The following is a 144,179-nucleotide window of genomic DNA, read 5'->3' as shown; positions in this document are numbered from 1 at the left end:
TGAAGCCGCGATTCATATCTTCTCTGCAGCAGCGTTTGCTGTAAAGAAGATATGATAAATCCTTTTTTTTTTTTGTTTCTCGTGTTTAAAATAAAGGTCCATGTCCCCACCCCCCTCCCACCCCCTGTGCGCCCGCCCACTGTTCTCAAAATACTCACCTGGCCCCCTCGGTGGCTGGCGCTGCTTCCTGTCCTGGCCGCACCTTCTCCTGTATGAGCAGTCACGTGGGGCCGCCGATTACAGTCATGAATATGCGGCTCCAGCTCCCATAGGGGTGGAGCCGCATATTCATGACTGTAATGGGCGGCACCAAGTGACCGCTCATACTGGAGAAGGTGCGGCGCGGAGAGGACGCTTTGAGGGAGCCGGGTGAGTATTTTATTAACAGCGGGCGGGCGCACAGAAGGTGGGAGGGGGGAGGGGACAGGGATCTTTATTTTAAACATAAAAAAAAAAAAGGATTTTTCATATCTTCTCTCCAGCGAACGCTGCTGGAGAGAAGATATGAATGGGGCTTCAGCACCAGATGCAGGGGACAGCGTTTATCTCTAGCACTGTCTCTTGCACGCTCCGTGTGATACACAGTCGGCACACAGGCAGCACACGGCTGCCGCACGTGTGCCACACTGATGTTCAAGGTAAGCACACGGACACGGATAATTCCGGTACCGATTTTTCCGGTACCGGAATTATCTGGACATGTAAGACTGGCCTTAGGGCTATTTTACATTGCATGTTTTTTTTCCCCGGGGGGTTCGGACATAAGTCCCAATTGAACCAAACAACATAGAAAAAAATGCAATGTAAAAGGGCTCTTAATGTTACACACTTTGTTAATATGATTAGTAAATATTTATGACTTATTCGTTTCTGTTTTCTTTTGAAAACATTCCTTCCTTTACAAACCTTTTATTTTATGTGTCTGATCACAATTTAATGTGCTAAACACAAGTTTCAATATTTTCCTATAAAGATGTGCATCCTAAGCTACCTGGTTCATGAAAGGTTTCCCGAACTTGTAAAACGACACTGACGCTAAAGACTTTCTCAATGGCAATAATAGTAAGTTTTCTAACTTTATCACTCTTATTACAGTGCAGTGGTTCAAATTGAAATAATTTAGCAAAAGGATAGTTCGCAGCAAAATATACATTTGTCCAAATTAATTTAGTTAAAAATTGGAAACGGCATCATTTCTAGCCCCTAATAGACAGTCTATGTATTACATGTACTTGAGAGCCCCAACACGATCTGTCTTTTGCAATAAAAAACTATATAATTTTTATTTACTGGATTTACATGCCTCTGTTCTCTGTTTAAATGCCTTAATATTCTTTTGTTCCTGCACTTCTCTATGGCCTTTTCTTCTCTGTATATAAATCTAGTCGTTTCGGTAACTGAGAGTGGTCTCCATATACCCCAATAAAGAATAGCTGATTGCCTCAATCACTTAGCTTAAAAAAATTTTTTTTATACATTGAAGAAGTGGCCATATCTCAGCAAAAGGAATAGTAATGCCAGATTCAAGAGAACAGCGCCATTTACACCCTGTAAAAAATTACATATTTATTGTAAGTGACATTAATGGTCCCCTGTAAGCGATGATCCCGCTGCTGCTCTGTTGTACATGCACATTAGCAGTACATGGACTGACCATTATTATACAGTGGGGAAAATAAGTATTTGAAACACTGCTGATTTTGCAAGTTTTCCCACCTACAAAGAATGGAGAGGTCTGTAATATTGATGAGCGAATATACTCGTTAGATTTCTCGAGCACGCTCGGGGGTCCTCCGAGTATTTTTTAGTGCTGGGAGTTTTAGTTTTCATCGCCGCAGCTGAATGATTTACATCTGTTAGCCAGCATAAGTACATGTGGGGGTTGCCTGGTTGTTAGGGAATCCCCACATGTACTTATGCTGGCTGAGGCTGCTTTCACACATTAGTTTCTTTGTTTCAGGCACAATCCGGCATTTTTTGAAAAAAACGGATGCGTTTTTTTCTTACGCCGGATCTGTTTTTTTTTCCCATAGAGTTGTATTAGCGCCGGATCGTGCCTGAAGGACATGCGTTTCATCCATTTTGTGCCGGATCCGTCCCTTCAGGCTTTTTTGCCGGACACAAAAAGCGTTCACTGCAACGTTTTTTCTGTGCGGCCAAAAAGCCTGAAGGGACGTTTCCGGCAATAAACGCATGGAACGGATGTGTGAATGAACGTTTCCGGCTACCGAATCCGTTTTTTACACATTGAGCATGCCCAGAAGCTTTGTTTTTGATTCTGGCATGGGAAAAAAATCTCTCTCCAGCTAAAAAACGGATCCGGTGCATCAGTTTTTCACAATTTACGCCGGATCCGTTTTTTTTGCAAATTTGCCGGATTTAGCCTGAAACCAAAAACCTGATGTGTGAAAGCAGCCTAACAGATGTAAATCATTCAGCTATGACATGAAAAACTAAATCTCTGAGAACTAACAAATACTCGGAGGACCCCCCGAGTGTGCTCGAGAAATCTTGATTAATGAGTATATTCGCTCATCACTAGTCTGTAATTTTAATCGTAGGTACACTCCAACTGTGAGAGACAGAATCTTTAAAAAAATCCAGAAAATCACATTGTAGGATTTTTACATAATTAAATTGCATTTTATTGCTTGAAATAAGTATTTGATACAATAGAAAAGCAGAGCTTAAAATTTGGTGCAGAAACCTTTGTTTGCAATTATGGAGCTCAGACGTTTCCTGTAGTTCTTGACCAAGTTTGCACACACTGCAGCAGGGATTTTAGCCTACTCCTCCAAACAGATCATCTTTCAGGTTTCGGGGCTGTCGCTGGGCAACATTGAGTTTCAGCTCCCTCCAAAGATTTTCTATTGGGTTCAGGTCTGGAGACTGGGTAGACTCCAGGACCTTGACATGCTTCTTTCAGAGCCACTCCTTAGTTGCCCTGGCTGTGTGATTCGGGTCATTGTCATGCTGGAAGACCTAGCTGCGACCCATCATCAGTGCTCTTACTGGGGGGAGGAGGTTGTTGGCCAAAATCTCGCAATACGTGACCACATCCTCCCTTCAATACGGTGCACTAATCCTGTCCCCTTTGCAGAAAAGCACCCCCAAAGAATGATGTTGTCCCTACCATGCTTCATGGTTAGGACGATATTCTTGGGGTTGTACTCATCCTTCTTCCTGCAAACACTGCAAGTGGAATTGATACCAAAAAGTTCTATTTTGGTCTCATCTGACCACAGGACCTTCTCCCTTGCCTCCTCTGGATCATACAGATGGTCATTGGTGAACTTCAAACGAGCCTGGACATGTGCTGGTGTGAGCAGGTGGACCTTGCGCGCCCTGCAGGATTTTAATCCATGGTGGCGTAGTGTGTTACTAACGGTAATGTGTGAGACTTTGGTCCCGGCTCTCTTTGGGTCATTGACCAGGTCCTCCCATGTAATTCTGGGCTGTTTTCTGACCTTTCTCAGAATCATCCTTACCCCACGAAGTGAGACCTTGCATGGGGTAAGATTGATATTCGTCTTATGTTTCTTCCATTTTCTAATATTTGTGCTAAGAGTTGTTGCCTTCTCACCCAGTTGCCTGCTTATTGTCCTGTAGCCCATCCCAGCCTTGTGCAGGTCTACAATTTTGCCTCTGGTGTCCTTAGATAGGTGTTTGGTGTTGGCCATGGTGGAGAGGTTGGAGTGTGATTGAGTGTGTGGACAGGTGTCTTTTATACAGGTAAAAAGTTCAAACAGGTGCAATTAATACAGATAATGAGTGCAGAGTAGGAGGCTTCTTAAAGAAAATCTAACAGGTCTGTGATGGCCAGAATTCCTGCTGGTTGGTAGATGATCAAATACTTATTTCGTGCATTTTAATTATGTAAAAATCATACAATGGCATTTTATTTTTTTTTATTTTTAGATTCTGTCTCACAGTTGATGTGTACCTACGATAAAAATGACAGACCTCTCCATTCTTTGTAGGTGGGAAAACTAGCAGAATCGGCAGTGTATTAAATCCTTATCTTCCCCACTGTATGTCTGTATCGAGATGGCTCGTCTAGCTGACATTCTCCACTCCTATCACTATAGCAATGCAGTCTGATTTCTGGACCATTGTTCATCCAATGTTCCATACAGTAAAATGTTGCTTTTCTCAAGCTGTCAGATAATAGTGCACAAAGCAGTTTGCGGGGGAGTTAAGAGGAACAGAATGTTAACCTGTTCAGAGCAAAAGAAGTGTAATTAGCAGGAGTCGATATAATCTAGAAGGTAGAAGGCTACAGAAGAAGATTTCACAAACTATATAGTGATGTGTTTATACCCCAGACTTTCTATTTACCGTACATTATTCTAGGTTCTGTTCCTCTCTTACAACCCATTTAATAATGCTTTCTATTCACCAGGCTTTCTATATGCTGTTTATCTATGGTGGAAGCAAACTTAGTGAGAAAGCCATGTGCAGAAATTGTGTGTGGGCACCTGGCTGCCCATCTGCTGGGATGGCAAAAGGAGCCTGTAGAGAAGATTCTTTCTGCCCTAGCCATGGGCAGCATGAATCAGGCACTGGCAGCGTTATTGCCGCCACGTATCTTTTGCCACAGTTTTTCAGAGAAAATACACTTTGAAAAGCCAGCCAGGGAAAATGCATCTCAAATGACTATTCCGAAGCAGATACCAATGGCTTCTCCCCGTCCTGCTCCCCCAGACTGACAGGTCTCTTTTTAAACATACACATAGAAAGACACCTGTCAGTCTAAGATAGTGGGACGGTGAGAAGCAGCCACGGACCTGCCTCTTAATTATAGGCAAAACCCACCAATATGGAGAGGTTCAGTGTCACGAGTGTGTCACGTCCTCCTGGGAGATCTGGGGTTGGAGCAATCTTTACATACTGTGAATCGCACATCTTCCATTTAGCTTGTGTGTTTTGCTCCTTATATTAAATTGACTTTGTTTCTTTGGGTGCTGAAGAGGTAAACGACTCTTTGTATTCTGGTTGGATACATGCAGCTCCATCTTACAGCTGCTCCTGACCTGCTCATTTCTCTCTCTATAACAACCTAGCCAGACCTTCTCATCCCTGTCTCTGAAAGTTTTGCTTCCTGGCTTGCTGGAGTTGGTATGCTGAAGTTGAAGTTTGTAGTTGCTGCTGGAGATTGTTGTCTGCTGTTTTTGGGTGTATGCTTTCTCCATTAAACTATTCCCATTTGGTTTATACATTCCTATCCTTCCCTTTGTTCCTCTCTACCCTTGGTGAGTGTTTTTATATGTAAGTTTCTTTTGCTATCCCCGTTTGTTTTTTGTGTATTTTCACTAACATATCTGTCCCAGGCCTCCTGAGGGAGAGGACAGCTTAGGACTAGTGATCAGCGAATATACTAGTTACTCGGGATTTCCCGAGCACGCTCGGGTGTCCTCCGAGTATTTTTTAGTGCTCGGAGATTTCATTTTCTTCGCCGCAGCTGGATGATTTACAGCTACTAGCCTGCTTGATTACATGTGGGGATTCCCTAGCAACCAGGCAACCCCCACATGTACTTAGCCTGGCTAATAGCTGTAAATCATTCAGCTGTGGCGAAGAAAACTAAATCTCCGAGCACTAAAAAATACTCAGAGGATACTCGAGCGTGCTCAGGAAATCTCGAGTAACGACTAAATTCGCTCATCATTACTTAGGACATTAACAGGAGCATAGTAAAGTTGGAGACTCGGGACTCTCTACCTTTTAAGTTTGACAACCCTCCTTCTTACCGAAGACCATCACACTGTGACATTTGGCCGACAGCCTAATATATATGGGGCATCCGGACGACTGATGGCCTAACAAAATGTCTATAGCACATGTCGAATTTCGGGCTCTCAATCACACTGTTCTACCAGAGATAAGAGTCAGCCCTTGTGTCAGACATTGGCTTTCTCATGGTGTACAGAGAAGCGCTCGGCTGGATGAGCGCTCCTGTGTATGGGAGGGTCAGCTGAAATGGTTGTCGACCGAATGATCACCGAAGCATCGTTCAGCCAACAGCCATCTAATGCCAGCTTAAGTCTTAAAATGTATTGAGCTTCACAACTTTACATGAATTAGCCACTAAAATATATTTATCAAGAACAATATGCCACTGGAGAGATAAGAAACATAGAGGTGAAATATTATAGCCTAAAAGGGTTTTGAAACCCATTTGGACTCATTAGAATGGCACAGAATGACAGCCATGAACTCCAAACATAGATTGAACAATGATGATTTTTACTGAAGCAGTTGTAACATGTCCCGAATCTATCAAGTGGTTATGACTACGATTTGCTGTATCAATTTTTTTTTAGCTTTGCCAAGGTAGAATTCAGTGGTAGAATACAATTTTTGGGTGCAATGGGTGATATCACCATACATGACATCTGAATAGAAAGTTTTTTATTTCTTTTTACATTTCAGCACAAAGCAGTTGCTTCATCGGGTCGATTGACCATATGTTTATTCTTCTAAAGCTACATACACACATGTTTGGGAACCAAGCTCTCATGTGTCATCCATATTGCCTCTGTTTTGCACCCATTTCAGAGGTCTTGAAAGCCGCAGGCAGACAAGGAGACGTCCTGGAAGCCACAGATGGACAGGAGGCTGGAAACAGGTAGCAGATGTTCTGGATGACTGGGAACAGGTACAAGAAGTCCTTGAGACTGCAGACAGTAGGAGAGGTCCTGGAAGCCGCAGGCAGACAGGCGACGTCCTGGAAGCTGCAGGCGGACAAGTAGCAGAGGTCCTGGAGGACCGAGAGCAGGTGGCAGAGGTCATAGAAGACAAGGAACAGGTGCATAACATCTATATTGCCTAATGATTCTGCATTATGGAGTGTCTCATAATTTCCCTTGCTCATCTGATGTGTTCGTCTGGTGTTAGTAAAGTGGCTGTGACAAGGTCAGTTATTGGAATGCACATCATTTACAGTAATTAAAGGGTTGTTTCCTTAAGATGTCATAGAAGTACAGTAGGTCCCAGAAATCTGCTGTAAAAATGGTTGTTTTCTTAAGACTTGCCTTTCAAGTATTCAGAATTGTGAGAAACGTTATGGAGGACCCTCATAGAAAACGCTTATTTTATGTGATAAAATGTCTCTCTATTTAGAGATTTACGCCTTGTTGGCGTTGGATGGCTGATTGAGGTCTCGGATTCAGCAGCGTGAGATTTCTATGTTTAAGTAGCACCACTTTATGCAGCGGCACGATCCTAAAAGGAGGGGTCCTGGCCTTATTGAGCTAATAATTTGTTGGAACTGATGCCAGTAAACATTGGTCTTTTCATGATGCCATGACAGCTAGTTACTGTGGCATATTAATGTGCTCCATCTATGGATGTTCCATTGAGCATAATTATGTTAGCAGGCTGTAGGAAAGCACTAAATCATCTGTCCCTCTGTCTCTCTAGCTTCCTCTGACAGCTACGAGGCTGATAGAACATATTTTCTTTCTTGTGCGTTTAGCATGTAACATGGGTGACTTTGCGGAGGTGGAAAGAGAATCAATTGTCTGTCTGGCATGCAGAAGATATGCGGCATAAATCTCCAGCGTGGTGGCATTGCTGTGTCACAATTAATACTGACACTGGCAAGGCGCACATATTACTCCTGAAATCTGTGATACCACGGGAAACGGTTAATTCTTAAGGCGCAGAAGATGTATAGGACCCAAGATACACCAGGTGGAGTTTATGCTAATTTATTCTCTCTCTTGATATTCAAGATGACAAAAATAATCTCCGGCATGTTTCCAAAAATCTGGCAAGTGTGATTTATAGACGTATATATGCCACAAATGCTGATGATTTAATAACTTGTTAGCTACCATACCTAGAAACAAAAAAGGGGGCTATATCCAAAGATTGTACATTGATCTACTGCGGCTAAGCAAAATGTTCAAAACTGAACATGAAGTTTTTAGTTAACATTTTGATCAGAATGTACGAGCCCACCGACACCATGAACCTCTGAGTAGACCCCTAACCTCTTAAGCATAGCGCCACTGGAGGACACGGACAGAAAAGGGCCGCTGTGCAAGAACAATGTATGGGCACTTTATAGTCCAATATCACATCATAATGAACAATTTCACCTGTTTTGAAGTTCAAAATGCCCCCTAACCTCTCATGCCCCTATTGCACCAATAATATGTTCGCTCTTGAATAGCGTTGTGTGTCGACCACCACTGACGCAACGACCTAGGTGCCCCACAGCTCCTATACTACCAGGCTATGCCCCCATAGCTCTGGGCCACGCCACCCCACAAACACACAACCAACACCAAGTCTAAGAACTAAAAAAGTCACCTTGAAGACAAAAAAAAGCTACCGTAATAATACAATAGGCAGAACCCTGCAAATTTAAAAAAAAATGGGCCAAATGGGAGGAGTACTGGTACCTAGAAAAAAAGAGGGGACAGACCATGCAATATACCATAAAATATTGCATAATATATTTGGAGGTGTGGTCCAGGGGTCCAATTCATCAGTGCCCCCATTATGTACACCAGTCTTGATGAACTGTGCCATGCAGGAAGATGCACCTAATTCATTAATAGGCGAGAATCGCTTAATACAATTGCAACAATATAGAAGGAAATGTAGGACATGAGCGCTGCTAATAATGCCAGCCAGAGAATAGATATTTTGGCCTGATGAAGATATCGATTTGGTATTGAAGTACGTAGCCTGAATGTCTTATAAATAAAGCAACCTTCTCCATCCTCTCTTTTTTGGACACTCATTATCTGCAGTGCCCGTGTCCTGCATTTTATTCTACATCAGGGGTGTCAAACTGCATTCCTCGAGGGCTGCAAACAGGTCATGTTTTCAGGATTTCCTTGTACTGCACAGGTGATAATTTAATCACCAACTCATTATTTGTGTAGGTGATTAAATTATCACCTGTGCAGTACAAGGAAATCCTGAAAACATGACCTGTTTGCAGCCCTCGAGGAATGCAGTTTGACTCCCCTGTTCTACATTGTTCATTCTGAGGTGTTTGTCCATCATCACTCAGAAGCAGCAGCTGACAGACCAGAAGTCTACAAGCCTTTACCAGGATTGTGCTTGGACTTGTGCATCCCCCACCAATTTACCTATATCCCCCCTCATATTGGGTTTATTGCACCTGATCTCCTTTTTATCTCTTGCAATGACTAATGAATTAGCCTCATCTTTCAACTGCCATGCGCCACTGCCAGAAATGGTACTCCAGGCTTGGAGTATATTTCTAGTGTAATTTACCAGATTTTAGTGGCATGGATCTTCATTAGTCAATCAGATGCACGTGATTCTGGCCCTGTTCTGCCCTCTTTTATAAGAGTTGGCACGGTTGGCCAAAAGTGGCACGAAAACGCTAAAAGTCACAATATTTTTACACAGCTTGTCTGTGACACTAAGTCACTACTCACGGACAAGCCGTGAGACAGGATAGTAAAGAGGTCCGAGGTCAGATACCAAGAAGGCTAAATCGAAGGGTAATGAAAAGGTTTAGTCAGGTCAGAAGTCCAGGAAGGTAACGGATCAAGACAAAGGAAAATGGATGGTCAAAAGCAAAATCCAAGATTGGGCAGGAAAAGATTAGAAACAGAGCACTGGGAAACAAGGCACATACACCACCAAGCTACAGCTATGACTGACAATGATCAGACACTGACAGCCAGCTAAATAGCCTAGTAATCACCCAGAATGGGAGACAACTGAAAAAAAACAACCAGAACGCCCCAGCCCTGATTGGCGGCTGGACTGTCACTCTGACAGCTTAGCACACCCGATTCTATAGGGCAGCAGAGCTGTCACTCATAACATCCAGGACACAGTGAGTAGTGGATTCGTCACAGTGTCTCATTTCATGGTGATTTATTGCAGAATTATGGATAACAAATACCTTGATTCAGTCCCCATGTCTTTTTCTATAGTGAAAGAAGATTTTTTAATCTTTTTTTTCTCAATATACTCTATTGTATCAGAACTCCTATCACTTTGACAGCTTGAGCAGTGTGGCATTCAGCGGTATCCTTGCTGTCAGAATGCAGAAAACCTCTAATGATCACTGATGGACCCTAGTATGAGTCAGTGGGGTCTGTCACACAGCGTTGTGGGAAAAGCACCATGACTTCCATCTTCTCCACTCAGTCGTACCTGAGTGCTGAGCATTTCCATATATACATGCAGCCCATCAATCACTGCTGACATGGGGGATGACATGGAGAGGTGGGGAGCTCTCCCCTCATGAATACAGCGGAGTCGCAACTAAAAGCTACTGTATTATTCGTTTTCTCCATTTAGTTAAGTAACAAAAGATTTCTTTGTGCCATTTGGGTTTATAGGAAAATACCGATCCGCATACCATGCCGTCCATAACTCCACAAGGACCCGGGTTTTGGGTCTTAATAACAAAGTATTTTTTTTTTTTATAGGCTATCATTTTCTGAAAGGCATTATTATTTTTCCGCCAATGTAGCCCAATAGTGTCTTTTATTGTTTTTATGTGGCATTTTTTATTTTTCAAGGGCATCATTTTGGGGTGCAAAAATATGTTTCTTACACTCTGTCTTGGGGGAGTAAAAAAAAAGATGCAATTTTGGAATTTGTTGTTCTAAACATTTTGCGGCACTCACCGTGCAGCATAACTAATGCATTACCCTTATGTTGCGGGTCAGTATGGCAAAACCAAATTTGTAGTTTTTTTTTATGTTTTATTTATTTTTCACTATAAAAACACAAAAAAATTGCTTTCATGACGCCACATTGGAGAGACATAACTTTTTTATTTTTCAGTTCACAGAGCTGTATGAGGGATTATTTTTGGGGGTCGAGCAGTAGCTTGTAGTGATACTATTTTGGAAGTATAGTTCACGTGTTAAAGGGGTTGTGCACTACTTGGACTACCCCTTTCTCAATCCCTATGTTGCCCCCAGTAAAATAATACTTACCGTTTACTCACCTCCGGTGTCGGCGCCGTTCCAGGGGTGTCAGCATTGGCTCTCGCAGGGATCACATAACATTGTTACGTCATGCAATCCCTGAGACCGATCAGCGCTGGCTTCACTCTCTCCACCAAAACACATACATCGGGAGGAAGCGAGAGCTGCTTAAAGGGGTTGTTCCCTTTCGGAAAACTTTGTGCTATAAGTTGCAATAGTTATATATGGAAAAAAAAACACTGATTATTCCCTAGGTCCAGTGCCAGCTGTCAACTACCGGTGTCTGTTGTTGTCTCTGACTTCACGTCGACAGCACTGCAGCCAATCAGTGAGCTCAGGCAGGCAGAGCAGTTGACTGGTTCTATGTGACATCAGCGCTGCAGACAAACAACAAAGATCGCAGCAGTGTAGGAAAGTAAAGCTAAAGATTGTCTTATGTTTCAGACACCTAAATGCCCTCATGAGCAGTTTGGGGTTGGGTGGGGAGGAGGTGGAGGTGGAGGGCGCTGACAAACTCCCATTAAGTAAAATAAATTATATTAAAGGTGTCCATAACTTTTAACATTTAATTGTTTTAAGCAATAGGTTCTCATTTAGCAACAAATAGGCCATAAAAACGTGAGAGCAATAGGTTATTGGCACTATAGCCAAGTGTGAACAAGGGCATGGAATACAAATATTGCACATGGACTTTACCCTGAACAAATGCAATAAATATCAACACAATATAATGTTAATGTCTTTAGCAAATGAGTGCTCCAGCAGCTCTGTGCCCGGCTACTCTTGATAGATGGATATTTCATTTTACAGCCTTATTAGTACTTAATTGGCTGAGTAAGCTACGTCTCAATGTCATGCTCACTGGAGTGATATGATGATGAGGGTAATGGAGCAGGACGGGACGGCGAACAGAGAAAGTCGAGCACTAGCTTTCTGCGGGATTTCTCGGTTTCTCGGCTCCAGGCTCTCAGACTCCAGCTAGAATTGTGCGCCGCCAACTACAGTAATGCACTCTACTTTTATAGTCTTAGTGGTGTCTCCTTTAGGATTAAGATGATACAACTGCAGGTTCTTACTTGAGTGAGAGGAATACCAGTAAATGTAAATAATTTCCGTATCCATTGTCAGTAAAACGAACATGTTCCTGAAGTGATGACTAAGTGTTATAGAGCATCCAACCTGGGGCGCAACGATCTTGGTCGGAGGGTGCGACCGCAACCGGGTCTGCCGCACATTTAGCTGAAATATATTATGGTGCAGAGAGCCGCAGGGTCCCTGCACAGCAATACACGGTCAGAGGCCGACGATATTATGGTGCAGAGAGCCGCAGAGTCCCTGCACAGCAATACACAGTCAGAGGCCGACGATAATATGGTGCAGAGAGCCGCAGGGTCCCTGCACAGCAATACACGGTCAGAGGCCGACGATATTATGGTGCAGAGAGCCGCAGGGTCCCTGCACAGCAATACACGGTCAGAGGCCGACGATATTATGGTGCAGAGAGCCGCAGGGTCCCTGCACAGCAATACACGGTCAGAGGCCGACGATATTATGGTGCAGAGAGCCGCAGGGTCCCTGCACAGCAATACACGGTCAGAGGCCGATGATATTATGGTGCAGAGAGCTGCAGGGTCCCTGCACAGCAATACACGGTCAGAGGCCGACGATAATATGGTGCAGAGAGCCGCAGGGTCCCTGCACAGCAATACACGGTCAGAGGCCGACGATATTATGGTGCAGAGAGCCGCAGGGTCCCTGCACAGCAATACACGGTCAGAGGCCGATGATATTATGGTGCAGAGAGCCGCAGGGTCCCTGCACAGCAATACACGGTCAGAGGCCGACGATATTATGGTGCAGAGTGCCACAGGGTCCCTGCACAGCAATACACAGTCAGAGGCCGACAACTGGCAACAGTGTGCCAGTCACAGGCAGCGCATACACTGACGTCATGTGTCACCCACAGGAACGCCAAAGTCAACTGCTGCCCTCTGCACCAGCTATAGAGGAGGACGCTGCATGTTGCGGGATCTGGAGAAGAAGTGATGAATCGGTTTGGTTTGGGTTTTTTTTTTACATCTGTTAGAGAACAGTGGCAGAACGGGAAGCATTATTATAGGATGTGCCAGGAGCTGGGACATAATACCAGGAAGGGGCCCAGGATATAGGATATACTACTGGAAGGGATCAGGGTGGGGACATTACACCAGGATGGAGGATATTATTACTGGAAGGGGCCCAAGATGGGGCACGTTATACCAGGAAGGGGCCCAGGATGGGATACATTATAGCAGGAAAGGGGTCAGGATGGGGGACATTATACCAGGTAGGGGCCCTGGATGTGGGATATACTACAGGAAGGGGTAAGGGTGGGCACATTATACCAGGATGGGGTATATTATAGCAGGAGAGGGGTCAGGATGGGGGACATTATACCAGGTAGGGGCCCTGGATGTTGGACACTATTATTGGAAGGGGCCCAGGATGGGTAACATTCCTACTAAAAAGGGCAGAGAATGTTGGACATTATTGCTTCACTACATCACTGCATCCAGCTATAAAGTAGCCAACAAAAAGATACAAATTCTCATCAGCTCTGGAATGCATTGCCTTTTAGTAAAGATGGGTGACAATCAATTCATCATTAATTCTTAAATGCAAATCTGCCTAATTAATACAGAATTATTCAGAGGGGTGAATTTGGTGCATTTGCCACGAGGACGCCAGGGAAGGTTGGGTGATAACTCACCTAGGAATGCAGTATAGCACCTAGAAACTTGACACAAGTAGATTGAAGGACATATTAACAGCGGCATATAAGCTATCACCATTCCACAGGGTAGGTGATCATTTATAGATTGCTGGGGGTTCAACCAGTGGTGGCCACACAGATCGGCAGAATGGGAACTTCTATCCTCTCTTTTATCATATCCACAGGTTAATCGCGTTTTTTCTGGTGACAGGTTCCCTTTAATATGGTGCCAGTTGGGTGTTTCACCTGAAACATTGCAATCTTTGTCATCTGCTGTGAAATCCTACTAAAAGCAATTGACTTGCTGCAGATTTATAAGGGTTGTCCACAAACTAAATTATTTTTTTCAGTATAAGCCAAAAAACTAACTGACATGCAGTTACTAATTACTTAGCAACTACCTGCCTGTTTTATCTGGCAGAAGAATAGCAATCACTGACCGCTCCTGCCGGCAATTCAGCTGCTTCCCATCAACAGAGCAGCTTTCCACCTTCCGGGCTGATCTGTCAACGGGGCATCAATGCTGATTGACAGCCGCCTCCCCACAGTTATGCACGGGGGGGGGCTGTCTGTCAATGACCATGATATTGACAGTCACACCCCATCAACAGGGCAGAGCAGAAGAGAAGCTGCTGCTCTGTCGATGTGACATCAGTGGAAGCTGCTGAATCGCCGGCAGGAGCGGTCAGTGACAACTTGTGCCTGCAGAGATTTGCGCTGGGCAGAACAGTCAGGTAGTTAGCAACTACATGTCTATTAGTCCCCACAGTTTAAAAAAAAAAACATCTACATTTTACGGTGGAGTTTTTTCCACATTGAGTAGATGACGTTTGTTAAAATATTTCATCTGGATTTCGTTGCTGCTACTCTCAATGTCAAATGTTGCAGTTTTTAGGCCTCCAAATACGGATGAAAAATCTGTGACCATAACTTAAAGTTTATTTAAGAGAATAATACATGAATAATTACGAAGCTCAACACTACAACTTTTATTAATTCATTAATATTTCATTTTTATTTACATAAATATGGAAACAACAATGGTTTAACAGACTCCTCTCCTGCTACTGTCGTTCGTGTGTTACATCATCGCTGAAGACATTCTGTACATTTAGTTTTCCAGGTGATGTTTTTCTCATCATTACTTTCTATATATCAGCTTGTATTTATATTGCTTTGTTGAGGGTAAGGCTACACCAGACCTGTATACATACAGGCATAAATAAAATCCTAATCTACCGACAGCTAACCTGACATGGTCACAATTAGCATGCCGCAGGACCCCTGTTGCAGTCTTTGGCTTTGTCGGGATTATTATAATGTTCAGGTTCTCTGGCTCTTTAATATATAATTTCAATGGTAAAATACATTAAATTACATTTATAACCCCTGCATTTCGCACACACTGATCTACCCATTATATGACTTATCAACGCCCACCAGCGGCAGATATTGTTAATGTTCCCATTTTCTGAACCATGTGGTCCAGGTTTATGGATAAAACCTATCACACGTGTGCGAGAACAACCGTCGCTTTCTTTGTACATCTGTCATTTCATTTTGTTCCATTTAGCATCTCAGCAGCAATGTGCGCGGCCGCCTGCTGTCTCCGCTCAGGAATCTGGACTGATCCTGTTGATTTCTACATAATGTAGGCGGGTAATACAGCCATTGTGGAAAGGGTTAAGTACGACTTATGTCTTTCTCAGATCAGAAGCGCTCCCTCTCTATATTACTATTATTATAATAAGATGTCTGTGTGGTGAGTAGCAGCCGGAGACTCCGTGCCATTATATTCTCCCCCGGGATCCCAATAACTACATGATTGCATAATCATGGCTGCCCATTTCTTACAGAACTGCAAGGCCTGCCTCATCTGTCTTACATGTACTTTTCATACCAGATCTTTTCAGTGACCTGTAATATTGGGCTATTGTTATGTCTCACTCGATACTCGAAGCCTTTGGTCAAAATGAGCAACACGGCCATTTCATGCAATGAAGGAGGCTGGATGGCATCTGGAGGAACAGAGTGGAAGCAGGAGCTAAGGAGACTGAAGTGGACCACAAGGAAGTCAGAGACTCCGAGGAGTAGAAAAGCAGCAGAATAGCAGAGCTGGATATGCCTGGTGACTTGCCGGTGGTGACATAGCAGAACTGGGTTAGCAGAGCCCAGCGATATAGCAGAACTGGGTTAGCAGAGCCCAGCGATATAGCAGAACTGGGTTAGCAGAGCCCAGCGACATAGCAGAATTGGGTTATATTATGAGGCTGCAGAGTTGATCAGTACAGCAGAGCTAGATAGGTCAGGAGGCAAACATGTAATCTAGTAGAGTCTAATGGCTGTAGCAGAACTGAGTTAGCAGAGCCCAGTGATGTAGCAGAACTGGGTTAGCAGAGCCCAGCGATGTAGCAGAACTGGGTTTTGTTATGAGACTGCAGAGTTGATCAGTACAGCAGAGCTAGATAGGTCAGGAGGCAAACATGTAATCTAGCAGAGTCTAATGGCTATAGCAGAACTGGGTTAACAGAGCCCAGCGATGTAGCAGAACTGGGTTAGCAGAGCCCAGCGATGTAGCAGAACTGGGTTTTGTTATGAGACTGCTGAGTTGATCAGTACAGCAGAGCTAGATAGGTCAGGAGGCAAACATGTAATCTAGCAGAGTCTAACGGCTATAGGAGAACTGGGTTAGCAGAGCCCAGCGATGTAGCAGAACTGGGTTTTGTTATGAGACTGCAGAGTTGATCAGTAGAGCAGAGCTAGATAGGTCAGGAGGCAAAGATGTAATCTAGTAGAGTCTAATGGCTGTAGCAGAACTGGGTTAGCAGAGCCCAGCAATGTAGCAGAACTGGGTTAGCAGAGCCCAGCGATGTAGCAGAACTGGGTTTTGTTATGAGACTGCAGACTTGATCAGTACAGCAGAGCTAGATAGGTCAGGAGGCAAACATGTAATCTAGCAAATTCTAATTGCTATAGCAGAACTGGGTTAGCAGAGCCCAGAGATGTAGCAGAACTGGATTAGCAGAGCCCAGTGATGAAGCAGAACTGGGTTTTGTTGTGAGACTGCAGCTTTCATCAGTACAGCAGAGCTAGATACTGTATGTCAGAAGGCAAACATGTAATCTAGCAGAGTCTCATGGCTATAGCAGGGCTGACTTTGTCAGCAGGCGCTTCAATAGAAGAGATGTAGCTGAGCCATGTTGTACTTGTGTGAACACCAAAGCACTCCATTACTAAGGCAGCGGTCCACTGAGCTGGCCATGAGGAGTGATATCATCGGGGCTCGCCATATAACTAATGTAAGCCAATGTGCACAGGTGCAGAGAGATCCAGCCCCTGCCAGGAGGACGACGAAGAGCCCAACAATGGAGCTGGGATAGCTAGGGAACAGCTGTAGAATACACCATAGAATAAGACCAGTCTTAGAAATGGTATATGGAAGGCAGAGGATGCCGGTGTATTTAGAGCATGATCTCAACGTCGCGCCTTTAACTTTCTCTCAATGTATCCTCGATTACAACTAAACAAAACCGTGGGTTTTATGCCTTGATTATATTCATATAATGTTCAGCGATTTCAGGAGTCATCCAGTTGAATAAAAGGCTGAGACTGACATAAAATTAAAAAAAATTGATACTTGCCCTCTCCAGTCCCTTATCTATTTCTAAATCTGTTTTTTTTTTTTTTATGTTAAATGTAATTTTTCTATGTTAAAAAAACACCATTTCCATGCTGGCCATTGGACCATTAGACTCCGGCTTGTTTTTCGCATGGGTTTTATAAGTAAAGGAATAAAACAGACCTTCATTGTAGAAGCGTCATCTAAGGAATTCGGTGAACAGTGATTGTGCAGGGAAGGGGAGCCGAGTCAGCTGTGACCTCATCTATTGGGAATGGTCCATCCAATGTTACAAGTTTTTGTATACAGAGGTTCCCTGTCATTATAATGCTGCCTGTGATGATCATGAGACTGCTGAAAAGTCTTTTCTACAGAACAGGAAGTAAAAGTCTCATATTACGCCTAGTGGGCAGAGTGAAAATTGCAAGATTTGTTGTTTTTTTTTAATAGATATCCTCAAAATTTCTATAAAATTGAATTAATATAAAATACTGATTTAAACAATTGGTTTAAAGGAAGAGGGCATAGTAATGAGATCATGAAACTGATGTAAATTCCAATTACCATCTGGTATTGTAAAATGTAGTTTTTTTTTTTAGAGTTTTTATTCTTGAATTTCCTCTGTGATGTAAAGGAATGGGCTGGAAGCCAGCTGACATTGGCACTGAACGCATTGTCCATGCTGCTTCCTATATCAGCTCATCAATCCCGCTGTGTGCCAGGGTTTCCTATATCAGATCATCAATAGCCCTTACACATCCACAGTAAACAGGCTCGGGCGCGCCTGCCAACACAAATAGGGAAATCCTGCAGAGACTGCAGCCTAAGTGGCTCAACGGACCTGCTTGGAACCGAGCGCTGCTCCTGCTGGATGAATACGCCTGACAGTCTTGTTTACTGTGCCGCTGACAGAATGCTGCACAGGTGCACTCATAAAAATAGCTGAAAAGCCAAGCACACGCAATCAATGTTTGTGCACATTTATTACCGTCCATTTGAACAGAACAGATTTTTAACTGTGCGGTATTGATGAACGGCCGGGGCGAGGACAAACTGCTGCTTGGCACAGGTTATCATGGGAATAGCAAAAAAACAAACAAAACCTAGTGATATAATCTGCAGGTAAATAATGGTTTAAAGATATGAGAATTTCTAATTGGAAGTGCAGCTAAAGGGAGAAAATGGAGTTATATTCTCCCTGCAGCCGCTTGCTTCCAGTCATCAGGGTGTGAAGAGTATAGAGTGAATGTGCTGTAATCACTGGTGAACACAGACAGGAGAGGGCCCATGTGCAAGAACGGTATATGGGACCTTTGCAGCCCACTAGCTCATGAAAACGCATAATTCCACCTGCTTTGTTAGTGGAAATGGGCCCCTGTGTGGTTACACAGGTTGCATCAATGATATGTCCACTCCTGGCTGTAATCTCTCCCCCTGCACCTTGACTGACAGCCTATACAGCAGTGTGTGTGTACAGTGCAGGCTGACAGTCAAGGAGTAGGGGGAGTGATAAAAGTGTGCTCACTGTATAGTGAGTGCTGACTGTTCACAGCACCCAGCACCGCCCTGATGGCTGGAAGAAGCAGCTGCAGGGAGAATATAACTCCATTTTCTCCCTGTAGCTGCACTTCTAATTAGACTGCTAAATATATCCGGTGCAGTGCAATGTTGGCACAAGACAGTAGTTCCAGAGTGGAATTCATTCATGTTCATAGCAACTCGGGAGGACTTGACACATTTTCTGGATGGAAATATGGTAGTGAACAATGCCTGGTACAGTTTTACACCCATGATCACAGAGGGGGAATTATGAGAAGACTTAAAACATAGCAATCCAGTCTGAAGGTCAAAGATCAATGTCGATCTACCATATTCTGGTGGATGCCGGTACAACAGATCAAATTAATTTTGGAGCAATGGTGAAAAAGATGGAAGGGACTCGGTAAGCAGAGGATCCAAAATCCTGCAAGGTTCCTATGAGAAGTTGATGTGATGAATGATTGTAAAGTTTACAGGCTGAAAAATCTGTGAATGCCGTAGAAAACCTTATAACAGCCCTGCTGATGACACTGACCGCGCCCGGGATTCTAGATCTATCTTGGTAATGTTATGGAGAAAATATTATTGGACTTAATAGATGATTACCCCCAAAACAATTTAAGTGACACATATTAAATCAGAAGTAAAGAAATGTGATAACAATGGATTTAAAGGCGACCACGGAGATGACTCCTATATGATGGAGATGATGTCTATATACGATGGAGATGATTTCTATATAATGGAGATGGTGTCTATATATGATGGAGATGATTTCTATATGATGGAGATGGTGTCTATATATGATGGAGATGACTTCTATATGATGGAGATGGTGTCTATATATGATGGAGATGACTTCTATATGATGGAGATGGTGTCTATATATGATGGAGATGGTGTCTATATATGATGGAGATGACTTCTATATGATGGAGATGACTTCTATATGATGGAGATGGTGTCTATATATGATAGAGATGGTGTCTATATATGACGGAGATGACTTCTATATGATGGAGATGATGTCTATATACGATGGAGATGACTTCTATATGATGGAGATGGTGTCTATATATGATGGAGACGGTGTCTATATATGATGGAGATGGTGTCTATATATGATGGAGACGGTGTCTATATATGACGGAGATGACTTCTATATGATGGAGATGATGTCTATATATGATAGAGATGGTGTCTATATATGACGGAGATGACTTCTATATGATGGAGATGATGTCTATATACGATGGAGATGACTTCTATATGATGGAGATGGTGTCTATATATGATGGAGACGGTGTCTATATATGATGGAGATGGTGTCTATATATGATGGAGACGGTGTCTATATATGATGGAGATGACTTCTATATGATGGAGACGGTGTCTATATATGATGGAGATGGTGTCTATATATGATGGAGACGGTGTCTATATATGATGGAGATGACTTCTATATGATGGAGACGGTGTCTATATATGATGGAGATGATTTCTATATGATGGAGATGGTGTCTATATATGATGGAGATGACTTCTATATGATGGAGATGGTGTCTATATATGATGGAGATGACTTCTATATGATGGAGATGACTTCTATATGATGGAGACGGTGTCTATATATGATGGAGATGACTTCTATATGATGGAGACGGTGTCTATATATGATGGAGATGACTTCTATATGATAGAGATGGTGTCTATATATGATGGAGATGACTTCTATATGATGGAGATGACTTCTATATGATGGAGATGATGTCTATATATGATGGAGATGACTTCTATATGATGGAGATGGTGTCTATATATGATGGAGATGGTGTCTATATATGATGGAGACGGTGTCTATATATGATGGAGATGACTTCTATATGATGGAGACGGTGTCTATATATGATGGAGATGACTTCTATATGATGGAGATGACTTCTATAAGATGGAGATGACTTCTATAAGATGGAGACGGTGTCTATATATGATGGAGATGATTTCTATATGATGGAGATGGTGTCTATATATGATGGAGATGACTTCTATATGATGGAGTTGGTGTCTATATATGATGGAGATGACTTCTATATGATGGAGACGGTGTCTATATATGATGGAGATGACTTCTATAAGATGGAGACGGTGTCTATATATGATGGAGATGACTTCTATATGATGGAGACGGTGTCTATATATGATGGAGATGACTTCTATATGATGGAGTTGGTGTCTATATATGATGGAGATGACTTCTATAAGATGGAGATGACTTCTATAAGATGGAGACGGTGTCTATATATGATGGAGATGATTTCTATATGATGGAGATGGTGTCTATATATGATGGAGATGACTTCTATATGATGGAGACGGTGTCTATATATGATGGAGATGATTTCTATATGATGGAGATGGTGTCTATATATGATGGAGATGACTTCTATATGATGGAGATGGTGTCTATATATGATGGAGATGACTTCTATATGATGGAGATGACTTCTATATGATGGAGATGGTGTCTATATATGATGGAGATGACTTCTATATGATGGAGATGGTGTCTATATATGATGGAGATGACTTCTATATGATGGAGATAGTGTCTATATATGATGGAGATGACTTCTATATGATGGAGATAGTGTCTATATATGAAGGAGATGACTTCTATATGATGGAGATGGTGTCTATATATGATGGAGGTGTCTATATATGATGGAGATGACTTCTATATGATGGAGATGGTGTCTATATATGATGGAGATGACTTCTATATGATGGAGATGGTGTCTATATATGATGGAGATGACTTCTATATGATGGAGATGGTGTCTATATATGATGGAGATGACTTCTATATGATGGAGATGGTGTCTATATATGATGGAGATGACTTCTATATGATGGAGATGGTGTCTATATATGATGGAGATGACTTCTATATGATGGAGATGGTGTCTATATATGATGGAGATGACTTTTAGATGATGGAGATGAAGATAACGTTATGATGGAGATGTCTATAGTTTATGATGGAGATGGCATTTAAATGAGATGACGTCCATATGATGGGGATGACATCTACAGTGCTCAGCATAAATGAGTACACTTCAAATCAATATCTCACTGAAAAGAAAAACAATTTCCCAAGATTTGACAAGACTGACTTTCATAGAATAAAATGAAAGTAAGGTTAATAATATAGCTTTCACTACAAAATCTTCAGTTTTACTCAAAATAGTTGATGCAAAAATAAATAAACCCCACATCAAACACTGCCACATCTAGCATTTTTAAAGACCTCCATGATTTTTAGGGAGAGTGTCAAGATTTCTAGGCATGAAATGAAAAAGTTGGTGACATATTGCAATATCTATCTTTTTTCCATTTTTCAAGAATGACCTTTTTTAGAGCCTGGATGCTGGATGGAGAGTGATGACAACTGGTCTCTTCAGAATTCCCCATAGATGTTGGATTGGGTTCAAATCAGGAGACACTTGGCCACTAAATCGCTTTTGCACTGTTCTTCTTCAGAAATGCAGCATTGACCTTAGATGTGTGATTTGTATCATTGTCAAGTTGGAAAAACTGCACTTCTACCTAGGGCACAGAATGATGGGAGCGTCTTCTCTATACAGCAGTAGAGCTGTGAATTCATGATACCCTCAATCAAATGTAGCTCCGCAACACCAGCAGAACTCTTGCGGCCCCACATAAGGATCCAGCCACCATCATGTTTCACTGTAGGCACCATGATTTTTCTTTGTACTCCTGACCCTTGTGACACCATACACTTTTGAAGCCAACAGTTCCAAAATCATTTATATTGGTCTCATCACTCCAAAGTATAGAGTCCCAGAAGTCTTCATATTTTTCAGCATCAGCCCTGGCGAATTGTAGGTGGTCTTTTTTTGTTTATGCTTAAGGAGAGGCTTCCTTTGTGGACGACAGCCATGCATGCCATTGCTCTGCAGTATACATCGCATTGTGTCACTGGAAACATGCAACCCGATTTGGCTTTCTACTTCGTACGCTAACTGCATTGAATTTACTTGTCGATTTTCTTAGTTTTTCAGAAGATGCTCATGTTTAGGTGTTAACTTCTGTAGTCGGCCTGGATGTCTTGGTGAAATAGTTATGGTTCTATCTTTGTTAAAAAATTTTTTTATCACTTTTGCTAATAATATTCTGGCTGATAAGTAAAGCTTTGCTGATCTTCTTGTAGCCTTCACCTTTCTTATGTAAAAAAATTATTTTATTTCTCAGAATTTATGACATTTCTCTTCCATGTGGTGCCATTGCTGACAGCTTGAAATGGGAAGTGTTTTTTTTTTGTAAAGTAAAGCCCTTTTATGCTCACCTGTTTGCTGGACATGTGATTAATGAATAAATGAACAATTTTGTAGTCTAAACTTTAGCTTTGTTTCTAAGACTTTCATTTGGGTGTACTCCTTTTTGCAACATGTTTTAGAATAAATCTGTTAAGAAGACTACTTTTCTGGGTGTGCAACATAACACATCTTGTTTGCAATCAAGCCCCCACATTTGTGGGAGTATTTTGCAGCATGGTTTGACGTGGAAAATTTTGACTCTGAAAGAAAACTAAAGGTTTTCTGACAAATCTGTTGGGGTGTACTCATTTATACTGAGCATTGTATATGATGGAAATTATATCTATATGATGGAGATGACGTCCATTTGATCATGAAATCAATATGATGGATATAACATCTACTGTACATGGTGATGGATATGACTTCTATATGAGTGATAACATCTATATGATGAAGATGATGGTTATATATGACTAGATGGTGGCCCGATTCTAACGCATCGGGTATTTTAGAATATGCATGTCCACGTAGTATATTGCACAGCCCACGTAGTATATTGCCCAGCCACATAGTATATTGCCCAGCCACGTAGTATATTGCCCAGCCACGTAGTATATTGCCCAGCCACGTAGTATATTGCCCAGTCACGTACTATATTTCCCAGCTACGTAGTATATTGCCCAGCCACGTAGTATATTGTCCAGTCACGTAGTATATTGCCGAGCCACGTAGTATATTGCCCAGCCACGTAGTATATTGTCCAGTCACGTAGTATATTGCCGAGCCACGAAGTATATTGCCCATTCACGTAGTATATTGCCCAGTCACGTAGTATACAGCACAGAGCCACGTAGTAGATTGCCCAGCCACGTAGTATATTGCACAGCGACGTAGTATACAGCACAGAGCCACGTAGTATATTGCCCAGCCATGTATATAACAGGTTAAAAAAGACTTAAAATAAAAAATAAACATATACTCACCCTCCGAAGGCCCCTTGAAGTCCTGGCGCCTGTGTGCGGTGCACGCGGCAGCTTCCGGTCCCAGGGTTGGTATGAGCGCAGGACCTGTGATGATGTCACGGTCACATGACCGTGACGTCACGGCAGGTCCTTCTCGCATAGCATCCTTGGCACTGGAACCTGCTGCTTGCACTGCCGAGGACAGGACGCAACGTCGGAGGGTGAGAATAACGTTTTTTTTTATTATTATTATTATTATTTATAACATTGGATCTTTTTACTATTGATGCTGCATACACAGCATCAATAGTAAAAAGTTGGTCACACAGGGTTAATAGCTGCGTTAATGGAGTGCGTTACACCGCGGTCCATTAACGTTGGCATTAACCCTGTGTGAGGGCTGACTGGAGGGGAGTATGGAGCGGGCACTGACTGCGGGGAGGAAGGAGCGGCCATTTTGCCGGCGGACTGTGCCCGTTGCTGATTGGTAGTGGCAATGGTCGTGGGCGTTTTGCCACGACCAATCAGCGACTTGGATTTCCATGACAGACAGAGGCCGCAACCAATGAATATCCGTGACAGACAGACAGACAGACGGAAGTGACCCTTAGACAATTATGGTATATAGTAGATGTATGTGATAGTATACAATTGTTTCATAAGTTTGAAGTATGGGAGTTGTATTTTTTTGCTAACATTATATTCACATATTATATTCTAATTAAAGGCATATTCCCATTTCCAAGGTTCCATCCCAATATGTAGTAATATTAGCAAATCTTCCAATTAGAAATATAGCATAGTTCTACTGATTCACTATGTCAATTACTCCAAGTACATGGCATTGCAGTTGCTTAGGTATCCATGGTTACGACCATTAACAGCGAACTGTTACTGTATGAGTGGTCATAACCATGGATACCTAAGCTACTGCAATGCCCTGCACATGGGGTAAGCGACAGCGAATCAGAACTATACTACATTTTTTATTGGAGGTATTTGCTAATATTATTATTACACATACTACATATTGGAATATGATCTTGGATATGGGAAAATCCTTTTAAGGGTTTAATACTACTTTAACTAGTGTTCACACAATTTTTGAAACTGCTGCAAAATCGTAGCCTTTTTGCCATGTACATTGTGTAGCGCTGCTGCAGGCGCCCTTGCATGGTGTTCTTCCTCCCTCCATGCATTGACAGCATGCTCCTGTTTCCTGTCACATTCAGTGTTCACACTGCAGCCCCGGTGGCGCGTCTAGTACGCATGTGCGTGTGCTCACCCATTCTTAAAGGGGCAGCGCGCATATACTAAATGCTCTCAGCGGGTAGAGGCATTTAGTATAAGTAGTACACCTGCAAGATGGCTCCCAGAAAATTGCTGAGAGTCATCCTGTATAAAAGACTCTCTCTCCACTAGGGAGTCGCCCAGCAAACTGTAGAATCATTAGTGAGTAAGGTGTACTACTTGTTAGTGGTCCCGCTGCGGCCAGAGCCCTGAATGTTATCCCCTGGTCCTGGTGTGGCCAGTCCTGTATCCTTAGTCCCCTGGTGCAGCCCCAGTGTGACCAGTCCTGTATCCGAAGTCCCTTGGTCCCGGTGCAGCCAGTGCCTAACCTCATCCCTGGTCTCAAACTGGCCAGTGCCTGAACCTCATCCCCTGAGCCCAGAGTGGCCAGTGCTTTCCTGATCCCAGAGTGGCCAGTGCCTGAACCTCGTCCTCTGGTCCCAGAGCGGCCAGTGCCTGAACCTCGTCCCCTGGTCCCAGAGCGGCCAGTGCCTGAACCTCGTCTCCTGATCCCAGAGTGGCCAGTGCTTTCCTGATCCCAGAGTGGCCAGTGCTTTCCTGATCCCAGAGTGGCCAGTGCCTGAACCTCGTCCTCTGGTCCCAGTGCGGCCAGAGCCTGAACCTCGTCCCCTGGTCCCAGAGCGGCCAGTGCCTGAACCTCGTCTCCTGATCCCAGAGTGGCCAGTGCTTTCCTGATCCCAGAGTGGCCAGTGCTTTCCTGATCCCAGAGTGGCCAGTGCCTGAACCTCGTCCTCTGGTCCCAGTGCGGCCAGAGCCTGAACCTCGTCCCCTGGTCCCGGAGCGGCCAGTGCCTGCACCTCACCCCCTGGTCTCGAACTGTGGCCAGTGCCTGAACCTCGTCCGCTGATCCCAGAGTGGCCAGTGCCTGAACCTCATCCCCTGGTCCCAGAGCGGCCAGAGACTGAACCTCGTCTCCTGGTCCCGGAGCGGCCAGTGCCTGAACCTCGTCCCATGGTCCCAGAACGTCCAGTGCCTGAACCTCGCCCCCTGGTCTGTGCGTGGCCAGTGCCTGAACATTGTCCCCTGGTCCTGGAGCGGACAGCACCTGTACCTCGTCCCCTGGTCCATGCGTGGCCAGTGCCTGAACCTCATCCCCTGGTCCCAGAGCGGCCAGAGACTGAACCTCGTCTCCTGGTCCCGGAGCGGCCAGTGCCTGAACCTCGTCCCATGGTCCCAGAACGTCCAGTGCCTGAACCTCGCCCCCTGGTCTGTGCGTGGCCAGTGCCTGAACATTGTCCCCTGGTCCTGGAGCGGACAGCACCTGTACCTCGTCCCCTGGTCCATGCGTGGCCAGTGCCTGAACCTCATCCCCTGGTCCCAGAGCGGCCAGAGACTGAAGCTCGTCTCTTGGTCCCGGAGCGGCCAGTGCCTGAACCTCGTCCCATGGTCCCAGAACGTCCAGTGCCTGAACCTCGCCCCATGGTCTGTGCGTGGCCAGTGCCTGAACATTGTCCCCTGGTCCTGGAGCGGACAGCACCTGTACCTCGTCCCCTGGTCCGTGCGTGGCAAGTGCCTGAACATTGTCCCCTGGTCCTGATGTGACCAGTTTGGTGCAACCAGTCCTGTTTACAAAGTCCCTTGGTCCCAGTGCGGCATGTGCATGAACATTATCCCTCGGTCCGTGTGTGGCCTGTCCCTGGTCCAGTACCCTAAACCGGTGTGTTTGAATTAAGTCCTAAATCAGTGTCAGCATACCTGACCTCTGGAGTCAGCGGCTGCAGTACCGGGCTCTGCCTAGTAGTGGTACCTGCGGCCCAGTCTGTCTCCACCATCAGGAGATCCAGTGAACCCCAGGTAGCCGCTTAGCTGCTCCCCTTCCTGAGCAGGCCCGGCCCTGTGGCACAGTGGGTCCACAGATCCACATGCGCCATTGTTGGGCACAACACATTGGTAGTCACGATAGCCTCTAATGTTTTCTTCCTTATTTTATTAAACATGTTATCACGGTGGAATTGTTGATCACCGTGCCGCTTACATTGATTAATGTCAGAGTTGTATTTTGCACTCATTCGTAAGGGAGGAGTACTGGGTGGCAGGTCATCGTGGTGGGGTGGCAATCATTTCTACTGTTGAATATGAGTAGTAGGAGGATAATGAGTTTATTTACATAAGGCCAGGTAGACTGAACATCGTGTTCCATCAATTATTCTTTATATGTTATACTTAGTCCAGAGCCAATCCATCAGGAAAAACAAAGGGTCATTTATTGCCCTAGCCCTTGCTGGTGCCACCGAGTCATTGGGCACATGCCATAACTGGCCCCGTCTATGCCAACTAGTTCAGTGAATTTGATACAGAGGGGGCATATTGGGAAAGTATAATTTGGTGCAGAAAACATTTTACTATTCCTGCAAAGCTAGGCCTGACCATTAACACATCACCCACCTAGATATCTACGGGAATCACTCTCCACGGTGTAGCTCAGCTCTGAAGGTTTCTGCTGTGTTTAATGTCTGTGGGTGCGCAGAAGCCGATAATAAGCGACTAATGTAACCCACGGCTGTCTTGTGGTGAACCATAATCAGGCCCGGCGTGTCGGGAGGCAGACTGCGACCAGCCTGGTTTATACTCCGCACGCCTGGGGTCTAATTCCCTTTTGGGGCAGGTATAATAGCTTTAGTGGGATTTAACTTAATGCAAGTAAAAGCTGAATAATGGCCAGAAAAGCTTTGATTTCAACTTCCAAGGCAGTAGTTTTTAATTATGCATTAGTGCCAAAGTGCACTCCAAAGAGTTAACCCTGCTTTTGCTGCAGTTGTGTCACGTGTGCGTCACGCCAACCTGGGAGATCTGGGGGTAGAAGATCACTGCGTATTATAAATCTCAGATCTTCCATTTAGCCTGTGTATTTGGATACCATATCAAATGAATTTTGTTTCCTTTGGTGCTGCAGAGGTTAACGACCCTTCCAATGCTGATTAGGAACATGCAGATCCATTTCAGCTGTTTCTGATCTGGTCAGTAACTCTTCCTATAAAACCTGGTTAGACCCTCTCTGTCCTGCCGATGAAATCTCTGCTTCCATGCTCTTAGGAGACGCTGTGCCGAGTGCTAGAGCTAAGTAGTTGAAGGTTGGAGTTGTGGTGTTCTGTAGTTTGCTGCTGTATGTGTGTTATCTCCTGGTCCCCTTTTCCCATTTAGTTCATTCCTCCCAGTCCCTATCCTCTTCCCCCTTGTTGGTTAGTACTGTTCTATAGTAGAGGTTTTCTGTTATCCCTGTTTGTCTGTGTGTCTGATTTTACCTTTCATTTCTGTCCCTTGCCTCTTGGGGTGAGGGTGGGGACAGATTAGAGTTTTTACAAACAGGCTCAGACTGGCCCACATGTTTACAGGGGAATCCCCTGGCGGGCCCCTGTGCAGAGTGCAGACCCAGGCCCCCAACCTCACAGTATGGGCAGTACTTTGCATAATTCACTTTGTACAGAAAAAAACATCTCGTCATTCATTAACCAAACTACCCAATTTATTAATAAATATAGAAGTAAATTTGTGACAAGGGTTGTGTAATATTTGTGTGCAGGTGAAAATTGGGCCCCCCAAAGTCAATGTTACTGGTAGACCCTTGGCACCCCAGTCCGACACTGTTTACAGGAGCATAAGGTCGGAGACCCAGGCCTCTCTACCTTTTAGAGTACCCCCACAACAGGGATAGTTAGAGTCCCAGGGACAGTTTGAAGTTACCTTTAAAAATGTTTTAAAGTGAGAGGGTCCCCACTTACAATGTGCTATTGCTATTCAGCTAACAACTCTTTAGCTCCTCAATGTACCAGCATTTATGTGCAAGTGCTACTGTAGGACCCCATAAAGTTATGTCCCTGCTTAACGAGAATCTGTGTGTAGGATTTTGTTCCCCAAGCTAGTTAGGCCTCTTTCACACTTACGTCTTTGAGCTCTCGTCGAAATCCGTCGATTTTTGAAAAAACAGGATCCAGCAAATTTTTCTGCTGGATCTTGTTTTTTTCCCATAGACTTGTATTAGCGACGGATTGTGACGGATGGCCTTCCGTTTCATCCGTCGGGCACTGGATCCGTCGGAAAATTGCTGTCCATCGGGCGGAGACAACGCGCAGAGGAATGGTTTTTCTGCACGTCGGAAAATCGCTCAGCGACGGGTCCTGCGCTGCCCGTTGTTGGCTATAATGGAAGCCTATGGGCGCAAGACCCGTCACTGACTGTCATAACCAGGAATCCAGCGATGGGTTCCGTCTTTTTAAACTGAGCATGCGTGGAAGAATGTCCGGTCAGGGAAATTCTCTCTCGCTTGCTCTCTCTCTCTTTTTTACTATTGATGCTGCCTATGCAGCATCAATAGTAACAAGATATAATGTTAAAAATAAAAAATCGCAATATTCTCACCTTCCGGCGTCCCGCACAGTGTTACCTATGCTCGCGATGCTCCCGGCATCTGGCGTTCCCAGTAATGCATTACAAAATGACCCGATGACGTCACGGTCTTGCGAGACCGCTACATCATCACAGGTCATTGTAACGCAAGGCATTACTGGGAACGCCAGCTGCCGGGAGCATCGTGAGCATCGGTAACGCTGCGCGGGACGCCAAAAGGTGAGAATATTGCGATTTTTTTTTCCTTATTATTTTTAACCTGGGTTGTGTTGTGTATGCGTTTTCGCAGCGGAAAACCGCTGCGAAGACGCATACAGAATAGGTGCACATAGCCTCGACGGGTCCATCAGAAAAACGGGCCCAGTGCACCCGTTTTTTTTACAATCTGCACAGGATCCGTCATTTCAACATCTTGACGGATCCTGTGCAGATTGTAAAAACGGAAGCGTGAAAGAAGCCTTAGACGCACATGTAGCTTTTTCAAAGACAAGTCCAGCAATACCTATACATGGCCAGTCCGTTGCTCCATTACTGAGGAATCAGCGTTTGAATTGATATGCCAGTATGGCTGAAGCACTATGGTAGATCTGAAGCCTCTGTCTACTTTCTGCAGGAGATCACCTCCTTAGCATGCAGCACAGGACTTAAAGGGACACTGTCACCTGAATTTGGAGGGAACAATCTTCAGCCATGGAGGCGGGGTTTTGGGGTGTTTGATTCACCCTTTCCTTACCCGCTGGCTGCATGCTGGCTGCAATATAGGATTGAAGTTCATTCTCTGTCCTCCATAGTACACGCCTGCGCAAGGCAAGATTGCAGACTGTGCAGGCATGTACTACGGAGGACAGAGAATGAACTTCAATCCAATATTGCAGCCAGCATGCAGCCAGCGGGTAAGGAAAGGGTGAATCAAACACCCAAAAACCCCGCCTCCATAGCTGAAGATTGTTCCCTCCAAATTCAGGTGACAGAGTCCCTTTAAGGATCTTGCCATTAAAGGCTCCAAGAAAACCTTTAATCACAGACAAGAGAGCAATCAAGAAACAGAGAAGAGCCAAGGACTTGAGAAGCAATCAGTGGCGTAGGAAGGGGGGTGCGGTCCGCCCCGGGCGGCACAATGCTGGGGGCGGCCGGCGCTGCAGGAGAAGAAGATAAAAAAAAAAAAAAAAAAAGACGCCCCTTTAAATCTTCGGGCGGCGCCGTCCGCCGCCACGACCAGGGCCAGCTCCCCCCACCCCCGGGTCCCGCCCCCGCCCCCCGCTCTAATACTCACCTCTCCTGGTTCCTGCGGCTTCAGCGTCCTCTGACTCTGCGACGTCTCAGAGCAGAGGGCGCGATGACGTCACTACTGTGCGCGCCGCTTTGCCTCTCTGTCCTGAGCGTCGCAGAGCCGGAGAGACGCTGACTGCACCGGACCTGCGCTAGGAACGGGAGAGGTGAGGATTTTACTTTTTTTTTTTTTTCTTTATGTCTGACTGTCTGGGGCTGGGGCAATGCTGGAGACCATGGGGCAGATTGCTGGACACACTGGGGCAGTACTGGAGACCATGGGGCAGATTGCTGGACACACTGGGGCAATACAGGAGACTATGGGGCAGATTGCTGGACACACTGGGGCAATACAGGAGACTATGGGGCAGATTGCTGGACACACTGGGGCAATACAGGAGACCATGGGGCAGATTGCTGGACACACTGGGGCAATACAGGAGACCATGGGGCAGATTGCTGGACACACTGGGGCAATACAGGAGACTATGGGGCAGATTGCTGGACACACTGGGGCAATACAGGAGACCATGGGGCAGATTGCTGGACACACTGGGGCAATACAGGAGACCATGGGGCAGATTGCTGGACACACTGGGGCAATACAGGAGACTATAGGGCAGATTGCTGGACACACTGGGGCAATACAGGAGACTATGGGGCAGATTGCTGGACACACTGGGGCAATACAGGAGACCATGGGGCAGATTGCTGGACACACTGGGGCAATACTGGAGACCATGGGGCAGAATGCTGGACACACTGGGGCAATACTGGAGACCATGGGGCAGAATGCTGGACACACTGGGGCAATACTGGAGACCATGGGGCAGAATGCTGGACACACTGGGGCAATACTGGAGACCATGGGGCAGAATGCTGGACACACTGGGGCAATACTGGAGACCATGGGGCAGAATGCTGGACACACTGGGGCAATACTGGAGACCATGGGGCAGAATGCTGGACACACTGGGGCAGTACAGGAGACTATGGGGCAGAATGCTGGACACACTGAATACTGGAGACCATGGGGCAGATCTCAGGACACATTGAGGCAATGCTGGAGACCCTGGGGCAGACTTCTGGACATACTGGGGCAATACTGGAGACCATGGGGCAGATTGCTGGACACACTGGGGCAATACTGGAGACCATGGGGCAGAATGCTGGACACACTGGGGCAATACAGGAGACCATGGGGCAGATTGCTGGACACACTGGGGCAATACTGGAGACCATGGGGCAGTACAGGAGACTATGGGGCAGAATGCTGGACACACTGAATACTGGAGACCATGGGGCAGATTTCAGGACACATTGAGGCAATGCTGGAGACCCTGGGGCAGACTTCTGGACATACTGGGGCAATACTGGAGACCATGGGGCAGATTGCTGGACACACCGGGGCAATACTGGAGACCATGGGGCAGAATGCTGGACACACTGGGGCAATACAGGAGACCATGGGGCAGATTGCTGGACACACTGGGGCAATACTGGAGACCCTGGGGCAGATTGCTGGACACACTGGGGCAATACTGGAGACCCTGGGGCAGATTTCTGGACACATTGAGGCAATGCTGGAGACCCTGGGGCAGACTTCTGGACACACTGGGGCAATGCTGGACACTGGGGCAGATTGCTGGACACACTGGGGGTAATATACTGGACACACTGGGGCAATGCTGGACACTGGGGGTAATATGCTGGACACACTGGGGCAGACTGCTGGACACACTGGGGAAAGGCTGGACACTGGGGCAGATTGCTGGACACACTGAGGGCAGATTGCTGGACACACTGGGGGTAATATGCTGGACACACTGGGGCAGATTGCTGGACAACATGGGGGTAATATGCTGGACACACTGGGGCAGATTGCTGGACAACATGGGGGTAATATGCTGGACACACTGGGGGCAGGACTTGAGGCATGGGCAGAATGTAGATACGGGGCATGATTGGAGACACGGGGCAGGATTGGATCATGGGGCAGGACGGATACGATGGAGGCTGGTGGGGCAGGATGGGGAGATCATATGGGGTAGAATGGATACTCATGAGGGCAGGATACGACAACATATGGCTGGAGCCAGGAATGAGATAAACGGGGCCAGGGTGGGGAATATTATTACCATAGGGGATAATTAAGGGATATTGTTACTGCAGTGATGTATTTATTTTATTTTTTGAGTATACTGTTTTAAATGGGGGGGCGGTCCTGTTACTGTGCAGAGTGATACTATGTCGCCTTCTTCATGTGGTGTAATGTAGAAGTTGTGAAAAATTAAGTAATGTGTTCTGCAAGCGGAGCTCGAGATAACTGTGTTATTTCCTGCAGAAACGAGTCCTGGCTGGAAGGAATGATGGCGGTCTGTGCTGGATGAAAGATGAAGGACTTCACCTAGAGACGTCACTGGTGAGTCAGTGTTACCTATACACTGACACTATACACTGTATACTATATAGAGGTCCTGTATATAATGTCACCAGTGATCTCTGTATTACCTCTACACAGACACTGCATACTAAGTACAGATCTCCTGTGAATACTGGCACTTATGGTGATAGTATTGTGGTTTTTTTTTTATTACTGATCAGTATTGTAGTATTCAGTCACTATGTGGTGGTAATATGTGGTCTGGAAATGGTGCGGTGGTATTTGTCCCTTGTATGTAGTATTATTCGGTCACTATGTGGCCTGGTCATGGTGTGGTGGTATTAAGTCACAGGTGTGGCATGTGGGGGTGACACCATTAGGCCCAGTTTAAGTTCTACAAAACAGGAAAACCATTTTTGGTAACCTTTGTGTGTATTGAGCTGGGGGGGGCGCCAAACTCGGGAACAGCCCCGGGCGGCAAAAGCTCTAGCTACGCCTCTGGAAGCAATCCAAGTGTTTCGCCCAGGGAAGGGACTGACATCCATGTCTTGTCCCTCATGAAGAATATACCCTTATTTCTTTTCTGTATTATTCCATTTTTCACCAACTACCTTCTTAAAGGGGTTGTCTACCCTTGGGGGCAATTTTTTTTATTTTTACTTAAATCCAATTGTAATCATGTTTTTTGTTTAGTTCAATTAAAACTTTTGCACTGTTTGGCTTTCACAGCCTCTTTGTTTCCCTGCACATTCAACTTTGATGTGGTCTATGTCATAAATCAACTGAAAATGGCAGATAAAAGTTACAAATCCTCCTGTTAGACCCTCAGTACCAGCTCCCGGCCAGATTATCAGTTAACTCGTTCTGCTGTCAGAATTAGACAGTGTAACACAGGGGCTTTAGAAGGCAATCGGTGCACAATATCTAATAACAACCGATTGTAAAAATGATTTTTATCCCAAAATATACTCATTCAAGGGAGCAAAAATCGCCAGCAGACGTGGACTACCCCTGTAAATCTATATATTCCTGATATCGCCGCCTGGAAGATATCTGTTGAACATGGATCAAAATGTATTTTTTCAAATCGTTGGTCGTGATCTGGCTGATTACAAGTGATTATTTCTGATGTGCACTTGCCCTTGGAATCTCCTATTGGTTAATAAATTAATACTTGATGTTTTAACGCAGAGATGAAGTGGATTTTTATATGCCGCTTTATGCAGAACAATCCTACAGGCTCTCCGGTCACATAAGGGTAAAGTAAAGAGCGGGGCCGGTGTCACTCGATGATAATTGGAAATCAATTAGTCTCCACCAATAGGAAAGCCCCACAGCTCACAGCCTGAGGCCCAATTTCCTCCTCGGTCCGACTGCAGAGAGCGGAAGATCTGCAGCTTATGGAGCCCTTTAATTGCGCTCAGAAGGGAACACCTGTAGTCCCTAATTACACATAAAATCTCCGCGCCCCTGGAAGCATCTGTGCAGCTTCTAGTCTTATTCTTTGATATTTTTTTTTTGGAGTGTGGCTTTTTTTTACCCCTCACAGTCAGGTAAAATCTAGGGTGACAAAAGAAACAATAGGACATCAATGGCATCCATAAGGGTGGAAGTGACCCGAATACAAAGCCTGTAAGGAGGAGGGTGAATAGGATTTATACCAATGCAAGAGCGCTCTCTGCTGGTAGTTGTTGGGAAATGTATGAGTAAAGAACAGCTTTTCATTTCTTAGCAATCTTTAGGTGCACACGACTGATGTCTCCACATATGTGAAAAACAATCGAAGGCTTTGATCAGCGTGGCATCAGTTTTTCTCATGCATGGAGAGAAAATAAAAAAGGTTTCTCCACCTTGTCCTTTATGTCATGCCATGAAAATAAGACCATACTTGGATGTCATCCCAGTCCAATTTTTTTCACGGACCCATAGTCTTGTATTACTGATTTTGATCCGACCCCTTGCATCAAAATCGGACTTGCGCACAGCCTCAGAGAGTATCGGTACACCGTGCCATCTGTGAAAACCAGGGATAGCACTTGTATGAGAAAATCAGCACGAGCCCTTCCATGTATAGGTTTTCTTCCATCTTCTCTTAAATACGACACAAGTTTGCACAAGTACCTCGACGCGCGTTTCACCGCTCTGGGCTTTGTCAGGTGGACCTTATGTCTCTTTTTTCCAGGATATTTTTTAATCCTATATGATCAATTTTCCATCTTCATCCTGATTGATGTATTGTTTTAGCAGACCTTCTGCCATTTATACGCTTATTGTTCTTTTGATTATTATGCTGATATCTGAGCCGGTAAGGTTTACAGTAGCTCCCAGAATTGGAAGCTCCATTTCTATTTCCTCCATGAAAGTGAGAACTTTCAGTGAACATTTCGATGTGGCATCTGCTATGTAAACCACAAGCTCCATGGGGGACTAGGAGACCCAGCTGGTGTCGCTGCGGGACACATGTTCAGCTGTGATTTCCGCACATGATGAGTATCTGTGTTCTTGTTAGCTGCAGATTTTAAATCATGATTTGGCCAATGATAATGGCTAACCAGAGCAATGAGGGTTTCATATAAATTAGTTTGGTCAAGTCCTCTTGGCCAATTAGAAAAGCTGAAAGACTTCATGTGTGGGGATATTATGTAAATCAGCATATTTGATCAGCTAAAAATTCTCTTAATGAAAATCCATCACCAGGTTTTTGCTCCGCCCATCTGAGAGCGGCAGGATGTAGGGGCAGAAACCCTGATTCCAGCGATGTGTCACTTACTGGGCTGCTTGCTGTAGTTTTCATAAAATCCCTGTTTTCTCTGCTGCAGATCCACCCCTTCTCTGAATGCTGTGCTCTGTATAACCCCACCCACACCACTGATTGGCTGCTTTCTGTGTACACTGAGCATAGGCAGAAATTTGCCAATCAGTGGTGGAGGTGGGATTATACAGAGCTCATGACTATGGAGGACTACCTGGCAGTAAATTTACTAGTCCTCTAGTGATAATCTACTGCTGACAAAACAGACCTTTTATAAAAACTACAGCGAGCAGCCCAGTAAGGGACACATTGCTGGAATCAGGGTCTCTGCCCCTACATTATGATGCTCTCAGATTAAGTTGCAAAAACCTGGGGAAAGATTGTTTTCAAACGTTTTTTTTTTTAAATTTTGACGAAACATGTCTCTTTGAACATGCAAGCTTTAACCCTTTCATGACTAGGCGATTTTCTGCTTTTACACCTATTTTTCCTCCCCTTCTTCCAAGAGCCATACATTTTTATTGTTTTCAGCTGACATAGCTGTACGAGGGTTTTTGTTTTGTTTTTTTATGGGACGAGTTGTAGTTTTCAATGACATCATTAATTTTACCATACAATGTACTTAAAAAGAAGATAAATCCAAGTGGGATAAAATGGTGAAACCCCCCAAAAATCTGACAATTCTTCAATTCATTTAGGGCGTTCATCGTGGTGTAAGAATGACCAGGAAACCCGATTCTTCAGGACTGTATGATCCCAAACTTGTAAAGTCTTTTTCATTTAAACAGTCAATAAAAAAAAATCTGAAATTTGTAAAAAAAAGAAAAGAATAGTAGTGTCTCCATTTTTGAGACCTGTGACATTTTCATGGAGTTGTGTGAGAGATTGTTTTTTATGTGTTGAACTGACCTTTTTCGTGATCCATTTTGGGGCAGACATGATGTTTTGATAATTACTTATTGCATTTTTGGTGGCGCTACGGAGATTGAAAATTTGCAATTCTGGTGTTTTAATTTATTTTTATCTTAATGGCTTTTACCATATGCGTTATCCAATTAGATATTTTGATAGCCTTTAAGTTTATAAGTTTACAGACTTTAACATACCAAATATGCTTTTTTTATTTTTTTAGTGGGGGGAAAAGTGGGTAATTTTTAATTTTAATACATAAAATATTTTTAAACACAGTTCTTGCCTTCATAGGTTGGAATGGCAGCTCATTGGCACCCTGCGGTCACGCTATGGGGGCCAATGTAACATAAATCCAGACTACACAGCAGCGATGGAATCTTGGCTTTGATCTCTACTATTGCTGGCAGATGCTCCCTGTGTAACACAGCTGGCATCTGCCACATATGGTGTAGGCTCAGCTCCTGATCCATACACAGGGATTCAACTTTGGACAAAGTAAGAAATAAGTGAAAAAATGAAGAACAATTATGTCTACTCATTGTGGTTCCAGTGGTCTCCAGGATGGCACACCTGACTACCTGTTCTCCAGGAACCTCACTGATAAGGACTGTGATTTTTTTTACCCAGTATAACATTTTATTAAGTGGGACACCCATTTAAGGCCTGTCCCACACGTCCAGATAATTCCGGTACCGGAAAAAATCGGTACCGGAGTTATCCGTGTCCGTGAGCTCACGTAGGCCATCCGTGTGGCACACGAGTGGCACACGTGTGCCGCCCGTGTGCCGACTGGGTACCACACGGAGCGTGCAGGAGCCAGCGCTAGAGATAAGCGCTGTCCCCTGCATCTGGTGCTGAAGCCGCCATTCATATCTTCTCTCCAGCAGCGTTCGCTGGAAAGAAGATATGAAAAATCCTTTTTTTTTTTTTCGTGTTTTAAATAAAGATCCCTGTCCCCCTATGGGAGGTGGAGCCGCATATTCATGACTGTAATCGGCGGCACCACGTGACCGCTCATACAGGAGAAGCTGCGGCGAGGACAGGACGCTGCGAGGGAGCCGGGTGAGTATTTTATTAACAGCGGGTGGGCGCACAGGGGGTGGGAGGGGGGTGGGGACAGGGATCTTTATTTAAAACACGAAAAAAAAAAAAAAAAAAGGATTTTTCATATCTTCTTTCCAGCGAACGCTGCTGCAGGGAAGATATGAATGGCGGCTTCAGCACCAGATGCAGGGGACAGCGCTTACTGTAGCGCTGTCTCCTGCACGGCACACGGACTGCACACGGACTCTGTCCGTGTGCGGTACGTGTTTTACACAGACCCATTGACTTTAATGGGTCCGTGTAATCCGTGCGCTCCCACGAACACTGACATGTCTCTGTGTTTTGCACACGGACACATGGTCCGTGAAAATACGCTGACATGTGCAGAGACCCATTGATTTCAATGTGTCTGCGTGAGTCAGTGTCTCCGGTACGTGAGGAAACTGTCACCTCACGTACCGGAGCCACTGACGTGTGAAACCGTCCTAATTGTGTGTAACCATCACGCTTTTGCTAGAAGCAAGACTGCGAATGGCGAGACTGAAGGGAAGGGGAGCTCTGTCTCTAGGGAAATATTAAATGGGGCACCTCTGACAGTTGCCCTGTGCAACCCTAAGCTCCCTAAAGTCCCAAACGGGTTCTTTCAACCCATTGGGCAATCATGTTCCTATCCCTATCTTACCCTGAGAACGACCCTATCTAGTGCATAGGGCAGCAGGGAAACAGACAAGGATAAAAAGAAACAGCGATCATTCAACACTCTCTCACACTACAGACAGGGGAAGGATTAGGTGAGGCAAACCAAATAGGAGATAAGGTAAGGAAAAACACTCAAACTTCCCAACAGTTATCTCCAGAAACGACCCCTAGACGATCTCTCTTGACAATGCTCACACCTCCAGCTCCAAACCAGTTTATAGCAAGCTATCAGTGGCAACTACTCAAGCTAAGAGGTGAGTATGTATACCAGAGGGGAGTGGAGGAATCAGAACAGCTGACATAACGGAGAGCTCTAGGAGACAAACACAACTGTTTAACCCTTGCAACAAGGGAAATCTGCACAGCTAAGCGAAAGGCAAAGCAGATCCATCCAGTGCAGGTACACATGTAGCCAGATGCTGTGATCTTCTGAGCCCTCTCTATCGCAATATCCCTGTGACAGTAACAGGTTGATGTATACAGTAGGTTTGTGAGACAAGATTCAATATAACTTTTATCATTCTTGTGCTTAGGAGTCTGGTCCTCCTCAATGACTGCAATCAGTAAGTAGAACCGCCCACTGGACTCCTACAGCTGCAATGAGTAGGAATTTACTATAAATGAATGACAATCTATACTAAACCTTTTTCCCAAAAACCTGTGTATCACTTAGCTCAGTTTCTCCTTTCCTAAATCCTGCAGGCTGAATATCAGACAGCACATTAATTAGTAGCTTCACAAACTCATATTTACTGACGCTTAGGTGGAAAGTTTAGTCCAATAATAATGTCTACAAGATGTCCTACGTGCCAGATATTCACCTTTGGATTCTCTTTTGCTTTTCTGCAGGTTGTGATGTTCATAATGACTTGAGAGACACTTCTACCTACTAGGAGTAAGGAAGGACTTATTCTAGAGGTAGGGGCAGAGATGGCGGCATACTCTGGGCCTGTCTGACATAAATGGCACGGTTACAGACTTTGCATTGCATCCCAAGAATTATACTGGGGCTCAGCCTACATGGACTTTGAGAAAGATTATTTGTCTATGGGTCCTATTTAATTCTTAATTTCCACTGCAGCGAAGTGTGTGCGCACTTTTCCTGGGGACGTTGGTCTATTGTATGAGGGGTGCAGCAGAAGATCACGGTGATGGGCGCAAGCTCTGAGGACAAGTTTAGCCTCTTATGATTGACAGCAGCATTTAAGAAGTTAGGAATGGGGGATGGGCCCGGCAATGATAAGACTGGCCGGCACTGGTGCGGGAGATGAGCGCAGGCTATTTATATGAGGGGACTACTTTAATAAAGGGGTGTCCAGGTAGTGGGTCGTGGACAACACTTTAACATTTTGTATCGCTGTGTACGTCCAAACTAATAAAATCTTAAAATGTTTATCCCATACAGTGAACAGCAAAAGGTGAAAAAATCACAATGGCAGAATCGGTTTCTTTTCATGATGCCAATTCCATATATAATAAATCAAGACGAAAACTTGTCCCACAAGAAATGTCAGGAAAGTGCAACTATAATAAAATGACTAAACTAACAAGCGGTTAAAAAATATATATATATATTGTCTGTCTGTCTTTCTGTCTGTCTGTCCTGGAAATCCCGGCTCTCTGATTGGTCGAGGCCGCCAGGCCTCGACCAATCAGCAACGGGCACAGCGACGATGATGTCATAAAGGACGTAGAAATCCTGCGTCCGATTGGTCGAGGCCGCCAGGCCTCAACCAATCAGCAACGGGCACAGCGACGATGATGTCATAAAGGACGTAGAAATCCTGCGTCCGATTGGTCGAGGCCGCCAGGCCTCAACCAATCAGCAACGGGCACAGCGACGATGATGTCATAAAGGACGTAGACATCTCACGTTTCTGATTTAGCGACGGGCACAGTATCGACGTAGATGTCATAATGGTTGCCATGGCGACGATGATGTCATAAAGGTTGCCTCGACCAATCAGCGACGGGCACAGTGTGCCGCGAATTCTGGAATCATCATTGTCCATATACTACGGGGACATGCATATTCTAGAATACCCGATGCGTTAGAATCGGGCCACAATCTAGTATATATATAATTGTCTAAGGGTTTTTCCGTCTGTCTTTCTGTCTGTCTTTCTGTCTGTCCTGGAAATCCCGCGTCTCTGATTGGTCGAGGCCGCCAGGCCTCGACCAATCAGAGACCGGCACAGCATCGACGTAGAAATCCCGCGTCTCTGATTGGTCGAGGCCGCCAGGCCTCGACCAATCAGCAACGGGCACAGCGACGATGATGTCATAAAGGACGTAGCCATCCCGCGTCTCTGATTGGTCGAGGCCGCCAGGCCTCGACCAATCAGCAACGGGCACAGCGACGATGATGTCATAAAGGACGTAGAAATCCCATGTCTCTGATTCAGCGACGGGCACAGTATCGACGTAGATGTCATAATGGTTGCCATGGCGACGATGATGGCATAAAGGTTGCCTCGACCAATCAGCGACGGGCACAGTCTGCCGCGAATTCTGGAATCATCATTGTCCATATACTACGGGACATGCATATTCTAGAATACCTGATGCGTTAGAATCGGGCCACAATCTAGTATATATATATATATATATATATATATATATATATATATATATATATATATATATATATATATATATAGCCTCCGCAGAGCGGGGATTCACTTCTATGGGACTGATGGAAGCAGCTGAGCAGTCAGAACCGTACAGCACACTGCATCCGTAGTGTGAACCCAGCCTAACAACAAGAACAGCAGAAGGAGCCGTATATCCAGGGATTTTCTTCATTTTAGAGAAGGTGATATTTAGAGGGACACTCCATGAGAAGCCGCCCAGTGCTCACTCAGTGATGTGCAGCTCGCCGCCTCTCACAAACTCGTCGGAGACTCTCGATGCGCTCTACTGCGCATGCGCGCTGGATCTACCATGCGCATGTTCAGTAGAGGGCAATTTCGGGCGCACGCGCAGTGCTTGTTGGCAGTTTTAAAATCTCGGGACCGTGGTGCGAGTCAAGCATCCTGGTTGTGTGAGGATAGCGCTAACACCGGGCTGTGCGCGGCGCTCCGGGCCGGCTATGTACCGAGAGCTGCTCTGAGGCCCAGACATGGCGTCCCCTGAGGTGCTGGAAGATTCGAGCTCCGGAGAGGCCTGTTCTGGGGGATACGGGGAGCTCGGGGACTTCCTGCAGGAGGAGCGGGCAGAGGAGGAGGAGGACGACGAGCTGCGCTGCCGCTTTGAGCAGGCAGCCCAACATGCCCAGAAACTGGCCCATGTGGCGACCACCCAGCAGCTGCTCTACCTGTATGCCCGGTACAAGCAGGTAATGGCCTCTGCTCTCCTCCCCGGCCTCCATGCACTGGGCGTCCACAGCCCTGAGAGCAAGGATCCCCACATAGTGACCCCCACAGCCCTGAGAGCAAGGATCCCCACATAGTGCCCCCCACAGCCCTGAGAGGAAGGATCCCCACATAGTGCCCCATACAGCCCTGAGAGCTAGGACCCCACCTGTCACCACATAGTGACCCCCACAACCCTGAGAGCAAGGTTCCCCGCCTGTCACCACATAGTGACCCCCACAGCCCTGAGAGCAAGGGTCCCCACCTGTCACCACATAGTGACCCCCACAACCCTGAGAGCAAGGGTCCCCGCCTGTCACCACATAGTGACCCCCACAGCCCTGAGAGCAAGGGTCCCCACCTGTCACCACATAGTGACCCCCACAGCCCTGAGAGCAAGGGTCCCCACCTGTCACCACATAGTGACCCCCACAGCCCTGAGAGCAAGGGTCCCCACCAGTCACCACATAGTGACCCCCACAGCCCTGAGAGCAAGGGTCCCCGCTTGTCACCACATAGTGACCCCCACAGCCCTGAGAGCTAGGACCCCACCTGTCACAACATAGTGACCCCACAGCCCTGAGAGGAAGGGTCCCCACCTGTCACCACATAGTGACCCCCACAGCCCTGAGAGCAGGGGTCCCCGCCTGTCACCACATAGTGCCCCCCCACAGCCCAGAGAGGAAGGGTCCCCGCCTGTCTGCAAATAGTGCCCCCCCCCCACAGCCCTGAGAGGAAGGGTCCCCGCCTGTCACCACATAGTGCCCCCCACAGCCCTGAGGGCAAGGGTCCCCGCCTGTCACCACATAGTGCCCCCCCACAGCCCTGAGGGCAAGGGTCCCCGCCTGTCACCACATAGTGACCCCCACAGCCCTGAGGGCAAGGGTCCCCGCCTGTCACCACATAGTGCCCCCCCACAGCCGAGGGCAAGGGTCCCCGCCTGTCACCACATAGTGCCCCCCCACAGCCCTGAGGGGAAGGGTCCCCGCCTGTCGCCACATAGTGCCCCCCCACAGCCCTGAGGGCAAGGGTCCCCACATAGTGCCCCCCACAGCCCTGAGAGCAAGGATCCCCACATAGTGCCCCCCACAGCCCTGAGAGGAAGGATCCCCACATAGTGCCCCATACAGCCCTGAGAGCTAGGACCCCACCTGTCACCACATAGTGACCCCCACAACCCTGAGAGCAAGGGTCCCCGCCTGTCACCACATAGTGACCCCCACAGCCCTGAGAGCAAGGGTCCCCACCTGTCACCACAAAGTGACCCCCACAACCCTGAGAGCAAGGGTCCCCGCCTGTCACCACAGTGACCCCCACAGCCCTGAGAGCAAGGGTCCCCACCTGTCACCACATAGTGACCCCCACAGCCCTGAGAGTAAGGGTCCCCACCTGTCACCACATAGTGACCCCCACAGCCCTGAGAGCAAGGGTCCCCACCAGTCACCACATAGTGACCCCCACAGCCCTGAGAGCAAGGGTCCCCGCTTGTCACCACATAGTGACCCCCACAGCCCTGAGAGCTAGGACCCCACCTGTCACAACATAGTGACCCCACAGCCCTGAGAGGAAGGGTCCCCACCTGTCACCACATAGTGACCCCCACAGCCCTGAGAGCAGGGGTCCCCGCCTGTCACCACATAGTGCCCCCCCACAGCCCAGAGAGGAAGGGTCCCCGCCTGTCTGCAAATAGTGCCCCCCCCCCCACAGCCCTGAGAGGAAGGGTCCCCGCCTGTCACCACATAGTGCCCCCCACAGCCCTGAGGGCAAGGGTCCCCGCCTGTCACCACATAGTGCCCCCCCACAGCCCTGAGGGCAAGGGTCCCCGCCTGTCACCACATAGTGCCCCCCCACAGCCCTGAGGGCAAGGGTCCCCGCCTGTCACCACATAGTGCCCCCCCACAGCCCTTAGGGCAAGGGTCCCCGCCTGTCACCACATAGTGCCCCCCCACAGCCCTGAGGGCAAGGGTCCCCGCCTGTCACCACATAGTGCCCCCCCACAGCCCTGAGGGCAAGGGTCCCCGCCTGTCACCACATAGTGACCCCACAGCCCTGAGGGCAAGGGTCCCCGCCTGTCACCACATAGTGCCCCCCACAGCCATGAGAGGAAGGGTCCCCGCCTGTCACCACATAGTGACCCCCACAGCCCTGAGAGCTAGGACTTCCACAGCCCTGAGAGCAAGGGTCCCCGCCTGTCACCACATAGTGACCCTCACAGCCCTGAGAGCAAGGGTCCCCGCCTGTCACCACATAGTGACCCTCACAGCCCTGAGAGCAAGGGTCCCCGCCTGTCACCACATAGTGACCCCCACAGCCCTGAGAGCAAGGGTCCCCGCCTGTCACCACATAGTGACCCCCACAGCCCTGAGAGCAAGGGTCCCCGCCTGTCACCACATAGTGACCCCCACAGCCCTGAGAGCTAGGACCCCTACCTGTCACCACATAGTGACCCCCACAGCCCTGAGAGCAAGGGTCACCGCCTGTCACCACATAGTGACCCCACAGCTGTGACATACAGAGCAAGGGTCCCTACCTTGTGGGTGGTGCCAGGCTCGGGGCGTCCCCCCCCACTCCCCAGTGGTGCCAGGCTCAGTGCCCACAATAGTGATGTTATTTGTAGTTTCAGTATATTATTGACTTCCCTCTTCCTCCCAGATTGATCTATCCTTGTGTCAGACTTACAATCCCTGAAGTTCATTATGGGCTGTGACCTGATTTTCTAATCTTTCTTATATAATGTGTCTAATTGACCAATGTTTAGGAGCCTGAGAGCAGAGGAAGGGTTTATGGATATGGCGGCCTGTGGAGTGCCTATCCTCCTGTACTATTGTCCACCGCGAACGCGACCAGCGGAGGACACCGTGTCGCAGCCCCCGTACACCACAGCAGGACAAGGCATCTCTCCCCTTTGGTCACATACACAGGCCATGTTAAACAGGCAGAAATAGCCTTTGTAGCCAGTGGACAACATTGGCTATCACATATACTAATTTTCCACTTTGCCATCGGTACACTGAGGAAGGTCTGATTGACCGAAACGTTTGTATGTATATCTTTTACTAAAACACGTGGATTGCACCAAATTTTCACCTGAGCAATTTCTTGTGTGCCTAGTTTATTCTACATGATGATAAAAACTGGCACACTGCACCAAACGCTGATGAACAGACGTTAAAAAAATCACAGATGTCTGAACGAGGCATCAAACTCGCATGGATTTGGCTGCAAAACCACCTAAAATGTATATAAATAAATGACATAATGCACAGCAATGTCTTAATTACATTATGGCTTATGTCACTTCTTTAAGTGCTGCAGGATTCGGAAACCTTGGAGGGGTGAAAAGAAGTAACTTGATTTAGAAGCCGCCCACCCTCTATAATAGCGAATATAGGTAAAAGCCACCACCGTAACAACTGCAGAACTGCTGGTGGAGCAGCCTCAGAAAGAAAGCCGCCAGCCTTCCCTAATGTGGCTTTCTTAATACAAGGAGTTTTTTTCACTTTTATCTTTTGTTCTTGCAGGTGTTACCTGCCCTATGCTGCAGTGGAGTGTAGCAACAGGATATCTGATAAGGGCCTAATCTACAGAGCAGGATCTAAGTGACCTGGTCTCCTGCTAATCAGACATGCAGTACCACAGCACAGGCAGGTCACAATGTAAGGCTCTAGGGTTCAAGAAAGCTCCGTCATATTGGTGCAGATATTTACAGAGTTTTTTCCAAGGAAATGGACTTTCACAGAATATTCGTTCGGTGCTGGCAATCATCTAATCTACGTGAAGCTTTGATTTTTCAGCACTGCATCAGAGCCTGGCTGTGCAGCTGCAGCACAGAATGTATTTCTCTAGTCGGCACCACCTTGCTCCAAGTTACTGACCGCTCTCTTCATTTGTGCACACACGGGAGAGACCTGTCAATGAACTGGCGCAGGATGGGGACAAGCTGGCCTGGGACCACCCCAGATTAGTCTTTCCCCATAGTCTCCGGCTGGGTCTTCAAATTGGATTGTCTCCAAAACGCTGCAGTTGTGTCGCCAGACTCTGATACACTCAGACAGCATGAATCCGTGATAGGTTTCCTTTAAAAATCGATCACTTTTAACCCCTTAAGCCCCGAGGGTGGTTTGCACGTTAATGACCGGGCCAATTTTTACAATTCTGACCACTGTCCCTTTATGAGGTTATAACTCTGGAACGCTTCAACGGATCTTGGCGATTCTGACATTGTTTTCTCGTGACATATTGTACTTCATTTTAGTAGTAACATTTATTCGATATAACTTGCGTTTATTTGTGAAAAAAACGGAAATTTGGCGAAAATTTAGAAAGTTTCGCAATTTTCCAACTTTAAATTTTTATGCCCTTAAATCACAGAGATATCTCACGCAAAATACTTAATAAGTAACATTTCCCACATGTCTACTTTACATCAGCACAATTTTGGAACCAAAATTTTTTTTTGTTAGGGAGTTATAAGGGTTAAAAGTTGACCAGCAATTTCTCATTTTTACAACACCATTTTTTTTTAGGGACCACATCTCATTTGATGTCATTTTGAGGGGTCTATATGATAGAAAATACCCAAGTGTGAGACCATTCTAAAAACTGCACCCCTCAAGGTGCTCAAAACCACATTCAAGAAGTTTATTAACCCTTCAGGGGTTTCACAGGAATTTTTGGAATGTTTAAATAAGAATGAATATTTAACTTTTTTTCACACAAAATTTATTTCAGCTCCAATTTGTTTTATTTTACCAAGGGTAACAGGATAAAATGGATGCCAAACATTGTTGTACAATCTGTACTGAGTACGCTGATAGCCCATATGTGGGAGTAAACCACTGTTTGGGCGCATGGCAGAGCTCGGAAGGGAAGGAGCGCCATTTGACTTTTAAATGCAAAATTGACAGGAATTGAGATGGGACGCCATGTTGCGTTTGGAGAGCCACTGATGTGCCTAAACATTGAAACCCCCCACAAGTGACACCATTTTGGAAAGTAGACACCCTAAGGAACTTATCTAGATGTGTGGTGACCACTTTGACCCACCAATTGCTTCACAGAAGTTTATAATGCAGAGCCGTAAAAATAAAAAATCATATTTTTTCACAAAAATGATCTTTTCGCCCCCAATTTTTTATTTTCCCAAGAGTAAGAGAAGAAATTGGACCTCAAAAATTGTTGGCCAATTTGTCCTGAGTACGCTGATACCCCATATATGGGTGTAAACCATTGTTTGGGCGTATGGCAGAGCTCGGAAGGGAAGGAGCGCCATTTGACTTTTCAATGCAAAATTGACTGGAATTGAGATGGGACGCCATGTTGCGTTTGGAGAGCCCCTGATGTGCCTAAACATTGGAACCCCTCACAAGTGACACCATTTTGAAAAGTAGACCCCTTAAGGAACTTATCTAGATGTGTGGTGAGCACTTTGACCCAACAAGTGCTTCACAGAAGTTTATAATGCAGAGCCGTAAAAATAAAAAATCTTATTTTTTCACAAAAATGATCTTTTCGCCCCCAATTTTTTATTTTCCCAAGGGTAAGAGAAGAAATTAGACCACAAAAGTTGTTGTGCAATTTGTCCTGAGTGCGACGATACCCCATATGTGGGGGTAAACCACTTTTTGGGTGCATAGCAGAGCTCGGAAGGGAAGGAGCGCCATTTGACTTTTCAATGCAAAATTGACTGGAATTAAGTTAGGACGCCATGTTGGTTTGGAGAGCCCCTGATGTGCCTAAACATTAAAACCCCCCACAAGTGACACCATTTTGGAAACTAGACCCCATAAGGAACTTATCTAGATGTGTTTTGAGAGCTTTGAACCCCCAAATGTTTCACTACAGTTTATAACGCAGAGCCGTTAAAATAATTTTTTTTTTTTTTTTCGCAAAAATTATTTTTTAGCCCCCAGTTTTGTATTTTCACAAGGGTAACATAATAAATTGGACCCCAAAAGTTGTTGTCCAATTTGTCCTGAGTACGCTGATACCCCATATGTGGGGGGGAACCACTGTTTGGGCGCATGGCAGAGCTCGGAAGGGAAGGAGCGCCATTTGGAATGCAGACTTAGATGGATTGGTCTGCAGGAGTCACGTTGCATTTGCAGAGCCCCTGATGTACCCAAACAGTACAAACCCCCCACAAGTGACCCCATATTAGAAACTAGACCTCCCAAGGAACTTATCTAGATGTGTTGTGAGAACTTTGAACCCCTAAGTGTTTCACTACAGTTTATAACGCAGAGCCGTGAAAATAAAAATTCTTTTTTTTTTTCACAAAAATGATTTTTTAGCCCCCAGCTTTGTATTTTTACAAGGGTAACAGAATAAATTGGACCCCAAAAGTTGTTGTTCAATTTGTCTTGAGTACGCTGATACCCCGTATGTGGGGGGGAACCACTGTTTGGGCGCATGGCAGAGCTCGGAAGGGAAGGAGCGCCATTTGGAATGCAGACTTAGATGGATTGGTCTGCAGGCGTCACGTTGCATTTGCAGAGCCCCTGATGTACCCAAACAGTAGAAACCACCCACAAGTGACCCCATATTGAAACTAGACCTCCCATGGAACTTATCTAGATGTGTTGTGAAAACTTTGAACCCCCAAGTGTTTCACTACAGTTTACAACGCAGAGCCGTGAAAATAAAAAATCCTTTTTTTTCCCACAAAAATGATTTTTAGCCCCCCAAATTTTTATTTTCCCAAGGATAACAAGAGAACTTGGACCCAAAAAGTTGTTGTCCAATTTGTCTCGAGTACGATGATACCCCATATGTTGGGGTAAACCCCTGTTTGGGCGCACGGGAGAGCTCGGAAGTGAAGGAGCACTGTTTTACTTTTTCAATGCAGAATTGGCTGGAATTGAGATCGGACGCCATGTCGCGTTTGGAGAGCCCCTGATGTGTCTAAACAGTGGAAACCCCCAATTATAACTGAAACCCTAATCCAAACGCACCCCTAACCCTAATCCCAACTGTAACCCTAACCACACACCTAACCCTGACACACCCCTAATTCTAATCCCAACCCTAATCCCAACCGTAAATGTAATACAAACCCTAACCCTAACCCTAGCCCTAACCCTAACCCTAATGGGAAAATGGAAATAAATACATTTTTTTTAATTTTATTATTTTTCCCTAAGGCTAGGTTCACATTGCATTAGGGAAATCCGTTTAGCACTAGCGGATTGCGCTAACGCAATGTCTTTTTAGGTGTCGTGTTTAGTGGTCGCGTTAACGTCCCCGCTCTGGAAGATCGGGGATCGGACCTCGGGCGCGCCGCGGACGCTGCAAGCAGCGTCTGAGGCGCGCCACAAAAGAACGGCACCTTGCTAGCGCGAGCCGAAAATGGCACGCTCTAGCGATGCGCTACACCCGAAAATCACATTGCTGTCAATGGTTGTGCTAACGGACCCGTTGCACGGCGTTAATTGTGACATTTTCGCCGTGCAACGCTGTCCGTTAGCGTTAACCCATTAACGCAATGTGAACCTAGCCTAACTAAGGGGGTGATGAAGGGGGGTTTGATTTACTTTTATAGCGAGTTTTTTATATCGGATTTTTATGATTGGCAGCCGTCACACACTAAAAGACGCTTTTTATAGCAAAAAAGTTTTTGTGTCTCCACATTTTGAGACCTATAATTTTTCCATATTTTGGTCCACAGAGTCATGTGAGGTCTTGTTTTTTGCGGGACGAGTTGACGTTTTTATCGGTTACATTTTCGGACATGTGACATTTTTTTATCGCTTTTTATTCCGATTTTTTGTGAGGCAGAATGACCAAAAACCAGCTATTCATGAATTTCTTTTGGGGGAGGCGTTTATACCGTTCCGCGTTTGGTAAAATTGATGAAGCAGTTTTATTCTTCGGGTCAGTACGATTACAGCGATACCTCATTTATATCATTTTTTTTATGTTTTGGCGCTTTTATACGATAAAAGCTATTTTATAGAAAAAATAATTATTTTGGCATCGCTTTATTCTCAGGACTATAACTTTTTTATTTTTTTGGTTATGATGCTATATGGCGGCTCGTTTTTTGCGGGACAAGATGACGTTTTCAGAGGTACCATGGTTATTTATATCCGTCTTTTTGATCGCGTGTTATTCCACTTTTTGTTCAGCGTTATGATAATAAAGCGTTGTTTTTTGGCTCGTTTTTTTTTTTTTTTTCTTACGGTGTTCACTGAAGGGGTTAACTAGTGGGCCAGTTTTATAGGTCGGGTCGTTACGGACGCGGCGATACTAAATATGTGTACTTTTATTGTTTTTTTTGTTTTTTTTTTATGTAAAGAAATGTATTTATGGGAATAATATTTTTTTTTTTCTGCTTTATTTAGGAATTTTTTTTTTTTTTTTTTTTTACAAGTGTGGAAATTTTTTTTTTTACTTTTTCACTTTGTCCCAGGGGGGGACATCACAGATCACCGATCTGACAGTGTGCACAGCACTCTGTTAGATCGGTGATCTGACATACAGCCGGGCAGGATTAGAGCTGCAGCTGCAGCCTGATCCTGACCCGGAAGTGCTCCCTGCAGGACCCGGATGCAGCCCGGCGGCCATTTTGGATCCGGGGACTGCAGGGAGAAGACGCTCGGTACACGGTGAGCACATCACCGTGTACCGATCGTCTCAGGGAAGCCCGCAGGGAGCCCCCTCCCTGCGCGATGCTTCCCTGCACCGCCGGCACACCGCGATCATCTTTGATCGCGGTGTGCCGGGGGTTAATGTGCCGGGAGCGGTCCGTGACCGCTCCTGGCACATAGTGCCGGATGTCAGCTGCGATAGGCAGCTGACACCCGGCCGCGATCGGCCGCGCTCCCCCCGTGAGCGCGGCCGATCGCATATGACGTACTATCCCGTCCATGGGAATTAAGTCCCAGGTCACCTGGACGGGATAGTACGTCATATGGGATTAAGGGGTTAATGGCAAATTCTCAAGAGATTTTCAATTCTTGGGTTCCATGTAGATCTGCCACTGATTTGACCCTATCCATGAGCAAACATTGAAACCCTCGGTGAAAATCTTTAGCATGTTTGGGGCATGTGCCCACAGTGCTGTGTACTGTATCGCCAATGTCTGACACTGGACACAAAACTCAACCCCTGCTGTGCATAATATCTGCAGTGTCCGGCTCCGTTCCCACCAGGAGCTTTGCTGCATTTTTAACTATTTTTGTTGCGTCAAAAACGCAGCGTCTTTCAGCAAAGTGGATGGGATTTATAGAAATTGTGGGAATGTAGCCTCAAATGTCCTCTGCTGAAGATTTTGCAGCGTTTTGGATAAGATTTGATTAAATCTCATTGTTTGCTGCTGTTGTGATAGTAGATGGGATCGGCTGAGAATCTATGGGCGCGTTGCCACCCAGTGAATATGCAGCAGATTTTCCACTGGATTTGCATGAAAATCTCTGGTGTCACACAGACACACATGAAGTGACCCAGAAGCTGCTCTCAGATAAAGTGACAGATTTCCTATTAAAAGACAAATATGTGGAATTGTCGTCTTAATTTTACTGATGACCGGATTAACTTCTTTTTTTTTTTTTCTTTTTTTTTTTCATCACTAGTACATGGACCAACTTAGCACTACATAAAAACGCCTGTATCTCTGGAACCATATGGCGAATGTAGGGGGAAAAAATTGATAAAACTCAGGAATAAGGGGGAATAAAATACTAAAACTGGCAGCTTAACCTGGTGACAGGCCCTAATTTAAAACTGAAGAGCCAGTGTATGAAAAATGTGCACACTCTGGGTGATATTTATCTATAGTTTGTGAAGTCATTTAACACTGCATCTTGCAGCAATATATGTCGGGAGTGATCGGACTCTGATGACATTGGAATACCTGTGCTGGTGAGACCAGAGGGTCCCTCCGCTGCTGCCACTAGGGGGAGCCTTCTCTGGTTGTGCTCAGATACCCTTGGTGGTATTCATAGACTTAGACTAAGGGGATTTCAGTCTCCCAGTCAAAAATCCAGAGCACCATCTCAAGTTTTACACAACTCAGCATTCTGAGCACTGCTACATCTACAGCAGAAAAAACAGGGATTATATCAAAACTGCACCTTACAGCCCAGTAAGTGAAACCTTGTTGGAATCAGGCTCTCTGCCCTTGCATAATGCAACTCTCAGATTCCCTAGCAAAAAGCTGCTGACAAATTACCTTTAACAGTGTAAGTTCCTGAAAAGAAAAAAAAATGTAATCTTTCAGCAGCATGTACTGATTCACCCTATGTGGGATATGGATCCATAGCAATTATGGTTCCTGACCATAATGCCAAAGATCTGGTAGCCATACTGTGACAACAGTAAAGAGGCAGAATCGCTTTTGTGGACCCACGGAAAGCTGGATGACACAAGCTATGCATAGGGTTATGAGTACTGTCACTTCTCACACCTTTTACCCTTCTATGAAATTGCCCCAAAACTAACATACCTGACGAAAACCGCAGATCACAGCTGCCAGTGAGTGACGTGAGCTGTGATCCTTCCGTGGATGTGTCGGGATGATTAGATGTAATGGGAGAGGTTTTACTTCTCTTCTGTCCTTGTGTTGCTTTGTACCTGACAGTGTTTTGTGTTTGGTAGGTGAAGGTTGGGAAGTGCACGACGTCCAAACCAGGATTCTTTGATTTTGAAGGAAGGCAAAAATGGTAAGAACCGCATTGTGCATTGTTGATTTTTTTTTTTTTCTCCCCAATTATCCTAATAGCACAGAATCTTACAAAATGCTTGTTTTCGTTGGATGTGGTGAAGCGTCCCCTCTTATATTTTAATGTCTTTCGTACTAAAAGCAGTTTAACCCCTTAGGGTGCTTTCACAATTCGTTCTGTGTCCCCGTCGGGGCATATGTCCGGAATTCCTCACATAACGGGCTCCGGGTGCTTGCACTGACTGGGTCATAGGCCGTAATGGTGATGGCAGAGCGAACGAGAGCTCTGCCGCGCACCTTTTTTCAGGAGTGTATGTCTACATTGGACGGTCACTCAGACACAAAAGTCAGAATTGCGTTTTTTTGTTTTTTTTTTGGTCACCGCAACATTGCATTTAAACGCAATAATGGGCGATCAAAAGAATGTGTCTGCACCAAAATGGTATCATTAAAAACGTCAGCTCGGCACGCAAAAAATAAGCCTTCACCCAACCCCATATCACGAAAAATGGAGATGCTACGGTTATAGGAAAATGGCACTTTGTTTAAAAAAAAAAAAGTTTGGAATTTTTTTTCACCACTTAGCTAAAGAAGAACTTGGACATGTTTGGTGTCTATGAACTCGTAATTACCTGGAGAATCATAATGGCAGGTCAGTTTTAGCATTTAGTGACCTAGTAAAAAAAACCATACAAACAAGTGTGGAATTGCACTTTATTTGCAATTTCACCACTCTTGGATTTTTTTTCCCTGTTTTCGAGTAAATGACATAGTGAAACCAATAAAACAAGCCCTCACATGGCCGTATTGACTCTGGGAAGCTCTGGGAAGAAGGGGAGCGAAAAAAGAAAATACCTCTGGTCGTTAAGGACCTGAGACATTTTCCATTTTTGTGTTTGTTTTTTCCCCCACTTGTTCAGCAATCCATAATTTTATTTATTTTTTTTTTTTTTTGTGCCGAGTAGTACATATGAATTACTTCATTCATTTCACCATGTATTTAGAAAATGGGGAAAAATATCCCAAAAAGAACAACACACAGAATATAATTATATAATTATAATTATTTCTTGGGTAAATAGGGACTGAATTCACTTCCTGACTGTGGAGGTTGGCACCCCCTCTTGATAACTACCATTATTTTTTATCTTTGCATCTATATATCTTATTAGTGCTTGTGTTTTTATTTGAAAAAAAAAAAGTATTGTGTTTAGGGGTTTGGCTTTTGGAAAAGTATTGACGTATGGTTTCATTTTGACATCCACACAGCTGTAGGAGGGCTTTTTTTTTTGTGCACTGAGCTGATGTATTTATTGATACTATTTTGTTGTACACTTGACATTTTGATTTCTTATTTTACTTTAATTTTGGGATGTTTAGCGTTTGCTCTAAGTAATAATTTATGAGAGGGGATGATACAAATTATTTTTTCTTTCCCCATAGAGAATTTTGTACCTGTGATTATTTGATGGCTTATACTTTACGGTAGTATGCTCTATACCCTTGTATTGCAATTCTCCTATGAGGCTCACCCTCTAGCCTGGCTCCACAGGAGTGTTTCAGCTTTGGTAAGTAGTGATGAGCTGAAGTGCTCGTTACTGGAGTTTGCCTAGCGAGCGCAGGTATGCACCGAGTATCACGGGTGCTCAGGTGACATGTTAGAGTCCCCGAGGCCACATGTCTCGCTGCTGTTAGACCACCGCTAACATGGTGGGATTGCCTAACATACACAGGCCATCGGGCACCCTAGGCAAACTCCAGTAACCAGCACTTCCACTCATCACTGGAGGTAATCCATCGGTTCCATGTGATCATATCGAAGGTGGTGGATGGAAGCAAGTTCGCATCGGCAATGAGCTCATGTAAATGCTGCAGTTAGTGATGTAATTGTTAAATCACTGCCCGCCGCAGTTATGGGCAGATGCCGGCTATGTAACACAGCTGGCATGGGCCTGGTGTGGTAGGGCGACTCGCTCAGCGGTAAACACATGAACATGTCTTCTACTGGTTTACTTAAATCACCGCATAAACCAGTGCAGGGTTCAACAAAATAAACATGGCCTTTCTGGCACAACCAGGAAACAAAGAGATAACGTGTAGCACAGTCCTTAGGCCTGCGGGAAGCCGCCCGATCAGGGTACAATCAGCAGTCGACACAGTTGCACATAAACACTTCTCTGGAGCTCTCCTGCCTACAGACAGAGGAAAAAAACAGTGTCAGGACATTTAACTTGCCAAACCTGCACCCTGGGATGGAGATGTGATGAGTAACCCTTCCGCCCATCTCTTACAGATATTCACAAAACAAAAATCCCTGTCATGGCTGATTAACCCCTCTCAGAACATAACATGCTGGAGAGAAACTTATGGGTTTCACATGACAGAAAATGGCACTCCTCGTGACAACACGTCTCTTGTCACACTGATATGAAGCCGGCTCAGCTCTTGAGCTTGCTCATACTTTCCTTAGCAATCCATGAAAAATACATCATTAAAGGGTTAATTTTAGGATCACATGGACTCCTATTTAAAACAAGAAAAGTGTGTGTGTGTGTGTATATATAGGTTTATAGGGGCCAAACTAAGTTTTGTGATCAATACCCAGTTCGTAACCCTGGTTACAGTAGCTACATTGGTGTCAAACTTCTTCCTAGTTTGCCGCGGTTTACAAATAAAGACATTTTTGCAAATGTGATGTTATTGCTTAACAAAATGGGGGTGCTAAAGTGGTCACTATTTTAGTAAATTTTGCAAAAATCTGCAGCACAAGTGAACATAAACTGTTTATCTTATCAGAATTATCTACTTCCTTCTGCTTTCCTCAATGCCACCAACTCCTCATTAGAGAAGGGAGAATCTGTTAGGGTCCCTCATTATTCGGACCACCCCACAGGTGAGTATAATAAATTATTTTTCTTCTCTTAAGGTACCATCACACTAAGCGACGCTGCAGCGATACCGACAACGATGTCGATCGCTGCAGCGTCGCTGTTTGGTCGCTGGAGAGCTGTCACACAGCTTGAACATGTCGTCTGGCGCTCACCAGTCAGTGCGGGAAGCTGTCGGCGAGGGACCTGACCAGACACTGGGAATATAGGTATGTAGTGTTTTTTTTTTTTTTTTTTTTTTTTTTACATTTACAACGGTAACCAGGGTAAACATCGGGTTACTAAGCGCGGCCCTGCACCTAGTAACCCAATGTTTACCCTGGTTACCAGTGAAGACATCGCTGAATCGGCGTCACACACGCCGATCCAGCGATGTCAGCGGGAGATCCAGCGACGAAATAAAGTTCTGGACTTTCCTCAGCGACCAACGATCTCCCAGCAGGGGCCTGATCGTTGGTCGCTGTCACACATAACGATTTCGTTGCTACGTCACAAAAAGCAACGATATCGTTAACGATATCGTTATGTGTGAAGGTACCTTTACAGTTTGGGTTGGGGGCAGATATACAGCATTATAGAATGTACTGTATATCAGCCCTGAAAGGTGGCGGCCGTAACTTATATCTGCCAAAACTGGTGACATGTTCCCTTTAACTGCGACGCACTGTGCACGCCCAAGGATTGCTCTTTGCAGTGCAGTGTTGCTGAATATGATCATGTTGAAATCAAAATAATTTAAAAAAATAGTTTTATTTTGTTCCTTTCTTGACTCGGCAACTTGTGGGTTGCAACACGGCTCTACTCACTGACCTAATGCTGTGATTTAGTGTGATATTTAGTCTCTTGTCTTTCATACTGGCCAAAATCCCTATGTAGATAGACCTGCAGGCGCCACTTACCTGATGCAGCACCACGATGCACTTAAAAATGGAAAAGGCGGAACAACAGATATATCGTAACTGAGCACCATAAACATGAAATATGATGGCTTACTGAAACCTTGGCCCGAAAACATCTGTTGATCACCATTCAGAAGTAGAAATCACCTTATGTAATAGAGAAACCTTTCACAGACGTCGGTATAACAGTTCAGAAAGTTATCCGCCAGCAGCAGGTTAAGTCTTGGGGCCGCCGGCACTAGTATCGTCAGCCCTGAGCTTGGATATATTACAGCTTGATCGTGCTCGTGATGGGGGAAAAAAAATAAAATAGGGAAAACTACTTCCCAGAAAAAAATCACCAGTAAAATATGAGCACTGCTTATTTTGTAAGTATATTCCGTCGGGTTAATTCATTGTGACAGGGCCATTTGAAAGGAGAATTGCTTATTCACCCTGAATTATAGCTTCCATTTAATTTCCAAAAGCCAAATTAGTCTCAGGTTGTTAGGTTTTCATTCACATGCTCTATTTAATTTGTTTTGTTAGTAATTTTGCTTTGTTCCCAATATTCCCCGATGCTATTGAAGTGGCACTTTATAATGACGACCTATAAATGATATTCTGGAGCTAGCGCTTTTGTCATTTACATGAATAACATGGTGTTTTATGGGTGAAGGGAGCAATAACTTCATCATCGATTTTTGACCTTTTTAAAGTGTACCTCCATCCCAAAATGAAGACCACACCAGATTCAGGAGTTTTTCTCCAGACTTCTCTAGTCCTAAACATTGACTGTTTTGCCTGTAAACTTAGGCTTCTCTAATACTCCGTGCAATTAAGTTCTTTTATATACCCAATTGTCATTTCAGCCCCCAAATTTAAAGTTAGGTACCCGAACCGTTCATTTATGACTTTTTGACATTGCATGTTTTTGCTCCATCCAAAAGTGCAGCATTTGACAGTTCCCGTAAAGTGGATAGAAAAACTAAAACCACTTCTGAATATTTTTCTATCTACTGGCTAACACGCTACCAAGATATATTTCTTTCCCGTAAAGTGGATGAGATTTATAGCAATCTCATGCCGACTGCTTTAGCATAAACTGGCCTGCGGCGTTGGTTTCAAATCCACAACATGTCCATTTCTCTTGAGTACGCGTAGCTTTATGTACTGATTTTTCCCATAGATTTGAATTAGATAGTTTTATCAAATTGAAAACATCATTTTATTTTATTTTTTTAAATCATGACCTACCAAAAAGACCACGCATGTAGAAAAAAACTTAAAATCTGCCATATCAAAAACCCATCATGGGAATCTAGCCTAAATGTTTTTTTTCACAGGAGAAAGCCAGTTCTGAACTATTGGGGACACTGGTTCGTTACAGTTTTGCTCAAAAGTTTACATACCCCGGCAGAATTTTTGCTTCCTTACACTTTTTTGAGAGAATATGAATAACACCAAAACTTTTTCTCCACTCATGGTTAGTGGTTGTGTGAAGCCATTTATTGTCAAACTACTGTGTTATCTCTTTTTAAATAATAATGACAACCTAAAACATCCAAATGACCTTGATCAAAAGATCGCATACGCTGGTGATTGTGGCCTGATAACATGCACAGAAGTTGACACAAATGGGTTTGAATGCCTACTAAAGGTAACATCCTCACCTGTGTGTGTGTGCATAAAAGCCGAGTGAGTTTCTGGGATCCAGACAGACTCTTGCATCTTTCATCCAGCCACTGAGGTTTCTGGATTCTGAGTCACGAGGAAAGCAAAAGAATTGTCAAGAGATCTACGGGTAAAGGTAGTTTAACTGTATAAAACAGAAAATGGATATATTTTTGTATCCAAGGAATTGATAATGCCACTCGGCAGCGTTCAAACTGTGATTTAACAAATGGAAAATCAGCGCCTCTGTAAAAACAAAACCATGATCAGGTAGACCAACAAAAATGTCATCCACAACTGCCAGGAATATTGTTCAGAATGCAAAGAAAAACCCACAAATAACATCAGCTGCCATACAGGACTCTCTGAAAACTAGCGGTGTGGCTGTTTCAAGATGCACAATAAGGAGGCACTTGAAGAAAAATGGGCTGCATGGTCGAATCGCCAGAAGAAGGCCATTACTGCGCAAATTCCACAAAGTATCTCGCCTACAATACGCAACACAACACAGAGACAAGACTCAAAACTTCTGGAACAAGGTAATTTGGAGTGATGAGACCAAACTTGGACTTTTTGGCCACAACCATAAACGTTACATTTGGAGAGAAGTCAACAAGGCCTATGATGAAAGGAACACCATTCCTACTGTAAAGCACGGAGGTGGGTCACTGATGTTTTGGGGATGTATGAGCAAAGGCACAGGAAACTTGGTCAAAGTTGAACTAAAGATGGATGCAGCACGTTATCAGAAAATACTGGAGGCAAGTTTGCACTCATCAGCCTGGAAGCTGCGCATGGGACGTACTTGAACGTTCCAACATGACAACAATCCAAAACACAAGGCCAAATCGACCTGTCATTGGCTACAGCAGAACAAAGTGAAGGTTCTGGAGTGGCCATATCAGTCTCTTGACCTCAATATCATTGAGCCACTCTCGGAAGATCTCAGGCGCACAGTTCATGCCAGACACCCCAGGAATTTACAGGAACTGGAGGCTTTTTGCCAAGAAGAGTGGGCAGCTTTACCATCTGAGAAAATAAAGAACCTCATCCACAACTACCACAAAAGACTTCAAGCTGTCATTGATGTTAAGAGGCGGCAATACAAGGTATTAAGAAATAGGGTATGTAAACTTTTGATCAGGGACATTTGGATGTTTTGGGTTGTCTTTGATTTAAAAAGATAAAACACAGTAGTTTGACAAATGGCTGTATCCAACCACTAACCATGAATGGAGAAAAAGTTTGGTGTTATCATTCATATTCTCTGAAAAAAAGACCAAGAAAGCAAAAATTCTACCGAGGTATGTAAACTTTTTAGCACAACTTTATACCGTATATTTTTCTGCCTCTGTTACTGTCTGAAGGTCATAGAGGGGAAGAAATGCAAAGAAGAATCTCCGGTAACGCCTCCATAATATAACAAGGAGCCAATAGTTTATGATTTTTGTGCATTATGCATAGTCTGATCACTGTTTCAGTTTTTGCCTATTTTATCTAAAATGTAGTCAACATTTTTTATATATTTTTTTTTTTTTTTTTTCTCCTCCTAGGGAGGCGTGGAAATCCTTGGGCGATTACAGTTGTTACCAGGCGATGCGAGATTACATTGAAACTGTGAAAAAGCTTGATCCGGACTGGATCCCAGAGGTGCAGTATGAGTATATAATCGGCGCACTATCCTCTATGCACTTACCTTTCCTTGGGATTACATGTGGCCTTGATCAGAAGGGACGGTCCTTGCACAACTTCTCTCCGCTATGACCCATGTAGTATGTAGAGGCTTTATGAGGACGGCAGGTGTCGCTTGTCCTGACGCTGGGCTGTAGTGTCTCATTATATTACTGCCACAATGTGTCTCTGGCCTATAGTGTTACATTATCTATATTACAGTCAGTGTATGTCTCTTGCATAGTTTAACTAAAGGGGTTGTCGGGAATTATAAAAATATGGCTCCATTTTCCTTTGAGCAGCGCCACATTCGTGCACAGGTTGTGTCTGGTACTGCAGCTTCACTCTGTAGGAATGAATTGGATCGAGCAGCAATAACAACCTGTGGATGGCAGTTTTGCTGTTTTTGGCAGAAGCTTGCAGAGGTTTTCTATTATTGCATTGTCTATCCTGTGCGGGTCCTGAGTTTCCCAGTCCAGTGCTGCTTTCTGCAGGCCTTTAGAGCTGAAATCTCCCAGCATTCCTTGCTGAGTTCCTGCTCTGCTTTTGCTGGGGTGATTTGCATGCTGGGAGTAGTAGTCCATATACCTGGCACCCTGATGGGCTCAGTAGCATCGTCTGTTACTACTCTGCCTGGTTACACAGAATAAGTCATGGCTTCTGTAAGGAGAAGCCCAGAGCCCGTCATTGCGTCTTACTGGCCCTGCTCCTCCATCAGCAGCCATTGTATGGATAGTCTGAGTCCGCGGGTGATGAAAGCTGCACCAAGGGCTTACGGCGTCAGTCCTGACAGCGAGGTTTCCTCGGAGAAGCGCCTTCATGATAAAGACCGCCAGCTTTTTCCTAAGCAGTTGCCGTCGTTTTTTGAGGTGGCTCCTATCCCTTCTTTTTCTCCGTGCTTTAGGTATAAGGGGCAGGCGGCATCAAAAAGAAGCTGTCTGCAGAATGAAGATGTTACTTGGGTATTCAAATCCTGAAATGGTTAAAAGGGGAGTAACGAAAAAGTGAACGTGCGCACAGCTATGAGCAAAGGCGTTTTTACTTTGCTGAGCATTACGGTAACCTTTTGAGAATCTTTTTCCAGGTGGATTCTAGGCGGAAACCTGATTAAGATGATACGAGGGGCGATCCAAAAGTAATGATAATCCATACTAAACACAATGAATATAGTCAAAAAATAAATTTATTTTTTTTACATAGTCTCCTAACAAGTCTATACATTTAGTCCATCTCTTTTCTAAACTTAGAATTCCATTCGAAAAAAATTCTTGATCTTGACCCTCAAAAAAATCCCCAACAGCGGTTATCACGTCGCTATTGTCATCAAATTTCTTGGCCAGGAGGTGTTCCTTGAGCTGAGGAAACAGAAAGAAGTCACTGGGGGCTAGATCTGGTGAATAGGGGGGGTGTTCCACCAGTTCAAAGCCCGCTTCTTGAATGGTAGCCATGGCAACAGCAGCTTTGTGAGCCGGCGCGTTATCTTGGTGAAACAGCACTCCAGCCCGCAGTTTGCCGCGCCTTTTCTCCTAGATAGCCTCCCACAATCTTCTTATTTGTGCTGCGTAGTAGGAGCCAGTAATAGTGGCTCCCTTCTCCAAATAGTCCACCATAATAATTCCTTCAGCGTCCCAAAAAACGGACGCCATAACCTTCCCTGCTGAGCTTGACACTTTGAATTTCTTCGGCGTCGGCTCGTTTCCACGTCATCGATTGTTGTTTAGTTTCGGGATCAAAGTGGTGGATCCAGGTCTCGTCCATGGTCAAAAAACGTGACACAAAATTTTCCTTGTCTGCTTGGAACTTTTCGAGATTTGCTATTGAAATGTCAACTCGTTTCTTCTTTTGCTCGTCGGTTAACATTTTTGGCATCCAACGCACGGAGACCTTTCTCATATGCAATTCTTTTGCAAGGATTCTTTGAATACTGCCATATGAGATCCCTGTGACCTCAGCTACATGCCTGATAGTCACTCTTCGATCTGCCAATACAACTTCTTCAACTTTTTTCACGTTTTCTTCATTGAGGGACGTGGATGGGCGTCCTTCACGATGTTCATCTTCCGTCGATGTTCTTCCCAGCTTAAATTCCTTGGCCCAGCATGCAACTGTGGAATATGGAGGAGAAGAGTCCCCCAATGTTTCCAACAAGTCGCTGTGTATGTCTTTGGTAGTCATTTTTTTTCAAGCAGAGGTATTTGATGACAGCTCTGAGCTCGTTTATTTCCATTTTGATGTTCACTCCTCGGCAGTTCATATTCAAATGAATGTAGCTCCCAGGAATCGTGGTCTATTTAAGTAATTTTTTTTTTCCTGGACTAGTGGGTACCTAAGAGAGAAGAAAACATTTTATTTTAATTTTTGTGTGCAATAGAAATAACCAATTATCATTACTTTTGGATCGCCCCTCGTATGTGCACATCGTCTAACGAGAAGGTGTCAGAGCCACTTCAAGTGGTCGACTAAACCCTTCACAATAATAATAATAATAATAATAATAATAATTTTATTTATATAGCGCCAACATATTCCGCAGCGCTTTACAAATTATAGAGGGGACTTGTACAGACAATAGACATTACAGCATAACAGAAATACAGTTCAAAACAGATACCAGGAGGAGTGAGGGCCCTGCTCGCAAGCTTACAAACTATGGGACTTTTATGAAAATGGAGATGCCAAATGTGTATTGTCTACTTTTTTTTTAAAATCTTTATTTTAATAGGACGAAAGGGAGGCGATTCAAATGTAATATACAGGTACTTCTCACAAAATTAGAATATCATCAAAAGTTATTTTTTTCAGTTCTTCAATACAAAAAGCGAAACTCCTATATTATATAGTCATTACAGAGTTATCTATTTCAAGTGCTTATTTCTGTTAATGTTGATGATTATGTCTTACAGCCAATGAAAACCCAAAAGTCATTATCTCAGTAAATTAGAATAATTAACAAAAAACACCTGCAATGCCTTCCTAAGCATTTTAAAAAGTCCCTTAGTCTGTTTCAGTAGCTCCACAATCATGGGGAAGACTGCTGACTTGACAGATGTCCAGAAGCCAGTCACTGACACTCCACAAGGTGGTGAAGCCACAAAAGGTCATTGCTAAAGAAGCCGGCTGTTCACAGAGTGCTGTATCCAAGCATATTAATGGAAAGTTGAGTGGAAGGAAAAAGTGTGGTAGAAAAAGATGCACAAGCAACTGGGATAACCACAGCCTTGAAAGGATTAAGAAAAGGCCATTCAAAAATTGGGGGAGATTCTCAAGTAGTGGACTGCTGCTGGAGTCATTGCTTCAAGAGCCATCACACACAGACGTATCCAGGTCATGGGCTACAAGTGTCACATTCCTTGTGTCACACCACTCATGATCAATAGACAACGCCAGAAGCGTCTTACCTGGGCCAAGGAGAAAAAGAACTGGACTGTTGCTCAGTGGTCCGAGGTGTTGTTTTCAGATGAAAGTAAATTTAGCATTTCATTTGGAAATCAAGGTCCCAGAGTCTGGAGGAAGAGTGGAGAGGCCACAATCCAAGCTGCTGGAGGTCTAGTGTGAAGTCTCCACAATCAGTGATGGTTTGGGGAGCCATGTCATCTGCTGGTGTAGGTCCACTGTGTTTTATCAAGACCAAAGTCAGCACAGCCGTCTACCAGGAAATTTTAGAGCACTTCATGCTTCCCTCTGCTGACAAGATTTTTGGAGATGGAAATTTAATTCTCCAGCAGGACTTGGCACCTGTCCACACTGCCAAAAGTACCAATACCTGGTTTACAAACAACAGTATCACTGTGCTTGATTGGCAGCAAACTCGTCTGACCTTAACCCCATAGAGAATCTATGGAGTATTCTCAAGAGGAAGATGAGACACCAGACCCAACAATGCAGACTTGCTGAAGGCTGCTATCAAAGCAACCTGGGCTTCCATAACCCCTCAGCAGGGACACAGGCTGATCGCCTCCATGCCACACTGCATTGATGCAGTAACTGATGCAAAAGGAGCCGCGACCAAGTATTGAGTGCATTTACTGAACATGCATTACAGTAGGCCAACATTTCAGATGTTAAAATCATTTTTCAAGCTGGTGCTTTATAGCTTTTTCAAGCTGGTATTCTAATTAACTGAGATAATTAGTTTGGGATTTTCATTGGTTGTAAGCCATAAACATTAACAGAAATAAACACGTGAAATAGATCACTCTGTAATGTGTATGTATGTGATATACATACATACATACATACATACATACATACATACATACATACATACATACATACATACATATTATATATATATATATATTTTTTTTTATACTGAAGAACTGAAATTAACTTTTTGATATTCTAATTTTGCGAGAAGCACTGCAATCATTTTCACTGTCTCCCTTGAAGCCCAGCCACAGGTTGGGTTTCAATGGAGGTCTTCAACAGACCCCCATCTGCCTTAGCATCCCATTGGTGCTGTAATGGGGCAGCCTTTGGGTGCTTATAATGAAGCGCTGTTAATGCTGCTGTGAGAGTTTGCTAACCGGTCAAATGCCACTGTCAGTCACAGGTGGATCTCCATTCTACCTTCATCTGTTAAGGCCCCTTCACATTAAGCGACGCTGCAGCGATACCGACAACGATCCGGATCGCTGCAGCGTCGCTGTTTGGTCGCTGGAGAGCTGTCACACAGACAGCTCTCCAGCGACCAACGATGCCGGTAACCAGGGTAAATATCGGGTAACTAAGCGCAGGGCCGCGCTTAGTAACCCGATGTTTACCCTGGATACCATCCTAAAAGTAAAAAAAAACAAACACTACATACTTACCTACAGCCGTCTGTCCTCCAGCGCTGTGCTCTGCACTCCTCCTGTACTGGCTGTGAGCACAGCGGCCGGAAAGCAGAGCGGTGACGTCACCGCTCTGCTTTCCGGCTGACCGACGCTCACAGCCAGTACAGGAGGAGTGCAGAGCACAGCGCTGGAGGACAGACAGCGATAGGTAAGTATGTAGTGTTTGTTTTTTTTTTTACTTTTAGGATGGTATCCAGGGTAAACATCGGGTTACTAAGCGCGGCCCTGCGCTTAGTTACCCGATGTTTACCCTGGTTACCAGTGAAGACATCGCTGGATCGGTGTCACACACGCTGATCCAGCGATGTCCACGGGAGATCCAGCGACGAAATAAAGTTCTGGACTTTATTCAGCGACCAACGATCTCCCAGCAGGGGCCTGATCGTTGGTCGCTGTCACACATAACGATTTCATTAATGATATCGTTGCTACGTCACAAAAAGCAACGATATCGTTAACAATATCGTCATGTGTGAAGGTACCTTTAGAGGCAGATCCTGGCTGCGACAAGCGTACATGTGCGGTGGATGTGGGAAAGAGGGTTAAGGGAATTTGTCAGTAGGTTTCTTTTCTATGTATCCTGAGACCACAATGACATAGGGTCTGGGAGCTTAATTCCAGTGATGTCACTAAGGCTATGTTCACATTGGCGTTCCGCCAATGTGCGTCGCTGTTGCGCCGGCGACGCGCCCCTATGTTTAACATAGGGGACGCGTGCGTTTTTAGGGTGGCGTTTTTCGACACTTGTGTCGTTTCCGACGCTAGCGTCGGGCGCAAAAAAATGCAACAAGTTGCATTTTCTGTGCGTCCGATTTTGGTCAAAAAACGACGCACGCGCGTTTTTTCGTGCGTCGCGTCGCCGACGCAGGGCGGCGCAACGCTAGTGTGAACGTAGCCTTACTTTGCTGTTTGTCTAGCTTTTTAAAATAAAATTAGTGTTTTATCAGCAAGAGATTCTCTACAGGACTAAGGGTCTTGTAACGTGGACTTGCAGCCTATCAAAAGCTATATGCAATATACAGGGGTGTGGGTTTTTTTTTTTTTTTTTCAGTCTGAGGTTGCGGTCTCCAGCATTTCTCCTTTAAAAATAAAAACACAGAATCCCTGACTGGCTTTATTATAAGTTGGTGGAATGTCTCAGGATTTGTTGGTGTGTGTTATAGAAGGGATCCAAGCAGGCTGCTCAACAGATGAAATAAAAGCCCCAGATTGCAGAGTTCTCAGTGCAGGCAGGTCTCAGGCCCTCCTGGTCTTTGGCCTTTTTTATCTTCAGGAAAGCCTTTTGCCTGTGTAAAGTGGTTTTGAATTCTCCTCCTGTATTAACCTTTGGCCACTTTGTAGGAAGCTTTCCCATTAATCCAGCTCTGAGATCATCTGGAATTATTTGTTTATCTGCAATACCACCTCTATCCACTAAGTGGTGCACTAAGACAAGGCAAAGTCATAAACTTGTGCCTCTCCTGGGATACAGCAGACATGGTGGTGGACAAGCTGCACATCACCTCTTGGGGCCGCCCTTGGTGTATGCCACTGCTGTACAGGATTGTTTTTCTCTTGAGATTTGCACTGTTTTGCAGGAAACTTCTGGTTATAAACATGTTCTCCACACATGTTAATCAGACAACTGACCAGCAGGGGGCAGCAGCACACTATTTTTATTTATTTATTTTTTGCCTTTGTTTTCTGCTCAGATTTTCTTTTTTATCCTAATAAATTGGGATTGGATTTTTAGTTTGGTGACTTCTGTTTCATTCCAACACTCATCTGTTTTCCATCACTTATATTTATTTCATGAGAACTAGTACTGTATATACAGAAAATAAGTATAGACCTGTAACCGTTATCCGTTCTTCTCTATGCTATACATACTATTACCCGTACATTCGGGTCTCTCGACCATTGACCTTATTTGTAAAAAGAACAAATTAAAAATATTTTTTGTTTTCAATACTTCCCACCAGGAGAAACCTGAATCCTACCAGTGTCTATACTTATTATGGCACATTGCCTTTGTTTTTTTCCATGACTCTTTTTTTTTTTTTTTTTTTTTTTTTTTTCTGAACTTCTGCAGCAGATTGGTCATAATTTCATCTCACACACACACACACACACACACACACACACACACACACACACACACACACACACACACACACACACACACACACACACACACACACACACACACCCGTACCAATTGTTGGCAGCCTCAACTTAATATTTGGTTGCACACCCTTCGTAATAAATAACTGCAATACTTCGCTTCCTGTAGCCAACAACAAGCGTCTCACATCTCTCCCCTGGAATTTTGGACCACGCTTCTTCTTCTGCAACTTGCTCCAGGTCTCTCATATTGGAAGCGTCTTCTCCCAACACCAATTTTAAGATCTCTCCACAGGTGATCAATGGGATTTAGATCCAGACCCATTGCTGGCCACTTCAGAACTCTCCAGGTCTTTGTTTCCATCAATTTCTGGGGGCTTCTTCAAGTATGTTTGGGGTCATTGTCCTGCTGGAAGACCCCAGCTTTCTGACACTTCCTTTGGTAATCTTCAGATTTCATGATGCCTTGTACACAGTCATACAAAAAAACCCTGTTTGGGAGAGAAGAACAGACAAATCGCGGCGCCCTAAGTGCGTAAACACAATATTATAGTCTTTAAAGGGTGCACAATTTTATGCACTCACCTGATAAAAGACTAAAATGGCTTTAGATCGTGTATCCTCCAAATTCCCTCTGAGATACTTTTCAATATACAGGGCTTGCAGCTTGCCTCGGGTGGATCCAAGTGAGAGAGCCAGAGTAAGGCTCACACAGGATGAGTAGTTCAAGAAAAGCACATCCAGCCCATGAATGGCAGCGCTTCCCAGGACTCACATTCAAAGATGATATTTCATATTTTTTTATTTCATAACTTAAAATAGAAGAGATACTTAGATAGGGATTTGTACTGTGTTTTTATGATACCTGAAGAAGGATATATACTGTATCCGAAACGCGTTGTATCTCTTCTATTTTAAGTTATGAAATAAAAAAATATGAAATATCATCTTTGAATGTGAGTCCTGGGAAGCGCTGCCATTCATGGGCTGGATGTGCTTTTCTTGAACTTGTACACAGTCATGGCACCCATGCCAGATGCAGCAAAACCTCTTTTGAGCCTCCACAATAATTGCAAAGATCGAGTCAACTTCTCCCCTTTTATCTGGTTTCAAGTGAGACTTTCACATTGCCCACACCTGTTACTTGCCACAGGGGAGTTTGTTTCAAGCATGTGATGCTCGTTCAAAGTTTTTTTTTTTTTTTTTTTTTTTTTTCCCCCCCCACAATTTTGGAAAGGTGACAATTTTGTCTGGCCCATTTTTGGGTGGTGTGTGTGAAATTTTGCCGGTTTTTCTCTTAAATTTTGTGTTACACAAATTTGTATGTATTGGAACAATCCATGTGTAATTGCAATACCAGTAATTTTCTGTGAGCAATGCTATTTTCTGCCACAATTTCAAGGGTGCCAATATAAATTTTGCCATGACTGAAGGAGGCATCATGCTTTGAAAAGTCTTGCGTCTTAGGGTACCGTCACACTATAACATTTCGATCGCTACGACGGTACGATTCGTGACGTTCCAGCGATATCGTTACGATATCGCTGTGTCTGACACGCAGCAGCGATCAGGGATCCTGCTGAGAATCGTACGTCGTAGCAGATCGTTTAGAACTTTCTTTCATCGCTGGATCTCCCGCTGTCATCGCTAGATCAGTGTGTGTGACACCGATCTAGCGATGCGATCCAGCGATGCGTTCGCTTGTAACCAGGGTAAACATCGGGTAACTAAGCGCAGGGCCGCGCTTAGTTACCCGATGTTTACCCTGGTTACAAGCGTTAAACTAAAAAAAAACAAACAGCACATACTTACATTCTGGTATCCGTCAGGTCCCTTGCCGTCTCTGCTTCCAGCACTGTGACTGCCGGCCGTAAAGTGAAAGCAGAGCACAGCGGCTGTGCTTTCACTTTCACTTTACGGCCGGCAGTCAGTGAGTGCGGGAAGCAGAGACTGCAAGGGACCTGACGGACACCAGAATGTAAGTATGTGCTGTTTGTTTTTTTTTAGTTTAACGATTGTAACCAGGGTAAACATCGGGTAACTAAGCGCGGTCCTGCGCTTAGTTACCCGATGTTTACCCTGGTTACCCAGGGACCTCGGCATCTTGGTCGCTGGAGAGCTGTCTGTGTGACAGCTCCCAGCGACCACACTACGATTTACCTACGATCACGGCCAGGTCATATCGCTGGTCGTGATCGTAGGTAAATCGTATAGTGTGACGGTACCCTTAGGCTACTTTCACACATCAGGTTTTTGCCGTCAGGCTCAATCCAGCTAATTTTGGGGAAAAAAAAAAAAACGTATCTATCGGAAATTGTGAAAAACTGATGTGATGGATCTGTTTTTCCCCGGATCAGAGTTTGTGGATCTGCCAGCTATTTTGGATTGAGAGAGAGACTCCTGAATGGAAAATGCATGATTTGTTTAAAAAAAAAACCTGAATCCGTCGCTGGATTCAATCCTTTCACCTCACGTTTCACCCGTTTTTGGCCGGGTCCATCGCTGTCCATTTTTTTTCGACGGACAGAAAAAAAAATGTTCCTATGTTAATTTTCGATGGATCCGGCAAAAACGGATGAAACGTGAGGTCATCCGGCACTAATATAAGTCTATGAGAAAAAAATGGATTCAGCGGGAACTTTTTCCGGATCTGTTTTTTTAAAATTTGTCGAATTGTGCCTGATGGTAAAAACCTTATTTGGAAGGTTCCCAGTTAATGCCAGTGACCGGACCGTACTCCTGTATCCACGTCACACATTACATCTCCCCCTCGCCATCAGATAACATGATGCAGCAGATGTAGCATACAATGGATCTGCAGTATATAGTGTGTACACTACAGGTATATAGTACATCTTTATTATATAGGGCAGCATCCTTCTAGTACAACAATGGACCACTTACTGCTGCGCGGTGCCGGCCTGCAGCTAGAAGAGGGGATTACTCTACGGCTGGATTGTCAGTGATTAAAAAGTCATTACATGCAATCACTGATTAACCTTCTATATAGAGCGGACGGTGCAGCGTGACGTCACGGGGGCCAGAAAGGAGAACAGAAATTACACACCGTACAGGGTTGGAAAGATCTTGGTAACCATTGCGGCTGCTCGTGAGAAGTATTTCGGATTGTTCTCATGTGTTTACCCAGTAGACAGGGCAAAATGGCTTATGTGATGGTGAAATGGCCCCTTTAGAGTATAGTCACATGATGCAGATTGGTAGCATACATATGAATTTCTCCAAGACGTGAAGTTTGACATTTTTCCTCCAATCTGCCACCTGTGAAGACAAAGGGAAGGTTACTTTATTATTATTGGAAATGTTGAATTTTTCCGATGCATAAAATTAAAAAAAAGCAAAATGGTCAAATTACAGAAGCTTAGATTTATGGTTACAGCTCTCATGGAGACCTATTGGTTGCTATGGTAACACTATAAACAAACTATTATGTGATCTTGCACTATGTTTTTTGCTAACCTGACAAATTTATATTATCAAAACCCGTCTGACAGATGGCTGGGCGTATGCAGGACCAAACTACAGGCTTCCAACTGTTTCCATGGAGACATACAGACCTGCCTAGGAGCTGGAGACGCAAAAAAGTTTTAGATAATACTGCAGAATTGCTTCATCATCTTTTTTTTTTTTTTTTTTAACACTTAAAGGCATGCAACACAACCGCAAGTGATACAGAGTGGTACAAAGTATCTTAGTTTGTCCCTGTAGAAACGTGAACGTCCAATTACCAGAGAAGTGCAAATAAAGTGTGATGCCGCGACCACTGGCGGGTTGGGGAATACTCGCTTAGCAACAAGATTTAAGGCACACAGGAACACTTTTTGCACATAAGTCTATGAGGTTTATTATAGAGCCATAAACCGTACCACGAACAGTCCATTACACACTGTATCAGAACATGACATTAAGTTGCGGTCACTAAACATGCTGGACAGTCCGTCCGGTTACCATAACACTTCTAATTTTTCTTCTTTAATACGGAGTCTCTAAATACGCCAGACTTCTCTTCCCAGTTTTCGCAGGTGACCACACACCGAACAGTTCATTATATACTGCGGAGAAGCTGCCTAATGGCGATCACAAACTTGCCTGACAGGCATTCACCAGTCGGTTCCAGACCCACCGAACAACGGTAGCTTCCCCACACAGTAGCAGTCACATGCTCTACAGATCCAGACACAGGACCTCCCAACACAGAGGCCACTCAGGATCATGGCCTCACCAAGTGCTCTTCAGGGATCCGGTCCCCACTCTGGACCTCCCAACACAGAGGCCACTCAGGATCACTGTCTCACCAAGTGCTCTTCAGGGATCCGGTCCCCACTCTGGACCTCCCAACACAGAGGCCACTCAGGATCACGGCCTCACCAAGTGCTCTTCAGGGATCCGGTCCCCACTCTGGACTTCCCAACACAGAGGTCACTCAGGATCACGGCCTCACCAAGTGCTCTTCAGGGATCCGGTCCCCACTCTGGACCTCCCAACACAGAGGCCACTCAGGATCACGGCCTCACCAAGTGCTCTTCAGGGATCCGGTCCCCACTCTGGACTCCCCAACACCTAGGTCTTTCCTCTCACAGGACCTTGCAGCCAAGAACCATTCAGGTCCATACACAGGAAAACCATGTGACCCACACCCTGGTGACATTACATACTTGTAACCACCCCCACAGTGGGAGGTGTGTGCGGTTAGCCAGACCCAGCCAGCTCTCCAGCTAACCTGCAAGCCTCTCTTTAAGACTACACAACTACTTGTAGGACTACAGGTCCCAGAACAACCTTACTTCAGGCTTACAGCGCAGAGTATCTTCCTCTGTGACACATGCCGGCCATTCACAATAATGCTGGACTTTGTCTCATCACCTCGGTTATACCTGCGACTGCCATGCATTCTTATGGCCTCAATACACCTCTGTGTGTATTCTGAGGAGACCATGCAGCGCCCCCTACCTGTAACAGGGGTCACTGCATCACAAAAGCAAGAAGGCTAAAGATGGGTGATTTACCGTATTTTAAAAAGGAACAGTAATGCTGTGGATTTTATGCACAAATTTCTGCAATAAAATCTGCATCTAATATCCGTGCATATTTTTTTGTATTTAAAGGGGTTGCCTAGGTAAAATTAAAATGTTATCAGCGACTTGATTATATATAAACATGTGAGACCATGCTCCCCTACCGGCACTCACCTGGATCCAGCACATGTCACTGTGGCTGTGTTTTATACTGGAAGGCAGTGGTCATCATTCACATGGCTGCATGACTGCTTAGCCTGTGATTGGCTCTTGTGGTCAGGTGACATCAGCAGCGCCTCAGCTGATGTCGCCGATGATGCCCTGTGGAAGTCACCTGACTACAGCAGCCAATCTCGGTCCTGCTCGGTCGTTTTTTAAGATTCACTATGTTGCCTAGCCCCTGTGCAGGGCATCGCAGCAGCTTCGGTATCTGTGGTCACCACCAGCTGCCTCACTATGGCTACTGCGATGCCCGATCATGGGGTAAGTGACATAGGGAGAGTGAAGAACTGTACTACGTTTCTAATTGGAAGTATTTGCTAATATTCTTATTATACCTCCTACTGTGGCCGCTATCAACCTCTTTCTTTGTATAAGGCTATGTACACACGTTGCGGATTTTGCTGCAGATCTGCAGCAGTTTTCCATGCGTTGTACAGCACCATGTAGACCTATGGAAAACAAAATCTGCAGTGCACATGCTGCCGGAAAAAAACACACGGAAACGCAGCAGTGATTTTTCTGCAGCATGTCAATACTTTGTGCGGATTCCGCAGCGGTTTTACACCTGCTCCTCAATAGGAATCCGCACAAAAACCACAGTAAATCCACGGCAAATCTGTGGGTAATCCTCAGTGCGGTTTACCTGCGGATTTTGCAAAAACAGTGCGTAAAAATCCGTACACCAATCCGCAATGTGTGCACATAGCCTTAGTGCACCCGATGCGGATTTGCTGCAGATCCGCACTGTGATGTACAGTACAATGTAAATCAATGGGGTAAAGAAACAGCTGTGCGGAAAAATCAGTGCGGAATTGCTGCGGATTTCAAAGAAGTGCATGTCACTTTTGTGCAGATCTGCAGCGTTTCTGCACACCTCCATGTTAAAAATCCGCAGTGGCAAAAACCGCACAAGATCCGCAACAATTCCACATAAAAAGCGCACAAAATCCGCAGCAAATCCGCAGCTGCGGATTCTGCCAGGATATGCGGATTTTGTGCAGAAAATTCTGCACTTTTTTTTCCTTCGTGTGCACATAGCCTTAGGGCACATTCAGTCCTCTGTATAAATCAGTCTCAGATTGGATAATTAGCCGGAATCAGATGTGCAAATTAAATATTTCTTTGCTTTATTTTTTTTTTTAATCCTGGATTATCATAGGCCAATATGGTTCTTCAACATAACACAGGTGGACACGATCTTCATACTGACCCCACTACATATGTAACAATGTATCGCTGATATTTCAAGAAACAAATGAGATTGTATTGTTATATAGAGTAGACAAACTGCAATCTCCATTTACTAGACGACCCGTCGCTCCCCGGACTTCGTCTGTTTTGCCATATAAACATGGTCCGCATGAAATCCTAATTCTGGGGCGTGCTTTCTTACTGTTATTCCTTCTAGACCGTCATTACTAAATTGACAAGTAGGCGTTACCAGTCTGGGGGGCGGCGTGTGCTGGCGCTCTGACACGGCCCAGCTAGTGGTGACCGCCCGTAGGTCATGTAGGGGATTGCTTACACCACACTGTAAATTAATTAGTTTAATATAGTGCCAGGAGTGATTACAGAGGAACAGCACAATGCAGAGTTCTTAGAAAACAAAAGTCCCCGAATTGTTAATTAAAGGGGAATATAAAAAAAATAGTAAAAGGAGAGTTGACAGGTCCTGTTAAAAAAAGGGAAAAAACCTGCACTCTTGCCCCCTGTGCATGGTGGGTTCTGGGGACCTTATTCTTCTTAATGCTTCCATTGTGCGGGTTCTGAGCGCAGCGAGGAGGTGACACCGCTCTGATCACGGTGCTCTTTAATCTGGAGAATGATCCCACTAGACCTGAGCCATCTGCCGGTGCTCGCCCCCTCCTCCTCCTCTTCACTCTTGGTGCCCAGGGGAGCAGTTTGTGAATTAATGTGTTATGGTTGCAGAGGGAGTAAGTTGTCTCTCGGTGTTTTGTTAACTGCCCATCTCTGCTCTGTGCACATCATTTCCTTCCTCCCCTATGGGACAAGTAAAAACCTGAGAGGGTAAGTGGGGCTGCCTCATTCCAGCAGGAAGACCCTGTCACCGCCAGCTCTCTGTGCCGGCTGCTTTTTCCCCTCGCCCTCCTGTCATCTGCCGGAGAAATGCAGCGATTTGGGCCAGGAGAATGCTACTCCTGGGGGATCCTTTCCTCTCCAACTAATTGAATTATGGCTGTGGTGTCAGTATGCTAGGAATACAAATCATATCTGCGGGGAGGGGAGAGGAGCGACAAAGGATGGCTTTATGGCATAAAACCTCTCCTTACAGTAAGGCTATAGATTGCTGCACATTTACTAATCTATATATCTGCGCTGTCAATTACCGGACCAGCTCCATGCTGGATTCTAATGCAAAGATTGCATCCGACCCGTTTACCATTTACTTCTGTAATGTAAAAAAACCCATTTGTTACATGAGAGATTTTAATGAAGGGCTGTGTAGAAATATGTCCTATAACTACTTGCATTGCACCCGACATTGAGGTCCTCTTCCAACTACTGGTGCAAGGGGAACTGAAGCAAAGCCTTGGGGTGTTTATTGGGGGCCTTGTGATTATTTTTGAAAGCAGTTGTAAGAAAGAAGAGTTGTGTAACCTTTTGTATACAGGACTGCACAAGGGCCCCATTAACACACATGTTTGTCACATTAGAACATGTACCCATCGCCATGTGTGGAGAGTTCACGTGTCCAGGCAAAGTGTCCACCAAAAATGTAGACACGTCTGTTTTTAATTCGAGTCCTAGATATAAAGCACACATCCAGATCAATGTGTCCAATAAAAAAAAATAAAAGTGGGTATGATCCATGTGTCAGCCATGTGCTGTCTGTTTTTTTTTCTGTTTTAAAGGGTTCTTCCAGGTAAAACAGAAAAGTCTACGGTAATCTCTGCGACTTTGGTAGACTGCAATGTTACAAATGTCGTGTATTCGCAGCACAAGGTGGGAAGTGTGACGGGGCTTCAGAATTTTAGAAAGAAGACCTGGAGCGCACATCCAAAAATCATACTTTAATCTAATGCCGCTAGGCTGCAAAATGGGACATGAGGTTCTCCGTGTAACATTCTGATCAGACGATATGAAGCCCGCCGCCACATCGCGGCAAACCTCACAGTGGGTCCATAGCCAACCACCGTCACAGCAATGGTGCACCAGCACGGTCGGTATTCTGGCGCCCCACAGTCCTCATGACTCCACTCTGCGAAAAAAAACAAAAACCCTCACCATCCACATGTTATCAAGCTGAGCTGAGCTCAAAAATAGGAAAAACTCCTGGGTCCAATGGGAGGAGCGCTGGTCCAAGCACAACAAAAAAGGAGGAGACATTAACGCAATATGCCAGAACTGTAGAAAAAAAAGACATTGCCCAAAAATCACTAATTGTTCTAATACCACTAGATGTTTTTTGATTAGCAGGAGACATTGAATAAGGCCGGCGTCACACTCAGCGTATAAAAATACGGTCCGTAATTTACGGCCGTAATACGCAGAAAAGTCCCCCAAATAGTGGTCCGTATCTCATCCGTAGGCAGGGTGTGTCAGCGTATTTTGCGCAAGGCATCCTCCGTATGTAATCCGTATGGCATCCGTACTGCGAGATTTTCTCACAGGCTTGCAAAACCGACATACGGACATACAATGGCTCCATGTTCTCAAAAAATCATAAAAGCATAAATACTGTGATATATATATATATATATATATATATATATATATATATATATATATATCTATCTTAAAAGCCGGTAATTCAATTGCCGGCTTTTGCTATCTCCTTCCCAAACCCGACATGGTTTACATACAGTAAACCATCTCATATCCCTTTTTTTTTGCATATTCCACACTACTAATGTTAGTAGTGTGTATGTGCAAAATTTGGGTGCTCTAGCTATTAATTTAAAGGGTTAAATCGCGGAAAAAATTGGCATGGGCTCCCGCGCAATTTTCTTTGCCAGAATGGTAAAGCCAGTGACTGAGGGCAGATATTAATAGCCTGGAGAGGGTCCATGGTTATTGGCCCCCCCCCCTGGCTAAAAACATCTGCCCCCAGCCACCCCAGAAAAGGCACATCTGGAAGATGCACCTATTCTGGCACTTGGCCACTCTCTTCCCATTCCCATGTAGCAGTGGGATATGGGATAATGAAGGGTTAATGTCACCTTGCTATTGTAAGGTGACATTAAGCCAGATTAATAATGGAGAGGTGTCAATTATGACACCTATCCATTATTAATCCAATTGTCTGAAATGGTTAAAAAACACACACACACATTATTACAAAGTCTTTTAATGAAATAAAAACCCGGGTAGTTGGAATATTTTATTATCCTGGTAATCCACCTGAAGACCCTCGCTCTGTAAAAAAGGTAAAATAAAAAAACAACAATATCCCATACCTTCCGATGATCAGTCTCGTCCCACGCTGTAAATCCATCTGAAGGGGTTAACTAATTTTACAAGCAGCAGCTCTGCTAATGCAGCTGTGCTCATGCCAGTAAAACCCCAGCGAATGAATGGAAAGTAGGTCAATGACCTGTAGTTACCTTCATTCGCGGTGATGCGCCCTCTGCTGGATGTCCTCATATGACCTTGAGCCTGGGAAAATATTCTGAAAAGTTCCCAGGCTCGAGTTCATATGAGGACATCCAGCAGAGGGCGCATCACCGCAAATATATATATATATATATATATATATATATATACACACCCCTATACTATGTGCAGACATTTATTTTAGCTATTCTATTCTAACCTATCAGTGTGATTTTACTGTACACCGCACTGAATTGCCGACTTTTCTATAGAACACCGCTGCGTATTTCTCGCAAGTCACACTGCTGGTCCGTGTGTAATCCGTATTTTTCTCGCCCCCATAGACTTTCATTGGTGTATTTTTTGCGCAATAAGGTGACAAACGCAGCATGCTGCGATTTTCTACGGCCATAGAACACCGTATAATACGGATCAGTAAAATACGGCTGATAGGAGCTGGGGCATAGAGAAGCATTGTACTGTATGCAATCCATATTTTCAGCACCTCTCTTACATCCATAAAACACGGTAGTGTGACGCCGGCCTAAGGGTTCCCTCCATATGTTTTTGGACCTTTTCACTTTGTATTGGTGCTGTGGTTTTGTGCCTGTGGCCTGGATTCATTCGCAACATGGGGTGACCAACCTCACCTACTGGTACGCCAACTGCGGGGTGCCCGGCACCGCACCTTTAAGGCTAGTGACCACTGTTGGTTTTGCTGTGACATGCAGTGGGATTCATACCCTCTGATCAGAATGTCCAGCCAAGAACCTCTTGTTCCGTTTTGTAGATTTTTGCCTAGCAGCATTAGATCAGTGCATGACTTTGGGATGTGCGGTTCACGGCTTTTTATTTACTGTTCTGGCATATTGCATTGTTTTGGGTTTTTTTTTTTGCTTGGACCAGCGCTCCTACCATTTGACCCAAGTGTTTTTAAATTGGCAGGAGGCTGCAACAGGTGTATCTTTGCTCTCCGCTCACAGTTTGAGAACATGTGGAAGGTGAGGGTTTTTTTTTGTTCTTTCTAATTTATTCACTTGGAGTTGGTGCTGTGATTTTGGAATGATGTGACCTGGAGTCGTGGGGACTCTCAGTATGGCTGCTGTGAGGCGCCAGGTCTCTGCCCCTACTGGTGTACTGCTGCGGCCACCGTGGTTGCCACACCACATCTCTTAAGGCTATAGTAAGTTAGGGGCCCACTGAGGTTCAGCGTGACGTGGCAGTGGGCTCATACACTCTGTCCAGAATGTTACGCTAAGAATCTTGTGTTCAGTTTTGTACATTTTTAGCCTGGCAGCAATAGATCAATAATGATTTTTGGTTTTGTGATACATGTTGTTGTTTTTATTTTTTTTATTTAAATGTATTCGTTCTGGAATCATGGCCGTGTGCACACTGAACACTCTCACAGTGCAGCAGTCCCATAAAGTGATTGCAGACGGTTTTGTTGTTTTTTTTTTTTAAATTCTGCCCAGAAAACTCCTTTAGGGTATGTGCACACGTTGCGGATTCTCTGCGGATCCGCAGCGTTTTTTGCAGTGCAGAAACGCTGCAGATCCGCAATTGATTTACAGTACAATGTAAATCAATGAGAGAAAAAAATGCTGTGCACACTTTGTGGAAAATCCGCTGCGGAAACGCTGTGGTTTAAAAGAAGTAGCATGTCACTACTTTTTTGGGAATCTGCAGCGTTTTTGTACCCATTCCATTATAGAAAACCGCAGGGGTAAAAAGCGCAGCAAATCCGCAAGAAAACCGCCACAAAAACGCACAAAAAACACGACAAATCCGCAGGTGCGTTTTCTGCCAGGAGAGGCAAAATCCGCACCAGAAATTCCTAAGGCTAATCCGCAACGTGTGCACATAGCCTTATGCCACGTTCACACATTCAGTATTTTCCATCAATAAGACAAAACCAGGAGTGGCACAATCAGAGGAGATGGATAATAGAAACACGTCATCACTTCTGCATTTATCACCCACTCCTGGTTTTGGTTTACTAAAGGTACCGTCACACTAGACGATATCGCTAGCGATCTGCGACGTTGCAGCGTCCTCGCTAGCGATATCGTCCAGTGTGACAGGCAGCAGCGATCAGGCCCCTGCTGTGCTGTCGCTGGTCGGGGAAGAAAGTCCAGAACTTTATTTGGTCGCTGGACTCCCCGTAGACATCGCTGGATCGGCGTGTGTGACACCGATTCAGCGATGTCTTCACTGGTAACCAGGGTAAACATCGGGTAACTAAGCGCAGGGCCGCGCTTAGTAACCCGATGTTTACCCTGGTTACCAGCGTAAAAAAACAAACACTACATACTTACATTCAGCTGTCTGTCCCTTGCCGTCTGGTTCCTGCACTGACTGCTGGCCGCAAAGTGAAAGTGAAAGCACAGCACAGCGGTGAGTCACACAGCGGTGACTCACCGCTGTGGCTGTGCTCTGCTTTCACTTTACGGCCAGCAGTCAGTGCAGGAACCAGACGGCAAGGGACAGACAGCTGAATGTAAGTATGTAGTGTTTGTTTTTTTACGCTGGTAACCAGGGTAAACATCGGGTTACTAAGCGCAGCCCTGCGCTTAGTTACCCGATGTTTACCCTGGTTACCGGGGACCTCGGATCGTTGGTCGCTGGAGAGCTGTCTGTGTGACAGCTCTCCAGCGACCAAACAGCGACGCTGCAGCGATCCGGATCGTTGTCGGTATCGCTGCAGCGTCGCTAAGTGTGACGGTACCTTAAGGCTGCCGTCACACTAGCAGTATTTGGTCAGTATTTTACATCAGTATTTCTCAGCCAAAACCAGGAGTGGGTGATAAATACAGAAGTGGTGCATATGTTTCTATTATACTTTTCCTCTAATTGTTCCACTCCTGGTTTTGGCTACAAATACTGATGTAAAATACTGACCAAATACTGAGCGTGTGACGGCAGCCTGATACTGATGTGAAAAATACCTCACCAAATACTGAACGTGTGACCGTGGCCTTAAAACGGAGATGGGAGAATCGATTCTGCCATACCCTCCTATGTGTATGAAAACGTGTATAAATGTGTATGAAAATCCCAAGAAACAATGAAAACCCTATATTAAGGGTCACCAATCTAACCCAAGAAGAGGTGCGAAACCGGCTAAATAAGATTAAAATAGATAAATCTCCGGGTCCGGATGGCATACACCCACGAGTACTAAGAGAACTAAGTAATGTAATAGATAAACCATTATTTCTTATTTTTAGTGACTCTATAGCGACAGGGTCTGTTCCGCAGGATTGGCGCATAGCAAATGTGGTGCCAATATTCAAAAAGGGCTCTAAAAGTGAACCTGGAAATTATAGGCCAGTAAGTCTAACCTCTATTGTTGGTAAAATATTTGAAGGGTTTCTGAGGGATGTTATTCTGGATTATCTCAATGAGAATAACTGTTTAACTCCATATCAGCATGGGTTTATGAGAAATCGCTCCTGTCAAACCAATCTAATCAGTTTTTATGAAGAGGTAAGCTATAGGCTGGACCACGGTGAGTCATTGGACGTGGTATATCTCGATTTTTCCAAAGCGTTTGATACCGTGCCGCACAAGAGGTTGGTACACAAAATGAGAATGCTTGGTCTGGGGGAAAATGTGTGTAAATGGGTTAGTAACTGGCTTAGTGATAGAAAGCAGAGGGTGGTTATAAATGGTATAGTCTCTAACTGGGTCGCTGTGACCAGTGGGGTACCGCAGGGGTCAGTATTGGGACCTGTTCTCTTCAACATATTCATTAATGATCTGGTAGAAGGTTTACACAGTAAAATATCGATATTTGCAGATGATACAAAACTATGTAAAGCAGTTAATACAAGAGAAGATAGTATTCTGCTACAGATGGATCTGGATAAGTTGGAAACTTGGGCTGAAAGGTGGCAGATGAGGTTTAACAATGATAAATGTAAGGTTATACACATGGGAAGAGGGAATCAATATCACCATTACACACTGAACGGGAAACCACTGGGTAAATCTGACAGGGAGAAGGACTTGGGGATCCTAGTTAATGATAAACTTACCTGGAGCAGCCAGTGCCAGGCAGCAGCTGCCAAGGCAAACAGGATCATGGGGTGCATTAAAAGAGGTCTGGATACACATGATGAGAGCATTATACTGCCTCTGTACAAATCCCTAGTTAGACCGCACATGGAGTACTGTGTCCAGTTTTGGGCACCGGTGCTCAGGAAGGATATAATGGAACTAGAGAGAGTACAAAGGAGGGCAACAAAATTAATAAAGGGGATGGGAGAACTACAATACCCAGATAGATTAGCGAAATTAGGATTATTTAGTCTAGAAAAAAGACGACTGAGGGGCGATCTAATAACCATGTATAAGTATATAAGGGGACAATACAAATATCTCGCTGAGGATCTGTTTATACCAAGGAAGGTGACGGGCACAAGGGGGCATTCTTTGCGTCTGGAGGAGAGAAGGTTTTTCCACCAACATAGAAGAGGATTCTTTACTGTTAGGGCAGTGAGAATCTGGAATTGCTTGCCTGAGGAGGTGGTGATGGCGAACTCAGTCGAGGGGTTCAAGAGAGGCCTGGATGTCTTCCTGGAGCAGAACAATATTGTATCATACAATTATTAGGTTCTGTAGAAGGACGTAGATCTGGGTATTTATTATGATGGAATATAGGCTGAACTGGATGGACAAATGTCTTTTTTCGGCCTTACTAACTATGTTACTATGTTACTATGTTAAAACTGTTGTTTGGACACATACACACGTGTGTACATTTTGGCAGGAATAGATTGTGGACGCCATTTCTCATTTTTCGAGCCCCTGAAGTGCCAAGTGCAGAAATTTCTCCACAAGTGAACCCATTTTGGAAACTGCCCTCCTCAATACAGTCCTCTAGGTTTGTGTTGATCCCGCAGGTTCTTCACAGAATTTTGTATCCTATTGGGCCAAAAAAAGAAAGCAAAAATTACATATTTCTACTAAAACGTTACTTTATTTTTAAATGTTTCATTTTCACAGGGGGTAAAAGGAAAAAAGAATAAACCCCACAATTTGTTACACAGTGGCTTATAATCGTGACAGTAGTCCAGATGTCGTCAGAAGCTGTTATTTGGGGAAATGGTCCAATATCACATGTCAGTGATTGGCAATAGTTTATGAACTTCGTCTAAACAGTCCCAGTAATTATTGATTAGTCCTGCACATCGGCTGGGAGGAAATTTAGCCCATTCCTTCCTATAAAGCAGTTGTATCTCTGTTATGTTGGTTTTGTACCATGAACTGCTCGCGTCTCCGCGTCTCATTGAAAGGGAATTTGTCGCCAGGTTTTTGCTAACCTATCTATGAGCTGCATGTTATAGGGGCAGAGACCCTGATTCCAGTGATGTCACTTATTTTACTAGTTGCTACAGATTTGATTAAAAGCCGTTTTATCTGCCAGTATAGCTGTCAGATCTACCAGTTCTCTGAATACTGAGCTCTGTATTAGACACCAATAAAAAAAAAAAAAAACAGGCACGAAATACCAAAAACTAAAAAAAAAAAGGGCTAAAGCATCAGGCCTTATATATATATATTTTTTCAATGAACACAAATAAATTCTAAATTATCTAGCCTTTGAGTCAAACACAGGAATAGAAAAAAGTGGATAAATATCATTGTTTTTACTTTGAAAAACTGCATGAAAAATTGCAGTGTGATTCCATAAAATAATACTGTGCAAAACGATCGTTGGGCTATGTTCACAGGCAGCGGTTTTCCTGCATTTTTTTTCGGCAGCCAAAACTTGCTCTTGGCACGTTTTGTGACATTTCTGCACTTTTTTTTTGGGGGGGGGGGGGGGGAGTGGGGAAGGATTACAAGTGCTTACTCTACAGTACATGTTTTTCACCAAAAACACTTAAAAGACGCCACAAAAATGTTTTTTGCTTTTTTTTGTTTTGTTTGTGCTTTCTCATTATTTTCCATGGATGAAAAAAATGACCTGCTTCAGATTTTAAAAACACCGCAATTCTCAAATTTTGTCTGGAAAATTAAAAACGGGCATGTGCAGGAGATTTCTGCAATCTCATAGCTTTTGCTGATACTATAAAAGGCAGGTTTTAATTTGCATAAAAAAAAAAAAAAAAACAACTCCGCAAAAAGCTGGACGTGAACATGTTCCAGGCGGACATATGCCTCAAAAAGATATTGTGTGCAAACGCCCTAACATCTAAGGCTACGTTCAGATTTGCGTTGTGCGCCGCTGCGTCGGCGACGCATCGCACAACGCAAATAAAAACGCACGCAAAAACGCTGCGTTTTGCGACGCATGCGTCCTTTTATTGCCGAAATTTGGACGTAAGAAAAATGCAACTTGTTGCATTTTCCGCCCCCGACACTTGCAGCAAAAAAAACGCATGCGTCGCACAACGCAGCACAACGCATGTCCATGCGCCCCCCATGTTAAATATAGGGGCGCATGACGCATGCGTTGCCGCAGCGTTTCCCGGCGCAGCGTCGGGAAACGCTAATGTGAATGTTGCCTAAACCATGTTGTGTATGCGGCTTTTTTCTGTCTGCGATTAATTGGTCAAATTTTCCAATATTTCTGTGTGGGAGTAAGAAGTGCACCGTTGGTTTATTTCACACGTCTTCAGATTTTCTTTTGGCCTGATACCACCACACTTTTTCACTCTTATCAGGCACTGCAGCACAGACCCATTCAATCTACAATTTTTATAACTTTTTTTTTAACTGTTTATAAACTTTTATTGTTTATTACCCCTTTTTTTTTTCCCCCAAAGTCTTAGTTGTTATATCGTCATTATGGAGGCAGTGAGCGCCGCACACCTCGGTGGTGACGTCTCCTTCTGAATACATGGAGATTAGGTGACAGCGCCTAGAGAATTCCTCCACAACCTGCGCTTTTATCATTGCTAGACTTGAGTGTTTACGTGATACTCGTGACACTAAAGGGGCTGATGTAGCCTTTCCATTAACAGATTGCAGTCCCGTCTTTACTGGCAGTGACCAGCAGTTTATTGGAATCGCAGCCGAGTGTATAAAACATCCCTGGCACACGAGGAGTTACACAGTCCCTGCTGTATACTCATTGAACATTGCAACCTGTGGCTATAATTTTGCTTGCTAGTTTACTGCCAAGCTCTTAGCTGCTGGTATTCAGGTATGTAAATGAAGAGACCGGAGCAGACGTGGATTTGCATAAAATAACAGCGCCATTTAGGAACATCTGTCACCAGGGAAGTCTGTAGAGACAGAGGCGCTTTATTGTTTATCAGGGCTGCATCGGGCTCTTTAATCCATGCACCCCTCCCTTCACTCATCAGCACATGAATCCGTGTGCTGGACCCTCGCGTTACACTCAAACATATGAAGGGCCTTCTACTTGGATCAATGCTTGTAGCATGCCCACCACCTTCTTAGTATTAGGACTAGAGGCGGACAAGTCCATCAAGTGGAAATGATTTCAAGTCCTGCATAGATTTAACTTGGTATGGGGCAAGAATGAGCACTTACTATAAAACTGCTCATATAAGTTTGATACCTGTCAGACAATTGCTTGTTGGCCCATTGGTATTCCTCCCGAGCTCATCATTAACATACGAGCAGGGAACGGTCAAGTGTGCCTGGGTTCTCACAGACGGGAATGAGCCACTGCCAGACCGTTAACACCCAATGTGGCCCATCGTATTTCTGCCCAGCATCCGCCACCAGTCTCCGACATTCGCCACTGTCACGCTCACGCCCTGACTGGTGGGCGTGAGCTCGGGAGGTTTGTGGCCCCACTGTGCCACGAACTAAACTACTCTGGAAGGGTCGTGACTATGACAGCTGCCTTGGTCTTCGCTGGAGGCTCTGATGGTGAAGTCAGACTTGTGTGGCATAAACATAAGGATGAATGACTTCGGCGAGATCAAAACATCCAACACCGCGGAGACACCATCACGTGTTTCTTAACGCAGTGATCCAGAACACTGCCCCCATCCCTTATGGGAAATATGCAAATGCATGTAGAAAAGCCGCGGAGACACCATCACGTGTTTCTCAACGCAATCAATAAATAGAGGTCTTTCACCGGGAAGGAATAACCACGGGAAGGGTAGCATCCAAAAGGAAAACCACCTATGCCAAAACGTGGTATCCATCCACAGACAGCTGTTTCGGGGTATTTGCCCCTCATCAGTGTGGAGTAGGAATCTGGCTATTAGGAGCAGTGCCTGGTAAAAGGAAATATGCAAATGCATGTAGAAAAGCCGCAGAGACACCATCACGTGTTTCTCAACGCAAGCAATAAATAGCCAGGTCTTTCACCGGGAAGGGCAGCATCCAAAAGGAAAACCACCTATGCCAAAACATAGTTTATGGTCCTTTTACAAGGCACTGCTCCTAATAGCCAGTTTCCTACTCCACACTGATGAGGGGCAAATACCCCGAAATAGCTGTCTGTGGATGGATACCATGTTTTGGCGTAGGTGGTTTTCCTTTTGGATGCTGCCCTTCCCGTGGTTGTTCCTTCCCGGTGAAAGACCTGGCTATTTATTGCTTGCGTTGAGAAACACGTGATGGTGTCTCCGCGGCTTTTCTACAGACTTGTCTGGCATGCAGCTGCCAGGTGCTACTCCAGGGTGGTGTCTGGCTGTGGCTGCCGATCCCACTTGGAGAACAGGAACACTAGGACAGGTGCAGGCATCAGGCAGGACTGGCAGAAGAGCACGGCTGAAACTCAGGCGAGTAGGCTGTCACAGCTGAGACACAGGTATGGCAGAGACACAGGGCTGGCAGGTACGGCAGAGACACAGGGCTGGAAGGTGTGGTGTATGAAGGAACAGGTAGGGACCTGTTCACACAGAAGGTGCAGGTACGGAAACAAGCCGGAAGGAAAGGAGTATGAAGGAACAGGTTGGGACCTGTTCACACAGAAAGAGAACCGTAAGGCTGCAGATAGGAGCGGTAGAGCAGCAACAGAAGCTAGGCAGAGCGGAACCGCAAGGAATGCTTAGAGTACCTGCAGTTAGATTTCTGCAGGAGCTAAGCAGAGCAGAACCGCAAGGAATGCGGAGGTGAGCTGCAGCAAGAGATTTCTCCAGGAACAGAGTAGAGCGGAGCAGAACCGCAGGAGTGCGGAGCAAAGGCAAAGCTGCAGAGAGACAAGGGTAGAACCACAAAGTGCAGAGCCAAGAGTGGAGTGAAGGCACAGAGTGCAGAGACAAGAGCAGAGCAAGCCCCAGAGTGCAGAGCAAAGTCACAGGTTGCAGGGGAAGAAGCAAAGCAAGGTCGCAGAGTGCGGAGCCGAGAGCAGAGCAGCACTGCAGGGAAAGAAACCACAGACAAGGAGACAGAGGTAGGACAAAGTTCAGACAAGGTAACGGAACAAGACAAGGTAAAAGAGAACAAAGACACAGGGACCAGGATATACAGCCTCCTGGAGGCAGACAAACAAGATACAAGGCAAAGCAAGGAAAACAGCCTTCAGAGAAGGCAAGACACAGAGCAAGGCCTGGCAGCTCAGAAGCAAAGCACAAACTGAGTTTACACATTGCACAGGCCCAGTCCACAGGGTGGAGCTGTCCTAAATACTGGAGGCCTCTTGGTAATTGGTCAGGAACAGATTAGACAGGTGCGCCCTGATTCTATAAGAACCAGAGAGTTCTGGCGCCGTCCCCCTATGCACACAGCCAGGAAGCATGCAGAGAGCAGACGCACAGAATATGGAGCTGGCAACAAACAGAAACCACAACATGACCTGGAGCAGTGGGTAAGATAGTGTGAGAGATGAGAGGCCATGCCGTGATGCCAGCAGAGTTGTTACAGCCACCTTAAAACGCAACATACATTTGAGATCACTGTTCAATGCATGGATGACTTGTGAGGGGTGCCATGGAAAATTTTCCACCACGCTTGCGCTGACATCACATAGGTTAAGTGAGTTCATTGGCTGTGAACTCGCAGGACCTGTCTGACGGCACCACAAGCAGGAGACCTTTCTCACGCTTGCGGTGCCCTCAGACAGGGAATAGGAGTCCACAGGGAGACACTGAGCACTGAGATGCACCTTTTCTGGGGCGGCTGAGAGCTGATCATTTTAGCCTGGGGGGAGCAGTATCCATGGACCCTTCCTAGGCTATTAGTATCAGCTGTCTGCATAGCCTTTGCTGGTTATTAATTATAGGGAAACCCTTTCATTTTTTTTTTTGGGCGGGGGTCCCCCATTTTAGTAGCCAGAAAAGGCTAATTATACAGCTGTGAGCTGATATGAATAGCCTGGGAAGCTCCATGGGTATTACTCCCTTCCCAGGCTATAATCATCTGCCCCCAACCGTCGGCTTTCCCTCTGCTGGTTACGAAAAATTATGCGATAGCCCACGGCTTTTTTTTTTCAGAAAAATAATAATTAAATACATATACAGTAAGCTGCACACACACTGTACTAATTGTATTTGTCACAGACATCTGTATAATTATCTATTATATGTGTATTTGCTGTATGTAATCCATCTTTCTATCCTGTCGGCTCCTGCAGTGATTTTACAGTACACGGCAGATGTATTGCTGGCTTTTCTTCTATCTATCTAATAAAACGCAGATGAACACACAATGATAGAATAACATTGGTCCGAATGCAATCTAATTTTGGATCGGATTGCATTAGTCCGATTTCTTCACAAGTGGGAATGAGCCCTAATAATGCGAGTCTGATCCAATATGACAATATCATCATTCACTGATATCTACCAAGAAATACGTGTCTGACCTGGGGTCTGTGGGGGGGGGTTCATACAATGCAAAGTAGGACCGCCGAATGACTGCTCTGTGCTACAGCTAAAGAAAGCGATCTGAAAAGCGTAAATGGCTGCTTCATAGAAATCGGCAGTATGAATTTATTAAGAGTATTTGTGACGCCCTGAGGTTGATGACACCAGCTCATAGAGAGTTGTGTACCAGAGAAATGGTAAGTGGTCTCCATAATGTAGTCTCTGTCGTCTTCATGCCGTACTCTACTGGTTCTCGGTTACCTGCCTGCTGCCTCTTAATGTCCTGCTCACTGGGAATTTACAGCTCTGCAGCTTTATTTATTGCTCGCCGTTTGCTGCAGATGGACAGTTGAAATATAGCATTGGCTGTCACTGGAAATGTGTGTTTTCAGACATGGGACTGGTCATATTCTTATTCCGGTATTACAGAGTGATGGATGGCATATAAACGTTTTGGGAAATGGGTTTAATGCTGCCTCAGCCATGTCTCCAGGTGCCTGTATAAATGCGCATCCCTTACCACTTCATGTCTAGCTTTCGCAATTTGTTGAAATTTTGCTATGATTTCACGCCTTGTAAAATGGAAGTTAAAGTATGATCTTCTGTTATTTGAAAATTAGGTCTCCATTCCTAGAATTGAGATAACTGAAAGACGTCTTAATGCCAATTTTACACTGCAGGATTGTAGCTAACAAATTTCTTCCTAAAAGCGATTGTCATGAACAGGGGTTGGTCCAGCGGACGGCACAACACACCACGAGAGGGTAAAGGGGAGAGGAAGGCTCTAACAAATAGGGAACAAGGGATGGGACACCTCCTGAGCTCCAACCTGAGCTTGTCCCTAAACTCCCCTAACGCCATAAGCAGGTCCTTCCCCCTCCCTGCTTTCCCTAACTGACAACTCATAATGCCCAGGCTACTGCACGGGCCAGCAAAGGCGCTAGCCTCACCACTGCAGATGGTACAAACACAGAGGATAGTGACAAGCACGAGACACGGTAAATACACAAAACTTAGCTCCAGACTCCTCTGCCAAGCTCCACACCGCAGAGGATACGGAAACAGGACCCCAAAATCCACAGAACCAGATTCAGCGCAGACAACCGAGAGCTGTAACTCCAAGGCCGATCTACATAGAAAACTATATTACCAACAGTCAGCTGATGCGTCAGGTGACTATTTAAAGGATGGTGGGAGTGGTCACCACCCACATCAGCTGACCAGCAACACAGCAGCTGCCAGCAAGGAAACATACATTAACCCTTGCTGCCCTGAAAGGAAAACCGCTACATTTAAATCATAGCAGAACCAGAGCTGTCACGAACACAAACCTGAATCGTGACAGCGATCATTTCACAATAACCTTTCAGTCTAAACAGACTGCCAAATTAACGAGAAATGAGCAAAATACTCGTTTGTCCTGTGAAATTATCTTTTGTGCTCCTCAAAAGAAAATCCTTCTCGGCAGCACATTGTCCTGTGTAAACATGCTGCAGAGAGCAGTGGTAGTCTATACTCCATGAACTATCTATTACAGATCGTTCAGTGCGCATCTGAAGTTTAACCTAGAACAACCCAACAACACATACTTGTAGACTTGTGTTTCAGAATTTTTGTTCCGTGTTCGTACAGAGCGTGGTACTGATCAGCTGGGTAAGGGTCTGTGTACATGGACTGACCTGGGGCACTAAACAACTGCTGATCAGCTGCTTGTTTGGTGATTGGCAGTTATTTATTGCCAAAGGTAATTGTCAGCCCTTGTAAATGGACACTTACCGAGCCGACCAGTACCACGCTCTGTGCTGACTAGGAACAAAAATATTTTAAACAGATGTCTACAAATGAGTGTCTCTAGTTTGGCTGATATTCCATGTTGGGTTTAACCTCTTTCCGACATCGGGCGTAATAGTACGCCGATGTCGGACAACCTCCCTTTCCATCATTCCAACTCCAGACCTCTGGGATATTAGTTCAAAACAGCTGACACGTCCTGGGAAAGATGTGGGCTCACCGCCGGAGCCACATCTTTCCCAGGACGTGTCAGCTGTTTTGAACTAATATCCCACAGAGGTCTGGAGTTGGAATGATGCTCAAAATCAAAGTGGAAAATGAAGTTACAACCTGATCCAACTTCAGTGGAATTTCCTCAAGAAAAGGAAATGATGCTCAGTAGTATGTGTGGCCTCCACGTACCTGTATAATCAACGCCTGGGCATGCTCCTGATGAGGCGGCGGATGGTCTCCTGAGGGATCTCCTTCCAGACCTGGACTAAAGCATCTGCCAACTCCTGGACAGTCCCTGGTGTAACGTGAGGTTGGTGGATGGAGCGAGACATGATGTCCCAGATGTGTTCAATCAGATTCAGGTCTGGAGAATCGGCGGGCCAGTCCATAGCTTCAATGCCTTCATCTTGCAGGAACTGCTGACACACTCCAGCCACATGAGGTCTGGCATTGCCCTGAATTAGGAGGAACCCAGGGCCAACCGCACCAGCATATGGTCTCACAAGGGATCTGAGGATCTCATCTCGGTACCTAATGGCAGTCAGGCTACCTCTGGCGAGCACATGGAGGGCTGTGCGGCCCTCCAAAGAAATACCACCCCATACCATTATTGACCCTCTGCCAAACCGGTCATGCTGAAGGATAGTGCAGGCAGCAGATCGCTCTCCACGGCGTCTCCAGACTGTCACATGTGCTCAGTGTGAACCTGTTTTCATCTGTGAAGAGCACAGGGCGCCAGTGGCGAATTTGCCAATCCTAATGTTCTGAGGCAAATGCCAAGCGTCCTGGATGGTGTTGGGCTCTGAGCACAACCCTCATCTGTGGACGTCGGGCACTCAGACCAACATGGAGCCGGTTTCTAACCATTTGTGCAGACACATGCACATTTGTGGCCTGCTGGAGGTCATTTTGCAGGGCTCTGGCAGTGCTCCTCCTGTTCCTCCTTGCACAAAGGCTGAGGTAGCAGTCCTGCTGTTGGGTTGTTGCTCTCGTACAGCCCCTTCCACGTCTCCTGGTGTACTGGCCTGTCTCCTGGTAGCGCCTCCAGCCTCTGGACACTACGCTGACAGACACAGCAAACCTTCTTGCCACAGCTCGCATTGATGTACCATCCTGAATGAGCTGCACTACCTGAGCCACTTGTGTGGGTTGTAGAGTCCGTCTCCTGCTACCATAAGTGTGAAAACACAACCAGCATTCAAAAGTGACCAAAACATCAGCCAGAAAGCATTGGTACTGAGATGTGGTCTGTGGTCCCCACTTGCAGAACCACTCCTTTATTGAGGGTGTGTTGATAATTGCCAATAATTTCCATCTGTTGTCTATTCCATTTGCACAACAGCATGTGAAATTGATTGTCAATCAGTGTTGCTTCCTAAGTGGACAGTTTGATTTCACAGAAGTTTGAATTACTTGGTTATATTTTGTTGTTTAAGTGTTCCCTTTATTTTTTTGAGCATGGTATATAAAAATTCAAATCACCCCCCTTTAGATAAAAAAAAACCTAGACAAAATCTCAAATCGGATCTTACCAGATGGTCATCTATGCCCTTATCCTGGTTAGGTAGGCTACACGCCATTAAGATGGTTTCCTTACCACGATTTCTGTATGTTTTCCGATCTTTGCCCATCCCTGTCCCTGCCAAAACGTTACTAGATATTCATAGCACGATCTCAAAATTTTTATGGCAGGGAAAAAGACCTAGGATAAGACTTAAAACCATGTTTATTAGTAGAAGACGAGGAGGTATGTCTCTGCCCAACTTCACTTTATACCATAGAGCGGCTCAACTAGCCCAGCTAATAAGTGCTAATGCGGACAACCATAGCGCACCCAGATGGGTGAATCTCGAATCTCACTTCCTGACCCCATTCACTCTACCAGGCCTCATGTGGTCGTTGCAAAGACTTCCAAAAGGGATCCATGTATCAGCTCCATTCACAGCACATTCCCTGATGTTATGGAGGAAGGAAAGATTTAAACACTCCCTACAATCCAAAACTTCCTTAATGACGCATATTTTTCATAATCCAGCTTTTCCACCAGGGTTGGAGCCCCGCCCTTTCCATTGGTGGGTGTCTAGAGGTCTAAATACCCTTAAACATCTTACTTCGCCATTTAATATTCTACTCACCAAACAAGAGTTCATCCAAAAGTACTCTCCACCTAGCTCTGAAATATTGCGTATCATTCAAATTTTTCACTTTGCTGAACAGATCCTGGGACATGGTGTCACCCACCGCCCATCGGGTTACGAGCAAATATGTTTAAATGACTCACTGGGCAGGGGAGCCATCTCTTTGATTTACTCAAACCTAAACGCAATATCAGAGGATGTAAAACTCACATATATGATACAATGGGAAAGAGACCTTAATAAGATAATGTCCCCATTGGAGTGGCAAAAGTGCTGCTGCACCCTCTCTAAGGGAAGTCTTCAAACCTCTTTAGTTGAAACATCCATCAAGCTCCTACATAGGACATATTTAGTTCCGAGCAAATTACATGCCATCTACCCAAATCTATCAGATCGGTGTTTCAGGGGGTGTGGACCTCTGGGAGATCTAAAGCATACGTGGTGGGATTGTCCGGTCGTTTCCACACTCTGGTCAAAGATCAAATCTATTGTAGAGGAGCTTTATGGTGGAACGATTCAGTTAGACGCAACGGTGTTCCTGCTGGGAGCTAGATACCCGGGCTTCTCCAACAAACTCCATATTCTAGTCAATCAGCTGTTCCTCGCCGCTAAGCTACACATTGCAACAAAATGGAAAACAACTACCCTATCTCTTTCCTCAGTAATTGACAAGATGAACACTATCATGTTATGTGAACGAATACAAGCTACAAGAGAGGACTCATGGGAGCCTTACTATCAAATATGGAGACCGTGGATTGAAAGGAACTTTAGCAGTAATCTTGACCAAGTCCTAACACTATCTCTATGAGGCCAATCTGGTGTTAAATTGCCTTCCTTTGATTGGGTCCTTATACCCGACCATTGATAGTACTCTGACGCAGTAATGGATCTCTTACCCCCTTCCCCCCCCCCCTTGTCTTTTTCAACCACCTGTCTTTGTCTCCGTGTTTAACTGTATTGTTTAATTACCATCAAGGTTAATTTAGAATTTGATAATATTCATATATACTCCCCTGCGAGGGATTTTGTTGTGAAACTTTCTTGGTTTTTTGTTGAAAAATAAAAACTTGTTGAAACTAAAAAAAAACCTAGACATGTTTTGTGTCTATGAACTCGTAATGACCTTGAGAATCATAATGGCAGGTCAGTATTAGCATTTAGTGAACCTAGTAAAAAAGCAATTTCACAGCATCGGGAATTTTTTTTCCCGTTTTCCAGTACACGATATGTTAGAACCAGTGGTGTCGTTCAAAAGTACAACTCGTCCCACAAAAAACAAGCCCTCACATGGCCGTATTGACAAAAAGTATAAAATTTATGGCTTTGGGAAGAAGGGGAGCAAAAAAACAAAACCGGAAAACCAATAATACCCGTGGCTCGCAAGTGCTGCTGCTGCTCCATCTATTCTCATGTGACTGCTGATATCTGTGACTCAAAAGCGCTTCCATTGCTCCATCTATTCTCTATGTGACTGCTGGAGATATCTATAGCTTGCAAGCGCTGTTACTGCTCCATCTATTCTCTATGTGACTGCTGGAGATATCTGTAGCTTGCAAGCGCTGTTACTGCTCCATCTATTCTCTATGTGACTGCTGGAGATATATGTGGCTTGCAATTGATGTCACTACTCCATCTATTCTCTACGTGACTGCTTGAGATATCTGTCTTGCAAGCGCTGCTACTGCTCCATCTATTCTTTGTGACTACTGTAGATATCTGTGGCCTGCAATTGATGTCACTGCTCCATCTATTCTCTATGTGACTGCTGGAGATATATCTGGCTCACAAGCACTGCCACTCCCCTCTTCCAGCTGGGAATTTCAGATCTTGTGATTGAGATCGGCGGGTCTCCCAGCAGTCGGGACATCACCAATTAGCAAGTTATCACACCTCTATTTTGGAAATGTTGTAAATAACCCTTGCAATCTACATCTATTGCAATATGCCTCGGCTCCCCAACTGGTATAGGTCCACAAACAGTTGTGTGACTTTGGAAGGGTGCATTCATACCATGCTCATGGGCGTTTGTTCGGAGAAGGAACAAAACTGCAATATATCCATAGTGTGAATGCACCCTTGCACAGGTCCAGGTTGCATTAATTGTGTTGTCTGCAGCTACAGTTAAACAAATAAAATCCTAGTATATCACTGAAAATAGAAAAAGAATAAGTGCAAAACTATTATACCCAGTGCTGTAACAACCTCAGCCATCACTGACTTGTAATGGCCTCACAGTAGTGGTGGTGGATTACTACTCCTCAAAACTAAAGTGTCCTAAATACAAATGTGTACTAAGAGAACAATAATAAAAGATAAAGCTTTGCTGAAAGTATACAAAATATGAAACAAAATTTGGAAACCAAAATGTGCCACCACATTGCAATTGTGTAGCAGGAAATATAGAAAAGATGGCAAAAATGCAAGAATTTTTGTTGCATACGGATACACAGGCAAAGCAGATGGTGAACAGTACATGAAAAGAGGATTAATAATCTTATATAACAAGAGTTAATAAAAAAAACAACATATAAATATATATCTACCAACTGATCAACAATCTGAGAATGCTACTTATTGCCTGTCACATGGTATCCACCCACAATGGAATGTCAAAATATGGAAGAGGTATGTAAGTAGAGTGAGTCACTTCCAGCAGGATGTGGCGCCTAACCACGACGCACGTTTCGACGTTTTACCCTCCGATGAAGGCAAGACGTTGAAACGCGCGACATGGGTTAGGCACCAAATCCTGCAGGAGGTCAATTGCTTGGTTCAGCCGAGACCTACGGCAATATCTGTAGCTTTCTGACAAGACAATGTCTGACACCTACCAATGATAGACAGCATTAAAACAATTCTTGTTTTTTTGTTTGTTTTTAAAGTGCGTCATAAAAATAAAACGCACACAGTCACTTCCCAGACCAGCGCTCTTCCAGTTATATTGGTGCTCTCATCCTCTGGAGAAAATCAGCGGCTGCTAATCGACTGCTGTCTTTCAGTATATTGTCAGACAGGAGGTTTGCCCTAACAGAATAGTGAAAGACTGCAGTGGAGATGTCACATAACAATGCTGGGACAGTATGAGGGGAGTATATGTGCTATGTATTGTGAGAGCAGCATGATGTAGGGGTTAAGGCTCCAATTCCAGCAATGTGTCACTTATTCGGTTGTGTTTTGCTGTTTCAATAAAATCAGTGATTTATCAGCAGGAGATTATTACTAGAAGACTAAGTGTCTTGTGCCTCCTGGTCCAGCCACATCCACACCACTAATTGGCTGCTTTCTCTGTACACTGTATATTGACCAAACGCTGCTCATCAGTGGTGTGGGCAACGTCATATAGGGCTCTGCTAGATCTGCAGCAGCAGATATATTGCTGGAATCCGGTTCTGTGCTCCTGCAGTGGTCAGATTGAATAGCGAAAACCTGCTGACAGATTCCCTTTAAGAAAAGTTTGTCTGGTAGTTTAACATTTTGAGAAAGATCAGTAGATGTTATCTAGGATCAGACTAGATGGGCTAGTCGTTTTAGCTCCCAACACACACACCAGTCTAGTAGTCGTTATACGTGACCTTTGTCAGAATGTTTCCGAATCTTACTTTCCGCCCCAGTTATTTTCCCCACTTCCAAAACGATATCTTCAATGACGGACTCTTCACTTGCTGCCTAATATATCGCGGCCCCTGACTGGTAACAAGCTTCCGTATATAAGGTGCATTAAGCAACTATTGCTCCTGCAGTTTAGCAGTCGCATGTATTTCCACGTATTGTGGAGGCGACATTATGGATTGGGGGTTATTTCTCTGTAATAAGAGAGGCTGAAATAAATGTTACAGGAAAGGAGCTCGCTGCAGTCTGCAAAGGTATTGCATCTTGGGGGAAAAATTAATAAAATAACCCCAAACTTCTGCGTAACCATTAGATTATTCACAGATTGCAAATTATTTTGTAAACATGTTATTAACAGGGAGTCGCTAGAATTCATTTGGTTTCCACACATTTGTCGATACTAAATATATTCTGCTTTTTTTGATACATTTGGTTAATTTATCAATACTATCTGGGGTACAAATTGTGTAAAATTTGGTGGCATGTGAATGAGCAAAGTTATAAAGTCTGCGCCGCCGAGACTTCCATAGCGAGAGCCGCAGCGGCCAGCCGGAGCAGTGCCATAGCGAGAGCCGCAGCGGCCAGCCGGAGCAATGCCATAGCGAGAGCCGCAGCGGCCAGCCGGAGCAGTGCCATAGCGAGAGCCGCAGCGGCCAGCCGGAGCAATGCCATAGCGAGAGCCGCAGCGGCCAGCCGGAGCAGTGCCATAGCGAGAGCCGCAGCGGCCTACCGGAGAAGTGCCATAGCGAGAGCCGCAGCGGCCAGCCGGAGCAGTGCCATAGCGAGAGCCGCAGCGGCCTACCGGAGCAGTGCCATAGCGAGAGCCGCAGCGGCCAGCCGGAGCAGTGCCATAGCGAGAGCCGCAGCGGCCAACCGGAGCAGTGCCATAGCGAGAGCCGCAGCGGCCAGCCGGAGCAGTGCCATAGCGAGAGCCGCAGCGGCCAGCTGGAGCAGTGCCATAGCGAGAGCCGCAGCGGCCAGTTGGAGCAGTGACATAGCGAGATCCGCAGCGGCCAGCCAGAGCAGTGCCATAGCGAGAGCCGCAGCGGCCAGCCGGAGCAGTGCCATAGCGAGAGCCGCAGCGGCCAGCCGGAGCAGTGCCATAGCGAGAGCCGCAGCGGCCAGCCTGAGCAGTGCCATAGCGAGAGCCGCAGCGGCCAGTCGGAGCAGTGCCATAGCGAGAGCCGCAGCGGCCAGCCGGAGCAGTGCCATAGCGAGAGCCGCAGCGGCCAGCCGAAGCAGTGCCATAGCGAGAGCCGCAGCGGCCAGCCGCAGCAGTGCCATAGCGAGAGCCGCAGCGGCCATCCGGAGCAGTGCCATAGCGAGAGCCGCAGCGGCCAGCCGGAGCAGTGCCATAGCGAGAACCGGAGCAGTGCCATAGCGAGAGCCGCAGCGGCCAGCCGGAGCAGTGCCATAGCGAGAGCCGCAGCGGCCAGCCGGAGCAGTGCCATAGCGAGAGCCGCAGCGGCCAGCCGGAGCAGTGCCATAGCGAGAACCGGAGCAGTGCCATAGCGAGAGCCGCAGCGGCCAGCCGGAGCAGTGCCATAGCGAGAGCCGCAGCGGCCAGCCGGAGCAGTGCCATAGCGAGAGCCGCAGCGGCCAGCCGGAGCAGTGCCATAGCGAGAGCCGCAGCGGCCAGCCGGAGCAGTGCGAGAGCCGCAGCGGCCAGCCGGAGCAGAAGACACTAACTGCTGCCACTTATGTAGTCTGGTGCTCCTGCCCATCCATGGGCCTGACATCGCTCCTCTGCATTCACCTCATAGTTACGTTTGCATTAACATTTACCGTAATTCTGCTTGTTTCTTGCAGGCATCTGCAGAACCTGTTGAAAAGCACCAGACGGCCTTCGGTGGTCCGGTGGTCAGCCGCCTGTACCAGGTGCAGGAGACACTTAGGTAAGTGATGCCTCCTGCCTGAAGCCTCCTCTGATTTCTCACTTTGCCTAATCCTCTCTACATAACAGGTCTCCCACATTCCTCCGTGCCTCTTCTCCTCCCTCTCCTGCGTCCCATGAGGCTTTGCAGTAATCTATCAGAATTGAATTAATCCTTCTCACTCGGGCAGCCATCTGTCCTCTCCTCTCCGCTCAGGCCCGACTAGTTCCACCACGGATGATTGATGGGCTCTGCAATTGATTAGTTGCTCTGCCAGATAAATGGACTGTTTTGGCATGAAGTATCACAGGTCAGGCAGTGTGGTCAGGCCGTTTAGGCTTTTGCTTTTAGAAGGAGATGTGCACAGACTAGCAGAATTCAGATCGGACTACGCGCAGATTTTCTGTTCTGAAGCATGTGCATGACGACGCAAGGATTTTGAAGGCCATAAACCTTTATCTATTTCGAAAAAAACTTCACATTTGTTGAAATCAGTTGTGATCTTTTTTTTTTTTTTTTTCATTTTTTCCTTCAGTTTTTCTCATAAATTTAAAGTGCCCCTGTACATTGCTACCCAACATGGACAACATAGGAAATGACATGTCCCTGTGTATATAGCAGAGGCGGAGGATCCAGACACTTGTAGCAGTTAAAGGGTTTGATGTCCTGGCAGATCCGCTGCCTACTTAGCATACTGGCACGCGCTGGGTAAGTGTGCGCCACTCCGTCCCCCAAGACCCCGTCTCCTCCACCTCCTGCAATGTGTTCAGCCCGGTGTTCATGCAGCCATGGAGCAGCTCAGCTGGTGTGAATAATTGCATGAGTGTAGGGTGTGTGTGCGCTTCACCCCCCGGGGACTGCAGCCCCCCATCATCCCGCATTCCCCCATTCTTATGAAAATGATCACTCTCGCACCATTGCCTAATCACACTAAGCAATTAAAAGCTCACTGCGCTGCGGAGGGCTGCGGACGCTGCTCTTAATGAGCTTTTGCTTCTGTTGGCCCCTGAGAGGCGCTGAGCATCGTCTGATTAAAGACTGGAAATAATTACAGGTGATGTGACTCTAGGTCCCAGGAGGAAACTTAGGAAGTTGTTAGGACCTTTACGTACATTTCCTCTTCTCTTCTTCACTTAAGGCCTAGCACTACGAAAACCTTTTGTTTGTTTCATGTTTGGTTCACTTGCACTTTATATTCTGTTCATTGACCATAGATACACCTTTCAGATGTGTTTTTTTTTGTTTTTGTGTGTTGTTTAGTATTGAGGGGCCCAACTAATTATTGCATTTGTCTTTATTTGTCTTGTTTTGTTTTGGTTTTTTTACGTTTTTTTGGTCCTTGTTCCATTTGAGCCTTATTCTTCTTTTAGTTTGCGCCTTTTTAAAAGTCTGTTTTATATGTGTTCTCCCATTTAAACAGTACAGACCAAAAGTTTGGACACACCTTCTCATTTAAAGATTTTTCTGTATTTTCATGACTATGAAAATTGTACATTCACACTGAAGGCATCAAAAGTATGAATTAACACATGTGGAATTATATACTTAACAAAAAAGTGTGAAACAACTGAAATTATGTCTTATATTCTAGATTCTTCAAAGTAGCCACCTTTTGCTTTGATGACTGCTTTGCACACTCTTGGCATTCTCTTGATGAGCAGTAACCTTTCCCTGACATGTCAGTGGCATATCGATAAAAAAGGCTGACGTCTCAGTAATGGAGGAACGGACTGGGCAGATGAAGTTATTGCTGGACTTCTCTGTGAAAGAGCCACATGTGCATATACTGTAAATAGTGTGTCCACAGATTCCCAGTCGTGACACGTACATTTGGGAATGAGTTATGTAAACTTGGAAAGTAGAAGTGGCTCACACAAGTTGCATTATTACAAATACTGTACACAAAAGGCCAGGCTGAGAGCCATGTTGGAAAAATATAAAATTGTACTTTATTAAAGCATATGAAGGCGAAACAGGTTTAAAAAGAGTCATGCGATGAAGAGTCGGCACATTCAGCAGGAGATGCGGTGTTATATTAGCGCTATAGAAATGTGGCGCACATATGGAAATAAGTGTTTCGCCATGTAGCTACATATATATAGTGTCACTAGTGCTGGTGACACCAATGTGACATATGACGGTAGGTAATGTGAGATCAGCAATGTGTAGAGAGGATATAAAAGACACAGAAGTTATTAGTATCCGATGCAGAAAGGTGCTAAACACAACCTGCAGATCTGGCACCCACCCCAACGCACGTTTCAGTGCAATCCATCCCTTGTAGATTATGAGCCCTCGCGGGCAGGGTCCTCTCTCCTCCTGTACCAGTTGTGACTTGTATTGTTTAAGATTATTGTACTTGTTTTTATTATGTATACCCCTCCTCACATGTAAAGCGCCATGGAATAAATGGCGCTATAACAATAAATAATAATAATAATGCCTTTGTCTGGGGGGGGGGGGGGGGGGGGTGACGAAGGCAACAGACAAAGGCATTCTGCTGAAATTTGTGTCATTGTCCACCACTTCAGCCGGAAGAGGCCGTATGGGTAGGTTGTCTTTACACCATGCTGCATCTAGCCACCTGACACAGCACAGGAATGGAGCAGCCACGTGACACAAACCACTACTTTGATGGAAATCTCATGTTTATTTTTTTAATATTCGTGACAACACTGACTAATGTAGTAATTTATTTTTTGTAGAGATGAAGATAAGGACATCTTTGACTATTGCCGGGAAAATAACATTTCGCGGATATCCCACGCCCTGTCTATGGGAACCATCGATGTAAATGTGGCAGACGATGAGGTGCGTAGTCAGTGACTATATATTCTGTGTATATGTACACTTGTTGTCTCTCTTTGCAAAGAGATGACTATTCCGATTTCTTTTTTTTAAAATTCGTTTATTAAACAACAGCAAAATTAAGACATACATGGTCGCATATAATCATATCAGAACATACACAGTCAACCTAATATCTATGAAGAAAACAATAAAAGTAGCACAAGATATTACAGTATGTCTAAAGTAGTTACAGTACTTAAGACTTAAAACAATCCTACCGCCATAACAATCTCCACCCCATTAATAATTCAGTGTTAGAACGTAGTGCGAGCCGATGCAAAATCCATCTTGAACTCTATCAAATCGGAGCTAGGTCATTACCCATGTGATGACGTAGTGAGGTACGACGAGTTCATACATCCCAAATTTTATTACATTTCCCTAAACAGCCCCGATTCTGGTATAAAGTTCGTTCATAAGGTATGACTGAGTTTACCAACTTCACCCAGGCTCTGAGAGATGGATGTGTGTTGTCCATCCATCGTAGGGCTATCATTTTCCTTGCTAAGAAAAGTGTCTCTCTAAAAAAAAAATGTGAATATGATGTCCCCATATCTGTTCCTCCAAATAAACACATTAATGGATCCAGGGGAACAGGAATGTGTACAAGGGAGGGCAACAACGAAGTCACCTCTTTCCAGAAAGATTGGATAATTGGACAACCCCATATCATGTGTACAAAATCTGCATCCATTGTGTGGCATCTAAGGCATTCTGAAGATTGAGACCACACTATTTTGAACAATCGTAATGGGGTTAAGTATGATTGGTGTATCATATACATTTGGATCATTTTATTGTTGGCCGAAGGGGATACTTTGTTTGGGGACTCAAGAATTGTTTTCCAGTCATCATCTTGAAGATCAGGAACCAAAAGTTTCCACTTTCCTTTAATTGGAAGTAAAGCAGAGTCAGCGCCCGTGGACAACATATACAGTTAGGTCCATATATATTTGGACAGAGACAACATTTTTCTAATTTTGGTTATAGACATTACCACAATGAATTTTAAACAAAATAATTCAGATGTAGTTGAAGTTGAGACTTTCAGCTTTCATTTGAGGGTATCCACATTAAAATTGGATGAAGGGTTTAGGAGTTTCAGCTCCTTAACATGTGTTACTCTGTTTTTAAAGGGACCAAAAGTAATTGGACAGATTCAATAATTTTAAATAAAATGTTCATTTTTAGTACTTGTTTGAAAACCGTTTGTTGGCAATGACTGCCTGAAGTCTTGAACTCATGGACATCACCAGACGCTGTGTTTCCTCCTTTTTGATGCTCTGCCAGGCCTTCACTGGGGTGGTTTTCAGTTGCTGTTTGTTTGTGGGCCTTTCTGTCTGAAGTTTAGTCTTTAACAAGTGAAATGCTGCTCAATTGGGTTGAGATCAGGTGACTGACTTGGCCATTCAAGAATATTCCACTTCTTTGCTTTAATAAACTCCTGGGTTGCTTTGGCTTTATGTTTTGGGTCATTGTCCATCTGTAGTATGAAACGACGACCAATCAGTTTGGCTGCATTTGGCTGGATCTGAGCACACAGTATGGCGGCTCTGAATACCTAAGAATTCATTCGGCTGCTTCTGTCCTGTGTCACATCATCAATAAACACTAGTGACCCAGTGCCACTGGCAGCCATGCATGCCCAAGCCATCACACTGCCTCCGCCGTGTTTTACAGATGATGTGGTATGCTTTGGATCATGAGCTGTACCACGCCTTTGCCATACTTTTCTCTTTCCATCATTCTGGTAGAGGTTGATCTTGGTTTCATCTGTCAAAAGAATGTTCTTCCAGAACTGTGCTGGCTTTTTTAGATGTTTTTTCAGTAAAGTCCAGTCTAGCCTTTTTATTCTTGATGCTTATGAGTGGCTTGCACCGTGCGGTGAACCCTCTGTATTTACTTTCATGCAGTCTTCTCTTTATAGTAGATTTGGATATTGATACGCCGACCTCCTGGAGAGTGTTGTTCACTTGGTTGACTGCTGTGAAGGGGTTTCTCTTCACCATGGAGATTATTCTGCGATCATCCACCACTGTTGTCTTCCGTGGGCGCCCAGGTCTTTTTGCATTGATGAGTTCACCAGTGCTTTCTTTTTTCTCAGGATGTAGCAAACTGTAGATTTTGCCACTCCTAATATTGTAGCAATTTCTCGGATGGGTTTTTTCTGTTTTCGCAGCTTAAGGATGGCTTGTTTCACCTGCATGGAGAGCTCCTTTGACCGCATGTTTACTTCACAGCAAAACCTTCCAAATGCAAGCACCACACCTCAAATCAACTCCAGGCCTTTTATCTGCTCAACTGAGAATGACATAACGAAGGGATTGCCCACACCTGTCCATGAAATAGCCTTGGAGTCAATTGTCCAATTACTTTTGGTCCCTTTAAAAACAGGGTGGCACATGTTAAGGAGCTGAAACTCCTAAACCCTTCATCCAATTTTAATGTGGATACCCTCAAATGAAAGCTGAAAGTCTGAACTTCAACTGCATCTGAATTGTTTTGTTTAAAATTCATTGTGGTAATGTCTGTAACCAAAATTAGAAAAATGTTGTCTCTGTCCAAATATATATGGACCTAACTGTATGTATATAGTGCAGAGATAAGACCGCGGGGTCCCTGCGATTTAAGGATCCCTATCAATGGGAAGGATGATATTTGTTGCGTTACATTTATACTGTGCATATGTGATTGGATCGCTGTCCTAAGCTGCAAATAGCGAAAAAATTGGGATTTGGGGTACATTATATACAACTGGTAATGGGGATAACATTTCAAGATGATCTGTTGGAACATGGGAGAGAGGCATTAAAGCAGATTTATCCCAATTGATGTATAACCCGGAGTGCGTACTAAATCCATCTATAGTAGTGATCACATGGCAGCGTCTCCTCTACTTCATCCATAAAAACTACCATATCATCCGCATATAGACCCATAATGTCTGTGCGGCCTGCTATTCTAATGCCCTGAATAGCTGGAGTGGATCTCATACGTATCGCTAGTGCTTCAATCGCAAGGGCAAAGAGGGCCGGAGAAAGAGGGCAGACCTGACGTGTCCCCTTTACAAGGAGAATGTTTCACATACAGAGTTATTAATAATTAACCGGGCTTTTGGTTGCAAGTATATTGCTTGAATCCATTTTTGAAATTTAGGACCAAATCGATATTTCTGTAGACATGCAAGTTTTCTGAGCGGGGCCAACCCCTTTACTGTATACGTTTGTGTGTGTTTTATATCTGTATATATTTTGTATAATTTGTGTTGTTGATATTAATTGTGATTCAGTCTCCGAGCGACATGTTGATCTGTTTCTTTTCTGATCCTTTCTTCTCCTGATCAGTCATTTACAGTCTATAGACTATGGAATCTGACGACATATCCAGCTGTAGGAGCCGGCAATGTCCCGTCAGGCCGCCCCATGTTTTCTCCTCTTTGGCCTGCCTGTGTTCCTGTCATCAGTGACTCCTAAATATGTTTCCATTGAATAAGGGATGTAATTATCAATTCATAGCCTGAGACACGGGGAATTAATGTGCATATGGCGGGGATCCGTCTTCTATAGAGCTCCCTGCATTATGTGTGATATGAGCTCGACTTGGATATTCGGCCGCCCCTCTAGCTGCATATTTTACCTTCAATACATTTGAGTAATTTTAGAGGAATAATATTGGCGCGCTCAGGCGTGGGATATGATCTGCCGGTTAATCTAGTTATTGGAAGTTCCAGTGGACGTATAAATGTTGGCTTTTAATTACTTGGCTGAATCCCCTTGTTACATACCTGTGATGGAGACCGGTGTGACTGCTGGTAATCGCTCTGATGGAAAATGGCTGATCGGGACATGGAGGACTTTTATAAGTCGGGCTTGTGCACACCACCATAAAAATCGGATGAGTGCTAACTGTGGTTTTGACAGATGGCACTCGTAGCCATGTTATTCTATGGGTCAGAGAAAAAAAAATCAGCATCTAATGTACCATTTCCCTCCCGAGGATTCGGATGGCACTCACTCGTTTAACAGTATGGTTCGATGGAAAAATCAGACCGCTCTCAGATGACATCCGAGTGTGGTCTGATTTTTCACGGACTAATATTATAGAGTAGGTTGAAAAACTCACACACACACACACACACACACTTTTTTGAGAAAATCGGTTCACTCACTGGGGCTCTAGTGAAAACCCAGGTAGTTGCTTAGTTTTGCCCCTCCAGGCTCTCCCGGTCCGTGGCTCAGTGGGCCCACGATCCACGTGCATTACAAACGTACATGAAAGCGAATCAGTCAGCAGTTTTCTTACTGCAAATTGCATACATTGTAACATTTGTATTTGTCTGACCTGATGAGGCTGAATTGCTTACTTAGAAAATCTGTCAGCATTTCTCCCCTTTTATAATGGTTAACCTTTAATATCTGCTCACTTAGCTTGATTGACAGCTTTTCAATGCTCCTCCTCTCTGCTGCCGCTGAGATCTCCCACTGCTCAGTACAAGCTGCAGCTATCATGCTGGGTAGGTGGGCAGAGACTGAATACACCTAAACTCATGCGTGTTCTCACTATTGAGCAGGGCTAATAAAATGCTAATTTTACTACCAAGATCATACTGCGATATTTATGGATTTTCTAAAGTACAACCCCCCTCATCAGCTGTAAGAAATCCGTCTAATAGTGTTTCCAGTGTGTGTTGTGAAAAGTAGTGACAGATTCACTTTTAGAAGTTGGGGACTTATGGAAGGGAGTTTGACTACATGTTTGTAGTCTGTTACCGTGGAAACACAGTTACATAATAACTGTAGGCACAAAAGGTTTAGACATGTAACTGAAGGTGTAACATATACTCTTGATCTATTTTGTTGGCAGGGTCGGAGCCTCCTGCACTGGGCGTGTGACCGGGGGCGCACGGAGATGGTGTCCGTTCTTCTGTTTCATAACGCTCATATAAATATGCAGGTAAGGACCTTATCAAAAACCTAAAATAGTGGCGTAGCTATGATCCCGATGGGTCCATATGTCTCCCCATAAATGTCCTGTTTATATGTCCTTTTCATAAGATGGAACATTGGATAATCAGCCAGCTGTCTGGCCTGTGGATACAGGAGAACCGAAGATCCCTCCTGTCACGTGTTGGTAGTTAGTGGTAGTCATTTTCTGTCCCAGTTCATAATCCATGCTGCTTTAATTGGTATATAGCATAAAAAACACTGTAAACGGAGTGTCCCCCAGTGAAAGCACCCGGCGTCCATTCAGAACATATCCATAGGTTGCTATTGCCCCAGGACATGCCCAAAGAGCATCCTAAACGTCAGAAAACCTTCTGGCTGAATCTGTAATGTTCCTCTAGACTTCTGTAAGTGTCCTATAAGGGTTTATTCACCGTAATTGATTGGGGAAGTTTTTGCCACTGATAATAAGTTCTACACTTGTGAATGGGGTTGTTTTGGCAACAAGCAAATGGAATAAAGCTTATATACCAGACCACACAAGCACCTCAAAGACAATAGTGGATGCAAGGACGTATATAAGTAGCTCAGAAATAGAAGAAATCCTACAAGGAAACAGCACTACGTGAACCAATGTAAAACTAATTATTTTATTGAATACAATCACAGGAGATGTATACAAAGGGATAGCGTGAACGACAATCATTCCCCAAATTCTGGCAGCCTCATGCCCACCAGGTAATGTCCCACAATATAAAGAGAAACTGTAAACATATAGTTAACTCCAAAAAGTGCAAGTGCATTGTGCAATTCAATACAAAAATAGCAACACCAAGGGCAGCATGTCGCAAGAAATGTAAAGCAATGTATGCATACTTGGTAAAATTGTAAAAAGAATTGGCTACCATGGTGGCACTACAAAGTAGATGTAGAGTAGCAGAGAGTACAAGACAAAAATAATGTGGGCTAGTGGTATAGTTACCTGGAGAGCTGTGCTGCCGCCTGCCCCAACGCGCGTTTCGGCGTAGTGCCTTCTTCCGGTGGATTTTCAATAAATTACAGTCAGAAAAATGTCTACAGCAAAACTTCCGCTTGTGTATTCATCCCTTAGAGCAGACCTGGGCAAGATGCGGCCCGCAGGCCGCATCCGGCCCGCCTGATGATTTTTAACGGCCCGCCAGCTAGCTGTCACTTCTGACAGCCGCCCCTGTCACCGCTCGGCCAGCCGCCATTGGCTCCGGGCTGTGTCAATCATTCTTGTGACCGGAGGCAGCATTATGCAACCGGTCACAAGAGGCCGAGCTGCGCATTGGCCCTGTACGTCACGTGCGTACGTCACTCCTGCGCCGCGCAAGATGTGCTGCGGTGAAGAAAGTTGCTGGCTGGTGGTCTCCTTCGGGTGAGTATCAGCGGTGGTCTCAGCAGTGGCGTATCCAGGGGGAGGGGGCAGCCGGGGCATGTGCCCCGGGCAACCGACAGTGCAGCACTATATGGGGGCCATATTGTTTGTGCAGCACTATATGGGGCCATATTGTTTGTGCAGCACTATATGGGGCCATATTGTTTGTGCAGCACTATATGGGGCCATATTGTTTGTGCAGCACTATATGGGGCCATAATGTCTGCAGCACTATATTGGGCCATTTTATTTGTGCAGCACTATATGGGGGGCATAATGTTTTTGCAGCACTATATGGGGTCATATTGTTTGTGCAGCACTATATGGGGGCCATAATGTCTGCAGCACTATATGGGGCCATATTGTTTGTGCAGCACTATATGGGGCCATAATGTCTGTGCAGCACTGTATGGGGCCATAATGTCTGTGCAGCACTATATGGGGCCATATTGTTTGTGCAGCACTATATGGGGCCATAATGTCTGTGCAGCACTGTATGGGGCCATAATGTCTGTGCAGCACTATATGGGCCATATTGTTTGTGCAGCACTATATGGGGCCATAATGTCTGTGCAGCACTGTATGGGGCCATAATGTCTGTACAGCACTACATGGGGCCATATTGTTTGTGCAGCACTATATGGGGCCATAATGTCTGTGCAGCACTATATGGGGCCATATTGTTTGTGCAGCACTATATGGGGCCATAATGTCTGTGCAGCACTATATGGGGCCATATTGTTTGTGCAGCACTATATGGGGCCATAATGTCTGCAGCACTATATTGGGCCATTTTATTTGTGCAGCACTATATGGGGGGCATAATGTTTTTGCAGCACTATATGGGGCCATATTGTTTGTGCAGCACTATATGGGGGCCATAATGTCTGTGCAGCACTATATGGGGCCATATTGTTTGTGCAGCACTATATGGGGCCATATTAATGTTTGTGCAGCACTGTATGGGGCCATAATGTCTGTGCAGCACTATATGGGGCCATATTGTTTGTGCAGCACTATATGGGGCCATAATGTCTGTGCAGCACTGTATGGGGCCATAATGTCTGTGCAGCACTATATGGGGCCATATTGTTTGTGCAGCACTATATGGGGCCATATTGTTTGTGCAGCACTATATGGGGCAATAATGTCTGTGCAGCACTGTATGGGGCCATATTGTTTGTGCAGCACTGTATGGGGCCATAATGTCTGTGCAGCACTATATGGGGCCATATTGTTTGTGCAGCACTATATGGGGCCATATTGTTTGTGCAGCACTATATGGGGCCATAATGTCTGTGCAGCACTGTATGGGGCCATAATGTCTGTGCAGCACTATATGGGGCCATATTGTTTGTGCAGCACTATATGGGGCCATATTGTTTGTGCAGCACTATATGGGGCCATATTGTTTGTGCAGCACTATATGGGGCCATATTGTTTGTGCAGCACTATATGGGGGGCATAATGTTTTTGCAGCACTATATGGGGCCATATTGTTTGTGCAGCACTATATGGGGGCCATAATGTCTGTGCAGCACTATATGGGGCCATATTGTTTGTGCAGCACTATATGGGGCCATATTAATATTTGTGCAGCACTATATGGGGCCATAATGTCTGTGCAGCACTGTATGGGGCCATAATGTCTGTGCAGCACTATATGGGGCCATATTGTTTGTGCAGCACTATATGGGGCCATATTGTTTGTGCAGCACTATATGGGGGGCATAATGTTTGTGCAGCACTATATGGGGCCATAATGTATGTGCAGCACTGAATGGGGCCATAATGTCTGTGCAGCACTATATGGGGCCATATTGTTTGTGCAGCACTTATATGGGGGCCATAATGTCTCTGCAGCACTATATGGGGCCACATTGTTTGTGCAGCACTATATGGGGCCATAATGTCTCTGCAGCACTATATAGGGCCATATTGTTTGTGCAGCACTATATGGGGCCATAATGTTTGTGCAGCACTATATGGGGGCCATAATGTCTCTGCAGCACTATATGGGGCCATATTGTTTGTGCAGCACTATATGGGGCCATAATGTCTCTGCAGCACTATATAGGGCCATATTGTTTGTGCAGCACTGTATGGGGCCATATTGTTTGTGCAGCACTATATGGCGCCATAATGTCTCTGCAGCACTATATAGGGCCATATTGTTTGTGCAGCACTGTATGGGGCCATAATGTCTGTGCAGCACTATATGGGGCCATATTGTTTGTGCAGCACTATATGGGGCCATATTGTTTGTGCAGCACTATATGGGGCCATAATGTCTGTGCAGCACTGTATGGGGCCATAATGTCTGTGCAGCACTATATGGGGCCATATTGTTTGTGCAGCACTATATGGGGCCATAATGTCTGTGCAGCACTGTATGGGGCCATAATGTCTGTGCAGCACTATATGGGGCCATATTGTTTGTGCAGCACTATATGGGGCCATATTGTTTGTGCAGCACTATATGGGGGGCATAATGTTTTTGCAGCACTATATGGGGCCATATTGTTTGTGCAGCAGTATATGGGGGCCATAATGTCTGTGCAGCACTATATGGGGCCATATTGTTTGTGCAGCACTATATGGGGCCATATTAATGTTTGTGCAGCACTATATGGGGCCATAATGTCTGTGCAGCACTGTATGGGGCCATAATGTCTGTGCAGCACTATATGGGGCCATATTGTTTGTGCAGCACTATATGGGGCCATATTGTTTGTGCAGCACTATATGGAGGGCATAATGTTTGTGCAGCACTATATGGGGCCATAATGTATGTGCAGCACTATATGGGGCCATAATGTTTGTGCAGCACTATATGGGGCCATAATGTATGTGCAGCACTGTATGGGGCCATAATGTCTGTGCAGCACTATATGGGGCCATATTGTTTGTGCAGCACTTATATGGGGGCCATAATGTCTCTGCAGCACTATATGGGGCCATATTGTTTGTGCAGCACTATATGGGGCCATAATGTCTCTGCAGCACTATATAGGGCCATATTGTTTGTGCAGCACTATATGGGGCCATAATGTTTGTGCAGCACTATATGGGGGCCATAATGTCTCTGCAGCACTATATGGGGCCATATTGTTTGTGCAGCACTATATGGGGCCATAATGTCTGTGCAGCACTATATGGGGCCATATTGTTTGTGCAGCACTATATGGGGCCATAATGTCTGTGCAGCACTATATGGGGCCATAATGTCTCTGCAGCACTATATCGCGCAAATGTCTGTATGGGGCATTGCCCGTCATATGTATCATGGAACCCGCCAGCTTAATGCCCCGTATTGTAAATCTACGAGTTTTTAACATACTGTTTGTTTATGAAAAGATAGCATATGTATACTACAGTATTATTAGGTAAAAATGAGTTAATTATATTAGTCCGGCCCTCTTAAACCATCCCAATTTCTCATGCGGCCCCATGGCTAAATTAATTGCCCACCCCTGCCTTAGAGGTACATGCAAAATAGAGCATTAATGGGGTTTTCTCTAAATTATTAATGGTTAATATCACAAAATGCTTACAGAAGCAAGCAACGTGTTAGTGATACTCCTCTCCATTCCCACCAACAGAAACATTTTTAATCTTATTTACTGCTTGTCGCCTAGGTTACCGACTCGTGCTGTAGTCTATCAGCAGGGGCCGGTATCCAAATCAAGGAGAATAGCGCATCTCGTTCAAGTCTATGAGGAAAATGCGACCTCTAGCAATTGGAGGAATCTCTCGTCCCTCCTTTCACATGCGCACTTACCCCTTTGGGACAGGGAAGACCTATAGGAATGGGAAGGAACATTATTAGATGGACGTCGGCTTTATTTCAATCCCTAACATGGAGGGATATTTAAGCTCACAAACTTTATGCCCAGGCACAATCACATGCACCTGTGAATCTCATCTCTCTACTACCGTATACCACGTCAGGCTCCTGATGAAGCTACAAGATGGGGAAACGCTTCGAGTAGGAGCACAAACAACTAATGAGAAGTTATCCATATATCTTCATTTACTCATGACGGTGGGCTCCCAGACAGTAACATATACAATATCTGGTAATAAATAATGCTATCATAATTCTGCATCGAACTTGTTTTATCATCCACTCTAATACTAGAACAGGGAATGTTGGAGCAGTTAGGAAAATCCACCATTGTACTGGGGCGCCATCTTCGTTCATCTAGGGTGCCAACCTCCGCGGCTAGGCAGTACCAGCCATAGCTATCAGACTAGGGATTTGCAGGTATTGGATATAACATTTAGGATATATAGGCTATATCTGTATAATTTCTGGTAATGGACCTATATACAGTGGGTACGGAAAGTATTCAGAGCCCTTTAAATTTATCACTCTTTGTTTCATTGCAGCCATTTGGTAAATTCAAAAAAGTTATTTTTTTTCTCATTAATGTACACTCTGCACCCCCATCTTGACTGAGAAAAACAGAAATGTAGTAATTTTTGCAAATTTAATAAAAAAAAAACTGAAATATCATATGGTCATAAGTATTCAGACCCTTTGCTCAGACACTCATATTTAAGTCACATGCAGAATATCAGTGTGCAGACACAGTGTTTCGGGGTATTGCCCCTCCTCAGGACAAAGTATGAGATCTGGTTTGGGTGGGTGAGAGACTGGGATCTAAGAGGTAAGGTTTCTTCTTGTGGAGAGTGACATGCCAGGTCTGGCATGTCAGTATGAGGAAACTTAAATGCCTTACATGCTTCTCTGGGAAATTAAATATGCTAATTTATTTCCCAGACGAGCATGCAAAGACTTGTAAGTCTCCTCATACTGGCTTGCCAGACCTGGCATGTCTCTCTCCACAAGAAGAAACCTTACTCCTTAAACTTCAGTTGAGAAATTCCAGTTTATTATTAACCCCTTAATGACCATCGATACGCTTTTTAACGGTAGCAGTTAAGGGTACTTAAGCTACAGCGCCGCTTTTTAACTGCGCTGAGGAATAAGGGTATAGCGCCTCCCAGAGTCAGACGTTCTCCTGGGTCTCGGCTACCAGCGTAGCTGGTTACAATACCTATGAGATTCTGCCATCTGACCCAACCCCAACATATACCAGGACATTTTTAATCATACTTGATGTCACCAAGGAAAGGTCCCTAATTTCATATAGGGAATACAAGTATCTGGTACAGGAAACACACACCATACTCACATTTTATGCCCTACCCAAAATCCATAAGGTCCTGAACCCTTTGAAGGGTCGCCTTATAGTGTCAGGGGTAGACTCGCTAACCCAGACTGTTGGAGTATACATCGATAGGATACTAAGTCCCTTTGTCAATACACTTCCATCATACGCTTGGGACAAACTATATCTTCTTACCCAACGTAAAGATATTACTGTAGAGGAGAATACCATCCTGGCCTACATTGATGTGGAGGCCCTCTACAGAAGTATGCCATATGATCTTGGCCTCCCGACAATAGAATGTGTGGAACATACCCAATCGGTGGTAGTTCTTCTATTCACTATAACACACAACTATTTTATATTTTGTTAAATCGTACTTTCACCAGCTCAGGGGTACAGCGATGGGGAGCACATGTGCCTCCAAGTATGGAAACCCCGTTGTATTTTGGGAACAGAACAGGTGGTGGCACCCATACGATGGCCTCTAGGAAGAAATATAGACAATATACTAATTCTCTGGCCTGGCTCAGAGATTTTCAGGCATTCTTCCACTGTCTAACACTGATGAAATAGGCCTCAGATTCACATCTGAATGCAACAAAAATGAGATCACATTCCTGGATCTCACCATACAAAAAGAAAAAGATCGAAGTCTTACAACACGTACATACCGAAATCCAAAGGCCACTAATAGCCTGCTACAATGGGACAGGCAACACCCATCAGCCTTGGAAAAGGGAACACCGAAGGGCCAATTTCTCAGAATGAGGAGAAACTGTTGCCAATTAGGCGACTTCAAAACACAAACAGCTGACCTGTACAAGAGAATCCAAGATATGGGCTACCCTCATCAGTTCCTTGACCGGCCGTACTCTCATACATTGAGGAAAGAAAGACCGTCCCTGCTTAATTCCAAGGGAAAAGCAGGACACCAACAACATCAGAGTGATTGGATCTTTTGACGATCAAGGTGATAGTCTACCAAACCCTCAACAATTATTGGGGTATCCTTTTGGCAGATCCAAATCGGAAAGGAATTATTCCATCAACCCCTAACATCACATATAGGAGGGTTAGATCGATCGGTGATCACCTGGTGCACAGTTTGTACCAGAGACCACCAAAATCAGGAACATGGCTTGATAGAAGGATCTATGGCTACTTTAAATGTGACAACTACTGTACATGTCATTGGATAGAGCTCTGCAAAGTCTACAAAAGAGCATCATCGGGTAGAACCTTCTCTATCTGGACTTCCAAAATTCTAAGTTCTCTGGGGTGTTTTATAAAGCAACATGCACCTGTCCCCTAGATTATGCCGGCAAGACCACCGGAGAGCTTAGAAGACTGGTGGGTGAACATCTGGGGGACATCCGAAATAAGCGGAACAGCCCGATTGCGTGTCATACGAATAATGTACATGAGACAACTGGGGGACATCTCCTTTTGTATGGTGGAACTTATCAAACCAAGAATTAGGGGATGAAGCCTTGGTATGATTATAGTCTGAATGGATTTCAAGAATACAATCATTAGCCCCAAAAGGCCGTAAGGAACAAATCTTACACGTTTCCTTTAACAACTGATTGTGTCCTCTAGCTAATACACTTCTTTACAGAGACTTTGGCATGTGCCACTCTAGGTGGCATTTCCATTGTGAATCAACGGCCGATTGGTAATTTTATTTTCAACACTATCATGTGTTTTCATCATTTGACACTGTTTTGATCCTTTGCCTCATCACTATAACATCTAAATACACACAGTATAAATATGCAAAAACATTCACTGACACAATTCTATATAAAATATATACTAGATCCACCGGGGAACTCACCGGCCGGTGACTAGTCCGATAATCTCATAGCGCATGCGCAACTGGGGAGGAATGTACACCCAACCTCTAGCAATTGGAGGAATCTCTCTCCCCTTCCCTACGCATGCACATTTACCCCTTAGGGACAGGGGAGACCTATAGGAATGGAGGGTACATTATTAGATGGATGGCAGCTTTATTTCAATCCCTAACATGGAGGGATATTTAAGGCTCACAAACTTCATGCCCAAATGCCCCCAGATGGACCTGTGAATCTCATCTCTTTAATATATCACATCAAGACTCCTGATTAAACTACAAGATGGGGAAACGCGTCAAGTAGAAGGATAAACAACTAGTGAGAAGTTATCCATATATCTTCATTTACTCATTACGGTTGGCTCCCAGATAGTAACATATCTGTCCTTAATTAATTCTATCATACTATCATAATCTTCCGTCTAACTTCTTTTATCATCCACTATAATACCAGGGAATGCTAGGGTAGTTAGGGAAAGCCACCGGTGTGCTGGGCCGCCATCTTCGTTCATCTAGTGTGCCAACCTCTCAGCCCTAGGTATTCGCAGGTATTGGGTGTTGCCTGGGATATATCTCTATAATTTCTGGTAATGCAAGTATTTAAGTTAAAATAAATAATAATCCCCCAAAATGTCCTTACCATTTAGTACGGCTGTGTGCATGAGGTCTAATATTGGTGTTTGAAGAGATTTTATTTCTTCATGTTTGCAAAAAAAAAAAAAAACTTTTGACTTGGAAATTTTTGCCATTGAGTGACAATCCCCCATATAAGTCAGTGGTGTCCTTTTGGCCAGTGGTAATGTCTGTGGCTTTGCCGGTGCCTGGAAGCTGCAATGTCCCTGTGTTTTTTTTATTATTCAGTGCTTGGTAAGAGAGGAGCATTATTCTAAGCCGAGAGTCCTTACAAGTAAATTCACTTAGACTATTGATCGGGTGACGTGCCGGTGGGATACAGGTGGTCGGTACAGGGGATCTGATTAGTAACGGCACTGTGCTGGCTAAGGGATTCTTATCGTTTTTAGTCCAAGTCCTAAGTGCTTTGTTCTGTTTCATCGCCGCTCCTCTCTGGACCCTTTTCCATCATAAGTTACATTTTTTTTGGGGGGGTTGGGAGTGATTGATTTCAGAGGTCACCCCTACATTCAGTAACTTGCAGGGAACCCCTGATATGAGGCAGCGTTGGTACAAGTGGTTATAAATGAATCACTTGGCGGGGGAGGGATGATATAAGCAGCCGGGTAGGGGGTCTTTTTTTTTTTTTTTTTAAGCTTTCAGAGGAAGACAATCCAGAGATAATAAATAGCAGAGTGAGCGTCTCCACGGGGAGAGATTCTCACAAACAACATTATTATTGAGCGCTCAATCCATTGCCAGATCCATCTCATTACTGACAACAACCTGCAGTCGAGACGTTCTTAAGTCTAAGATTCTCCTGCTGCAGGACGGAGCTTCACATGGTGCTTATGACCATGAATGGATCAACATTTCAGCATTTGCTAAAAATTGGGATTATATGGTATAGTAAAAATCTGTGTTCTGTTTTGTCTGTCTCTTTGTTTTTTATGTTTTTGCAGCCCCATTCTCTTAAATATTAATCGGAGCAAAATAGAAGACATCGGTTTTCTAATTTTTGGGGAACGGCCGTTTGCAAAATTAACATTTGTGTCGCATCTTTGTGCTGTCCATTGAAAAGCACCGACGTGTAAATTTGGTCAAAGAAACTTGTCCACATATCAAAATTATAAAGATCCCCCCAATGCCTGAGATGATCAGCGTTTAACGACTTTGTCAGTACCACAGACTTCTGGCCAAAAAGCCATTGACGTCAGTGGGACTTTGCTTAAAATTTTGTGCCCTTTTCGTTTTGGAAATTGGAGGTGGTCCAGGATTATGGACGCCATTTAGATCTTCTTCTATCGTGTTTCTGACACACATCAAAAAACTATTTGGATTTCCGCTTTTGAAAAAAAATTCCCTCTAAGGCTTTGTTCACATTGCACCAGTGGCTCCGTCGGGGCTTATATTTTAAGCCCTGGAAAACAGATTTTGGACGTTTTCGTTCACGTGGCCATTGGCTTTAATGATGCAGAAGGAGTCACATTGTGCTGACATCATTTTCGGCAGTATCCAACCTTTTGAGGATGGCGTCATATAACAAATTACCATAGTTGGGCCTCGGGAGCCCTGTCCATTTATTTAAAAATCTGCAAAAAAGGGCTGTAAAAAAGAAAAGTTGCTAGTTTGGTAAACATGTGGCTCAAAAAGAAGGCTTTTAACAACACAAAATTGACATAAAGGGAATCTGTCAGCAAGTTTTTGCCACCAAATATGACCGCAGCATAATGTAGAGACAGAGACTCTAATTTCGGCAATGTGTCCCTTCCTGGGCTGCTAATTTTAATAAAATCACTGTTTTATCGGCAGGATATTATCTCATGATCTACATATAACACCGCCCCCAACACTGATTGGCAGCTTTCTGCCTATGCACATTGTACACACAATGCTGTCAGTCTGTGATGTGGGCGAGGTTTTATAGAGCTCAGCATTCAGAGCACTGCTAGATCTGCAGCTGAGGATACAGGGATTCTATCAAAACTGCTGCAAGCAGCCCAGTAAGTGATACATCGCTGTTCTTTGGGGAATACATAAGGCTGCTCTCAGGGAATTTATTAGTGGCTTTAAGGGGGGATTTCACCCACCCCATCTAAGTGTATTATACTGGTACAGATACATGATGATGACTGGCTGTAAACGCCACATTAGTGGCCCAAAGGTGTTCCCCCCCATATATCTGAAATGGCCCACCTTTGTAAATCTGCACTGTTCTGGATGTAACCTAGCCAGTAAAACAATAGCAAAGCCATTTATTGTGCCACCCAAAGCCACAAGAAATCTGGGTTGCTGTCCGCTTGTGCTCTGCCAAAGTGCCCAGAATGGAACGTGTGCTCTCAGGGCATTTATTTTCTTCCTTGCGGTGTTTTGGTGGGCCTAGATGTGAGTGCAGTGTGTAGCGTCTCATCCTCTCTGTAATTTCTCTATGTAGCTTTTTTTTTCTTTACTTTTAGACATTGATGCATTTTGTTCAGCTGTATAGTTATAAATGCCTTCAATTGTTGTTTTCCGCTTAATTCCATGGAAGTTTATAAAAGTGATGTCATGGCGGTTTGGTCAATTGGTATTGGCAGTGAGTGAGTGATGCCAGCGGCCCGCTATCAGTCAGGATCCCAGTCTGCTGCACAGATTAGGCCCGGGAGGGGGTAAAGAGGTCTTGGTAACAGTAATGAGCCCAGGCAGAGTGAGGCACGAGGTCAGAGCTCCGGCTGTATTGGATTCAGATTCATAAGTTAATTGAGGGCAGAGTCCCCCTCCTAACTGCTCTCACCGCAGATCAATAGCCATAAATATGGCTCCCAAAGGACCCGGCTCCACGGTACCTTCCCAGCACACATCTACCCGCTGACCTACAGGTGTACATCTAGCGCATATCACGGCGGGCGCAGGTGCTGCAGGTGTCTTCACATCATTAGATCTACGTGTGCAGCTAGTAATGTCTGAGCGCTTCTGTATTGGAAATCTAGCAGCAGGCAGATTTTGTGTAATGCAGCTTTAAGGGTATGCACACAGTGGGGATATGCTGCAGATTTTCCCTGCTGTTTTTTGGGGCTAAGAAACCCATGCATATTAAGTATCGGCATTGTTAATGTGTTTAAAAATTGCCCAACACTGCAGATTTGCAGGTAGTCGATTTTATATTTCAGATTTTTCACTGACGTTTGATCTGCAGTAAATTCCTAGAAGTTCTGTAATACCACCAGCAACAAAACATGCACAATTTGGTGCCGATTTCCCAGGATTTGGACATGCCCTTAATCTGGTATAAGGGGTCCTGGTATTGGATGATTTGCACATATTTTAGAAGGTTTCGAAAAGAGACCATTAGTCTATATTCCCATTTGCAAAAATTCTGCCTTTTTTCTGTGGGTGTCTACTAAAATACACAACTGCTGATTATTGCTTTCTGAAGTACACATAAAAGCCTACAGGAAAAAAAAGGCACCAAACAATGCGCAGCGGGCAGAAGTGTTCATGAAATGATATCCACCATGCTTGAACTGGTAAAGTAAGCAGTTTTCCTGCAATTATGAAATTGTGGTAAAAAATTAAACGTGTGATGCACATATATGCTAAAAGAACTAACTGTTGTAGAAAATGTTACTGGTATGGATTCTGTGCAATATCCTAGTTACCAACCTCAGATTTCCCAGGACCCGAAAAGAATGGGGTTTATGTAAGCACTGTGTGAGCGGTTGGGCGTCCCCAGGACTTTTGAGGAGTGTGATTCTTCTGAGAGATGGGGCAAGACTTAAAGGGAATCTGTCTGCAGGATTTCACTCTCCAAACTATCTACAGTGGTTGAAATAAGTATTGAACACTTCACCAATTTTCTAAAGGTGCTATTGACATGAAATTCTTACCAGAAGTCAGTAACAACCCATCCAATCCACACAGGCAAAGAAATCAAACCATAGCTGTCCAATTAAGTTTTGGGAAATAATGAGAAATTACACAGTTATAAAGTATTGAACACGCTTACTGAAATATATTTAACACTTCAAAGAAAAGCCTTTGTTGGTTATGACACCTCCTGTATGGAGAAACTAGTTGCATGCATTGCTCAGGTGTGATTTTGGTCCATTCTTCCTTACAAACACTGTTCACATCCTGAAGGTTCTGTGAACTCTGAGCTTTAGGTCCTTCCATACATTTTCTATTGGATTCAGGTCCGGTGATCGGCTCGGCCATTCTAGCAGCTTTATTTTCTTTCTATGAAACCAGTTGAGAGTTTCCTTGGCTGTGTGTTTGGGATCATTGTCCTGCTGAAACGTCCACCGTCATTTCATCTTCATCATCCTGGTAGGTGGCAGCAGATTTTTATCGAGAACGTCTTGGTACATTTGTCCATTCATCCTTTCTTCAATTATATGAAGCTTTCCAGTGCCGTATGCTGAAAAACCACCCCAGATTGTGATGTTCCCACCTCCAAACTTCACTGTTGGTATGGTGTTTTGGGGGTGATGCAGTGCCCTTCGATCACCAAACATGGCGTGTATAATGGCATCCAAAGAGTTCAATTTTGGTCTCATCTGACAAGACTATATTCTCCCAGTATTTCACAGGTTTGTCTAAATGTTGTTGAGCAAACTTTAAACGTGCTTGAAAATGCTTTTTGTTCAGTAATGGAGTCTTGCGTGATGAGAGTGCATACAGACCATGGAGGTTGCATGCAGTAATTATAGTTTTCTTTGAAACAATTGTACCTTCTGATTCCAGGTCTTTCTGTAGCTCTTTGCAGGTGGTCCTTAGCTCTTGGACAACTTTTCTGTTAATTCTTTTCACTCGTCTGATTATCTTGCAGGCAGCACCTGGCCGGTATATGTTGAAATTATGTTCTTTCCACTTCTGGATTATGGCCCCAACAGTGCTCACTGAAACCTTCAGTAGTTTAGAAATTCTTCTGTAACCAATGCCATTAGTATGTTTTGCAACAATAAGGATGCAAAGGTCTTGAGGCAGCTCACTGGTTTTACCCATCATGACATGTTTCTTGAGTGGCACCTTGGTAATGAGACACCCTTTCATAGTGCATCAGTTGAGCCAGCTGCTATTTTTCACTAAGTGGCAGGATTGCTTTCTAATTACTGATAGATTTTAGCCGCTGTCATGACTTTCCATGGCTTTTTGTGCCTCTTTCTTCATGTGTTCAATACTTTTTCCCTGTGTCATTTCTCATTATTACACATAATTTAATTTATAGACATCCATGGTTTGATTTCTTTGTCTGTTTTGATTTGATGAGTTTTTAACGACATCTGGTGAGAATTTCATGTCTATAGCTCTTTTAGAAATATATTTATTTAGAAATTTGGTGACGTGTTTGCTAGTTATTTTTCCTGCTGTATATGTGCATGTAGCTTTTTCAGAGATCTTTACATGATGGGTCCCTTCCTCAGTTACTCAGAAATTAGCTTTCAAATTTATATGCAGATTAGGCTGAAGAGCTATGGTAGAGCTGAAGCCTATGTCACTCCAGCTCTCTTCCCTGCCAAGTGATGCCTTCTCCTCTTGGGCAGGGAATAGAGCCGGAGTGACAGAGGCTTCAGATCTACAAAATTACTCCAGTCTCACTTGAATATCAGTCCCAATCTGTTTCCACGGACAACTTGGTCGAAGGAAAGAATCAGACATGGACCACCCCATAGTATATCATAGGTACGAGTGATTGTGAGTGGTGCACATTCATATCACTCATACATCACCCACATTGATGTGAGGTTTGGGTCCAGAGAACACCACAGCGTCGCCCATAATCCTGCTGCTGTGGTTTTTCACGGATGGTAAGATTGTGGATGTGATGATGCACAGCCACGTTTTGGGGGTTACCTTGTGCTTAGTGTGGGGTGAAGGACACCCTGGGATTAGTGTGCACAGACATATTTTGGGGGGTTGCCTTGTGCTTAGTGTGGGGTGAAGGACACCCTGGGATTAGTGTGCACAGCCATGTTTTGGGGGTTGCCTTGTGCTTAGTGTGGGGTGAAGGACGCCCTGGGATTAGTGTGCACAGACATGTTTTGGGGGTTGCCTTGTGCTTAGTGTGGGGTGAAGGACACCCTGGGATTAGTGTGCACAGACATGTTTTTGGGGGGTTGCCTTGTGCTTAGTGTGGGGTGAAGGACACCCTGGGATTAGTGTGCACAGCCATGTTTTGGGGGTTGCCTTGTACTTAGTGTGGGGTGAAGGACACCCTGGGATTAGTGTGCACAGCCATGTTTTGGGGGTTGCCTTGTGCTTAGTGTGGGGTGAAGGACACCCTGGGATTAGTGTGCACAGACATGTTTTTGGGGGGTTGCCTTGTGCTTAGTGTGGGGTGAAGGACACCCTGGGATTAGTGTGCACAGACATGTTTTTGGGGGGTTGCCTTGTGCTTAGTGTGGGGTGAAGGACACCCTGGGATTAGTGTGCACAGACATGTTTTGGGGGGTTGCCTTGTGCTTAGTGTGGGGTGAAGGACACCCTGGGATTAGTGTGCACAGACATGTTTTGGGGGGTTGCCTTGTGCTTAGTGTGGGGTGAAGGACGCCCTGGGATTAGTGTGCACAGACATGTTTTTGGGGGGTTGCCTTGTGCTTAGTGTGGGGTGAAGGACACCCTGGGATTAGTGTGCACAGACATGTTTTGGGGGGTTGCCTTGTGCTTAGTGTGGGGTGAAGGACACCCTGGGATTAGTGTGCACAGACATGTTTTGGGGGGTTGCCTTGTGCTTAGTGTGGGGTGAAGGACACCCTGGGATTAGTGTGCACAGACATGTTTTGGGGGGTTGCCTTGTGCTTAGTGTGGGGTGAAGGACACCCTGGGATTAGTGTGCACAGACATGTTTTGGGGGGTTGCCTTGTGCTTAGTGTGGGGTGAAGGACACCCTGGGATTAGTGTGCACAGACATGTTTTGGGGGGTTGCCTTGTGCTTAGTGTGGGGTGAAGGACACCCTGGGATTAGTGTGCACAGACATGTTTTGGGGGGTTGCCTTGTGCTTAGTGTGGGGTGAAGGACACCCTGGGATTAGTGTGCACAGACATGTTTTGGGGGGTTGCCTTGTGCTTAGTGTGGGGTGAAGGACACCCTGGGATTAGTGTGCACAGACATGTTTTGGGGGGTTGCCTTGTGCTTAGTGTGGGGTGAAGGACACCCTGGGATTAGTGTGCACAGACATGTTTCCGTCCCTCTCTGATTGGCAAGGTTACTGCTGAGAGACTGCAGCTTTCCCCGCTGATTTGATTAGACCTCCAGCTTTATCCATTCCCCGGCCCCCTCCACCCGGCACCTCCTGATCCTTTTAGCACAGACCCTCACTCCAATAACCATTGCAGCATCTTGTGCTCCCTTTTCAAGCTCAATTCTGACATCTCACAGGGCAGATTAGGAAACTCTCAGAGAGGATTAGCGGGCGATAGCAAAACATGCACCGTGACACTCCCTTTGAGCCTCTTAAAACCTCTTGCCATTGCTTTTTATATTTCCAAATCCCAGCGGAGGCAGAAACTGGTATTACATGTAGTGCACACAAAGCTCTACAATTATTCTTCTGGCCTGCGCTGGCTAAACAGACATTTACTCTGCCGTCATGCTCGCCACACGGGGCGTTTAACATTGGCTTCCATTGATTAGTTCCTCTGAGAAATTACAAGGCTTCTTACAGATCGGCGTCTGAAGTGGGACGGTGACCCGTTGCATTTAGGTGACGCCAAGCGTCCTCACCGCCATGTACCTTTTCTACAAACACGTGGAAAATAAGCTTTGCAAAACGATTTTCAGATACATGTCTGCAGGAGCAAACGATAAGCTGGTGTAGTTCTAACCCTCCGCAGGTAAATAATTCACTGTATACTGGTCACTTCATCTGACAAATGGCATGCAGCAACCTGTAGCTGACGGACTGCCCAGTGGTGGGTGTCTTGGCAGAATTATCTTCATGTCCGTGCCCATCTTTAGTCACATTTCAGCTCCAAGGTTTTTGACTTAAGATTGCGTTCACATGTGCATTTTTTTTGCCACAATTTCGCAGTAAAACAACATTTCTGCTGCAAGTTTTAAAAATCATGGTCTAATGGTGCGGTTTTGGTCACAAAATTTGCCATGATTCTTTTTTTTTAAAAAAAATGTAAAACTGTAATTGTGGCAAAAAATGCATCGCAACCACAACATGTGAACACAACCTAAAAGTTTTATCATTAAAGGGATATTCCCATCTCCAATATACTTTATCAACATGTAGTAGGTGTAGCAGTAATGATAATAATTTAGTATAGTTCTAATTTACTGTCATTTACCCAATGTGCAGGGCATTACAGTAGCTTAGGTAACCATGGTTAAGGCTGGTTTCACATTTGAGTTTAAAAACGCAGCGTTTTAAACGCAAACGCATTTGGTGAAAAAACGCGTTTAAACGCTGCATTTTTTAGACGCATTCATTTTTGCATGTTTTAATACAAACGCGGCGTTTTGACGCGTTTACATGCGTTTTTTCCTTCGTTTGCGTTTTTGAAACGCATGATGAGAAGTGTGTGACAGCTGCCAATCCTCAAAATCAACAAGAAAACCCACTATAAACAGAAATAGTTAGGGTTAGGATCCCTACTAACCCTAGGGACCCTAACCCAAACCCTAAGGGATCCTAACCGAAACCCTAAGGGATCCTAACCCTGACCCAAACCCTAGGGGATCCTAACCCAAACCCTAAGGGATCCTAACCCTAACCCTAAGGGATCCTAACCCAAACCCTAACCCTAAGGGATCCTAACCCTAAGGGATCCTAATCCTAACCCAAACCCTAAGGGATCCTAACCCAAACCCTAGGGATCCTAACCCAAACCCTAGGGATCCTAACCCAAACCCTAAGCGATCCTAATCCTAACCCAAACCCTAAGGGATCCTAACCCTAAGGGATCCTAACCCAAACCCTAAGGGACCCTAACCCAAACCCTAAGGGATCCTAATCCTAACCCTAAGGGATCCTAACCCTAAGGGATCCTAACTCAAACCCTAGGGATCCTAACCCTAGGGTTGGGATCCCTTAGGGTTAGGGTTGGCTTATCAGTGTGTATTCTTGCGTTTTTCTATTAAAACGCATGCGTTTAAAAACGCATGCAAACGCATGTGCTTAAATCCATTCGTTTACATAGACAGCAATACTTTTTTTGCCGCAAAAAAACGCCGCTAGAAATTACTACATGTTGCATTTTTGCAACCAAACGCATGCATAGAAACGACGCATGCGTTGTCAAAACGCATGCAAAAAACGCATGCGTTTTTAATGTTAATTATAGGGGGAAAAACGCATGCTTTTTTTGCACAAAAACGCAGCGGCAAAAAACGCAAATGTGAAACCAGCCTTAGACCTCTGGCAACTTGCTGTGATATGAGTGGTAGTTACCATGGATGCCTAATCTACTGCTTTGCCCTGCACATAGGGAAAGAGACAGTAAATCAGACCGACTGTACTACATTTCTAATTGGCTATTATTATTATTATTACACGTACTACATATGGAATAGGATCTTGGAGATGGGAATACCCCTTTAGGCCAGGCTCAGATGTCCATTGTGATAACTGGTACTTTATTACTTGCATTATTGTCTTCTGTAAAGCAATCAGCATAACGTCTCTTGTGACTCTGCACACTGACTGCAGGCCCATGTAGGACATCACTTATGTACACCAGCACATGGGATGCCGTGGCTCCAGGCCGCACATGGACTGAAAAACAGTAGACTGAGGCTCAAGAGGTCAGAGTTTGTGATGAAACTCTTCTGTCGCTCCATGTGACTGCAGACTTGTGAATCCTCACAACATGCACACTGTGCGCTTTCAGGATTCCCTGGTGTTGGCGGTAAGGGCAGGTGATCACATGACCGCAAGTATGCAATTTGCATTGTTCTGGCCACATTATGACTAGTCGTGTGCGACCTTGCTCAATACAAGGGGACTGAGCAAGGCCGTGCACAGCTAGTCGACATGTGGCCGCCCGCTGTTACCGCCAATTCCTATTCTTACGGGCCACTGAAGACGCTGGGTGATCTGGCTAATCACAGCGCAAGCACGTGGTACAGATGGCTGTAAGACAGTGTGACGATCAGTACGTTGTTTTAACCTCAGTACTATGTTCACTATTTATATTACAAAAGGACCAAAAGCTAAAACATTTCTCCAGAGCGCTCCTTGACATTTTTTTCTCTTTTTTTTTTACTTCTTTTTTTCTTTGCACCAATCTTGTCTGATTTGACATTTTGTACTGTATGTGACCTCCATTGGGGTCTTCCATGCCACAATGAGGGATAACAGCGACTGGATTCAGGAGAAAACAAAAACGTAAATCAGATGACAGTTGGATTTGAGGGATCAAAAATAATTTGAATGGAACGTTCGTTTTTCGGATGCTGACGATATCGCACGGCTTTCACCCACTAAACATAAATAGGGTTTTGCTTTTCTTCTTAACGATAATACCTGACGCCGGAGCAGATCTGTAGGTTCTCGGATACCTAGACCCCTAGCTCTGCTGTGTTACTTAGTGGCAGTGACAGGTCTGCCGGGGGCCAGCACTCAGCCGGGGCGTGCGGGGAGGGCGTAATGGAACTGCTCTTGCAATGTCCCTGGTAATAGGATAAATACTCTGCTTTACTCCAGCATGGTAAATGGGTGCAATCCAATTTCCATGATTCCATCAGCACGGGCTGAGCACTCTCGGCTGCCACACGATGAAAGTTATTCTCCACTGACCCCTCAACCCGCTACTGAGGCAAGCGAGGAAGAGGTGGGACGGGCACCGCTCTGAGGCACATCTTACTGGTCCACGTTACTTTCCATGGCCTTGCACTCTCCTGTTGCACGTCCATTCACCTGCTGCCTGGTATATTGCTTCCCAATCCCGTCCCTAATATATGGCTCTAATAGGCCTCCCTGCCTTTCTCCGGGCTTTGATAATCCACACCCTGATCCACCGCCTCCTCCCCACTGCGCTCCCGCCTCTGATATGGCACAGCCGGTCCTGAGCTGCGATTGTGCTGGCTTTATGCTTCAGATTATACAAAGCTGATTAACCCTTCTAAACCCCTTAGATTTTAATTATTTCTGTATGTATTTATAAAAGCTGCAGTCTGCTCGCTGCAGGTCCCACCTGTCCCCTCCCTCCATCTTCTCCGTGCCCCCATTCTGTGCCCTGGATTCAGAGATGAGGAGTGGGACAGATTGGTCGGTGGAAACCAGCAGATTCTCCATTTCTTTCCTTCAAGGCCATTCAAAACACAATTGACAATTTAGTATTCTGGCTGCTATAATATTAAAGCGGGTGTTTTCTTAAGTGCAATGTATTTTATACAATATTATACAATATTATTATTTTTTCTCTTGGCCCAATAAAAAGAAATAATCAGAAGTTCCAAGCTCACTCCATGCCCACACCTGGCACCAACAGGTTGTTTTACAGGGTTACATAGATTGAAAAAGACGTAGGTTCTTCAAGTTCCACCTTTCTCCACCAGTTGTTTTGTCACTAAACTAACTACAGTGGGTACGGAAAGTATTCAGACCCCTTTACATTTTCACTCTTTGTTTCATTGCAACCATTTGATAAATTCAAAAAAGTTCATTTTTTCTCAATAATGTACACTCTGCACCCCATCTTGACTGAAAAAAACAGAAATGTAGTAATGTTTTGCAAATTTAATAAAAAAGAAAAACTGAACTCTCACATGGTCATAAGTATTCAGGCCCTTTGCTCAGTATTGAGGAGAAGCGCCTTTTGAGCTAGTACAGCCATGAGTCTTCTTGGGAATGATGCAACAAGTTTTTTTACACCTGGATTTGGGGATCCTCTGCCATTCTTCCTTGCAAATCCTCTCCAGTTCCATCAGGTTGGATGGTGAACGTTGGTGGACGGCCATTTTCAGGTCTCGCTCAGTTGGGTTTAGGTCAGGGCTCTGGCTGGGCCAGTCAAGAATGGTCACAGAGTTGTTCTGAAGCCGCTCCTTTGTTATTTTAGCTGTGTGCTTAGGGTCATTGTCTTGTTGGAAGGTGAACCTTTATACATATAAATTAGATCTCCTCTGAGGCGTCTTTTTTCTAAGCTAAACAAGCCCAACTTTTCCAACCCCTCCTCATATGAGAGGCCTTCCATCCCTTGTAGTAGTCTTGTTGCCCACCTTTTGAACTGATTCTAATTTCTGAATGTCCCTTTTTAAATGTGGGGCCCAAACCTGGATCCCATATCCTAGATGTAGCCTTATAAGAGATTTATCAAGGGGTAATAATACTTTTGATCGCAGGATTTTATCTCTCTTTTTTATTTTTTTATACACCCTAAAATCTTGTTTGCTTGTGCAGCTGCTGCTTGACATTGAGTACTGCTGCTCAGCTTACTTGTAACCAGAATACCTAAGTCCTTCTCCTATTCTCTAGTCCCCGGTATTCTCCCATTTAATGTATATGCAGCAATAGGATTACTCCGTCCTAGGTGCATTACTCTACATTTATCTACATTAAACCTCATTTACCAAGTGTTTGCCCATTCAGACATCTTACCCAGATAGTTTTGCAAAATTGTGATGTCAGGGTCAGATTTGAGTATCGTACATAGTTTGGTGTCATCAGCTAAGACGGACACTTTACTCTCAATACCATCCACAAGGTCATTAATAAAGAGGCTAAAAAGAATCAGTCCTAGCACAGATCCCTGCGGTCCCCATTGCTGACTATATCCCATTTAGAGAACACTTTGTTTCCTGTCATTTAGCCAGTTCCTTACCCACCCCAGTCCCTGCTTATAGAGCTTCAGTATAAGGCTGTTATGTGGTACAGTATCAAATGCCTTTGCAAAGTCCAGAAAATAAAGTTTCTGAATCTGTCACTGTCTGCAGAAAAATAAAATATGCACAGATCTAAGGCCACGCAACAATTTCCATTTTTGCACTATGTTCTGTCTATTGCAGGTTTTGCTCAGTTTACCATTAGTGATGAGCGAACGTGCTCGGATAAGGCGTTATCTGAGCATGCTCGGGTGCAAACAGAGTGACTTCGGCGTGCCCAAAAAATATGTTCGAGACCCAGCAGCTGCATGTCTCGCGGCTGTTCGACAGCCACAACACATGTAGAGATTGCCTAACAAATGGGATATAGCATTTATAAGTTTGGGCACCCCTGGTCAAAATTACTGTTATTGTGAACAGTTGAGCAGTTGGAAATCCTCTATGAAAGACCTAAAGTTAAAGATGACACATTTCTTTTGTATTTTAGGCAAACAACTATATATATATATATATGTATGTATACATATATATTGTCATTCTTTACATTTTTAAAATTGCAAATAGGAAAATGGGCCATTTCAAACATTTGGGCACCCTTGGAGATTTGTGTGCTCAAATAACTTTAACCAAGGTTTCAGACCTTAGTTAGCCTGTTAGGGTTATGGCTTGTTCACTATCATCGTAAACAAATTTCCCAGCTTTATCAAAACCCGCCTCCTCTAACCTTGTGCCAAAAACAGCAGCCATGGGTTCTTCTAAGCAGCTGCCTAGCACCCTGAAAATTAAAATGGTGGAGGCCAACAAAGCAGGAGAAGGCTATAAGAAGATGGCAAAGCATTTCAATGTTGCCCTTTCTTACGTTAGAAATGTAATCAAGAAATGGCAGTTTAAAATAGAAATCTTTGGCCGCAATGATCAATGTGTGGAGAAAAAACGGCTCAGAATTTCAGGGAAAGAACATCTTGCCAACCACTGAGCATGGGGGTAGATCAATCGTGCTTTGGGGTTGTGTTGCAGCAAATGGTATTGGGAACATTTCAAGGGTAGAGGCGAAGAATGGATTCAATGAAATTTCAACAAATTCTTGATGCAAACATAACACCACCTGTAAAAAAAAAAAAAAAGCTGAAGATGAAAAGAGGATGGCTTCTACAAATGGATAATGATTCTAAACACAAGTCAAAATCCACAATAGACGACCTCAAAAGGTGCAAGCTGAAGGTTTTACCACGGCCCTCACTGTCCCTTGATCTGCGCATCATTGAAAATCTATTGCTAGACCTCAAAATAGCAGTGTATGCAAGACGACCCAGGAATATGATGAAAATCACTCAAACAAGAACTGAGAGTCTCTTGTCTGGCGACAGAAAGCGTTTACAAGCTGTGAAACTTGCAAAAGGGGGTGCTACTAGGTATGAACCATGAAGGGTGGCCAAACGTTTGCATCAGCCCATTTTCCTTTTTGTAACTTTAAAAAAAAAAAAAATTATTAAAAGATAAATATATATATATATCTGCCTAAATATCTGTCTAAAATACAAAGGAAATGTGTCATCTTTAACTTTAGGCCTTTTAGAGATCATTTCATCTTCAACTTTCTTAGCTGTTCATAATAACAGTAATTTTGGCCAGGGGTGCCCTAACTTTTACTGTAACATACTGTAAATGAGATGACTAAGATGGTTGTAACCTGCGACTTGTGTGCCATGTGCACCCGATGTCTATATGGAGCACCATTATCTTGGTATTTGCTGTGTATTTCTATACGGACCCGTTTATTATAGAACGTCACTTTAGTAGTTGGGTTTAGTGTATTCTGTCATCTTGGTATAAGCCCCAGTAACTATTGTGCTCGAGTACAGCTTGTGTATCCCATGTAACCTCTCCGTCTCCATTTTTCCAAGACCTTGGCTTTAAATTACGTTAAAGAATTACGTGCCCAAATGCCGCGGTCTCCATTATGAGCTCATACTACTTATAGGGAAGTCTGCAGTATGGGTTGTTCTGTGGGAAGATATGAGGCTTACGCTTATTTTTCTTTTCCTGACTACTCATGCGGTTTCTGAAAAATGGCCTAATAACATTACATCTCTATGATAAAAGTCATGTGCCTTTAAATTCAACCTACTGACATTGTCTATTACAGAAACATACAGAACCTGTCTTTCTAGGACAGCATCATATACCCGGAGTTTATTCTTTTTATTATGAGATATACAGTATAAGCCAATAACTGGAACTGATCTTCATAGATAACAGAACTTCTGAATCTTACTTTTTTCAGTCATCCTTGCTGTTGTGGTAGACTTCTGAGCGCCAAATAAAAGAATATTTAATAGCAAATATGCCAGATCCAGAAGGGCTAGTCCGATACACATTGGATAGATACTGGAGTCAACTGACACCTTTAGGGTCTGTTCTTGCTTCCATTCATTATAGATACCTGAAATTTTGAGCACGTCTTTAACTCCCATACCTGTGTAGACAAGAAGCCAGTCTCTCTTTTATAACGTATTTTATGTGAACTACAACATTAAATGATCACTTATCAGACACCACCTTTTCCCCATGAAGGCTCAGCCTTCATTGTTTGTCTTTATGTCCCCCATGCAACTAGCGATACTATTTCTCTTAAGATTAAAGATATAGCTTATATTGGCTCCCATATTCATTTTCTTTAAGTGCAGAGTTGTAAAACTGAGTTGTCTCACACTAACTTAATATATTGTCTCTGAGTGCTGTGTGCCAAATATCCAATATATTTGTTAGATGCAGCTTCATACTGCTGCTCTGCCTCCTGCTTATAAAAGCTGACAGGGAGACACTTATCACAAGCCGAAGACAAGGCTAAAGCTGGATCACATAATATACATTGATACTGCTGTGTGTGCTGTGCTGTGCTGTGCTGTGACAGAAGAACAACAGTGTGACAGCACTGATCTATGATGTATCCTATCACTGCTGATCGACAGGTTGTTTATTCTATCGAATTATCAGGAAATGAGGTCCCCTTGGTCACAATAAAAAATATATATATATATACCCCCTCGGCAAAGAGAGGCATCATGGGAAATGTAGGCTACGTTATTGTATGTGATGGTAGATTCAAGATGGCAATCATCCTAGAAATGACTTCCTCACCTAAAGCAGTTGTACACTGGCACTGGATATTGTGCAGGATGCGGGGTCTACATATTCCATGGTATGGATTGGGTTTGCTATTTTTCCTTTTTTTGGAAACCTTCTAATGGATTTCCCAAGCCACATCACACCGTAAATGATGGGAGAAGACCTTTGTTGCCTCCTGTGATCCCATCAGACAAACGACTCATCTGTTGGGAGCTGAGATGTTAATCCAATCAGGAGCGCGTGGCGGCAGGCCTCAGATGTTTGGTTGTTTAAGGGCTGGCACGAGTCCTCCCGGCCCTTCCTCCCACCCACATCATCTGTCCCCTATTCTCTCCATCTCTCTGCCAGGGTCAGGTGGAATTCGGAGACACTCGTCAGCTTTGTGTTCCTTTGCATTCATTAACCTCTGTATTCCTTCTCCAGGGACAGCCTATTAAGGGCACTGTCAGTTTAATTTAACCACTGCACTACTGGGTGGTCTGCAGTCCATCAGCATGGTCACTTGTCGCATCCACACAGGTGCATATCATCTGAAATTCATGTTGTCATTGTTTTTTTCAACCTACTGTATCGTTAGCTTTTTTTTTTATCAATAGTTTTATGCTCAGAATACTTCGTAGGTTTAAGGCCACGTTCACACATTCAGTATGTGTTCTGGTTTTGGCTTACAGATACTGATGTAAAATACTGGAGTGGAACAATTAGAGGAAAAGTATAATAGAAACGCGTCACCACGTCTGGATTTAGCATACTGATGTAAAATACTCACCAAATACTGAACGTGTGACCGTGGTGAATAGTAAAAAAGTTTAAGTGTCAATAAGCATAAAAGTAATAAAGTGTATCAATAGTGGGGGGATTTATTACCCATTTCTACCAGAAATAAGTTGCAATTTTTATTTTTGTACAATTTTAATTTTTCAATTTTTCCAGTTTTGCTCTGCTCTCCCCATTTTTTCAAAATGAGGACGGGACCCTGTGAACAGAACATCGTCAGCCACTTGCCCACAATATTCACTAGATCATAGTGGAGATTTACGTCAGCTCATAGCTGTCATAGATATCAGTTTGTTCCACGTTTGTGCCCCAAGATGCAAAAGACGTTCACAGGTTTACATGAGAGCAACTCAAGGGAATATGATTAGTCTAAGTGAGAAACTATGGAATTTGACACTCTTTTGACAACTTTTTAGAGCATTTGGGTGGTGCTTTAAATAGGATGTTCGGGATTACCTAGTACTGGAATATTGATAAGTGATTTGGTTATCGTGCTTAACGGGGTTGTCACATCTTATTAAATAAGTACAGTTGCAAAGCCCTTGTAAAAACAAACAAATTTCCCACCCGCAAGTGGGAGACCAGAAAGCCAGAGGAGCTGTATGTTCCTTAAGTTTGCTGAAAAGGGAATTAACCCTTAATATTTATAATTGTATTTCCATAGCACCAACATATTCCGTAGCACTTTACAATTTAACTCTTTTACAGGGGTTGTTTCAGTTTCAATTACCATGAGTTACTTTTAGGCAGAAATGTTACAATTTGGGTATATTAACACAACTGCGGTAATAATCTGCCCCTGAAAACAAGATCCATTAGTCTAAACAGGGTTGTTTCTGCAGCGAGAGCATGGATTTCTGCAAGTTACATTCAGGTGAATGTCTCTAAAACTTCTGAAAATAGATTTGCTGCAGGTGTAATGTGCCATCACATATTATTAGGATCCCTGCTTACATTTATCAAGAGCCTTTGTTGTTGATTTCTAGTGGATATCGGTCTGTCCCGGTTATATGGTGGCGATAGCTGTACGCTTCATTACAAAGCACAGCTCTGATATCTCTACTGAAACCATATCTATCGCCTGTGTGTCTGTCAATTCACCAGGACGATGGAAAGGAAGGCTTCCATTAGGTGACTGCAAGCAGATATATACATATTTATGCCTCAACACAAAAAAATTGCAACACCTAGAAGGAAAAGTTGTCAAATTATGGAAATCACAGGGTAGATAGACATGTTAATGATATGGAAATGATGAAAAAATGGAAACTAAATTTTCAGGACATCTTGATTTATCTAGTACCGAGAATCCCTGCAATTACACATCTTGGCTGCTATCAATTACGTTATTAATGGTTTTCTGAGGAGAGTTCTGCCACTCTCAGTGCACTTAGTCAAATCATCAAGATCCGCTGCCGGTAGCTCCCTTTGCAATTGCTGCTAATGATATCTCAGATGTGCTTCAAGGCAGATAAGTCCTTAGATGCTGCTGTAGACCATTGTCGCACATTTATACTACGCAGGCTGCTCACAGTATCATGAGCAATACGCGTCCTGGTGTTGTCTTGTAGAAAACAACTGCTTTTTGGAGACTTTGGAGAAGTGGCCATATCACTTGTTCCACCACCAAATCCATGTAACACCGAACTGTTAGTGTACCTGGAATGAAGACCAAAGGAGACTGGCTGTCGTACATCATGCCACCCCACCTGGGACGAAGATCAGAGTGACCTTCCCTTGTGAAGGCCTCTTCGTAGTGTTGCCCACCGGGTCTCCAGGCCAATCTCTGAGCGAGACTCCTTGCTGAACAGGAGAGACTCCATTCCAGCCTCCAATGCTGTCTTGCTCTGTACGTGCATGTAAATGCGAGGATTTCAGCAAGTGGTGCTCATACTGAATATAACAAGATATATATATATATACAGTGCCTACAAGTAGTATTCAACCCCCTGCAGATTTAGCAGGTTTAATAAGATGCAAATAAGTTAGAGCCTTCAAACTTCAAACAATTGCAGGATTTATTAACAGATGCATAAATCTTACAAACCAAAAAGTTTTGTTGCTCAGTTAAATTTTTATAAATTTTAAACATAAAAGTGTGGGTCAATTATTATTCAACCCCTAGGTTTAATATTTTGTGGAATAACCTTTGTTTGCAATTACAGCTAATAATCGTCTTTTATAAGACCTGATCAGGCCGGCACAGGTCTCTGGAGTTATCTTGGCCCACTCCTCCATGCAGATCTTCTCCAAGTTATCTAGGTTCTTTGGGTGTCTCATGTGGACTTTAATCTTGAGCTCCTTCCACAAGTTTTCAATTGGGTTAAGGTCAGGAGACTGACTAGGCCACTGCAACACCTTGATTTTTTGCCTCTTGAACCAGGCCTTGGTTTTCTTGGCTGTGTACTTTGGGTCGTTGTCTTGTTGGAAGATGAAATGACGACCCATCTTAAGATCCTTGATGGAGGAGCGGAGGTTCTTGGCCAAAATCTCCAGGTAGGCCGTGCTATCCATCTTCCCATGGATGCGGACCAGATGGCCAGGCCCCTTGGCTGAGAAACAGCCCCACAGCATGATGCTGCCACCACCATGCTTGACTGTAGGGATGGTATTCTTGGGGTCGTATGCAGTGCCATCCAGTCTCCAAACGTCACGTGTGTGGTTGGCACCAAAGATCTCGATCTTGGTCTCATCAGACCAGAGAACCTTGAACCAGTCAGTCTCAGAGTCCTCCAAGTGATCATGAGCAAACTGTAGACGAGCCTTGACATGACGTTTTGAAAGTAAAGGTACCTTACAGGCTCGTCTGGAACGGAGACCATTGCTGTGGAGTACGTGACTTATGGTATTGACTGAAACCAATGTCCCCACTGCCATGAGATCTTCCCGGAGCTCCTTCCTTGTTGTCCTTGGGTTAGCCTTGACTCTTCGGACAAGCCTGGCCTCGGCACGGGAGGAAACTTTCAAAGGCTGTCCAGGCCGTGGAAGGCTAACAGTAGTTCCATAAACCTTCCACTTCCGGATGATGCTCCCAACAGTGGAGACAGGTAGGCCCAACTCCTTGGAAAGGGTTTTGTACCCCTTGCCAGACTTGTGACCCTCCACGATCTTGTCTCTGATGGCCTTGGAATGCTCCTTTGTCTTTCCCATGTTGACCATGTATGAGTGCTGTTCACAAGTTTGGGGAGGGTCTTAAATAGTCAGAAAAGGCTGGAAAAAGAGATAATTAATCCAAACATGTGAAGCTCATTGTTCTTTGTGCCTGAACTACTTCTTAATACTTTAGGGGAACCAAACAGAATTCTGGTGGGTTGAGGGGTTGAATAATAAATGACCCTCTGAAAAGACTTTTCACAATTTAAAAAAAAAATAAACAAAGAAATAACATTCTTTTTTGCTGCAGTGCACTTCACACTTCCAGGCTGATCTACAGTCCAAATGTCACAATGCCAAGTTAATTCCAAATGTGTAAACCTGCTAAATCTGCAGGGGGTTGAATACTACTTGTAGGCACTGTGTGTATATATATATATATATATATATATATATATATATATATATATAGTAGCGTGGCTAAAGGTCATGTGATTAATAGACGGTATGTATCACAGAGGTGGGTGGCCCTGTGATGGAAGCCTGGGTATGTTTTGCTCAAGCAGATCTACTGCTGAGGGATTTGTTTACATTGGGAAGGCTTCCAGGTGATTGGAGAGATGGGTGGGTTCAGTCACCTACAAACCCACCCTAAGAGGCGTGTTTGAATACCTAAGATGGTTTTGTGTTGAAGGACCTGTGGTGATGTCACACTCACCTGACTGGCCATGTGACAGGTATCTGGGTATGGTTACACTTATGGTTACTCTCTGCAGGACAGCATTGAGGGTGGCAGGACTCTTTGTCCTTCCTTTTTAGCATATTGGCACTCTAGCTCCATGTACAAGCAAGTCCCCTGAAGAATTGGCTTGGAGGAAACGCGTCGGGACGGACGATATAGGGAGAGTGCAGGGCATGTTTATACAGGGGTAGCTGTGGACTGCCCTTGTAAGGGCAGGAGCATTGGGGATAGCATATTGATAGCCCCATAGGGACTGACATAGGGACTGTCGTCCCCTTCATTTACCGGATTAACCTCCGACTAGAGACCATCCGGCGCTCCTGTGCCTACACCGTGGAACTGGTGAGATTGTTCCGTTTTATACTATTTATATAGCCACTGTTTATACTATATGCTAGTTCTGATGGCTTTTTTCTATTGTCTGCTCATATAACTAGGCTGGACGCTGTGCGTTGTTTGTGGTTTTTCCACTCCAGCTCCTTTAGTCATTTCCTAGTTTTATTTTGATTTCTCTAAACATTCTATAGAGGAATCATTCAGTCCTATGAGGGGATAATTAGTCTCTGTGGCCACCATACCATGTTATTGAGACTTTGCCCCTGTTTTTATTCACTTGGGTGTTTGATTTAGTTTAGTTTTTTGTGTGGCTTTAGTTTCAATAAAAGTTACGTTTTAATATTAATATTTTTTCCACTTATGCTTTGTTCGAGACTATTTATAGTGGTACTGTCTATGTGACTTGCAGTCAATATATAGATTTTGCTTTTCTCTATGGTTACACTTATGTAAAGAGGTGTGTGTAGCCCATGTGGTGAGTGTGTTTGGGAGTCTGCAAGAGTGGACAGACTTCCATGTGTCCTGGCTGGACACTGCAGAGTGGTCTGTGTGTTGGACGGTTCCAAGTGGGGACAGATGTCCTGAACAGCACACAGAGACCAAATTTAGGCTGGAGAGCCTACGTGCTGGACAGCCTGTATGCTTACAGGTCTGAGAGAGAGCGGAGCTCTACTATGGACATTGAGGATTCATCTGTCTGACGTAAGACTGTTTACCTGTTGTTCATGCTGCTATGTGGTTCATGGAGCAATAAACCCACTTGAACACTGAAGAGAATGTGCCTCCTGTTTCCTCCTAAGCATCTGAGCGAGTACAACCCCTACAATATATATATATATATATATATATATATATATATATATATATATATATATATATATATATATATATACACACATATACATATATGTATGATTTTTTTTCTTTTTTTTCCATCATTTGCAGATATTAACATCTGTATTGATCCTGTGATTCCCATAATTCCACGACTTTTCCTTCTTGTTGTTGCAATTCCAATGCTGAGGAGAGCAGGGCATATGGGGGAAAACTGTTTAACTCTTTATTTTACACATGGTCTTTAATTGTTAAAGCTTTAATTCCCTTTTAAGGTAAAATGAGTCTTGATGCCGGTGACTTCTGTTGTGTATTTGTGATTTCATGGCAGGTTGACATTAGCGATGAAGTGGCCGCACTATTTGGGCATAATGGATGGCATAATGTATCATTGTGTCTACCTGTTACACCTTCTGTTCTACGTGGGGACGATTCCAAGATGGTGTCAGAGCTTTGGTTTTCCTATATATCCGTCACTCAGGATGAAGCAGCAGAATACATTAATGCTTTCCCGGTCTATGATGTGACGGCTTATCAATAGGGGACACTTATAGGAAGCTTTCGGAGACCTGCCAATCCATTTACACAACTACTGGTATATGTAGGTTTGTGGGAAAAATTGATCCAATTTTTTTTTCTATTCTTTCAGGACGCTGAAGGGCAGACACCGTTGCATTACGGTAAGTAGGATTTTCCTTGCTCCCTGCTTATTCTTATCATCATAATATATGTACTTGTTACATCATCATTGTAAAGAGGTATTAACACTTAGTGCGTGGGGGACGATTAGCATTATGCAGTTTTTTTAGAAGGGTTTTTTTCATTAGGGCTGTTCAGGAGCCCACTGCTACATTGCCTCCTCCTGGCTATCTGCTTCCCGGGGAAAGTCGCACTTTTAATAATTGATTGTTTAGGCCGGGATATAGCTGATCAGTCGGCCCAATCTGTACACTTTCCCAAGTTCCTCTTCGGCATCGGAGAAGCGCAGGCAGAGCAGTGTTTGCGAGCTGCATAGCAAATAGCTTGTAAGCCAAGCTCCTTGCCTAGGGAACTGTCCACCTATAACAGACTGCAAAGGTGGCCGGTAACCTAGGCTGTACCAACTTTCGAAAAATGTGCAAAGTGCCTGAAATACTTCATTACAGAGGTCTCTAAACAGAAAAACAAGCTTTCGTAAAAACTCACATTTCTAATGATTGTTCCATGCAAATGTAGCAGCAGCAATCAACTATTGAATTACCAAAAACTGTTGATCTAATCCTTTATGCTGCCTAAAAGTCACTGTTGTCGGCAGCACATCTCTGTACTTGGCAGATGTCCTCCAGAGACCAACAACCCCCATACAGTTTGTATCGTCACATGTAAAAGGAACAAGCGCCAATGCACTGGGTCGGTGCTCACTAGGGGCACAAATCTCCATGTACCAGTCTCGCCCAGATTATATGTATGTACAATCACTGGTGGAGAAGATGTAGAAGATTCTGTACTTGTGTAATACCCTCCTGAGATAACCGGCTATGGGTGGGTGGCCTGTTGCTATAGATTGAAGTGCACTGCAGTAGACCCTCGGAGTAACATCTGCCGGTCCCTAAACCCTTTGTGCAGGGGCAGATCCTTTTGTATGAGTTATCTGCAACCTGACAGCAAGAAGTAATAACAAAGGTCAGGCACCCCATAAAATGGTTGTAAATCCATCTTTCTCGCTTGTGCCTGTCCAAGGTCAGCATCCAGCTCCCCTCCCTCTTGGGTTCTGCCTCTATTCCGAAGATACCCTGCAATAAGGGTATAAAACACTATTTTCAACATCTCCCAGTGGAAATCAGTCTATTTCAAGCATTGGGAGAGGTTAGATTCAGACAAGTCCCCATCTGCTGCAGGGGAGGAGGCAGTATACATCTCTGCTGTCATCACTGTGAAAAGGGCTGCTATCAGGGTTATAAAGTGGTTGCATCGCTTAGAGGAATCGCAATCACTTCCCCAAAAAAATATTTGCGCTAATATTCCGGATGCCTTTTAAAAATGTCATCTAGCGTGCATTAAGTTATGGGCCTCCCGGTACAGGTTTATACAGATCTCCTAGTGATGGAAGGATGACGGGCATGGCGGACGCAGCCTGCGCTGTGTAATTCCGGTACTCTCTACACTGTAGTGATATTGCCAGCACTGACGATCTGTATTATAAGGAATATATTGCTTCACTCTCGCATAGATGATCGGGATGAGGTTGGGACTGTTACACCAAAAAAAAAAATCTCTTTAGGGCAAATTCACACAGAGGAGTAATCGGTCATGTTTTTGAAGAGGAATCTGTGGCAGACATCGAAGACTGATTCCGTGATTTCTGCTGTGGATTTTCACCTTGGACTGCCATGTGAGACTAATTCATATATGACTGTATTAATGGGTCATAAGGTTTGAGGATGTTTTATACACCAGAGTTTGCACAGGAAGATTTTTGCCCATAACAAGTGTCGTTCGAAAATGTAAAAAGTCTGGGGATGATTGATCCTTAATATGGTCGTTCGTTCCTTATAACAGTTCGAAAAGTGTTTGACAGCACATCACACTATTTGTATTTGTGCTGCCGACAACTATTATCCTTTAGTTTTGCATAGAAGTAGCAATCAGGCAACTATTAAGATTTGGTGGCCCGTTGCCCTGTTTACCAGTGATGGGAACAAGCGTTCTTAAGAGTGTTCGTCCAGCTATCGGCCTGTGTATAATGGCTTTTATTTTTTTTTTTCAGTAAATATATTTATTGAAATTTTAAACAGGAAAAACAATAAAATGAATCATTACAATGTCCAGAACTATACATTACGCCTCTGAGCACACAGCACAAGTGTAGTTGAACAAGGATTCTGGCACATAAAGGGTACATGCTTCTCATCTTGAGAATCACCTCGGGACATGGATACAGGATACAAAACCTGTGAGAAAAGCAATTGTAGAGATAGGAGAAAAAGAAATAAAGAGAAGAAGAGAGAGAAAAAAAAAAGGGGGGGGGGAGAAAAGGGGAAGAAGGGGGGATTAAGGGAGACCCAGCAATGTATACGCCCACGTATTGAGAATTATGAGTATGTACGCAGCCAAGTCAGGAACCCTGTGCTTTCCTTGAAGGATTGCCAGAGGAACCAGGTGCGTCCCTGGACATATGCAGCATCACCATCACCCGCCACCAGCGACTCTAGACGATGTAATCTATCCATTTCAGCTATCCATTCCTCCGTGGAGGGGACCTCAGTGGACCTCCAATGTCGGGGAATAACTGCCCTAGCAGCTATGAGGCAAAATCTCAGGATCCCCTTTTTAACAGAAGCTATCGAACTGGGTATCAGGGACAGTAGTGCCATTTGGGGAGAGGGCTCGTGGCGGACCCCAGTCATCAAATGAAAGGCATCGAAGACTGAGTTCCAGAAGGGTTGCAGGGGACCACAGGACCACCAAACATGAAGCATAGAGCCCGTGGCAGAGCCACATCTCCAGCAGGCGTCCGAGATCTCCGGGTTAATCCTGTGGAGAAGGACGGGACACCTATACCAGCGTGTCAGTAATTTATAATTCCTCTCCTGCGCCTGACTGGACATCGTCATCTTATGTGCAAGAGTGAAGATTTTTAGACTATCCGCCTCAGAAAAGGTGATCCCCAGGTCTATAATGGCTTTTAATTGGGGTCTTTTCTCTATCATTTTAAATATAAAAATTATTTTCCGTTGCCCATCCTTTATACACAGCCTAAAAACTAGACCTGGATAAATCAGGCTCTCTTCTGAAGGTTTCAGACCAGGTTTCAGCTGTCTAAACTTATCGTTGTCAAAAAGAACTGGACACAAAAGCAAATGTTCATTTACAGCCAAATAACTGGACCAATCTGTCCAAGATTTGACACATAGGTAAATCTGACTCTTCTGAAAGTTTCAGACCAATCTTAGCTGTCTAGGACCTATGTTCTCAAAATATTCACAACAATTCAAAAGCAAATTTTAATTTACAGTCAAAGGACTGGAGCAATTAGCACCAAATTTGGCACATTGGCATACCGGGCACTTAGGAAGGTTTTACACAGGTTTAAGCTATCTAGGACCTACTGTTATTGAGATATTTTTCCCCAAAATTGAATCCTAATGCTAATATTTATTTACAGTCATTTACTGGACCAATCTGGCCCAAATTTGCCACTTAGTAAATGAAGCACTTTGGAAGGTTTTCCACCAGGTTTCATCCCTCTTGGACCAATATGTTTGCTTGATACCAGTAGAAAACTGAGTTTTTAACCACACACAAATGACAAAATGATAATTCAAATAGACCCATATAAGGTGCCTAATTCTATTAGAAGTCTATGTTTTATGTCACATGTTTTTATTTTTACTATTAACTTCTCCCTATATCCAATCTAAAGTATAGGTGCAGATGTTTGGGCTGGGACACCCAGTGATCTGTTGTTGAAGGTGCCTTAGTTTTACTTCACCAGCATGTCCATGGTAGGACGTTGTATAGATCAGCCATTGCTGCTGCTCCATGGGGAACCAGTTGAGTGAGCACACTTGCCGTTTTCCATATGTACCCATAAAGTACTGTGACGCACCAGCATTCATTCTTGACCGACATTCACACAGACTTGCTGGAGTAATAGAGAGCCCTCATACTACTGTTCAGTAGGGGGAAAATAGTTAAAAGGAATCATGTTTAAATCCGTTTTTTTATGCAAAATGCATTTTTTTAAAAAATATATACCGGTATATTTTTTCATATCCGAATATTAAAAATCTTGAAATTTTCTCACTGGCCACTAATTCTGTATTAGACTCCTACTTCCTTTTAGGCACACGTACATTAACAGGAAGAGTCTGTCTCTGACCCTATTTTTTTTATTAATGTGCAGGATGAGAGCTTTTACCTTTGCGTATTGTGAATGGTGGATCCTGTGTTATCTGCTGAATATAAAGATGTTGACTTTCACTGTAATCGTGTCTGTGATGATAATGAGACTGATGAAAAGTCAGAAAAGGAAGCATGAGTCTAGTATGAGGTCTAGTGACCAGTGGGAAGATTTTCCTTGTTTTTTTTGGATAATGAAATGGGGAAATTGTTAAACAAAATGAAGCATTTTTGAAAATATATTTGAAAGTAATTTATCAGATTTTAAAACTTTCAGCATTGCCTCTCTTATCAGTCTCCGAGATTTTGTTTCCTTGCAATGATTGTTTTAGCACCAGGAGTTTATCATAGCTGGGACACAGCAGCCTGTGCATGCTAGTCGGACACACCCCCTCTTTTGATAGGCCGCTCACTGTCTATAGAGAATGTACACAGAGGGCGGGGCTAGCTTTCTCAGCTCTGCTGTAATGCTAAATCTAAAAACTGTGTTAGAACGGCTGCACCCAGTAAACTAAATGATACATCTTTGGATTCAGCTTCTCTTTGCCTACATCAGGCTGCTCTCAGATGAGGTATCAAAACCCTGCAGACGATTCCCATTAAGGCAATGTTCATTACACGTTTTGCCTTGGAGAGCTACTGCTGTACAAGCTAGTGCTTTTATTTGGCTATGTTGCCATAAAGAGGCAAAAAAATGTCTTTTTGACTCCCGTTTTACCTTTGTTTGTTTTTTAAATAAATGTAATAGCATAGTAAACTATGCATTTCCGTCCTACAGGATCCAGTAAAAAAAAAGAAAAAAACTATTGGAAGTCTATGGCTGACGGACACCACTGTTAGGCATCCGTCAGAGGCAGTCAAAATTATAAAGTATTGTTCCTAAGACACTGTGCGGAAAAAACAAATCCAATCAGTGCAGATTGGTTATTACATTTTTTTGTTATTTGATTGCTGTTATAAATAGTGGAAACGCAGTAGCTAACACCAGTATGATGTTCTTGGGAGGGAGAGTGTGGATTTAACAAGCATGACTACAAATCCCTTGGTGCACCTTGAGCCTGTTGCACACTGTGTGTAGATTACTTATATACCGGTAATTTTTACTTTTTGTATCCTATTGTTCATTTGTGTAAATGTTTTGCTCCTTGCAGCTTCTGCTTGTGAATTTGCCGATATAGTGGACCTGCTCTTGGACCACGGCGCGGACACCTCTCTCGTGGACAAAGATGGGTTCCAGCCACATGAAGTCACAGATAACAAAGAAATTTCACATATGTTAAAGCAACATGCCACATTCGGTGAACATGACAAACCTCCAAGCCTTTAACAGCTTGCAAAATAAAGCTGACCACGAGTTAATCCTTTCTGGCCTTCACATGTTTTGTTTTGGTTTTTTTTTTTATTAAGCTGTAATTATTGTTTCAACTTCATTGATGCATGCATGCAAAAGTAGTAAACTTTGTAATATATCCTAAAAGAATTGTCTCCGGTAGTCGGATGCCTCTTTACTTCAATACTTGGCTACTGCAGAGTGAGTGTGCATTTGTTGCCTGTTCAAGTACAAAGGACTTTTAAAAAAAAAAAAATGTAAAAGTTCAGTAAAGAAAAAAGAAATGATTATTTTTTTCCTCCATTAATGGAAAAATAAAAATTTTTTGGTTCTTTTAAGGTGGTGCTCCCCATCAGTGTACCTAAAATGATAGCTATAATGATTAATATAGTGTTTGATTTATGTACAGTCATTGCCGCAAGTGTTGGAACTCTATAAATTGTTTAGCATTTTTCCCCAAAAATTATTACAATTACACATGTTTTGTTGTACACATGTTTATTTCCTTTATGTGTATTGGAACAACGCAAAAAATAGAGGAAAAAAAGGCAAATTGGACATGATTTCACACAAACCCCTAAAAATGGACCAGACAAAATTGTTTTGACCTTTTCCAAAATAGTGGGGAAAACAACTTTGTTTCAAGCATGTGATGCTCATTCAAACTCCCCTATGGCAAGTAACAGATGTTGGCAATATGAAAATTCCACCTAAAACAAGATAAGAAGGGGAGAAGTTGAGAATTGAGAAGAGACATGTTTGAGGACTTGAGAACCAAAATTGTTGAAAAATATCAACGATCTCAACGTATTAAGTCCATGTCCAGAGATTTTGATGTTTCTTTGTCTACAGTGCGCAACATAATCAAAAAGTTTGCAACCCATGGCACTGTTGCTAATCTCCCTGGATGTGAACGGCAGAGAAAAAATGATGGTGGATAAGCAGCCCCAATCAAGCTCCAAAGTAATTCAAGCAGTCCTGCAGGCTCAGGGTACATCAGTGTAAGTGTGAACTATCCATCAATATTTGAATGAAATTAAACGCTATGGCAGGAGACACAGAGATATAAAAAAGCTAGACTTCAGTTTACCAAAATGTACTTGTGTAAGCCATTTAGAATTGAGACTCCTCAGCGGTTGATGCTTTTTAATGGCTAACTGAAAAGATGGTAACAAATTGCAACAATATGTGTTCTTACGTGGTCAATACGTGTTCTTACGTGTGTAAGCTAAAATCCTTCTGGGAAAGTGTCTTGTGTACAGATGAGACCAAGATAAAGCTGTTTGGTAAATCACATCATTCTACTGTTTACAAGTAAACTTAATGAGGCCTACAAAGAAAACACAGTACCTGCAGTCAAATATGGTGGAGACCCAAAGATGTTTTGGAATTGTTTTGCGGCCTCTGGCACTGGGTGTCATCATGAAATCTGAAGATTACCAAATAATTTTGGGTCTCAATGTAGTGCCCGGTGTCAGAACGTTAGGTTTGCGTTCTAAGTCATGGGTATTCCAGCAGGACAATGAACCCAAACATACTTCTTGAAACATCCAGAAATGGATGGAAACAAAGCACTCGGGAGTTCTGAAGTGGGCAGCAATGAGTCCGGATATAAATCCCATTGAACACCTGTGGAGAGATCTTAAAATTGCTGTTGGGAGAAGACACCTTCCAACATGAGAGACCTGGAGCAGTTTGCAAAAGAAGAAGAGTGCTCCAAAATTCCAGTTGAGAGGTGTAAGAAGCTTGTTGATGGTTATAGGAAGTGATTTATTGCAGTTATTTATTCCAAAGGGTTTACAACCAAATATTAAGTTGAGGGTGGCAACAAATGTGTCCAGCCCATATCGGGTTTTCTGTGAAATTATGTCCAATTTGTCTTTTATTTTGTTCTGTGTTTTTGTGTTCCAGTACACAAAGGAAATAAACATGTGTATAACAAAATGTGTAATTGCAATAATTTTCTGGCAGAGATACTTTGTTTTCCAGAACAATATCAAGGGTACCAACATTTTCAGCCATGACTATATATTTCACGGATCAAACTTTCAATCAAATTGTAAAATCGCCAGATCATGTCTATAGTGAGACGTTAACCTGCTGTTGAATGTATCTGGCAACGTCGCTTAGATTGCAGGTTTCCCGACAGCTAATCTTTCCCTTGGTTGCAATCACCTTGATGTAAAAGTGATGTTAGGAATGTCGGCCGTATGAGCTTAAAAGCTGTTCACGATCCTGTTCTGATGGAAGAACTAATCCTTTGTATTTGATATCCGAGCTAACCATGCATTACTGTTGCATCCAGTGAAGGGGTTAATGCCTCTCTGAAGCCATATGCATGCGGGTTGTGAGCTGCCCTA

General features: G+C 44.3%; 1 protein-coding gene and 1 long non-coding RNA gene across 2 annotated transcripts; one reads left to right on the top strand and one right to left on the bottom strand.

Annotated features, from left to right (window-relative positions):
- The first annotated feature begins 41,809 nt into the window (after positions 1 to 41,809).
- On the top strand, positions 41,810 to 141,974 carry ACBD6 (acyl-CoA binding domain containing 6). The gene is made up of 8 exons (XM_069737722.1): positions 41,810 to 42,203; positions 52,816 to 52,880; positions 59,873 to 59,969; positions 97,046 to 97,131; positions 99,816 to 99,921; positions 104,824 to 104,913; positions 136,258 to 136,288; positions 141,641 to 141,974. The coding sequence occupies exons 1-8, from the start codon at positions 41,988 to 41,990 to the stop codon at positions 141,814 to 141,816; spliced, it is 867 nt and encodes a 288-aa protein (XP_069593823.1). The 5' UTR covers positions 41,810 to 41,987; the 3' UTR covers positions 141,817 to 141,974.
- Positions 70,107 to 97,094, bottom strand: LOC138648203 (uncharacterized). The gene is made up of 3 exons (XR_011315087.1): positions 97,022 to 97,094; positions 81,494 to 81,666; positions 70,107 to 70,207 (listed from the first exon to the last, which is right to left on the bottom strand). It is a non-coding gene; the product is annotated as an uncharacterized lncRNA (long non-coding RNA).
- Positions 141,975 to 144,179: the final 2,205 nt, after the last annotated feature.

This window comes from Ranitomeya imitator, chromosome 8 (assembly GCF_032444005.1).
Source record: "Ranitomeya imitator isolate aRanImi1 chromosome 8, aRanImi1.pri, whole genome shotgun sequence".
Taxonomy (NCBI): domain Eukaryota; kingdom Metazoa; phylum Chordata; class Amphibia; order Anura; family Dendrobatidae; genus Ranitomeya; species Ranitomeya imitator.
Note: the sequence above shows the minus strand (reverse complement) of the source record. Positions and strands in the feature narration are given on the sequence as shown.

Coding starts and splice junctions, on each gene's coding strand:
- ACBD6 (XM_069737722.1), top strand. CDS start 41,988: ATGGCGTCCCCTGAGGTGCTGGAAGATTCGAGCTCCGGAGAGGCCTGT. Junction 42,204..52,815: donor TGTATGCCCGGTACAAGCAG/GTAATGGCCTCT, acceptor TGTGTTTGGTAG/GTGAAGGTTGGGAAGTGCAC. Junction 136,289..141,640: donor GCAGACACCGTTGCATTACG/GTAAGTAGGATT, acceptor TGCTCCTTGCAG/CTTCTGCTTGTGAATTTGCC.